The 105718-nt window shown below is 42.2% G+C and overlaps 3 protein-coding genes and 1 pseudogene across 10 annotated transcripts; 2 read left to right on the top strand and 2 right to left on the bottom strand.

The window, feature by feature from the left end:
* The first annotated feature begins 6471 nt into the window (after window positions 1-6471).
* On the top strand, window positions 6472-49442 carry glt8d2 (glycosyltransferase 8 domain containing 2). Of its 3 annotated transcripts, XM_068050317.1 has the most exons (11): window positions 6472-6742; window positions 11587-11636; window positions 19827-19919; window positions 23714-23927; window positions 29851-29968; window positions 33257-33341; window positions 37086-37198; window positions 37410-37576; window positions 43096-43208; window positions 45930-45999; window positions 49217-49442. In XM_068050317.1, exons 2-11 carry the CDS (start codon window positions 11618-11620, stop codon window positions 49239-49241), a joined length of 1017 nt encoding a protein of 338 aa, XP_067906418.1. In that variant the 5' UTR covers window positions 6472-6742; window positions 11587-11617; the 3' UTR covers window positions 49242-49442. The 3 variants fall into 3 exon arrangements, with proteins under 3 accessions (XP_067906418.1, XP_067906417.1, XP_067906416.1); XM_068050316.1 differs by lacking the exon at window positions 49217-49442 and having other exon boundaries at window positions 23738-23927; window positions 45930-46628; XM_068050315.1 differs by lacking the exon at window positions 49217-49442 and having other exon boundaries at window positions 45930-46628.
* LOC137379462 (G/T mismatch-specific thymine DNA glycosylase-like) lies at window positions 49409-67304 on the bottom strand. 4 transcript variants are annotated; one of them, XM_068050311.1, is made up of 10 exons: window positions 67183-67304; window positions 66971-67092; window positions 63661-63893; window positions 58533-58602; window positions 58174-58309; window positions 58008-58090; window positions 57369-57463; window positions 54694-54865; window positions 53524-53652; window positions 49409-51942 (listed from the first exon to the last, which is right to left on the bottom strand). In XM_068050311.1, the coding sequence occupies exons 1-10, from the start codon at window positions 67251-67253 to the stop codon at window positions 51803-51805; spliced, it is 1251 nt and encodes a 416-aa protein (XP_067906412.1). In that variant the 5' UTR covers window positions 67254-67304; the 3' UTR covers window positions 49409-51802. The 4 variants fall into 4 exon arrangements, with proteins under 4 accessions (XP_067906412.1, XP_067906413.1, XP_067906411.1 ...); XM_068050312.1 differs by having other exon boundaries at window positions 49409-51945; window positions 63661-63890; XM_068050310.1 differs by having other exon boundaries at window positions 49409-51945; window positions 67183-67303.
* A 275-nt stretch (window positions 67305-67579) lies between these two features.
* Window positions 67580-88339, top strand: uqcc6 (ubiquinol-cytochrome c reductase complex assembly factor 6). 3 transcript variants are annotated; one of them, XM_068050308.1, is made up of 3 exons: window positions 67580-67820; window positions 76088-76225; window positions 87878-88339. In XM_068050308.1, the coding sequence occupies exons 2-3, from the start codon at window positions 76118-76120 to the stop codon at window positions 87971-87973; spliced, it is 204 nt and encodes a 67-aa protein (XP_067906409.1). In that variant the 5' UTR covers window positions 67580-67820; window positions 76088-76117; the 3' UTR covers window positions 87974-88339. The 3 variants fall into 3 exon arrangements, with proteins under 3 accessions (XP_067906409.1, XP_067906408.1, XP_067906410.1); XM_068050307.1 differs by having other exon boundaries at window positions 67580-67866; XM_068050309.1 differs by lacking the exon at window positions 67580-67820 and adding an exon at window positions 70769-70991.
* A 7315-nt stretch (window positions 88340-95654) lies between these two features.
* LOC137379919 (U1 spliceosomal RNA) lies at window positions 95655-95800 on the bottom strand (annotated as a pseudogene).
* Window positions 95801-105718: the final 9918 nt, after the last annotated feature.

Raw genomic sequence — 105718 nt, 5'->3', positions numbered from 1 at the left:
ACCTTGGAGTCACCAGCTGGTGAAAGAGGGAAATGGCGACACATCCTGTGGACTGGTGTGCACTACCACGATGACCAGTGGCTACAGCAGCTTGGCAACAGGCGCCAACATCATAAAAACAACTCTCAGCATTCACTTGGCAGCTTCACGGGCAGCACCTGCGGCAGAACCTGCCTCTCAAGGACTGGCCTTCACAGCCATCAGCAAAGGTGCAACAAGAGAAGACACCCCACTGAAATGGATTGTTTTCTGCGTGTCCATTTAGAACTGATTTACAACTGTCAGCCAGCTGTTTCTCAACTGAAAGATGGGTAGTCAACCATTGCAAATTGGGGTGCATTGGGCAGCTTCTCTACTGTCTCATTAATGTCCAGGGCCCGTCTAAAGTAATTTTCAGACAGGCCTGTAAATGTACAAGCAGCCCGTCCTCCTGAAACAGGTGGAAGCCTGCTTGAGTATGCTAATCAGGTTCCTATACCACTTGTAGGATCCTGATTGCAATTTTCAAGTATAAATGGTTGGAGCATGCACCATGCAGGGCCCATGCTTGAGAGAATTGCTGCAAGCCATTTACAAAGCAGCCCAGGACATTTATAGTTTTCTAGATCCACTAATATTGAGGACATGTGAGAGCAGACATGTTCAGCTCAGATGCTTAGCAATCAGGTCTAAGCCATGGCATGTCTAGTCCTATTTAGGCATATTTATTGGGCAATGGTTTCCCCTGTTTGGCTTTTGTGGAACTGAATGTTTGGAAAGTGCAGTTCGTAGGTCTGTAGGTGGATGAATTCAAAACACCAGGACCTGTTAGCAGCTTGAGATTTCTGCAAGTTATTGGGAACATGGATGTAGTCTTTACAATTGGCCTCCCAGAATCCATAATACATACCTATGTGAGCCACAAGGACAGATAGCTTGTGCTATATACACACATCGCTACATCAGAATCTTCTAGGGGAAAATCTTGTTTAAATGTGTCATCAAATGGATGCAGTACTTGATACTACGGTAGGACTGCACAATGTTAAAGACTCCTGTGACCCAACATTAGACTGGAAAAGAAGAGCCTGCTACAGTAATCTGGGATTTTACCTCTCCTTACCTTTACAGACCCTGACCACTGGATGCTTCTACGTAACCAGGCTCGGTAGAAACACAAGGTGAGAATAGAAAATCATTTTTTGAAGCTTCTTTGAAGCTGCAGTCAGTGTCAGGCAAGCCTCCCACCTGACAAGAATGAGGCACACATTATTTCGCCACATGAACATTAAAATTTAAAATTGTGGCTGGAAAGGAAAGAGGGCCTATCACAAGGAATTGCCAAGCCCTTGACTGGAAAGACATTTGCATAGTAACAGACAATACTTGGAATGGGCAAAAGGGCCACTCCCTGCTCCAATTTAATCCACAATGGACTTTTGATCACCAGACGTTAAAGCATTCCGGTTAACTACTAAGAAAGCCGAATACACAAAAGATGTGGTCAGACCAGTTTAGTCACATGACTAACTGACTGTTGGAGATTTTTGAATTTGAACTGGCCACAGGCTTAAAACTCAGAAGGCTGTTTTCTCCTGGACTGAGAACACCTCTCTCCTGTTTCCTCTCATCTCACTCTCACCAGCTTTGGAAACCATTGAAGACATATGAACTCCAAGAGAGAAAAGTCTCCTACAGTGAACAAGGTTTAAGAAGAATACTAGGCCCCAACGAAAAGGACGACGACTTACAAAAGGACTACAGTGAACTCAAAGCACAGTAAACCAGAAACTCTTCTGATATTGCCTCAAACCTCTCCATTTTATTTTTCTTCTGCTCTTTTCTGTCTCTATTTGCATGTGTGTATCGCATATGCATGCTAGCATGGGGCACCGTGTGTATCTGTAGGCATTGACCGAAGTAGAGTTTTTAAGTTTAGGTTTTAATATAATTTCTTTTCTTCTTTAAACCTAAGAAGGCCTGTTTATGCTAATTTCTTTGTATAATTGGAAAGTGGTGAACAAGGATTCACCAAGGGGGAGCTCAAAACACTGTGCTTAAAAATTAAACCCTGTTACAATAAGACCAGGTGAAGACAGTAAAAGACCTCCAGGCACCTTTCTCACCGGGTCGTAACATCAGTTTTATCTGATTATTCTTTACCCAAGAGCAACTGTACTGTAGCCAACAGTTAGCCTCCATTTCCTGTCTTCTTGTCCTTTCTCATACATGATTTGTGATGAAGTTTTCACCCGTCTTGATGCAAATCGACTACCTTCCTCCCGCTGTGGAGCTGTGCAGAGCTCCCTCCGGAACTGGTGTTGGTATCCGACTGTTCTACTCCAGCATATTAACAGCACAAATGGTTGAAGCTAAAACTTTCCTACCCCCAGCTGCAAGATGCCCTTTCTTAAAAACAAAACATATGTAGGACTAGGATTTGGTTTAATCTCATATGATTAAGATTTGTGCTTTCTTTTGACTTATGAATTCTTGCACTGTAAGTAAAACCAATAAAATGGTCAAATTGCTCATTCCCAGAAGTCTTCAGGGTATGGGTGACATTTAGCAAGAGAAAAGTTTACCAGCAAGGGATGCTGAATAAAGGGTAATTGGGCTCTCAGACAAGAGCCTATATTATAAACAAGCAAGACAATGATCATCGGGTCAGTTAGAAAATTGGAAAACAACTGCTTTTAAGGAATGTCTGTGTGTGACTAGAGCCCTATAAAGATCTTGAACTTTCCTTCATTACTCAAAGAGGGAGAAAATAATGAAAGAGTCAACAGAGGTTACGTTCTCTATTCAGACTGAAAGCGGGCAATGTCATTTATTTGACTGCATAATTATTCCTTAAGACATTGAGTATGTCAAGACTCCTTCGAACTTAATAAATATTATTAGTGTCAAACCCAAGAACCCCACCCCCACTTACTGCAAACCCGCAGCATATGAAACCTGCAGCTGCCAAAGTCCTACGCTCTGGAATTCTCTCCCTAAACCTCTCCTTCTCGCTACCTCTCTTTCCTCTTTTAAAATGTTTCTTAAAACCTACCTCTTTGGCCAAGCATTTTGTCATCTGTCCCAGTACCTCCTTGTTACGACCAGGTGAGAGAGGTGTCTCGGGATCCCTCTTAGCCTTCACCTGGTCTTACCATAACAGGGTTTTAATTTTTAAACTCACAGTGTTTTTAGCTCCCCCTTGGTGAATCCTTGTTCACCGCTTTCCAATTATAAGGCAAAGAAACCAGCAGAACAGGTTTTTTCAGGTTTAAAGAAGAAAAGTGAAATTTATTAAACTTGAGCTTAAACTCGAACTCAGTTGATGCCTACGGATACACAACGCACCCACACTAGCATGCATATGCAATACACACATGCAGATAGAGACAGAACAGAGCAGAAGAAATGAAGTGGAAAAATGTGAGGCAATCTCTGTAGAGGTTTTTTTGTTATGGGTCTTTGAGCTCACTGTAGAATCCTTGATTGTAGGTAGATATTGCTTTTCATTGGGGCCCAGTATTCTTCTTAAACTTTGTTCGCTGAAGGAGACTTTTCTCTCTTGGGGTTTATGTGTCTTCAGTTGATTCAGAAGCTTGTGAGAAAGAGATAGGAGCAGACAGGAGAGATCTGCTCAGTCCATGAGCAGACACTCTCAGTTCAAACTGTATGTACAATTCAGAAAAACCCAGGTTGCCAAGCATGTCATGTGACTAACTTGTCTGACCACGTCTTGGATTGTATCACTTTAGCAGTCTCTGGAATGCTCCTCTTACACGCAATACCTGGTGATCAAGGTCCATTGTGGGTTGACTGTGTCAGGGAATGGTCCTTTGTCTTCCAATCACAGTCTGTTAATATGCAAATGTCTTTTCCAGCCACGGCAGATCTGTTTAACAAGTCCTTTCTTCACTCCAGTAACAGTTTAAAATCAATGCTCATAACAAAATTAATGTACCTCATTCTTGGCATTGGAGGCCTAGCATGACACTCCTTATGTGGCTCAGTGTCAAATTTTGATTTATAAAGCTTCTGTGAAGCTTCTGGGGATGTTTCACGATGTTAAAGGTGCTATATAGATGCAACTTGTTGTTGTTAGTCAGCTTTGGGGGGAACTGGTGGCATTGGAAAGAATAAGAAGCAGTGAAAGTTGAACAGCATTGTCACCAAGAAGAAAACAAGCCCTGTCAGGCAAAAGGACAACCGCTCGTAAATAAATCCTGTCAGCAACTAGATGCATGTAGCCCCATCAGACTGAAGTCTTCTTCTTATTCTTCTTCTTCTTTGGCCTCCTTGTCTTGAGAGACAATGGGTAAGCGCCTGGAGGTGGTCAGTGGTTTGTGAAGCAGTGCCTGGAGTGGCTATAAAGGCCAATTCTAGAGTGACGGACTCTTCCACAGGTGCTGCAGATAAAATTGGTTGTTGGGCTGTTGCACAGTTGGCTCTCTCCTTGCAATTCTGCCTTTTTTCCTGCCAACAGCTAAGTCTCTTCGACTCGCCACTCTTTAGCCCCGCCTTTATGGCTGCCCGCCAGCTTTGGCGATCACTGGCAACTGACTCCCACGACTTGTGATCAATGTCACAGGACTTCATGTCACGTTTTCAGACGTCTTTAAAGCGGAGACATGGACGGCCGGTGGGTCTGATACCAGTGATGAGTTCGTTGTACAATGTGTCCTCGGGGATCCTGCCATCTTCCATGCGGCTCACATGGCCAAGCCATCTCAAGCACCGCTGGCTCAGTAGGGTGTATAAGCTGGGGATGTTGGCCGCCTCGAGGACTTCATGTGTTGGAGATACGGTCCTGCCACCTGATGCCAAGGATTCTCCGGAGGCAGTGAAGATGGGATGAATTGTGACGTCGCTCTTGTCTGACATACGTTGTCCAGGCCTCACTGCCGTAGAGCAAGCTACTTAGATCGGGTTGGCAGCCCTCCAAGATTGGGTGTACCTTCACCACACGGAGTGCAGGGGTTCAAGAAGGCAGCTTGCCACCACCTTCTCAAGGGCAATTAGACAATAAACGCTGGTCTTGGCAGTGGCATTCACATCTCCTGTATGAATAAAAAAAAACTGTCCTGGAGTCTCCATGAATAAAAATTAACATCCTGGACACAGCTGCAAGTAACTAAGGAGAAAACTCATAGGTGCCACATGAGAGGATATATCGCTTTCCCTACTCATTAGCCATAGCTCAGTTGGTAGCACTCTCTGCTCTGAGTCAGAAATTTGTCAGATCAAGGCCTACTTCAGGAACCTGAATATAAAATCCAGGCTCATGCTCCAGTGCAATACTGAGGGAGTGCTGCTGTCTTGGAGGTGCTCCCTTTCAGATGCGATATTAAACCAAGGCTCCATCTGCTCTCTCAGGCAGATGTAAAAGAGCCTATGGCAGTATTTCGAACAGCAGGGGAGATCTCTCTGATGTGCTGGCCTGTATTTATCCCTCAACCAACATCACTGGAAACAGATTATCTGGTCATTATCTCATTGCTGTACGTGGGATCTTGCTGTGCGCAAACTGGCTGCTGCTTTTCCTACATTACAACAGTGACTACACTTCAAAAAGTACTTGATGGGCTATAAGGGGTTTTGGAGCATCCTGACGTAGTGCCTGTCTTTCTTCAAAGAACAATGTGAATTAAACACCAACAGCCTGAAATATCGTATCCTCAGAGCTGTCCAGAAAATGTTATAAGCCAGATGTCTTGGGACATTTTATTACATTAAAGGCGCTATATAGATATACATTGTTGTTATTGTTAAGAATTTTTTTTTTAATTTCCAAAATATACTTTATTCATAAAAATCTGTAAAAATTACATTACCAGTTTCAAACAGCACCAAGTCAAAAAATACAAACAGTGCAAAGGAGGTCCATTTTCTTCATTACAATCATGAGTTGCCTCACAACCTTTCCATTTCACATTTGCCATGCCAATTACATTTTTACATTTTACAGCAAATGAAAATTTTCCTAATACAGTTCGAGGGGTTTCCCATGGTTCCAGCCCCTCAGTCCAGCTTGGTGGGGGAACCTTACACTGTGGTCTTTCCCCATTGAGCCTTTGCCGCGGCTGCCCCAAGCTTTAGTGCGTCCCTCAGCACGTAGTCCTGGACCTTGGAATGTGCCAGTCTGCAACATTCGGCGGTGGACAACTCTTTGCGCTGGAAGACCAGCAAGTTTCGGGCAGACCAAAGGGCGTCTTTCACCGAATTGATAGTCCTCCAGCAGCAGTTGATGTTGTGTGAATTAATATATGTAAACACAAACTGGTTTAAACACATAGTGCTGTGTTTATTTTTTAGAGGGTGAGGCACCTCGAAGTGGTTCACATTTTGGATGAGTTGAGATGAATGGGTTTATTTGAGACGAGCCTGTCCACTTGCTCCTGGCTACTAATCCAGGCTGTGTTCAGCCCACAGATGGAATTTGTATTTTGCAGAGGGAGGGACAGGGAGAGAAAGAAAAAAGTGAAATGGAAGAACGGGCTCTGCATGGGGAATTGCACAGACATCTGGTCCTAATTTACACTGGATCTCTCTCTCTCTCTCTCTCCCTGCCTGCTCGCGTGGAAAGAGGCAACGGCAAACTCGCCACATCCGTCCTGCCTTCAACTTTTCAAAGTTTGTTTTAAAAAAGTTCCTTCTTTTTGGTTGTTTTATCCACCTAAAGGAAAGTATTGCAGGAGGGAGGCCAGAGAGCAGATTTTTTTTTTAAACTTTACACCGACGTGTTCAGCTGGAGTCTGGAAGTGCAGAGGTAAATTGAAGAATGTTTAGTATGGGTCGTTCACAAATCTGTAGGGGGGGTTTCTTGCTATTTCAACAGGACGCAGTGGCTGTGCAGGCTCGCTCTATTCCTGGAATGTATTTTAAGTTAAGCCTTTACTCTTGCGAAATGCAGTCTCTTCCCTGGAACTACACAACGTCAGCACAAAATTAACCCCGAGACATTCATCTGGGATCAAAACCTTTTTTTTTTGGAGAGATTGGAGTGGTGCAGCGACTGCATTCGTTAACAAAACCCCCACCAAAATCAGAAAGGACTGCCTTATGAAAATTGCAAATAACTTACACCAAGTTTTGTTTCCAGTGTAAAGTTTAATGTGTGCACTCACTTCAGAGGATTGTCAAACTCGGATCGCCAGCAGTGGTCACAATGTTGTCAAACCCCCCATGCATATTCTTTTAAAAATCTTACTTATAGAATGGTCCTCGTGTCCCTGTGTCAAATTTATTTCCAAATATTTACAAGCTGCTTGCTCTGACATTGCGCTGGGGTCTGATGCAGTGTTAATATTTAGCTGTGAGCCTAATCTGTTCAGGTTTGAGGCCGCTGCTATGGTTTTTCCCTGGAGTGATGGTCCGATTAGGTCTTGATAAAAGGCTGATAAATTATTGCTGCTGCTGCAGAAGCTCATAGGAGCATGGTGTGGCCATTCAGCCCCTCCACCCTACTCCCCCATTCATTGAGATCATGACTGACCTGTACCTCAACTCCATTTACCTAATCCTCAGGTGTCCTTTGATACCTCAACAATTTCTCAAGGTTATCTCAAAGTAAAGGATAAATAGCAGGAATAACTGGGCATTTTCCTTGTGTTTTTTCAATGGTTAAGATTGGCTATTATTTTGTTTGTTAACACTCCTGTGAAGCACCTTGAGATATTTTACGAAGTAAAAGCTGTTAAATTCCAGAAAGCTTGTTATGGAAGGATAATGCTGGAGCCTATATTTATTCAGTTTCACATTTATTGTGCAGAGTAAAAGGATTACAAACACGCAGCTCCTCACTCAAAACCCTCCCCCAGTCTCAGTGAGTGTCTGCTTATAAGTGTTCAAATAAGACCCCAATTAACACCCCTCACCTGCATATAAGCAAATCATTGATACACAATTAACAGATTAACAAAAATGCTATATAATTACAACCTGTTGTTATGTAAAGTCTGGAGTTTAACAGAAGTTCTAAACTAAATTTATATAGAATAGATAGACAGTGCCATAACAGGAAGATTGTTAGAGAATCTGTCGCAGATCAGACACCCGATGGCTGCAGGAAATACAGAAAGACAAGGTGAAAGGCCAAGATAGCCAGCACACACTGAGCAGTCTTGTTATTACATCAAGTGTTAGGTGACTAGGAATTTTCTGTCCTGGGACTCCAGTGGAAAACAAATTTCCAGTCACCTAATGCATGACGCTACAAGGCTGGATCAGCAAGTGCTGGTTAATTCTGCCTTTGAACTTTTTAAAAATTCATTCATGGGATGTGGGCGTCACTGGCTGTGCCAGCATTTATTGCCCATCCCTAATTGCCCTTGAGAAGGTGGTGGTGAGCTGCCTTCTTGAACCGCTGCAATCCTTGTGAGGTAGGTACACCCACAGTGCTGTTAGGAAGGGAGTTCCAGGATTTTGACCCACTTCTGTGCCAAGTCAATGGTACATGTTGAGAAGAAAGCTTTGTAGTCAAGAGAAGGAATAGGAAGAAATTTATATCTCAATGCATGTCAACACTAAGTATCAATCCAGAAACTCTGTATAGAATATCAATGGTGCCATTTGGAGAGTTAGCTGTGGCTCAGTGGTAGCACACTAACCTCTAAATCAGAAGATTGTATATTCATATCTCACTCCAGCACCAAATCTAGGGTGACAATCCAGTGCAGTACTGAAGGAGTGCTGCACTGTTGGAGGTGCCATCCTTCAGATGATGTGTTAACCTGAGGCCCTGTCTTACACACAGAGCTTTAAAGGCAGAGTTAACTAGCTCTTGCCTTTTACAACCTCAAAGCGTTTTACAGCCAATGAAGTACTTTTGAAGTGTAGTCACTGTTGTAATGTAGAAAACACAGCAGCCAATTTGCACATAGCAGGCTCCCACGAACAACAGTGTAATAATGACCAGATAATCTGTTTTAGCTGTTTATTGAGTGATAAAAGTTGGCCAGGCCAAACTTCCCTGCAATTCTTTGAAGTCATGGGATCTTTAACATCCACCTGAGAAGGCAGAGAAAGCCTTGGTTTAACATCTCATCTTATTTTTCCCAGACATTTGACTGAGTGCATACTCAATTCAGCAATACTTGAAGGATTAAGGGATACGCCGCGGCACCTCCAATATTGTAGTACTCCCTCAGTATTGCACTGGAGTGGGACTTGAACCCACAATCTTCTGACTCAAAGGCAAGAGCACTATCACTAAATGGCAGCATTAATATTTCTATGCAGAGTTTTTGGATTAATACTTAATTTTGATACGTGTCTACAGCAACTCTTGTGTTCAAAGCAGAAAGGTAGAGGTTTGGCGTGAAATGTCAGTGAATCCCGTGGTGCTGCTGCATTCCTCTTCTTGAGGATGTGAATATATCATGGCTGGAGATGGCACACCTTGGCATGTCAGTTAGTCCATTCTCCTGCATGGCTTTGTTTGACTGTACTGTGCCTCAGCGAAAGGCTTGCGTTTTCTCCACAGTCTGTCAAGATTCCAAGACTGGATAGATACGCATTTTATGCAACAATAAAGTATCTGATGGCCACAAATTGGACCAAGGTTCCTCAAGGATCACCATTGGATTACTAGATTTTCCAATTATCTTTACCACTTGCTTTTCCCATTGCACAGCAGATTAATTTTAAAATGTATTTGAAATCCATTTAGTCATTGGTGGTTGCAACAGTTTATAAAAATGCTCACTGTAAAATTAGTTAATATTAGTTTGGGGTTCAATGAATAGAGCACGTAACGATAGGCATAGAAAGATGGTTTCACTGCATCATCATTGGTTATACCATTCAGTTCCTTCTTCCAGGGCTTCAGCCTTGATTTGGTTGGTAGCACTCTTGCCTCTGAGTTAGAAGGTTGTGGGTTCAAGACCCACTCCAGAGACTTGAGCACAAAAAGCTAACCTGATACTCCTAGTGCTGGACTTGGAGGAGCATTGGACTGTTGGAGGTGCTGCCTTTCAGGCAAGACTTTACACAGAGGCCTTGTCTGCCCTTTCAAGTGGATGTAAAATGTCCCTTGACAGTCTCGTGAAGAACAGGGGAGACCTCCCCAATGGCCTGGCCAATATTTATCCCTCAACCAACATCACTAAAACACGCTATCTGGCATTATCACATTGCTATTTGTAGGATCTTGCTGTGCACAAATTTAGCTGCCACATTTCCTGCATTACAGCAGTGACTACACGTCAAAAAAAAAGTACTTCATTGTTTGTAAAGTGCTTTGGCATCTTTTACTTCCACCTGAGAGGGCAGACAGAGCTGTGGTTTGATGTCTCGTATGAAATACGGAGGAGACCTCCCTTGCTCATCTTTGAATTGTTAGAATATTTGTTGTCTTACACTGTCATTTATAGTGGATGAAAGTCAACTTGGGCAGGGTTGCAAAATGGAGGTGGAATGGGGAGTCGGTGTTTTACCACCGCACAAGATTTTCCTTTCAAGATGTATGAAATGGGCATTTTTGTGGGTCCAGGAGGAGCAGGGGTGCTTTCAGTGGGCTCTCGAAAAAATTCTGGCCTTCTGCCGGTGAGCTTGAAGCCCCCTTCACTGGGTTGCAAGTAAAGTAAACAATTAGGAAGGCAAATGGTATGTTAGCCTTTATTGCAAGAGGCTTGGTGTATGAGAGGAAGGAAGCCTTGCTGCAATTATATAAGACACGAGTGAGACTACACCTGGAGTACAGCATATAGTTTTGGTCTCCTTACCTAAGGAAACATATACTTGCCTTAGAGAGGGTGTAGGTTCACTAGACTAATTCCTGGGATGAGAGGGTTGTCCTTTGAGGAGAGATGGAGTAGAATGGATGAATATTCATTGGGGTTTAGAAGAAGGAGATGTGATCTCATTGAAATGCATACAATTCTTAATCGCATGACAGTGTAGGTACTAAGAGGCTGTTTCCCCTGGTTTAGAGGCTAGAACTAAGGGCCATAGTCTTAAGATAAGGCGCCACCCATTTAAGACTGTGATGAGGAGAAATTTCTTTACAGTTGTGAATATTTGGAATTCTGTACCCTAGAGAGCTGTGGATGCTCAGTCAATGAGTATTTTCTAGACTGAGATTGACAGATTTATGGAGACGAAGGGTGTTGGGATATGGGGATAGTGCGGGAAGGTGGGGTTGAGGTAGAGGATTAGCCATGGTCTTATTGAATGACGGAGCAGGCTTGACGGGCTGAATGGCCTACTCCTACTTCTTATGTTTTTAAAAAATTTGTTTGTGGGATGTATTGTGTTTCCAGACCTGAGCTGCTAGTTGACTCCGTATATGAAGCAGCCAAATTCCTGGCTTCCCTGCCCGGAGAACGATCGTGAGTTGCCTGATGGGCTCCCACAGGTTCTGGTGGCATTTGAATGAAGGCCCGAAGCCAAATTTGGCTCAAGCCACAAGCCGGCACAGACTGGCGGGGACTTTGCAGCGGTATTGGGGATGGGGGTTTTGTTGGGCAGGTCAAATTTCTCCCTGCCCCCATTCCCCTTTCCAATACTCACTGAAGACACAATCTCCTTAGAGTCTAATGAGATCTTATTGTTGCTTTCATTTCTCAGGCTTGTTGTTAATCAGTGTTTCTCTTCACCTTACTATCCCTACAGATCATAGCATTTGCTAAGTGACGAAGAGAACATGGCATTAATTAGAAAAAGTAAGTACACTGCAAATCAGCAATTCACATATTTGTCGGCTTCAAATGGATATTGGGATAGATTCTTCATAAAGGTGGAAACTGACTAGTCGGGCAGCTAAAAAGGACTGAGTCAGTTACCTGTTCCCCAGGGATTTCTAATGCCACTGCTTTGGATGCAGTTGAGGATCCCACCTAATTCAGACTGAAGCCTCACACATGAATATGAATCGGAATTCTACTGGACCATTAGAAAACTGCGATGGCCTTTTAAAATGCAGTTTGAGCAGAGCACCCTGCTCAGTGATATGTTCCCTCAGGCTCTGCAAGTAGAATCTTGGCCTCTGCAGCCCCAGGCTCCCCAGTGCGCCTCCAAACCCCATCTTCACACGTACAAGATACTGTCGAAATCCATTACCCTCCACTTAACATCCAGCTGGTGGGTTGCCTCTGGACCACACAATCTTAACCAGTTGACAGATGTAAATGAGACCCAGGAGTTAAAATAGCTGGTCTCAGGTTGTTGTCGAGGAAGTTTGACACTCCCCCTGACGCCCCCCCCCCCCCCCCACTCCCCAGCCTATCCACTCCTAGTTAATATCTCCCAAAGTGACCCAAGGCACTTCACAGAAGCAGAATGGGTTGTAGTTGGGGAAGAATTGGGATGGGGTGACAGCAGCTACGGTCTAAGAAGTTGGTTTTGAAGAACATTTTGACTTTGGGAGTGCCGTAGCAATTCACTCGGGGTTCAAACTTCACTTTGAAGGCTTGCTTCTTACAGTAGTTGACTCCTTGTGCCCTGTACCTATAGCACGGTAGTGGGACATGGGAATGCAACAATGAAACTCCCTGTTGGTCCAGATCGAATTAATCCTTCCGCAGGTAGGTTGAGTTACAGGCAAGATAATGTCCTGTTCAGTTCATAAGCTGCTTTATTCCACAGTAGGCAAAATGTACAGAATACTGAGTATGATGAGAAACACTCAGTATAATCAGTATAACTTCCATTTGTATTCTATTGCAAAAATAGTCCACTTTGGCCGACCTATTACCTAACGTAGAAACACAACCATTTCCTGACCAAGGCAGAGGTTGTTCCCTTGTAGACTGACTCTTGGTGTTTGTCCTGATTTCAAATGGGTTGATGAAGGGAATGCGGTGGATGTTGTCTATATGGATTTTAAGAAAGCGTTTGACAAAGTACCAAATAAAAGGCTGGTTAACAAAATTCAGGCTCATGGAACAGTGTCAGTGTCAGCTTGGATAAAAAATTGGCTTAAGGACAGAAAACAGCGAGTTGTGGTAAATGGTTATTTTTTAGACTGGAGGATGGTAAGACAGTGGTGTTTCACAAGGGTCAGTGTTAGGACCACTGCTTTTTTTTGATATGTGTATTGTTACGACCGATGCGGGAGGAGTGCACTGTTAATTCAGTCCCGCTTCTCCACAGGTCACAACATATATTTAAATCAGTCAATCATGTACTCTATTTTCCCCAGAATAAAGCACATCAACTAGGTTTCTTTAATAAACAACAAAATTATTTGTTTATTATAAACCAAATTTTAACCAATAATGAAGTAAAACGTACACACAAATGGAAATATTAACGTCCTTTATTTATCTTAGCACTCACACACACACACACACACACACACACCCAGTTAACCAGGAAAGAAAGGGATTTTTGTTTAGAGCTGTTACAAAGAAATAGAAGGAATAACAAAAACACTTAGGCTGAAAAGCAAGTATGGAAAGATGTCCTTTGTGTTGGTTTGGTGTTCCAAATGTGTGTCGACAGCTGTCAATGGGATCTTCCTAGAACAGTTCTTTCCAGACAATGTTGATGATCAGTTTGGATAAGCTTTCCAAGAAATGCAGCTAAAGAAAGCTCCAAAATAGGGTTTTACAGTGGGAATCAGCAACAAGGTTTTAGTTATCACACATTCGATGCAAGATTTCTTCAAAGATGCAGCATGTCTTTTCAAGAGAAAGATGGGCTGGTAGTCTCCTGACAAGTCAAGAAGCAAACTGGCTTTTTAACAGTTCAAATTGAAACTGAAAGCATTCCAGAAGTCAAGTCTCATGATGTCTATAAATCTTGGCCTGTCACTCCTTTGTAAACATCTCTCCAAGTCAAAACGACCCTTGCTGGGTTTTTATTTGAAAACAGGTGCCTTCCAGTAAGACTTGTTTACTAGCTAAAACCAGGAACCTTCTGGTAGCTTCTTTTAAAAAAAAGCCCACAAAGTTCAGCAATCTCTTTAAAATTCCAGATGAATCAGTGTCCATAATTCAAATATAAGTTCTTAAAACATATTTTAAAACAAATAGAAGCAATTACATAACAATGTATATAAATGACTTGGATATTGGAATAGAGAGTAAAATTTCAAAATTTGCCAATAATATCAAACTTGGCAAATCAACTGCAACAGGACATAGATAGGCTAGCAAAATGGGCAGACAAGTGGCAAATGGAATTTAATACAGGGAAGTGTGAGCTGCTGCATTTTGGCAAAAGGGATGGGGGATAGGTCATATAGACAATGGCGCAGTTCTAAATAGTGTGCAGGGACAGAGGGACCTGGGGGTTCATGTGCATCGATCTTTGAAGGTGGCAGGTCATATTGAGAGAGTGGTTAGTAAAACATATGGGATCCTGGGCTACATAAATAGAGGAATTGAGTACAAAAGCAGGAAATTATACCGAATCTTTTTAAAACTGTGGTTAGGCCACAACTAGAGTATGGCTTCCAGTTCTGGTCACCACCATTTAGGAACGATGTGAGGGTCCTTGAGAGGGTGCAGAGAGGTATACCAGGGATGGGGGATTTTAGCTACAAGGCTAGGTTGGAGAAGCTGGGGTTGTTCTCCCTGGAGCAAAGGAGATTGCGGGAAGATTTGATAGAGGTGTACAAGATTATGACGGGTTTGGATAAGGTAGGAAAAGAAAAGCTGTTTCCATTAACTGATGATACAAGGACTATGGGACACCAATTTAAGGTTTTGGAAAAGGGTTTCAGAGGGAATGTGAGGAAGAACTTTTTTATGCAGTGAATGGTAATGACCTGGAATTCTCTGCCTACGAGGGTGGCGGAGGCAGAGACAATCACTGATTTCAAAAGGAAACTGGACGGACACTTGAAGGAAATAAAATTGTGATGGGGCTCGAGTGGGTGAATGGGACTGACTGGATTGTTCTATGGAGAGCCGGTCTGGACTTGATGGGCCGAGTGGCCTCCTTCTGTGCCGTAAATGACTCTGTGACTCTATGACAGAGTTCAAAAGTGTTTTGTTCACACCAAGTGTCTATATGTCTTCCTGAATAATTGGCCATTGTGAACCAATTGGCCATTGTCTGAGATATGTGCAAAACGACTGCTCATCCCACCTCATCTGCCAATGCATCCATGAGTCAATGAGGGGTAGGCTGGGGAAGCTCATCCCTTTTGAAGGAAGCTTCTGCTCAAAGCAAGAATTAAACACACACATTGGCCTGGAGTTTCCGCTAGATTGGCGTTGATTTCTTTTCAGCACAATGCCCCTGAAATCATCCAAACTAGCACAAAGGATTCAGGAATTTCAGGCATACATTACATCCAGCACCGATCAAGTTCCCCCAAACTTTTGTGACAGTTTTAAAAAGAAATCTTGCCCCACTAACAAACATGGCCACTGAATTAATTATAATGGCGAGCTTCTGCTCATTGTGCACATTTGTGGGCCTTTCAGTAGGCTTTTAAAATTAAGAACAAAGAACAGTACAGCGCAGGAACAGGCCATTCGGCCCTCCAAGCCTGCGCCGATCTTGATAGCCTGTCTAAACTAAAACCTTCTGCACTTCCGGGGACCGTATCCCTCTATTCCCATCCTATTCATGTATTTGTCAAGATGCCTCTTAAACGTCGCTATCGTACCTGCTTCCACCACCTCCCCCGGCAGCAAGTTCCAGGCACTCACCACCCTCTGTGTAAAGAACTTGCCTCGCACATCCCCTCTAAACTTTGCCCCTCACACCTTAAACCTATGTCCTCCAGTAACTGACTCTTCCACCCTGGGAAAAAGCTTCTGACTATCCACTCTGTCCATGCCGTTCATAACTTTGTAAACCTCTATCAGGTCGCCCCTCCACCTCCGCCGTTCCAGTGAAAACAATCCAAGTTTATCCAACCTCCCCTCATAGCTAATAGCCTCCAGACCAGGCAACATCCTGGTAAACCTCTTCTGTACCCTCTCCAAAGCTTCCACATCCTTCTGGTAGTGTGGCGACCAGAATTGCACGCAATATTCTAAGTGTGGCCTAACTAAGGTTCTGTACAGCTGCATCATGACTTGCCAATTTTTATACTCAATGCCCCAACCGATGAAGGCAAGCATGCCGTATGCCTTCTTGACTACCTTATCCACCTGCGTTGCCACTTTCAGTGATCTGTAGACCTGTATGCCCAGATCTCTCTGCCTGTCAATACTCCTAAGGGTTCGGCCATTTACTGTATACTTCCCACCTGTATTAGACCTTCCAAAATGCATTACCTCACATTTGTCCGGATTAAACTCCATCTGCCATTTCTCCACCCAAGTCTCCAAACGATCTATATCCTGCTGTATCCTCTGACAATCCTCATCACTGTCCGCAACTCCACCAACCTTTGTGTCGTCCGCAAACTTACTAATCAGTCCAGCTACATTTTCCTCCAAATCATTTATATATACTACTAACAGCAAAAGTCCCAGCACTGATCCCTGCGGAACACCACTAGTCACATCCCTCCATTCAGAAAAGCCACCTTCCACTGTTACCCTCTGTCTTCTGTGACTGAGCCAGTTCTGTATCCATCTTGCCAGCTCCCCTCTGATCCCGTGTGACTTCACCTTTTGCACCAGTCTGCCATGCGGGACCTTGTCAAAGGCTTTACTAAAGTCCACATAGACAACATTCACCGCCCTTCCCTCATCAATCATCTTCCTCAAAAAACTCAATCAAATTAGTAAGACACGACCTCCCCTTCACAAAACCATGCTGTCTCTCGCTAATAAGGTCGTTTGTTTCCAAATGGGTGTAAATCCTGTCCCGAAGAATCCTCTCTAATAGTTTCCTTACCACTGATGTAAGGCTCACCGGCCTATAATTTCCTGGATTATCCTTACCACCCTTCTTAAACAAAGGAACAACATTGGCTATTCTCCTATGACCGAATCAGTTCTGTATCCATCTTGCCAGCTCACCTCTGATCCCGTGTGACTTCACCTTTTGTACCAGTCTGCCATGAGGGACCTTGTCAAAGGCTTTACTGAAGTCCATGTAGACAACATCCACTGCCCTTCCTTCAAGCTGGCAGTTTTAGGCACAAGAACACTAATAAGCTGTTAAATATTTAAAATATTTAATTTAATAAGAAATTTGACGACTCTACACCAATGCAACCAGTAAATGGTATAGTTTTTCAGTTATTTTAAAAATCAGGTACGCACAGGTGATGGACTAGACACTCTTATTAAAAATGCGCTTTCTTTCGTGATAAACTCACTTCCAGCCGTATTAATAAAACTGCGTCAAGTTACAACTCTTAATTGTATCAAGGAATACTTTTTAATGCAGTTTAAAAAAAAAATACACTCCTCGATTGCACTGGTTCATGGGAGATTCTAGCTTTGGTGCTATGCAAATGAGTTTGAGAGGAAATGTGAACAAAAAATTAAATTTTGAAAACTAGCACAATTTGCATCCGCATTGTTGATTGCGCCCAAAGTGAAAACTCTACCCCTATCTTTATCTTTATCTCTTTTTCCTGAGAATATTGAACCATGTCATGGAGTCTTTTATCAACACTAAAGAAGAAGTTAGATAGGTGAATGAAGTGAAAGGGGGTTAAAGGGATATTGGGACCAGACGGTAACATGGTTTAGGATGTCTGCTGATGTGGAGGATTAACTCCAGCACAGATGGGTAGGACCAAATGGCCTGTTTCCATATTAATCATTATGTAATTCTATGTAAAATAGCTGCCTGGACTCTGATCGTTTCTTTTCTTTGGTGGAACAAACCCTCTATGCTCATTAATTATGTATAATGAACTACCTGGTCCATACTCAGTAATTCTGCCAGAGCTGGGCTATTTGCCATGAAGGTCTGAACCCTCATCTTACCACTCCATGTCATAATGTTCTGAACTGCTGTCCAACCCTATAACCCTTCCAGGTTGCTGTGCCCCCTCTTGTGCATCCCCAATTTTAATTGCTCCTCCATTGGCGGCTGTGCTTTCAGCTGCTGAGGCCCTAAACCTCTACATCTCGCTACCTTCTCTTTAAGATGCTCCTTAAAACCCAACTTCTTTGAACAAGCTTTTGATCATTAGCCTTAATATCTCCTCGAGTGGCTTGGTGTCAAATTTTGCCTGACAACACTCCTGTGAAGCGCCTTGGGGCATTTATGGACTTCCAGAAGGCATTTGATAAAGTCCCACATAAGAGACTGTTAACTAAGGTAGAAGCTCATGGTGTTGAGGGCAAATTAGACATGGTTAGGAAGTTGGTTGAGTGGTAGGCGACAGAGAGTGGGGATAATGGGTAAGTACTCCGATTGGCAGGATGTAACTAGTGGTGTCCCGCAGGGATCTGTGTTGGGGCCTCAATTATTCACTTTATTTATTAACGACTTGGATGATGGCATAGTAAGTCATATATCCAAATTTGCTGATGATACAAAGTTAGGCAGCATTGTAGACAGTCTAGATGATGGCATAAAAGTACAAAGAGATATTGACAGACGAAGTGAGTGGGCAAAACTGTGGCAGATGGATTTCAATGCGGGCAAGTGTGAGGTTATCCATTTTGGACCAAAAAAGGATAGAGCAGGGTAATTTCTAAATGGGAAGAGGTTAAGTACTGTGGATGTCCAAAGAGACTTGGAGGTTCAGGTGCATAGATCTTTAAAATGCCACGAGCAAGTGCAGAAAATAATCAAAAAGGCTAATGGAATGCTAGCCTTTCTAGAGGATTGGAGTATAAAGACACAGTGGTTATGCTACAGCTGTACAAAACTCTGGTTAGACCCCACTTGGAGTACTGTGAGCAGTTCTGGGCACCACACCTTAGGAGGGATATATTGGCCTTGGAGGGAGTGCAACGTAGGTTTACAAGAATGATACCTGGACTACAGGGGTTAAGTTACGAGGAGAGATTACACAAATTAGGCATGTTTTCGCTAGAATTTGGAAGGTTAAGGGGTGATCTGATTGAAGTCTTCAAGATATTAACAGGAAAAGACAGGCTAGATAAAGATAAACTATTTCCACTGGTTGGAGATTCTAAAATTAGGGGGTATAGTCTAAAAATTAGGACCAGACCGTTCAGGAGAGATGTTAGGAAGCACTTCTTCACGCAATGGGTGGTAGAGGTTTGGAACTCTCTCCCACAAACAGCAGTTGAAGCTAGAACAGTTGTTAATTTTAAATCTGAGATAGATAGATTTTTGTTAAGCAAAGATATTAAGGGATATGGGCCAAAGGCAGGTATATGGATATAAAAGCAAAATACTGCGGACGCTGGAAATCTGAAATAAAAACAAGAAATGCTGGAACCACTCAGCAGGTCTGGCAGCATCTGTGGAAAGAGAAGCAGAGTTAACGTTTCGGGTCAGTGACCCTTCTTCGGAACAGGTATATGGAGTTAGGCCGCAGATCAGCCATGATCTCATTGAATGGTGGGACAGGCTCGAGGGGATGAATGGCCTACTCCTATTCCTATCTTCCTATGTTCCTATTTTATCACATTAAACTGCTATATAAATGCAAGTTGTTGTTGTATTTGTTGCAGTAATAAATTACCTAGTGATTCCTGAGCTTAAATTTTCCGATTTGTGTTATTTTAACGCTGGCCATATCCTACCTGTTAGGATAAGGCCAATCAGGACTCAAAGCTCCAGGGCTTTTAGTGTGTTAGAGATGCTTTCACAGTTTACCTCATGTATTCTGGTTGGTTAAAATGCAGTGCAACTTAACAGCATCAATAAGATACCAAGCTCATAAAATAAAAAAGGTTGAATATTTCACTAGGTTAAAGAAAAGTTTTTTTTATGAAATTCGTGAATTGTTTATAATGAGCTTTATTTAACTTGTGACGTGCTGTTGGGTTTGCTGTTCTCTGGATAGATATTTAACTTTAAGTGTCTTGTTTCTTTTTGTTTTTCCCTTTGTGTTGTTTTTCTAGTTAATCAGGGCTTGTTGCTTCTAGTCATTCTGACATTTTGCCTGGTTCTGTACAACAAATTTCACAACATGTCGCTCTATAAGGAGGAATCAGGTACGTGTTTCTCTGTTGTTTGAAGAAGGGGTTCATGTTGGATTGTGGGAGTTGGTGGAAAACTAGGTTACAAAACCATTTAGATTTGACGCAATTTGACATTTCCGATGGGATATATGAATTGATGTCAGCCGTAGCTCAGTTGGTAGTCAGTCCCCTTGCCTCTCAGTCAAAAGGTTGTGGGTTCACATCCCACTCTGAGACTTTAGTGCATAATCAAGGCTAAATTTCCTAGTGTAGCACAGAGAGAGTGCTACCCTGTCAGAGGTGCCATCTTTCAGATCAAATGATAAACTGGGGCCCCATCTACCTTCTCAGATGGGCCATGGCACTACCTGGAAGAAGAGCAGGGGGGTTCTCCTTGGTGTCTGGTCAATATTGATCCCTCAACCCTCAACACTAAAAAAAAAATGATCTGGTTGTTATCACATTGCTGTTTGTGGGATCTTGCTGTGTGCAAATTGGCTGCCAGGTTTCCTACTTTACAGCGGTGACTATACTTCAAAAGTACTTAGTTGGCTGTAAAGCACTTTGGGACGCCCTGGGGCTATATAAATGCAAATTACTTATTTCTTTTTTATGGCACTAATTTAATGTGAACATTTTGTGACATAGAACAGTTGGTGTCCATTTTGAAAAATCTAAAATGTCCAAATTCAAACAAAGCACCAGGATATGTATTCTATTCAGTACAAACTGAGCGGCACAGTGGCGCAGTGGTTAGCACTGCAGCCTCACAGCTCCAGCGACCCGGGTTCAATTCTGGGTACTGCCTGTGTGGAGTTTGCAAGTTCTCCCTGTGTCTGCGTGGGTTTCCTCCGGGTGCTCCAGTTTCCTCCCACATGCCAAAAAAGACTTGCAGGTTGATAGGTAAATTGGCCATTATAAATTGTCACTAGTATAGGTAGGTGGTAGGGGAATATAGGGACAGGTGAGGATGTGGTAGGAATATGGGATTAGTGTAGGATTAGTATAAATGGGTGGTTAATGGTCGGCACAGACTCGGTGGGCCGAAGGGCCTGTTTCAGTGCTGTATCTCTAAAAAAAAAACTGCTGTATAAATAATGCACATGTACCTTTAAACTTGTTTCAATGAGATTTATTTTCCCTCAGTGTATCACCTATATTGCTACTATTGAAATTGAATGATTGAACCGGCTACTATGAAGTAGTTGAGGTAAATAGCATAAGATGTATTTAAGGGGAAGCTAGATAAGCACATGAGGGAGAAAGGAGTAGAAGGATATGTTGATGGGGTGGGATGAAGAGGGATGGGAAGGAGGCTCATGTGGAGCAATTATTCTGGCATGGATGTATTGGGGTCACATGGATGTATTGGGCCATATGGCCTCTTTCTGTGCTGTAAATACTATGTAATAATGTAGGGTAAAGGTTGATGTGGGACTGAGCCCTAGAGATCAGCGTCATAACCTTAAAGTTAAAACTAGGCCATTCAGCAGCAGAATTGACGGACTTTTCCACACAAAGGATTGGAGACAGAGGGGAACTCTCTCCCCCAAAATGCTATGGATACTGTGGTAATTGGAGCTTTCAAGATTGAGATCAATAGATTTTTGTTGGGTAAGGGCATCAAAGGATGTGGAGCAAAGGCAAGAAAATACAGTTGAGCAGCTATGATCTAACGGAATGCCGGAGCAGGCCCGAGGGGCTGAATGGCCTCCTCCTGTTCCTAATGTTCCTGGAAAGGTCACAGGCCCCATCTCCTGTCTGGGCCGAGTTAAGGAAGACAACAGTTCAGTGTTATATTTCGCCTGAGCGTCTCTGGACTGGGGAGCATAAAAAGTATCGGCCAGGGTCTGAGCTGAAAAGAGTGTCTGACTATGGGTGGATGCCATGGTCCACTGCAAATCCCTCTTCGAATGAATAGTTTGCTAACGTACACTATCAGGATTTGGACATGCAGTGTTGCCACTTGGGCCAGCCGTGGGGTGGGTGTTGGGGAGAGCCATATCCTGCATGAGCCTTCAGAAGAGGAGGGGGAAGAAACCTAGGTGAAAAGAAAGAAAAAAGTGTAATTTCTGGAGCGCAAAGAAATTGCCAAGAAATCTTGGAATCTCACCTGAATTGGCCGTGTTTGTATCAAAACTGGAAAAATAACTGGAATATAGACATAGTATAGAGACATTCCCATCAAGTCAATAATTAAGGTTTTGTCGTTTAGTAGTACAGAACTTGAGTATTGCAGAAAATAGAGACAGGTTATTGAAGCTTTTTCGTCTTGCAGTCATCAGGACAATCTGCAAGAATAACAAATGTAAGGGAAAACAACAATTTATACTGCATGAGAAAAGAGTGCTGATTGGTTGGCAAGTGAACTCTGATTAGTAGAGGTGTTTGTTGCCAGTGATCGCCAGAGCTGGTGGGCAGCCATAAAGGCGGGGCTAAAGTGTGGCGAGTCGAAGAGACTTAGCAGTTGGCAGGAAAAAAAGACAGAAGTGCAAGGAGAGAGCCAACTGTGTAACAGCCCCGACAAACAAATTCTATCTGTAGCGCCTGTGGAAGAGTCTGTCACTCTGGAATTGGCCTTTGTAGCCACTCCAGGCTCTGCTTCACAAACCACTTACCACCTCCAGGCACTTACCCATTGTCTCTCGAGACAAGGAGGCCAAAGAAGAAGAAGAGGTGTTGCCATGGAGACCAATCTTGCATATTGTCCTGATGAGTGCAAGATGAAAAGCTTTGACAACATGTCTGTATTTTCAGCAATAATTAAGAATTTAGAGAATTATACAGCACAGACGGAGGCCATTTGGCCCATCATGCCTGTGCTGGCACTTTGAAAGAGCTTATCCAATTAGTTTCACTCCCAAGCCCTTTCCCCATAGCCCTGCAAATTTTCCCCTTCAAGTATTTATCCTATTCCCTTTTGAAAGTTACTATTGAATCTTCTTCCATCACTGTTTCATGCAGCGTATTCCAGATCATAACAGCTCACTGCCCTCTGGTTCCTTTGCCAATGACCTTAAATCTGAGTAACCTGGTTATGGACCCTTCAGCCAATGGAAACAGTTTCTCCTTATTACTCCATCAAAACCCTTCATAATTTTGAATGCCTCTATCAAATCTCCTCTCAAGCTTCTTGCTCGAAGGAAAACAATCCCAGCTTCCCTAGTCTTTCCACCTATCTGATGTGATTCTTATTGGAAATTTCAGAAAAAATTAAATCTCCCAGGAAAGCCCTGAAACAACCCTGGATGAGAATAATTAGTTCTTAATTAAAAACACTGGAGAAAGTGCAAAAAATATTTACAAGGATTGTACCAGAAGTAAGAGGTATAACTCTCAGGAAAGACTGAACAGACTGGAGTGCTTTTCTCTAGAAAACAGAAGGGGCGACCTAGTAGAGGTCTTTTTAAAATTATGAAGGGTTTTGATAGGGTATACTTGGAGAAGATGTTCCCACTTGTGTGGAGAGTCCAAAATTAGGGGCCATAAATAGAAGATTGTCACAACTATATCCAATAGGAATTAAGGAGGAACCTCTTTACCCACAGAGTGGTTAGAATATGGAACTCACTACCATATGCATTGATGCATTTAAGGGGAAGCTGGATAAAGACATGAGGGAGAAAGGAATAGAAGGATATGCTGATAAGATGAGTTGATGTAAGATGGAAGGAGGCTCGTGTGGAGCATAAACATCAACATGGACCTGTTGAATTGCATGGCCTGTTTCTGTGCTGTAAAATTCTGTGCAATTCTATGTCATTATTAAGTGAATGTTAATCTGTCTCTGTATTTAATTAAACTGGTTCTGTGCCTTTACTGTTCAGCTAAAGAACCTGATTCTCCAACAGCCCACAGTGCGGTTCATACAATGAAGCAGAGCAAAGTTGCTGCTACAGAAGGTGTTATTCCAATTATAATATGTGCTGTGGAGGATCGAATAGGTGGAACAATAGCAACAATCAACAGTATCTATAGCAACACGAACGCCAATATCATTTTCTACATAATTACACTTAGAGACTCCCTTGTTCATATTAGGTAATGTATTTTTATCATTGATTTCAGGTTTTTTTATTCACTGAAGTAATGACAGATTGTTTCCACTGGTGACGAGATGGCAATGAGAGGGTGCAAATTTAAGCTGATCAGAAATTATTTAAAGGGATTGTTAGGAGAAAATGTCTTTACATAGAGATTGGTTAGAAAGTAAAATTCTGTGTCAGAAACCCTTGTTAAAACCAAATTCATAAAGGACCTTACATTTTGGTAGGAAGAATGAGGAGAGGCAATATAAAATAAAGGATGCAATTCTAAAGGGGATACAGGAACAGAGAGACCTGGGCATATATGTACACAAATCATTGAAGGTTGCAGGGCAGGTTGAGAACGTGATTAAAAAGGCACACGGGATCCTGGGCTTTATAAATAGAGGCATAGAGTACAATAGCAAGGAAGTTATGGTGAACCTTTCTAAAATGCTGGTTTAGCCTCAACTGGAGTATTGTGTACTGGGCTCCACACTTTAGTAAAGATCTCAAGGCTTTAGAGAGGGTGCAGAAAAGATTTACAAGAATGGATCCAGGGACTTCAGTTATGAAGATAGATTGGAGAAGCCGGTGTTGTTCTCCTTAGAGAAGAGAAGATTGAGAGGAGATTTGATAGAGGTCATCGAAATCATGAGGGATCTAGACAGAGTAGATAAGAGAGAAACTGTTGCTATTGGCAGAAGGGTTGAGAATCAGAGGGCACAGATATAAAGTGGCCAAAGAACCAATGGCGATATGAGGGAAATCCTTTTTACGCAGCGAGTGGTTAGGATCTGGAATGCACTGCCTGAAAGGATGGTGGAGGCAGATTCAATTGTGGCTTTCAAAAGGAGACTGGATAAGTACCTGAATGGAAAAAAAATTGCAGGTCTATGGGGAAAGTGGGACTAGTTAGATTGTTCTTGCAGAGAGCCAGCACAGACTCGAAGAGCCGAATGGCCTCCTTCTGTGCTGTAACCATTCTATGATTCTTAGATAGTCACTTGAAAAAGTGGAGCGGTGAAGATTATGGTGAGTGAGACTAAATTAGACAGCTTGCGGAGATAATTAGTGGGATTGACCCTGATGGGTCAAATGGCCTGGTTCTGTGCTGATTTCTACCAGTAATTTTATTTTCAACATTTAGGTATTATGTTGTCACAGAGGAAAAAAAGGCACAATTTACATTGTCAAACTGCCAAACATTGTTTGTAATGATTCTTATAGTATCTGCAAGAACATAGTAAGGGAATTCACTGAATTTAAACAGATAGCTGACGCGGAGTGATGAACACGCTTAAACCACGGATGGATTGGGAAATCAGGAGTGAATGTGAATTTAAAAAAAATATTCCTGCACCTCCCAACAGATTCACGCTTTAGTGAACAATGTTTGTGCAAAATAAAAGCTAAACACTGCAGATGCTGGAAAGCTGACATAAAAACAGAAAATGCTGTAAATACACAGCAGGTCTGGCAGCGGCTGTGGAGAGAGGAGCAGGGTTAACGTTTTAGCTTGAGAACTTTTCAGTTCTGACAAGTGTTTTTTTTTTAAATCTAACTGTTTAAATATTTAGACTTCCTTTTAAATGATCATATCATGGAAGTGATCATATTAAACATTAGAGCAAATTTCAAAGCAAGTCAAAATCCTAATCACTGTCAGAATATTTCCAACTTCCAAACTTTGACTTGGAATCTATATGCATTCTTACAGTTCCTGACCAGGTGCAATGTACACAGTTATTTTGGTATGAATACCACGATTATATAGAAGCCTGTAAATAGGCAAAAAAGTGAAGGACTGGCCTCTTTTGTATAAATGGGATCTTATAAACAAAAATGCGTACAATACTGATCTGACAGGGTACAATAAGAACACAGAAAATTGAGATATCTTTGAATTGCACATGCAGTTTCCTCACCGAGAACACATCACTTGTATTCCATTCATCCTCCATTGCACTCCTCAGCCAAAGCCAGTAATGGTGATGTAGAGTGACAGGCGTTAAGGTTTGCTTTCCTCTCTGCTGGTGAGAAATATTCTGACGTGTGCTCAGTGACTCTCTCGTTGACGTGAATGAGAATAGTGGCTTACCATGTGGTGAGTCACATGAACTGCCTGGCACTGTACGTTAATGTAAATTACATCAATCTATGTAAATTACATGTATCAAACCTCAGGAAGACAACACTTGGTGTATTGTGTACAGTTCTGGCTGCCATATTATAAAAAAATATATCGAGGCACTTGGGAGGCTGCAAAAAAAATCTACAAGGATAAAACCAGAAATGCAGGGTATGCCTACCGGGAAAGGATGAACAGGCCAGGTCTCTTCTTTCTTGAAAAGAGCAGGCTGAGCGGTGATCTAATAGAGATCTTTAAAATTATGGAAGCTTTATGATAGAGTAGACAGAGGGAGAATGTTTCCACTTGTGGGGAAGAGAAAAACTAGAAGCATCAATATAAGATCATCACCAAGAAATCAAGTAGGGAATTAAGAAGAAACTTCGTTACCCAAAGAGTCATAGAGTCATTTATGGTATAGAAGGAGTCCATTAGGCTCTCCGCAGAGCAATCTGGTTAGTCCCACTCCCCTGCTTGATCCCTGTAGCTCTGCAAGTTTATATCCTTCAAGTGCCCATCCAGTTTCCTTTTGAAATCATTGATTGTCTCCACTTCCACCACCCTTGTGGGCAGTGAGTTCCAGGTCATTACCACTCGCTGCATAAAAAAGTTCTTCCTCACTTACCCCCTGTATCTTTTGCTCAAAAACCTTCAATCTGGGTCTGCTAGTCCTTGAACCATCAGTTAATGGGAACAGTTTTACCTTGTCTAACTCATCTAAGCCTGTCATAATCTTGTACACCTCTATTAAATCTCCTCACAACCTCCTTTGCTCCAAGGAGAACAACCCCAGCTTTTCCAACTTAACCCTGTAACTAAAATGCCACATTCCTGGAACCATTCAGGTAAATCTCTTCTGCATCCTCTCAAGGGCCTTCACATCCTTCCTGAAGTGTGGTAACCAGAACTGGATGCAGTACTCTAGTTGGGGCATAACCAGAGCTTTATAAAGGTTCAGTATAACTTCCCTGCTTTTGTACTCAATGCCTCTATTTATGAAGCCCAAGATCCCATATGCTTTGCTGACCACTCTCTCAATATGTCCTGCTACCTTCAAAGATCGATGGACATCAACCCCCAGGTCCCTCTGTTCCTTCACACTCTTTAGAACTGTGCCTCTCCGTATCCCCTCTGCCAAAATGCATCATCTCACAAGTCTGTATGAAATTCCATCTGCCACTTGTCTGCCCATTCTATTAGGCTATCTGTGTCCTATTGCTGGTGGTTCATATCATCCTCACTGTTTGCCATTCCTCCAAGTTTGGTATCATCGGCAAATTTTGAAATTCTACTCTGTATTCCAAGATTCAAGTCATTTATTTAAAGGAAAAATAGCAGTGGTCCTAGCATTGACTCTTGGGGAACACTGGTGTCTATCATACTCCAGTCTGAAAAACAACCATTCACCACGACTCGTTGTTTTCTGTCCTTAAGCTAAATTTTTATGTAATTAGACACTGGCCCTCCTATTCCATGAACCTCAGTTTTGTTAATCAGCCTCTTATGTGGTACTTTATGAAATGCTTTCTTAAAATCCATATAAACAACATCCACCACATTCTCTTCATCAACCTTCTCTCTTACTTCATCAAAAATTCAATTAGTCAAGCATGATCTGCTTTTACTTCATTATAACCTTGGTTCAAACATGGACTGAACTCAAGAGGTGAGGTGAGAGTGACTGTCCTTGACATCAAGGCAGCATTTGACTGAGTATGACATCAAGGAGCCCTAGAAAAACTGGAGTCAATGGGAATCAGAGGGAAAACGCTCCGCTGGTTGGAGTCATACCTAGCACAAAGGAAGATGGTTGTGGTTGTTGGAGATCAATTATCTCAGCTCCAGGACATCACTGCAGGAGTTCCTTAGGGTAGTGTCCTAGGCCCAACCATCTTCAGCTGCTTCATCAATGACCTTCCTTCAATCATGAGGTCAGAAATGGGGATGTTCACTGATAATTGCACAATATGCAGCACCATTTGCGACTCCTCAGATACTGAAGCAGTCCGTATAGAAATGCAGCAAATCCTGGACAATATCCAGGCTTGGGCTGATAAGTGGCAAGTAACATTCCTGCCACACAAGTGCCAGGCAATGACCATCTCCAACAAGAGAGAATCTAACCATCTCCCCTTGGCATTCAATGGCATTACGATCGCTGAATCCCCAACTATCAACATCCTGGGGTTACCCAGAAGCTGAACTGGAGTAGCCATATAAGTACCATGGCTACTAGAGCAGGTCAGAGGCTAGGAATCCTGTGGTGAGTAACTCACCTCCTGACTCCCCAAAGCCTGTCCAATGTACAAGGTACAAGTCACGAGTGTGATGTAATACTCTCCACTTGCCTGGATGGGTGCAGCTCCAACAACATTCAAGAAGCTCGACACCATCCAGGACAAAGCAATGGATTGGCACCTCATCCACCAACTTCAACATTCACTCCCTCCACAACCGACACACAGTGGCAGCAGTGTGTACCATCTACAAGATGCACTGCAGCAACTCACCAAGACTCCTTAGACAGCATCTTCCAAACCTGCAACCTGTACCACCTAACAGGACAAGGGCAGCAGATGCATGGGAACACCACCACCTGCACGTTCCCCTCCAAGCCACACACCATCCTGACTTGGAACTATATCACCATTCCTTCACTGTCGCTGGGTCAGAATCCTGGAGCTCCCTTCCCAACAGCACTGTGGGTGTACCTACCCCACACGGACTGCAGCGGTTCAAGAAGGCGGCTCACCGCCACCTTCTCAAGGGCATTTAGGGATGGGCAATAAATGCTGACCCAGCCATGAACGAAGAAAAAAAACATCCGTGCTGGCTATCCTTAATGAACTCAAACCTTTCCAAGTGCCTGTTGATTTTTTTTCCCTTTTTAAGGGTGATGAGAATGTGGAACTCACTACCACAGGGAGTAGTTGTGGTGAATAGTATTGATGCATTTAAGGGGAAGCTAGATAAATATATGAGGGAAAAAGGAATAGAGGGTTATGCTGATAGAGTTAGATGAGGAAGGATGGGTGGAGATGTGAATGGAGCATAAACCCTTGCATGGACTGGTTGGGCCGAATGGCCTGTTTCTGTGTGTAAGTTCTGTCTAATATGATTTCAATGGCATGAAGATCAGACAGGCTCTAAACTGGACAGGTGATTTGCTCTGCCACAATATCACCCAGCTGATGAAGATTGAAATGACCCCCATCTTGTACCCAGTGACAACCCAATGACTCCTGATAGTGAGACGGTGCTAAGGGGCCGGTGAATCTGGCCACACAGCAAAACTAAATATAAGTCAGATCACAGAGTCAAGTGGCTTTGAGAAGCTGGGTACTAGGAGAAGGGGAGCTTTCAAACTGCAGTGTGAATTTTGAGAGAGGTGAGAATGAGCTGGAGTTATTCCTGATTCCCATTCTAAACCCCATTCCCCAATCTTCTCAACATTAGTCGTTAAAGTTGATGTTTAGCAGGGGAGCTGCTCACAGAGGGTAAAGCGTTCAGTTTAGTATTAAAAGAAACTTCTAACATTGTAGTGCAGTTCCATAAACATTGTAAATAATTCATGAATATTTAATATGAGATTCTGGGCATAACGCAAAATGAGACTTGACATCCCTACTATTTAACCTTCGTGGGAGGAATGGAAATAAGTTAATTTGGAGGTGAGTGAAGAAACTTGTTCACATCATATGAGGCAACAAGAACCTTCACAGCCCTCTGAAGCTTTTTACTTTTGTGTGGTCCACCCAAGTCATCATTCTTTCTGATTGTTACTTTTTTTCTCTCCACTACCCATTAGCAAATGGATTGAAAATACAAAACTGAAAGGCATCCAGTACAAAGTAATGGAATTCAATCCTGCTGTACTGAAGGGAAAAATAAGACCTGACTCTGCACGGCCCGAGTTACTGCAGCCCGTGAGTATGAGTGCTTCCGGAGGAACAGGGTTTCCCTCAAGGTTCATGGGTAGGAGCCGGAACTGAGGGTCATACTTTATACAGCATATGGTTGTGCTATAGGTTCCTAGATTCCTTTAAGGTGTTCCTTAAAACCCAACACATTGACCAAACTTATGCGTCTAATTGTATTTGGTAGCATTCATGTGAAGCGCCTTGTGACATTTTACTATGTTTTACGAAAGGGTTTTGATGGAGTAAATAAGGAGAAACTGTTTCTAGTGGCAGAAGGGTCCATAACTAGAGGACAACAACAATAACAACTTGCATTTATATAGTGCCTTTAACATAATGAAATGTCCCAGGGTGCTTCACAGAAGCATTATAAAACAAAGTATGACACTGAGCCACATTCGGAGATATTAGGTCAGATGATCAGAAGCTTGGTCAAAGAGGTAGGTCTTAAAGAGTGTCTTAAAGGAGGAAAGCAAAGCGGAGAGGTTTAGGGAGTTTGGGGCTTAGGCAACTGGAGGCACGGCCACCAATGATGGAGCGATTAGAATCAGGGATGCTCAAGAGGCCAGAATTAGAGGAGCACAGATATCTCAGAAGGTTGTGGTGCTCGAGGAGGTTACAGAGATAGGGAGGGGTGAGGCCATGGAGGGATTTGAAAACAAAGATGAGAATTTTAAAATCAAAATGTTGCTTGACTGGGAGCCAATGTAGGTCAGCGAGCACAGGGGTGATGGGTGATAAAAGATAGATTTAAGATGATGGGCAAAAGGACCAGAGGCGACATGAGGAAACATTATTTTCACACAGTGAGTTGTTGTGATGTGGAATGCTCCACCTGAAAGGGCAGTGAAAGCAGATTCAATAGCAACTTTCAAAAAGGAATTGGATAAATACATGAAGGAAGAAAACTTTGTAGAGCTACGGGGAAAGAGCAGGGGGTGTGGAATTAACTGGATAGTTCTACCAAAGAGCTGTCATAGGCACAATGGGCCGAATGGCCTCCTTCTGTGCTGTATGATTCTATGTAAAGGCAAGTTGTTGATGCAGTAAACAAATGAAATGATAATCTGAAAATTTGCAAGAGGGCAGCCTCCATGTCTAAACCTCCATCTTCCACTGCACTGAGAAGGGAGTTGGTGAAAAACACAATTTGTGATGGTGAAAAATGTACAGAGCAGCGCAGGCTCAGTAAAGCTATAAAATCATGTTGGTTTGAGAGGAATTTGTTGCTAAGGTTGGCCCGTCATACACTTCCACACAACTTTGCCCCATCTTTTGTGTTTCCTTTTGATGTATATCAGATAATACCTGATGTGCTCTACCACTTTTAGCAGTGATTGCAGCCCAGTCACTGCAGAGCATTTAAAACAATATTTCCCTTTAATTTCTATCAATATGTTTTGGAGAAAATAACAGCATTTAAGGTCTGGTATTGCTCACCACCCCTTTCCCAGGTTCTAAGCAGAACAGCAATGTACCGATAAAGTGCAAAGTGAGATTTAACAAAGATTAGGGCGAGGGGAGGGGTTAGAAACTTGGGTAATAAAGTGGGAAGTGCAGACTGGGTGGGTGGGGGCAGGGGGGTGGGAAGTGGGGGAAGGTGGGCTACCATATATCCTATCTCACTGGCTGCCCCTCAAAAGTGCAAGGCCATCACAGGGTACAAAGTTTCATTCATTTGAATAGTGATCCTGTGGCACAGGTTGCCAGCTCATACAATGGGTGTTGAATTGCTGAATTCCTTCAAGTGAGAGCTGGACCTGTTTCTGCTTGGGGTGGAGATCACCTCTCAGAAAAGGTAGGGAATGCTAGTACTGCAGGGCGAAAGTGATCTCCTGGTCTAGTTTTGATTGGCTGGATAGCTAAGAGAGGAATTTCCTGGATTTTGTTTGGCCCCAATTTGGAATGGGTTTTCAACTGGTTTATCGCCTCTCCCAGGAGATCACATGGTTCCCAATGGGACAGGGAGTGCACATCTTGTAATACACAAGGTATCGCAATTGTGTGGGACAGGCTGGATGGACCAGAGGGTTTTTAACCTGTCCTCCATTGTTCTTGTGCATCAGCCATTTTTATCTGCAATGTATGGAAATCAATTTTTAAAACTCCTCCTCAGGATGTGAACGTCGCCAGCAAGTCCGGCATTTATTGCCCATCCCTAGCTGCCCTTGAGAAGGTGGTGGTGAGCCGCCTTCTTGAACCGCTGCAGTCTGTGTGGTGAAGCTATTTCCATGATGATGTTAGGTAGGGAGTTCCAGGATTTTAATGTTGAAGGAACAGCCGATATACAGTGTTCATAAAGTTTTGTGCAACTTTAACCTTTAATAATTTTGGATCTACACATGACAGAAACAAACTGTAAACAGCATATGAAATCATGATTTATACAGTTTGTTTAATGTTGTTAATGCTGCATTACTGATGCTAAAACTGATTGAAAATGATGACTACAAGAAAAAGTGAACTGTTGGAAAATTGGATCGAGCGATGTATCACAAAAGATGACAGTTGTGTTGAAGCTGAGAAATTTGAACTGTATTGTGTTAAAACTGTATGAATTTTGCTTTCATATGCTGGTAATAGTTTGTTTCTATTGTGTGTACATCTAAAGTTATTAAAGTTTAAAGTTGCACAAGGATTTTATAAACATCCTGTATTTCCAAGTCAGAATGGTGTGTGTGACTTGGAGGAGAAGCTGGAAGTGTTGGTGTTCTCATGCAGCTGCTGCCCAAGTATAATCCCAATTGAAGCAGCTTCTTGATTGGCACTTCATCCACCACCTTAAACAATCACCAACACACCGTAGCTGCACTGTGTACAATCTACAAGGTGCACTGCAGCAGTTCACCAAAACGCTCCTTCGACAGCACCTCTACCATCTAGAAGGACAAGGGCAGCAGATGCATGGGAACACTATCACCTGAAAGTTCCCCTCCAAGTCACACACCATCCTGACTTGGAACTATATCGCCGTTCCTTCACTGTCGCTGGGTCAAAATCCTGGAACTCCCTTCCTAACAGCACTGTGGGTGTACCTACCCCACATGGACTGCAGCGGTTCAAGAAGGCAGCTCACCACCACCTTCTCAAGGGCAATTAGGGCTGGGCAATAAATGCTGGCCTTGCCAGCGATGCCCACATCTCATGAACGAATAAGTAAGAAAGAGGCACAATATTTATCAGCAAAGGAGTTAGATTTATCAGAACTCACACCTCTTGATTAATGTAGAAGTGTCTCTTTTTGTTTATTTTCTATTCAGTGTTATCTTCTCACGGAACATTTTTCTGTTTCAGCTCAACTTTGTCCGATACTTCATTCCATATCTTATTCGTGATCACGAGAAGGTGATATACTTGGACGATGATATCATTATACAAGGTATTTTCTGGGCTGACAAGATTTTCGGATCAGTGCTGTTATTATACCTCACTGGGCAGAGTGGGTTCACATGCCAGAAGCACGTTGTTCAGTGCTCTCTGTTGTACTGGTCTGGTTCTACTGGCTACACACACTGTGTACTTGAGCTTCCTCTGAAACTTGGAACAACACTGTAGAATCAGACGAACAGGAGGAAGTCATAGGATGGCATAGTGGCGCAGTGGTTAGCACCGCAGCCTCACAGCTCCAGCGACCCGGGTTCAATTCTGGGTACTGCCTGTGTGGAGTTTGCAAGTTCTCCCTATGACTGCGTGGGTTTTTGCCGGGTGCTCCTGTTTCCTCCCACAGCCAAAGACTTGCAGGTTGATAGGTAAATTGGCCATTATAAATTGTCCCTAGTATAGGTAGGGGGAAGGTGGGGATGTGAGAGGGTAATGGGATTAATGTAGGATTAGTATAAATGGGTGGTTGATGGTCGGCACAGACTCGGTGGGCCGAAGGGCCTGTTTTAGTGCTGTATCTCTAAATAAATAAATAAATAAAAGTCATTCAGCACCTTGACCCTGTTCCATCGTTCAATTGGATTGTGACTAATCTGTATCTTAACTCTATTTACCTGCCTTCCCTCCATACCCCTGATACCCTTAATTAACAAACATCTATCAATCTCAGTTTTGATATTTTCCATTGACCCCCCAGCCCTAGCAGCATTATGGGGGAGAGAGTTCCAAATTTCCACTATCCTTTGTGTGAAGGAGTTCTTCCTGACATCAACCCGGAATTTTAATGTTGTGCCTTGTTCTGGCCTCCCCCACCAGAGGAGAAAGTTTATCTTTATCAAGTCTATCAAATTATGTCATCCTCTTAAACACCTCAATTAGATCAGGTCCTCAGTCCTCTATCCTTAATGGAATAGAAGTCCAGTCATCTGTAGTGCACCCACTCCAAAGCCAGTGTATCCTTCCTGAGGTGTGGTGCCCAGAACTGAATGCAGTGCTCCGATAGTAGGTATGTGTAGGCATGTGCACTGCAGCATGGGACACACACACACACACACACACACACACACACACACACACACACACACACACACACACACACACACACACACACACACACACACACACACACCTGACCAGCACATTGACTCTTATTGAAACGTTGAGTTTGTGCCCATAATTAAAAGTGGAAGCTTTGCAGCAGAAGCTGACACGTATGGAACATGGTGTTGGCCTCCTCTGCTACATTGGACACAGTCAGGCTACTTTGCATAGGTTTCAGTGCAAGTAATATAATAACGACAGCTGGTGTTTATATAGAATCATAGAATGATACAGCGCAGATGGAGGCCATTTGGCCCATCATGTCTGTACTGGCACTTTGAAAGAGCTATCAAATTAATCTCACTCCCCTGCTCTTTGCCCATAGCTTTGTAATTATTTTCCCTTCGAGTATTTATCCAATTCCCTTTTGAATGCTACCATTGAATCTCCTTCCACTGCCCTTTCAGGCAGTGCTTTCCAGATCATGACAACTTGCTGTGTAAAAAATATTTCACAAGGTACTTCACACGTGCGAAAACGGGTAGTGAGCATTCGTGGAATAGTTTGGAGGAATGATTGAAAGCATAGTTGAAAAGAGTTGACAAGACTTTCAAAAATGGGGAGAGAGGTGACAAGTCAGAGCGATTTAGGGCTGGAGTTGGCCGTCATTGTGAAGTGGTGCCGCCGATGGGAGCGGGGATGGATGTACAGGAGACCAAAGCTAGAGGAATGAAGGGCACAGACTGTGACTTAGGGTGGAGGAGGTTGCCGAGTCAGGGTTAAGCTGGTCCATGGTGAGATCTATAAGTAAGGATCTCGAATTCAATGCTCTGGGGCTACCGGGAGCTATTGGAGGTCTGCAAGAACAGGTGCAATGGCCAAGCGGGACTTAACGCAGGACAGGAACATGGGCAGTGCTTTTGCATGAGTTGGAGTTTGTGTAAGGTGGACCTTGAAAGGGCAGAGAAGAGGGTGGTGCAGAGGTCAGGGCGAGCGAGAGGTGACAGAAGCGTGGATAAGGGTATGGTAGAGTTGGGTGATGTTGCGGAGCTGGAAGTTAGAGTTGAGAACAGTTTGAATTGAATGGCTTTACACAGAGATTATTTAGTCACGTTTACATATGTGGCAGCAGGAATCCCAGTATGAGGTGTACAAATGTGTTAAATTTCTAAAAAAAAGTCATTTACAGTCAGAGGCTGAGTTCAAGGATTGAGTTAACGGTGCTGCTAGGTTAGTTCCCAGAGCAGTCAACACTATAATTAAGTCATGTTTCTCAGAATTTTCCAACCTCATGTTCTTGATTAAAGTATCTAAGCCCACAAGAAATTCCTTATTTGAATTAATTATATTCAGCAAGCCAGTGCCACTGAGCACCCAACTCATTACCAATAACTTGCTTTGAAGTACTGTACTGCTAATCACATAGAGCACAAATATGTACATGACAGGAAATGACCATTGCAGCACATCTGCTCAGTCCTAGTAGCTCATACCTTGTATGAGTTTCCTTTGTGGAAACTGTGGAATTTGCTACCACAGAAAGCAGTTGAGGCCAAAACATTGTATGTTTTCAAGAAGGAGTTAGATATAGCTCTTGGGGTGAAAGGGATCAAAGGATATGGGGGGAAAGCGGGAACAGACTACTGAGTTGGATGATCAGCCATGATCATAATGAATGGCGGAGCAGGCGGGAAGGGCCGAATGGCCTACTCCTGCTCTTATTTTCTATGTTTCTTCCGAGTATTTCTTGAAGTTGCTGATACACCAGTCTCCCACTGCCTGCTTTCTGTAAAATAGTTAAATCTAAACTGTCCTGTTACATGCTGTAAGCCCATGACTTCCTGTACAATCTGCTAAACATAATGACCGTTATCCTTTCTATACGATTATGGGTCTTGAATACTTTTACAAGATCACCTTACCCTGAGCCTACTCTTCTCTTGTGCAAACACTTCCAGTAATTTATTTGCTGAAGTTCAGTTAGCAATTTAGTTGCCTTTTACTGCACCTTCTTCAAAGCCTGACTAATTATCATTCTCGTAATACAGTGACCAGAACAGTATACAGCAGTTCAGGTATTTTGTGCACAGTTCTGTTCACTGTATTCACATTACTCGAAGCTTCAGCTAAGAATCAATTAGTAGAAAAGGCCCCCAATTCTGGTGTGTGTGTCTGTGCGCTGAGCTAAAAACGGCCCTGTTCTGTTTTGAAAACATTACAGTATCCTTTAAATACAATGCTATTAGATATTCCATTGTGCCAATTATCAGCACAGTATTTGTGCAGGCATTCAGTAATTCCCACTGACAGGTCGCCTAAGTAATTCTTTTCTCATTGTCAATAGACATCATAAAGTAAATATGAATCAGTGTATGTACAGTCCTGAAAGGTGGGTCAATTAGCTTGCTAATGTTCTACTGAAGTTCTAGTTGCAGCACTCCACATTTGCAACTAAAAGAACATCCTAGTGTTTGTACATTTCAGCACATTACAGTTTCTATCTATTTTTCAATAAAAGAACTGCAAAAATTGTGGAGAATTTTTCACACGTTTTTTTTATTTGGTTTCTCTAATTATTCTGCCTCCTATTTGCCCTGTCATATTACAGCAATCGCCAAATATGTTGTTGTTAAACTGCCAGCACACGTGCTAATTGTAGCCACACGTTGTTATTTGAATTTGGACTTGGTTTTAACCACAGGTGATATCCAGGACTTGTACGACACTGCCCTGAACCCTGGCCACGCTGCTGCCTTCTCAACAGATTGTGATCTGACCTCAACTCACGAGATGGTTAGGAGTATGGGAATGCAGGTGACTCCTGTAATCTGACCTAAGCTGGCTTTGGTAACAGTAAAGCATGCACCTATAGTGAAAGTGTACCTTTATTTTAAAAAAAAACCTGCTTCCTTTAGTTTGCATTTTTTTTTATCATTGAAAGATTCAATCTCCGCCCCCCCCCCCCCCTCACCTAATTTATTCTATAAAGATATGCAACTGCAAATATGATTCATTTTCTTTCCAGACTACATACATGGGACATTTGGACTACCGGAAGGCAACAGTCAGAGGTCTGGGAATAAATCCCACGACATGTTCCTTTAATGTTGGCGTGTTTGTCGCAAATGTTACAGAATGGAAACGGCAGCGGATCACTAAACAGTTGGAAAAATGGCTGCTATCCAATGTAGAGTAAGTCGTGCACTTTCCTCATGTATTTATACCTCAGTACAAAACAATGTCTTGATATTTTTCTTCATAAGGGTCATTAGGGGGGCAGACAATGTCAGCAAATTCACAGCCATGTTTTCTGAGACAAGTAAATTGCAGGGGTAGGTTTGGGGGTGGGGGTGGGAGTTCGTTGGATCAGGGTACACAAATGTAATTGAATCCCCATTTTAAAGTCATAGATTCTACCCTAACTTTTACATCTATTGTAAATTCATATGTCCATGTTTATAATGGAAACTCCTATGTAAACTTGTCCTATCAGTGGTAGTGCTGAAGCACCTCTGCTGGGGAAAGGATGTGTTATGAAGGTGCTTCCATTTTTAATATTTTTTGAGGAATCGTGTTCAAAACACTGCAGAAATACCCAAGGAGATGCTGGACTTATTTCTTTCATAAACAGGGTCACTGGAAGGACACTTGGGACCTTGTTTAAAAACAAACTTACTGGAAGTCACATGTCTTAAGCTAAGTAAACAGCAGGAGCCTTGCTGACTATCGGAGTTGTTTACAGAGAAGTGACATGTCTAGATTTATGGTGGTCAAGAGTTGGTTTCATTTTTGGATATTGTTTGGAGTTCAGTTTGGGTGTAAGCCTGTTGAGAGAGAGGCTACCAGCTGATTCTGTTCCACCTCTTTGAGGAACCCTGAGAATCCGATGTGAGAACTGGAGAAACTGATGCAGCATTTCTCCTGAGAAGCTTCTGGAAGCATTTCTCTTGACATCTCCTGAATGAACTTCTTCTGAAAAGATCCCAGTGACAACCACATGTGTCTGGTGACACCTGTCTACGTGAATCTGGACACCAGAATCTGGAATTAAAAAGCTAGTCTAATGATGGCCATGAAACCATTGTCGATTATTGTAAAAACCCATCTGGTTCACTAATGTCCTTTAGGGAAGGAAGTCTGCTGTCCTTACCTTGTCTGGCCTACATGTGACTCCAGACCCACAGCAATGTGGTTGACTCTTAAATGCCCTCTGAAATGGCCTAGCAAGCCACTCAGTTGCATCTAAGCGCTACTACGTCAATAAGGAATGAAGCCAGGCGGACCCATTGGCATCGACCTAGGCACCAGAAATGACGACGGCAAACCCAGCCCTGTCGACCCTGCAAAGTCCTCCTTACTAACATCTGGGGACTTGTGCCAAAGTTGGGAGAGCTGTCCCACAGACTAGTCAAGCAACAGCCTGACATAGTCATACTCACGGAATCATACCTGACAGACAATGTCCCAGACACTGCCATCACCATCCCTGGGTATGTCCTGTCCCACCAGCAGGACAGACCAACCCAAGGTGGCGACACATTGGTGTACAGTTGGGAGGGAGTTGCCCTGGGAGTCCTCAACATCGACTCTGGACCCCATGAAGTCTTATGGCTAAAGCCTGGCTACCTGACCCAAACCTGACCAAGGCCGACTACATGTGTCGGGTTCGGGTTGGGTCAGGTCTGTATTCAGCATCCAGCATTCGGGCTTGGGTTGGGTCGGGCTGGACTGTACTGTTACGTTTTGTATTGTTTTTGTTTTAGTCTATGATCTTTTTCTGTTTCAAAAATCTGTTTGTTATTTTCGGGTCGGGTCAGGCATTTAAAAAAATTAAAGGACTCGGGCCCGGGTTGGGTTTTAATTTTATACCCAAGCCAGGCTTTACTTAGGACACCAGGTCAAACATGGGCACGGAAGCCTCCTGCTGATTACCACCTACCGCCCACCCTCAGCTGATGAATCAGTACTCCTCCATGTTGAACAGCACTTGGAGGAAGCACTGAGGGTGGCAAGGACGCAGAATATACTCTGGGTGGGAGACTTCAATGTCCATCACCAAGAGTGGCTTGGTAGCACCACTACTGACCGAGCTGGCCGAGTCCTAAAGGGCTAGACTAGGTCTGCGGCAGGTGGTGAGGGAACCAACACGAGGGAAAAATATATTTGACCTCGTCCTTACCAATCTGCCTGCCGCAGATGCATCTGTCCATGACAGTATTGGTAGGAGTGACCACCGCACAGTCTTTGTGGAGACAAAGACCCGTCTTCACAATGAGGATACCAACATCGTGTTGTGTGGCACTACCACTATGCTAAATGGGATAGATTTCGAACAGATCTAGCAATGCAAAACTGGGCATCCATGAGGCGCTGTGGGCCATCAGCAGCAGCAGAATTGTACTCAACCACAATCTGTAACCTCATGCCCCGGCATATCCCCCACTCTACCATTACCATCAAGCCAGGAGACCAACCCTGGTTCAATGAACAGTGCAGGAGGGCATGGCAGGAGCAGCACCAGGCATACCTCAAAATGAGGTGACAACCTGGTGAAGCTGCAACCCAGGACTACTTGCATGCCAAACTGCGTAAGCAGCATGCGATAGATAGAGCTCAACGATCCCATAATCAGCGGATCAGATCTAAACTCTGCAGTCCTGACACATCCTGTCATGAATGTTGGTGGACAATTATACAAAACTGGAGGAGGTGGCTCCACAAATATTCCCATCCTCAATGATGGGGGAGCCCAGCACATCAGAGCAAAAGATAAGGCTGAAGCATTTGCAACAATCTTCAGCCAGAAGTGCTGAGTGGATGATCCATCTCAGCCTCTTCCTGAAGTCCCCAGCATCACAGATGCCAGTCTTCAGCCAATTTGATTCACTCCGCGTGATATCAAGAAATGGCTGAAGCCACTGGATACTGCAAAGGCTATGGGCCCTGAAGACCTGTGCTCTAGAACTTGCCGCGCCCCTAGCTAAGCTGTTCCAGTACAGCTACACCACTGGCATCTACCCAGCAATGTGGAAAATTGCCCAGGTATGTCCTGTACGCAAAAAGCAGGGCAAGTCCAACCTGGCCAATTACCGCCCCATCAGTCTACTCTCAATCATCAGTAAAGTAATGGAAGGTGTTGTGGACAGTGCTATCAAGTGGCACTTGCTTAGCAATAACCTGCTCAGTGACGCTCAGTTTGGGTTCCACCAGGGCCACTCAGCTCCTGACCTCATTACAGCCTTGGTTCAAACATGGACAAAAGAGCTGAACTCCAGAGGTGAGGTGAGAGTGACTGCCCTTGACATCAAGGCAGCATTTGACCGAGTATGGCAACAAGGAGCCCTAGAAAAACTGGAGTCAATGGGAATTGGGGAAAACTCTCCACTGGTTGGAGTCATACCTAGCGCAAAGGAAGATGGTTGTGCTTGTTGGAGGTCAATCATCTCAGCTTCACGACATCACTGCAGGAGTTCCTCAGGGTAGTGTCCTAGGCCCAACCATCTTCAGCTGCTTCATCAATGACCTTCCTTCAATCATAAGGTCAGAAGTGGGGATGTTCGCTGATGATTGCACAATGTTCAGCACCATTCATGACTCCTCAGATACTGAAGCAGTCCGTATAGAAATGCAGCAAGACCTGGACAATATCCAGGCTTGTAACATTTGCGCCACACAAGTGCCAGGCAATGACCATCTCCAACAAGAGAGAATCTAACCATCTCCCTTTGACATTCAATGGCATTATGATCACTGAATCCCCCACTATCAACATCTTGGGGGTTACCATTGACCAGAAACTGAACTGGAGTAGCCATATAAATACTGTGGCTACAAGCGCAGGTCAGAGGCTAGGAATCCTGCAGCGAGTAACTCACCACCTGACTCCTCAAAGCCTGTCTACCATCTACAAGGCACAAGTCAGGAGTGTGATGGAATACTCTCCACTTGCATGGATGGGTGCAGCTCCAACCACACTCAAGCAGTTCGATACCATCCAGGACAAAGCAGCCTGCTTGTGGCAGCAGTGTGTACCATTTACAAGATGCATTAGAGTAAAGTATATAATTGGCCATATTGGTAATGGGTAAAACAGTTAAATATATATTGTAATCCATGGAGAAGTGGAACTCGAGAAAGACTGTGCACTCCTCCATCCTCAGTTGTAACAGATGTCAATACAGTGTAACAAGTTTAACATAAGCATTTTCCATTATAAATGTGGACAGATAGAGCTACAGTGGGGAAAGTTGATAGGACGTATGTGCAGACACAGTATTTTGAATATTTTAGTTGGAATTGAAATATCCAAGTCGAAGTATATTTATGATCAAAATCCCAGAAAACCTTAGTTTAAAGTTCAGGTGCTCAGCTTGCAGCAGTGCCTCCTCATCATTATCTAGCTGTTTAGCTGCAGGCAATACTGTTTTCATTTTCTGAGAGTTTTCTCTCCACAGCTCAAGTATAGACATGCACGGATTTGCTGCACTATTTAAAAAAAAAATCCTAGTTGAAACTTTGTGGCGAGGCTATTGAATGTTTCTCATGAGCACATTTCTGGCTGTATGTCAACTTTCCTCTGCATGTCCCTTAGTCCATTTTTCATGTTACTGCACATTCAAAAGTTTTTGTCTCTCCAGTAACTTGCTATTTTCCTTTCAGCCACGGCTTGTTTTCCCCCTCTCTCTCGTCCTTTGTGTTGTGAGTGTCTCTCAAGTTAAATATAGCTTTTTAATTGATGGTAAAGGACTGCCAATCACAGTTAACCACAGCTCCCTCTTTATTACAATAGCATTGGGATGCTTTAATCCAACAGAACAAACCTTTGGTGTGAAATGGAGTCGGCTCAGTAGTAACTTGAGAAATCTGAAAGGCTGGATTCCATTGTTTTTTTTGTATAGGATGATATAGCGCAGGAGGCCACTCGGCCCTTCTTGTCTGTCCTCAAATATTGGTGCTAATGGCGTTGCACTGATTTATTCAATTGAGAATTATGGGTCCTCATGCAGCCCACAGTAAGTGTTGTCTTCAACTCCTATTCCAAATGTTTGAAAATTTGAACCTTGCAACTATTTTAAATTTGATTTAGTCAACAATGGTTTAAACCGCGCATCATTTAAAAAAAAATTGGACAGCTAGTGGAAATAATATTTTCTATTTTATTAACAAAGTTTACAATACTTCATATAGCAACAACTTGTGCCTTTTAATGTAGTAAACCGTCTCAAGACACTTCACAGGGCCTTTACCAGATAAAAAAATTAGACACTGAGCCACATAAGGAGTTATTAGACAGCTAGAGAACTAGGTTTTAAGGAGCATCTTTAAGGAGAGAGGCAGAGAGGTTTAGGGAGGGGATTCTATAGCTTAAGGCCTAAGGCAGCTGAAAGTATAGCCAGCAATGATAGAGCAATGGGAAATCAGGATGCACAAAAGACCAGAACTGGAGGGATGTAGGGCTGGAGGAAGTTACAGCGATAGGGAGGGGTGAGGCCATTGGAGGGACTTGTAAACAAGGATGATAATTTTATACCAAACTGCATGTGTTAAATAATATATTCTATTTTGCAAACAAAGTTTTCAATATTTTATACATCTTAGTGCATGCTTTAACTATTGATAGCAGAAATAGGTATCTTGTCACTTAGCAGTATATGAAAGTATTGTGCTTATGGTATTCTCACTCACTTACCTGGGTTTCTATTCTTTTACAGGGAGAACCTGTACAGCAGTGCACTGGCTGAAGGAGTAGTAACCCCTCCTATGTTAATAGTATTTCACAATAAACACTCTTTATTAAACCCGTTATGGCATATTCGGCACCTTGGTAAGAGCCTGTCCCTGCTCTGGTCAGTTTTTTTTAAAGCTATGAATGGAGTTTAAAAGAAAGGACATTTTGTAGAGCAGTTCGGTTAAATTTCTCTTGCCAGACTTGACCTGGAAACTGTAACTATTTAATTCAAATTGGAATTGATTAAAATACTCCTGCAGTTTTTTTTTAAGATAATCGGGTTGAGTTTTGTCTTCACTGTCTTGGCTGATGGAGTGGATTGGCCACTCCTTATGCAACCCGCCCGCTTTTTATTCCATTCAAATCAATGGGATACAAATTAGGCTGGTTCAGTAAAAGGATAGCAATCTGCTCTGCCAGATTACCAACCAAATAGTGGAGATAAAAAAATCTACCCCAATGTGTCTGTTTAACTGTAATATTCATGGAATAGCTTTTCAACTCCATCTCACCCTTTACAATCAAAACAGGCAATGGAAAGCAGTTGGCGGATAGTTTTGCACAATATGGCAGACTGTTTTCAAATTACATGCATGGGACATAGCCAAGAACACACGGTAGTTTTAAACAAGTCAAACACCAGATTTCCTCTACAACTTTCAAAACACGCAGCTTTCTTATGCCAGTCAACCATTCTCCAAAAGGTTTCAGTAAATCTCAAGGGACTTATAAAGGAACTTTCATTGATGTAGCACCTTTCATGTCCTCTGGACATCCCAGTCTTATACAGCCAATGAATTAACTTTGAACGATAGTAACTCTTATTTTGTAGACAAAAGCTGCAGCCAATTTTCAGAGTCAAGGCCCTGCCAACAGCAAATAAGTAATTGATTTATTTTCTTTCACATAGTGACATGGTATCTTTTTACCTCCACCTAAACAGGCAGAGAATTGAATCAACATCATATTTGAGAGGCAAAACAGAATTCCCTCAGCGCTGCACTGAAGTGTCAGCCTCAACCATGTGCTCAAGTGTGTGAGGGGAGGGCTTGACCTCATGACCTTCTGACTCAGTCAAGATTGCAAAAAGTAGACATGAAAATATTTGAACGCAGAAAAGCATAAATTGTTAAAAAGCAATCAGGAAAGGGAGATATGTTTAATTAACACGAGATTTTAATAAAAATGCGTGCAATTCTGGTTGCCACACTACCAGAAGGACATGGAGGCTTTGGAGAGGGTACAGAAAAGGTTTACCAGGAGGTTGCCTGGTCTGGAGGGCATTAGCTATGAGGAGAGGTTGGATAAACTCGGATTGTTTTCACTGGAACGACGGAGTTGGAGGGGCGACATGATAGAGGTTTACAAAGTTATAAGCGGCATGCACAGAGTGGATAGTCAGAAGCTTTTTCCCAGGGTGGAAGAGTCAGTTACTAGGGGACATAGGTTTATGGGGGCGGCACAGTGGCGCAGTGGTTAGCACCGCAGCCTCACAGCTCCAGTAACCTGGGTTCAATTCTGGGTACTGCCTGTGTGGAGTTTGCAAGTTCTCCCTGTGTCTGCGTGGGTTTTCTCCGGGTGCTCCGGTTTCCTCCCACAGCCAAAAGACTTGCAGGTTGGTAGGTAAATTGGCCATTATAAATTGCCCCTAGTATAGGTAGCTGGTAGGGAACTTTAGGGACATGTGGGGATGTGGTAGGAATATGGGATTAGTGTATTATTAGTATAAATGGGTGGTTGATGGTCGGCACAGACTCGGTGGGCCTGTTTCAGTGCTGTATCACTAAACTAAAGGTGAGAGGGGCAAAATTTAGAGGGGATGTGTGAGGCAAGTTCTTTACACAGAGGGTGGTGAGTGCCTGGAACTTGTTGCCGGGGGAGGTGGTGGAAGAAGGTACCATAGAGATGTTTAAGAGGCATCTTGACAAATACATGAATAGGATGGGAATAGAGGGACACGGACCCCGGAAGTGCAGAAGGTTTTAGTTTAGGCAGGCATCAAGATCGGCGCAGGCTTGGAGGGCCGAATGGCCTGTTCCTGTGCTGTACTGTTCTTTGTTCTATTACTAACATGGGTGAAAGGGGACTGCAGTTTATAATCTATACTTGGATTTTCAGAGTTTTTGATAAGGTTTCACATTGGCAATTAATGACTAGGGACATGGAATGGGAGGTAAAATATAATTCTGGCTAAAAACAGGAAACTTCAAAACATTATGAGTTTTCCTATGGGTTGGTTTTGGGACTGTTGCTATTTTAATCTATATTTTAGTATAATAAAAAAAAGCGATATATGCAAGCATCACACTTTGTTACAAAGCAGAACAATTCTTAGAAAGTTTGCTGCTTCTGAGCTGTAACCTGAAATTAAAAAGGGTGTTCCAATCTGACGATTTCACTGACCGAATACTGCATGTATTTACTTATAGCACAAGACTTGACAGTATGGTGAAAGATTAATCAAAGCCTAAGAAACATTTACTAAAGATATGTGCACCAAGAAGAAAGCTGAACAATTACCATGAGTTTATATTGTGAAGTCGTGTCGTAGCAGAATTAAAATCTTGATAAGCATGTACCTGCAGGACAGAACCTCAAGAATATAATGTAGATAGAGATCCAGTCTGATAGATCACCTATTTTTTAAACATGTGGATTGAGGGATAAAAAGTACTTAGTGCTAGAAAATAGAACCCAGAGATGTGCTGTTTGTAATAAATATAAGACATGGTGCTGCCTTGTCTTTCCACTTTAAGTGTAGTCATGGAATACTTTGAAAGAGTGTCATTTCTGTATTTTTCAATTGTGTTTCTGTAGGCTGGAGTCCCGATGCCAGATATTCAGAACACTTCCTTTCTGAAGCAAAGTTGCTACATTGGAATGGAAGGTATAAACCCTGGGATTATCCCACAGCACACATGGAATTATGGGAAAGATGGTATCTTCCTGATCCAACGGGACGGTTTAGACTGGTGCGACCCAACAATTAAGAGCACTATCGTGTAGAATTTACATTCATTCGCCAAATTAAGTGTGCTTATAGGCATGCTGCTGTTTAAGCAATCCACTCTCGATGCATTTTTGTTCCTGTGAATTAAATGGCAGAACTTCCTGCGATAGAAAGGCAAATTGAGATTTAGCTGATTAGAAAAAGATAATTAAATGTTATTCAGTGAAAACAAACTTACATCAGAAAATAAAATGTAGTCTTGCAAAATAACATTCACTACTTTCATCAGAGGGAGTTTTGCGTTGTAATTTTGTATAAATATCAACCAGTTTGCTAAACTGAACTCCTATTATACACAATATTTTTATAAGTACTTGACCTTTCTGAATGACTGCAATGGAAGTCTTCATAATTGTTTTTCTATACTTAAGAGGTAAAGTTAAAAAGCTATGTACACTACAAAAATGTGAAAAATTAGTAAATCAGTTTTAAACAGTTCTTGCCGGTTGTCAATAACGCTTTTTTTAAAATAACATTTAGAAAGGTAACCTGTATACAACCAGAACAAGGGGGAATAACCTTAAAATTAGAGTTAGGACTTTCAGGAATGATGTCAGGAAGCGCTTCTTCACATAAAGGGTAGTGGAAATCTGGAAAACTCTTCCCCAGAAGGTTATTGGAGGCTGGGAGTCAATTGGAAATTTCAAATCTGAGATTGATAGATTTTTGTTAGGTATTAAAGGATATCAAACCAAAGTGGGTAAATGGAATTGTGATGCAGATCAGCTATGATCTAACTAAATGGCAGAACAGACTTGAGGCACTGAATGGCCTCCTCCTGTTCCCATCAATGTGGTTGTGGAGTGGTTATGGTACTAGTCTGGTAAAGTGGAAGTTTAGAGTTCATAGCTTAACTATCGTCAAGTGTGTAATCGAATTCAAGAAATGAATTTGTGAGCTCGCATCAAAAAATAATAACTATTAGAGCTACTCCTGCTTTTGTCATTAAAAGTCAACTAGTTCACAAATGCCTTTCAGGGAAGGGAATCTTACCACGTCGACCTGCCCTACGTGAGACTCCAATCCCGCACAATGTGGTCGAATCTTATTACTCTCAAAAATGTCCAGCAAGCCAGAGTTCAGGAAAACTAGTGATGAGCAATATATGCAGCCTTGCTATAGTGATGCCCCTATATTGAGAACAAGTTTTAAAACAGCTCTGACAATTTAAAGCTATGATAAATATTCCATTCCAGAACAAGTGGAAGATCTTGTTTTGAAAAGTGCAATTGCAAATGTGGTAGCTTTTCTCCCTCAAAGTAACAGTTCCTAAGAAGCAGCATAAATAAACTAGACACCAAACGCCAATTGTAATCTGGCTGAATTACTGAAAATATTTTCAAAGCACGCAACAATGAATTCCCAAATGGCTTTAGCTCAGTTGGAACAGAGTATGTGGCAAACTGAACTGAAATGCTAAATATTAAACAGGGGAAAAAATGAAGGACAACCAAGTACATAATACAAGTAAAATTAGGCATTCCTCTAATTCCATTGCAACCCATTTTTCTCTTAATATTAAGGTACTCCCTGCCACTTCCAAACTCCAAATAAACCGTGTGGGTCTTGTGTGAAAAATCAGAATTGTTATCCTTGGGCCATTTACCTCCTGCCTCTGATGTATGAAACATAAAATATAGAAAATGATTTCATTTGTGTGGGGCAGTCCTGGCAATAAACGGGGTGTCAGTGGCATTGTAATCCAAAAACCCAGGCGAATACTCTCGGGACACGGGTTCAAATCCCACCACAGCAGCAAGAGACAAGGCTGAAGCATTTGCAGCCATCTTCAGCCAGAGTGGATGATCCATCTCGGTCTCCTCCTGGGGTCCCCAGCATCACAGATGCCAGTCTTCCGCCAATCCGATTCACTCCACGATATCAAGAAACAGCTGAAGGCACTGGATACTGCAAAGGCTATGGGTCCTAACAACATCCCAGCTGTAGTACTGAAGACTTGTGCTGCAGAACTAGCAGTGCCCCTAGCCAACCTGTTCCAGTGCAGCTACAATTCTGGTATCTCCCCAACAATGTGGAGAATTGCCCAGGTATTCCTATCCACAAAAAGCAGGGCAAATCCAATCCAGCCAATTACCCCCTCATCAGTCTACTCTTGATCATCAGCAAAGTGAGGTAAGGTATCGTCGACAGTGCTATCAAGTGCCACTTAAACAGCAATAACCTGTTCACCGATGCTCAGTTTGGGTTGCACCAGGGCCACTTGGCTCCTGACCTCATTACAGCCTTGGTCCAACATGGACAAAAGAGCAGGACTCCAGAGGTGAGATGAGTGTGATTGTCAAATGCTGCTTTGATATCAGGACAGAGTGTGGCATTAGGAAGCCCTAGCCAAACTGAAATCAATGGGAAGCATGGGGAAAATTCTCCACTGGTTGGAGTCACCCCTACCACAAAGGAAGAGGGCTGACCAGAAACTGAACTGGAGCAGCCACATAAATACTATGGCAACAAGGGCAGGTCAGAAGCTGGGACTTTTGCAGCAAATAACCAACCTCTTGATTCCCCAAAAGCCTGTCCACCATTTACAAGGCACAAATCAGGAGCGTGATGGAATACTCTCCACTTGCACAGATGAGTGCTGCTCCAACACTCAGGAAGCTCAACACCATCCAGGACAAAGCAGTCTGCTTGATTGGCACCCCATCCACCACCTTAAACATTCACTCCCTTCACCAGCAACAGCCATGCATACCATATAAAAGATGCACTGCAGCAAATCACTACACCTCCTTCGACAGCACCTTCCGAACCCACTACCTCTTCCACCTAGGACACATGGGAACACCAACACCTACAAGGTCCCCTCCAAGCCATACACCATACTGACTTGGAAATATATTGCTGTTCCCTCATTGGCACTAGATCAAAATCCTGGAACTCCCTCCCCAACAGCACTGTGGGTGTTTCCACAACAGGTGGACTGCAGCAGTTCAAGAAGGCAGCTCACCACCACCTTCTCAAGGGCAATTAAGGATGGGCAACAAATGCTAGCCCTGCCAGTGATGTCCACAACCTATGAAATGAATAAAAAAAATTAAATGTAGTTTCTTTATTCAGCTTGTTTTGCTTGCAGTTTTAGTGAGAAAACCAGCAGATAAAATCAATCCCTGCAGAGAAAGCATGAACTATCCAGCTTGGCTTGAATTTGTGCAGAAACACTAGTATCACCATTGCAAGACAGCACTTAACCATGATGCATTCAAAGATTTACAAAGGTAAATGAACGTGTGACATTTCTAATGTAAAACAAAAGACACAAAATAAAAAGAATGCACTGTAATTTTTATTGAGTTTTTTTTTTTTTGCCAGATTTCAGAACTATCCCCTTCTTGCAAGAGGATTCAGCACCAAATTTACAAGTCGTAAACAGTATCATTTTAAAAAGCTTCCAGTAGCTGCCCATTCATTTCAAGTTAGAGTACATTTACTTTTATATATTCCCACAGGCACATTTACATACTAGAATAGATCATGTGAATGTGTACAGTAACCTGAAAACATCCTGTGTAACAGCTTTAAGTCACTAAAGACAGACAGTTTTACAAATTCTTCGTTGAAAACACTCATGCAGGTTAGTTACAATAGTTTCCTTAAAGAACCTTTAAGGCATTTACATTCTGTGATGTCCTAATTGAGTGAACTTTTACTTAAAAACAGTAGCCCTGATTTTAACAGGAGGGGAGAGTGTGGGGCTGGCTAGGCCAGATTCCTCCACAAATCCGTATTACTGACTTCTCACTGGCCAGGGACTCACCAGAATGATCTCCAGTCAGCTGGATAAGTAGTGAAGGGGTGAATGGGGATGTGATTGAGTAGGCAATTGGAAAGAAGCCTGAGGCCCTAGGCTTCCCTGTGAGACTCAATCCTGCTGCCCCTGGTGCATAAGGAAACCTGTAAAAATAAAACTGCCTCTTCTAGCCCTGCTACTCCTTTAGAGCCAGTATTCCTCTCGAGGTTGGCATTGAGCACCGAAAGCAGCTGCCTAGTGCTAAAGCATAGTTGGGGCCTGAATGGCATCAGACCCCGAGTTTTGAATTTCAGTGAGGCCCTCACCTGTCTGGTGCGAGGACCGTGCTAACTGGCTATAACAGATCTGTTAAAATGGCAAGCGGTGCAAGGATTGGCCGAGTAAGTTGCAGCAAAGATTTAAACCCCCTTGCACTCCCAGTTCTCGTGGGTGAGTGTGTTAAAATCAGGGCTGGTCAGTTACATTTCTCTAGACTTAAGCGCTTAAGTACAAGGGCCCACAGAAAGAACTTCATTTGCTTTCTACTTATTCAAATTTGAATCAGGCCAAAAGAAAATTGTTGCGTTAAATTTAGTTTGAAAGAAAAATTGCTTAGAAATGCATGTAAGACCCAGAATTATGAATTTTCAGAAAATTTTCACTGAAAAGCCATCTTTTACAGTTCATACAAAAATATTAAAACCTCAAACACTGAAGGCAACTGTACTGTTGCTAAATCATAGATTTTTAATTAAAAGATTTGCCCAAGAACCTATTCTCTGGTTCCTCTTGTGTACTATTGTCAACTTTCCAAACCTACAGTCTACTCCTGATAATTCAAAGTTGCTTTTTGCCACGAGAATTAAAAAATCAATTTGTATTAAACAATTTAGGTAACAAAACCGCACAAAAGGGGAATTTATTGCTTAAATATGAATCATCGGATAATTTAAATTAAGCAATTTTGAGTTAAGAATAGACTATATTTAAAGTGTTAAAGAACATCTATTGAATTGTAAAACGTGATTATTTATGCTATTTATTATTTTACAATGTTGTATCACCCTTATTAAAGGCATAACGAAAAGGTAGAGGCTGTAGAAAAAAAGTTCATCTTGCTCAACAGCTTTAATTTTTTTTTTAAATGGAGAAGTGACATACTCCCTTCCACCAATGTTTCAAAATGAACTTAAAATAAAGAATTGAAACTGCTCTGATCTTACATTGAATTTGCATAAACAAACGGACACCTGGACCCGTATTCATTGTATAATTCTTTTTTGAAACATGCACCCTTTGGTCGAATAAACTTAAAATTAAAATGGTTTGCTGAATAGATCTGAAATTGAAACTGCTATTGATAGAATTTCAACATGTGCGCATATCCTGAAAAATACAAATGTTGCAATAGCTTCAAATAAGCAAGACCCTAACAGCATTGTTTCAATTCAGTTTAAAAGGTCACATCATGATTTTTGTTGAACGCCCACCACTACTTTGACTGAGATCAATAAAGGCTTCACTGCACCCTGTCACTCTGTCAGCATTAACAGAAGGAATTTCTGAATGGCTAACAGCCCTACAATTTAAATACTTGAGTTAAAAAAAAGACTGTGCTAGTAAGAAACCCACAATTGTATTACAGGAATAAAACGAGCAACTGACCGTTTTAAATAAAAAACTTAAATTTCATTTAAAACCATTTCTCCTTCCATCTATAAATATCGTGGGCAAGGTTGCATCCTAAAAGTTTAAGAGTTCAGCTTTCTGACCTTTACTACATCATTACATGTACACATAATTCTAGAATTAAAACATTAAGTAAAAAGAATTGTTAGCCCAAAACCTCTTCAGTTCAAAAACTGAGGTACATTACTTTTAAGACTGCATTAAAACTGCAGTAACATGAAGTTCTGAAAACCTGTCAATTTGTTATGTGCTATTCCCTTCTTGAGACTGTGTGCAGTAATTGTTGATTGAAGGAATCTGATCGGCAAACGACTGAGTCATCCACTGACCATCGGGAACTTGGCAAAATGTTGAACCCACATTGAACTCAGAGTTGCTGGTTGCTGCTACAAAACAAATTTAGTTGAAGTAACTTTGATATTTTCTGAAGTAAATCTGAAAAATGGTTCATAATATAACTGTAGAATAAGCACACTGAGATATATGCTTAGATAAATAAAAAACTGTAATCAAAAATATTGCACTAAAGTTGAAAATGTAAAATCAAGATAAAGCATTTAACATTGTAATGTTACTAACTTTTGCCAACTTCAATGTACAAAAGTTTTGAATGCCACATATCATGTTTCAGGACAAACATCAGGAAACCATCTGGAGCCATCATGGAATTCATTAAGTTTTGTAATATATTTTTAACCACAAATTACCATAGGAATTGCTAAATGAAAAGAAACCAAGGCCTCTAGCTTGCCTTCTGCATGATGCAATGATGATAGAGTTGCTGACTAATCAGCAATTAATCTCCAGTTAGCCTACAACAGAGAGAAATGACACAAGAAAACTCCCGTAGTGGAGAACTTTGGGAACCATTGGTCTAAAGTCACATTTTCCTCCCATGCATACTACACTTGCCATATCATGTCTTGAATTGCTAATATATTGTATCCCAAATGTTATTTGCTGAAAGAAATCCATCAACTTTGGATTTGAATGCATCAGTTCCCCTAGACAGCCTGTTGAGTATCCACTCACTCACTAAAATATAGTTTCAGCAAATTTGTTTTGAATTTAACCCTCCTTTAAATGCAAGCTGTATTCTCTGGTTCTACTGTTCTGGACAAGCTGAATAAGCTCGTCAGTCAACTGTATCTAGTCACCCTAGTCCCTTCTAATAAAAATCTTGCAGTCCATTTTAAACAATACAGACTAGTGCAAAATAGATATCATATCATACATCATTTCCTTCAGGTTTCCATATTAGATGACCATTACATGGATTTAATGATGCATCATAATCCTTTGTATATTGTTTATATAACTGTCAACTGAATTCTGTCCCCCATCACCCACAAATAATACCAGTGTTGCTTGCAGCTGTAAACCAACTCATTTAAAAAAGTGAGTAGACTGGAATACTTTCAAAATATTGACGAGTGCAACAGTAGCAGCATTCATAATTAATGAGTTTTTAAAAAGCACAATTGTTCCTTTTTCAGTTTCCGCCTCTAAATAACTGGTAAATCACAAGATTGCCCCTTTCATCCTCATTTAACTATTTTATAGAGACAAATGGATCCTGGAGAGGGAGCAATAAGGCTATGAATACAAAGATCTGCCAAAATCATAAGCTAAGTGTGGTTTAGGAATGACAATAAAAGCTGTATCTGTCTCCAAGTAAGATTATTTCATACAATATACACAATACATAACTTGTTTTTTTAAAAAAGTACAAAATATTTGTAATGTTGTGAAGGCAGCCTGCTTCCTTCACTGACTCTTGAATTATATTAGTAACACATTAACAGTATTGGTTTAATATAAGAGTTATATGATTGTAAAAATCCATGGGGTAGTTTCCTGCAGGTTACTAAAAAAATTTCACATTCTGTACATAGATTACATCAATATAAATTATAAAATCCCACGCTGATTTGATCACAGCAGAAATCATTTTGTAACTTTACCTGGTTCAGTTGTAGCGAAATTGCACTGCCCATTGCTTTCAGCGGATTTTTCGACATATGTACCACCATAAGCAGCCTCGTAACCAGGGTCATATTTTTCCTCTTTAATTGCCATTTTCTTGGCTTCCGCTGGGAGGAGAATTAGAAAATTACTGAGTTTTATTAAAAAGATTTTTTTTTTAAACTAAATGTGCATAATTTTTTGACAGTAGTTCTCCCTATTCTATGCATCAATGAAATAACCACTTGTGTCTGTATCCTTCAGCTATGAAAACATTTGAGCCAGCTTTCCCTAAGTAACATCCTTTTGATACTGAAAGGAAAAAGGGAGAGCAGAACTGGAATGCTTATTAAATGTTCAATTTATAGTTTTCAAATCACTGGTTTAATATTTGAAGAGCAGACAAGGATCTCTAATCATATTTAGTTCAAGTCACAGATTAAATTGCTGATAGTTGCATCAATGTAAACAGGGGGTTTCCTGTAATCTGAAAGAGTTGATTTATTGCTCACAATCAATTACTTGTTACATTTGACAAAATAAAGTTTGTTCAGATACAGACCTCAAGGGTGGGGAGGGAGAGGGGATTAACACTATTATGTATCATCTATTATCTTATACATTTATGCATACATCAGTGGGTAGCATTGTGAACATGTAATTGTAATATTCTTTAATTTCGCCGGAAAAGCAGATGCAAGGCAATTCAGATGTAAAAAGCTAAAGTTTAAAAGTTCAAAATTTCTTCCAGCATTCTAGTGTTTGATTCAAAGACTTACTTTGAATTCCCTATTTGAGGGATAGGACATTATATATAAGCTGTTACACAATGACAAACTTGACTGAATTCCCTTGTATTAGTAACCAGGTCTTTATCAAGAGTTATTTTCCCAAAGTCCTTATAAACGACATTACAGGAGTTTATTGTATGCACGGTTACATAATATACTCTTCATACTTCTATATAGCTGTAAATAAATATTGGTTGTTTGGAAATCTAATGCCAGAGTACAATTGATCCAAGCATGTTACTCCCAGTAATAATATTTCATAAATAATTGGTAGAAAATGTTTTAGCACTAAACCTTAAAGAAATAGACACTGGGTTGCTCCCTACAAAGACCTTCCATCTGAAGTTAATGTTTGAATTACAACTATAGGCTACTTACTTTGAGCTTTTTGCAAGTCAAATGAGTATTCTACTTCAGTGACCTCTGTAGCACCTTTAATGCCTTTCAAGTGATTTCGCAGTTCCTTTAGCTTGATATAATAATGTACTTTGTCCTGGGCCCGAGGAAACTGTGCACATCTCGCACTGGAAGAAGGCATGACATAGACTACCTTGAAAATAAAGTTAGCGTGATGTCATTTACCTTTACAGGAAACCTCACAGGAAAGTAAGTGGTAAAAGAACAAGAGGAAGACTCGCATGTTTGGGGTAAAGGTGGCACAAACAGCAGCAGGTGGCAAGGAATGATGAGATTAAGATGCAAAAATATAGGATAGAGAACTCAAGACAAATGAAAGGCAGAGAGTACAGAACTTCAAGCAATTGGAAGGGTTGGGGAAATTTAGTTCGGATATAGAAAGCGTACTTTGTGAGGAGGAAAGTGTGTGTGTATGTATATATATATATATATAAATGCATATGATTGGGTTAACAGTTATAGTTCGATGTCAAGGTTAACAATACATTTAACAGCTTCAGCTGATACAGTGTGAATGGCTGTGATGCCACCAGGAATGGATCTCTCAGGACAAGAGTTCAGTATGTGGGCAATGGTCTGACTCGGATGGCCAGTCACAATTTGAGATGGTCTTCATGTTCCACTTGTGAAGCAAGTGGCCACATCTTCCCTGGCCTATCCTCAAGCAGTTGAGGGTTGTCCAGATCTTCCGTGGGAGGTCGAAACTTGGGATGTCATTATTCGGGTCAGTTACCAGGTTGAGTTGGTGATGTTAGCAGTCAACCAGGAGGTGCACCATCGAGAGGTGGGGCTGTCATCATTTTGTAGGGTGTGGAGTGTGTTCTAGTAGGGACTACAAGATTTCAGGCAAGTGCGTGTTTTTTTTTTGAGGTCCTGTGTCAATGGGAGTGCTTTGTTAGCTGTCAGCCAGTGGTGCTCTTGGAGGAGAATGTTTTCCCTGCGGACATCAGGAGGTTCAATCTGTGCTAGTACAGGAAGCCACTTGAGCTAAGTTGGTCTCAACGTTCCAGAAATAATGATTTCCTGGAGGTGGCTATCTACTGCGTTTGTGTGGCGGCTCTTGAGCCAGGTTGAGCAGCAGTACTCTGCTGTTGGGTGTTCTGTGTTGCATAATGACTAGGGCGAAGGATAGAACTGAACAGGGAGATGCCGAAAGGTTACAGACCTGAAATGTTAACTCTGTTTCAGTCACCACAGATGTTGCCAGACCTGTTGACTATTTAGAATCATAGAAAGTTTTTGGCACAGAAAGAGGCCACTTGGCCCATCATGGCTGTGCCGGCCAAAAAAAAATGCCAGCATTTTGTTTTTATTTCACACTTTCAGCATCTGCAGTATTTTGCTTTTCTTCTTCTTCTTTGGCCTCCTTGTCTCGAGAGACAATGGGTAAGCACCTGGAGGTGGTCAGTGGTTTGTGGAGCAGCGCCTGGAGTGGCTATAAAGGCCAATTCTAGAGTGACAGACTCTTCCACAGGTGCTGCAGAAAAATTTGTTTGTCGGGGCTGTTACACAGTTGGCTCTCCCCTTTCGCTTCTGTCTTTTTTCCTGCCAACTGCTAAGTCTCTTTGACTCGCCACACTTTAGCCCCGCCTTTATGGCTGCCCGCCAGCTCTGGCGATCGCTGGCAACTGACTCCCACGACTTGTGATCAATGTCACAGGACTTCATGTCGCGTTTGCAGACGTCTTTAAAGCGGAGACATGGATGGCCGGTGGGTCTGATACCAGTGGCGAGCTCGCTGTACAATGTGTCTTTGGGGATCCTGCCATCTTCCATGCGGCTCACATGGCCAAGCCATCTCAAGCGCCGCTGGCTCAGTAGGGTGTATAAGCTGGGGATGTTGGCTGCCTCGAGGACTTCATGTGTTGGACATACGGTCCTGCCACCTGATGCCAAGTATTCTCCGGAGGCAGTGAAGATGGAATGAATTGAGACGTCGCTCTTGGCTGACATACGTTGTCCAGGCCTCGCTGCCAAAGAGCAAGGTACTGAGGACACAGGCTTGATACACTCGGATTTTTGTGTTGCTTTTATAGTCGTTGAAAGGGGGTATTTGAGTTGCGGGGAGGCAAAAGGAATTGGAGAAGAATGTTTTGTATAGAGGGGCTCAAAAAAAAACTAGACTTCTAGAGGACAACCGAATCGGGATTTAATCTTGCCAATTTATTACTAGCTAGGATAAGCTTACGGGTCATCACGTTGGAAACTGTGCTGTGAAAAGGAACAAAAGTGATCTCAAAACAGATCACTGGCTGAGCAACACCCAAGATTATTTTCTTTGGCAAAGAAGACCAACTACAGGAAAATTCAAAGTTTCAATGAAGGAAATAGATTCATTGAATTTAAATCGGGAAGGTGGGTCACACATTGAAACTGAAATGTGAATCTGGAAGAGCTACTGATAAAACAAATGCTAACCTTTAAAAAACACCTTCCACTTAATCTAGCAAATACTAAACAGAAGATGGGCAGATTTTTACTGCAAGATAAAAGTTCAAGAGCAACAGCTGACAGTCATCAGACAGCAACAGATTTTTCAGGAAGGTGGGGATAGAGAGAAGGGTTTTCCAACAGAAGAATGAGCATTATTTGCTTCAGAATTTTATTTTTGAAGTTAATCCAGTTAAGGTGCTTACTGTTTCTCCTTCAGGGATTTTGTGTGGCTGCTGCCCAAACTCTAAATTCTTGACCTTAACTCCAAATACTTCTTTGCTAAAAACTTCATAGATGCCTGTAATAAACGGTAAACAAGGTCAGATTTTTGAAATTCACCACGTTAACAAGCCAGATCCACCTAATCAGTTTCTAAAGCATCAATTATTTTCAAGGGAACCTCTTTCCTATTGGTCATTGTCAATTCTGCCAATTAGTATAAGTTTTCTTCTATGCACATCCTTTCCTCGGTATGCCAATTAGTATGCACATTTATCAAAATGAGGGACTTAAGTATTTCTAGGTTGTTTTATGAAATAGCTTAAATTTAAGGATATCCTTATATTTTGTGGGGAACTGGGTGGTGCAGTGGCCTTTCACCTCAGAAGCTTGGGCTTAAATTCAACCCAGACTGATGGGATGAAACAGTGCATTATTTTCTGGGGTTGAAACAGACAGCTTTACTCCATCTCACTGTGCTATACATGACCTAGGAGCATTTGATATTGTTCCCAGCACTAATACCCCTCAACTTGCAGCAAAAAATTAAATCATTTGATACATTAAGTTATAGTCAGATTGCCAAAATTAATTTGATTTTAGAATTTTACATGAGCACTTACATTTTCCATTAAAAACGGCAATCCGTGGCTTAAATTTTTGCAGTTTTTGCAGAAGTATTTTTCCTCCTTCCCGAATCTCTTTACTGGAATGCAAAGAATTTTTATAATAAATTTTCTTTCCAAACAAAAGCAAAAATTTGAATTTTAGTGTTCATTCATTAATCACCTTTTGAGGTCCTTGCTTCCTGGAGTAGTTCTCTCCACCATGTTCGTGAAACCTATTCCATATTTCTCTGGTAAAGAAGCATCATCCACATGATTTAAAGGCTTATCAATAAGACCGGACAAAAACAAGCACTTCCCTACAAAAGAAAGAAGCACATTTGAAAATTTGAATATACATCAAGTCAGTCATAATAAAATAAACAAGTTTTAGACAATTAAAAACTTAGAAACTGGGATAGGCCACTTCTGAAACACCAGACACAGTGAAAACAGGCCTTGCTCATCATGTGTTTCACCCTATCAAAATATCCAAAAAATTTAAGAACATCCAATAGGATTTCTGTACATACAAGAACTTACAAAAATGATTTCCTGGTCCCGGGTAGTGATGTCCTTTGTATGCTGCCATCAGCCCTGGGTTAATTCCAATCTAAAATAAACAGACTCAGTTTAGACTGTAAAGGAAATTACAACCAGCAGGCTATGAAAAGATAAAGTATATCAAGCCAAAAGACTTGCTAATTGTGTTTTCCCAATTTTAGCATAGTTTGTTGACAGTATGGACAGTTAATATACACAAATTTATCACCCTCCCACCCCCAAAAAGATATTGCAGTTACACTGATCCTAGGCATCCTGTGGTGACCAATAACTGGGTCAGCCTTGATATGGAGTGTCAGCAATATATTCCACTATGGCAGCATCACTGTCGAGTCCAATCCTGCCCTCACTAAGTACTTCCAGCAGTGAGAAGGAGGAAGCCAAGAATAAGTTTCCATTTTGCAATGTATTCTGCACAGGGGATACATAACATTGTTTAAAAATGCAGCCTGTCCAAAGGCTTTCTATGGAATTTGGGCCCAAAATATTTGAATAATATATCACATCTAGAAAGTTATTTAAGATACCACCAACAACAAATTCAGGAATGCTCTTTTTTGATAACAGAATAGAAGCTACCAGGATTAAGCTGAAATCTCCCACTCGAAACAGTTATTATTCGCTCTTCCAGGAGAGAATAGTTTGGATTCAGCAATCATTAAAATACAAGAGCAACAAACAGCTATTGCGTCCAAAACAAACTTTATAACTTATTTTCCCCTCCACATTATTGTCCATCCAAAAGGAGAAACCTGCATCTGAACACTTCTCAATGTAATCTTGAACCAGCCACTTGGAGGCGCACAAAAAAGGTGTGGTTTGACCTCCAAACATTCCTTCCTTGAGGAAAGTTAACTGGACCAGCCAATATAAATACCACGGCTACAAGAGCAGGTCAGAGGCTGGGAATTCTGCAGCCAATAATTCACCTCCTCACTCCCCAGAGCCTGTTCACCTACAAGGCACAAGTCAGCAGTGTGACAGAATACTCTCCACTTGCCCGCATGAGTGCAGTTCTAACGACACTAAAGAAGCTTGACACCATCGCGCACAAAACAGCCCTCATGATTGGCACCCCATCCACCAGCTTAAACATTCATTTCCTCCAACATTGGCACAAAATAGCAGCAGTGTGTACCATATACAAGATGCACTACAGCAACTCGTCAAGGCTCCTGCAACTACATCTTCCAAACCTATGACCTCTACTACTTAAAAGAACCAAAGGTAGCAGACACATGGGAACACCATCACCTGCAAGTCTCCCTCCAAGCCACAGACCATCCTGATTTGGGACTATATCGCTGTCCCTTCACTGTTGCTGGATGAAAATCCTGGAACTTCCTCCTTAACAGCGCTGTGGGTTTACCTGCACCACATGCACCGCAGCAGTTCACCACCATCTTCTGAAGAGCAATTACGGATGGGCAATAAAGCTAGCCTCGTCAGTGAGGCTCATATCCCATAAACAAATAAAAAGTCAACTCTAGAAGTATGAATTCCAGATTTCCTACTACTCATAGCTATTTTGACTTTAAAAGTTTAAGACCCAAAATTCTGTGGAAGGAGTTATAGCCTAAAAATGCAGTTAAGATTATTCCAACGTATAGCAGAAGCCATCAAATATATCCAAAGTACTCTTCCTGCACCAGTATTCTTGTTCGAAAATTAAATTTTTTCCTCACATAGAATTTCCTTTGTTTCAGGGTAGCTGCTCCTTCATCTCTACCACTACTACTGTAGATCAATCTGCACGAGTGATGGTCCATTGTGATTTATGCTCTGATCTTCCATTATAGCAAGGAAACACCTGGCCTTTCTTTGGCATGTACATATTTGCCATATGATAAACTGCAGCTGCTGTTCCATAATTAACAGTGTTTACATTGGTTAATTATACAAGGCAAGTATGATAAATGTTTCCTGCTGCCTCCTGTGGATCTTCATATCATAATGCCATATCTTGGATCTTCCCAGCAAAATTTCAGTGCAGGATTTAAAATGCTTATTGTGCAGTTTTAACTGTAAATTCACAAAATTGGCCAGGCAGAACTAAACCATTCGTGCACATTTTAATCATCTCAGCATGGAAATGGAAAAGGATGTTCAAGGACTGGCCCAGACTACATGGTACAGCAGCTCATTTATTGTTGCCAGTATTTTGTTTTTTAAAGACGACTTTTAAAGCTTTACAATTAACTGCAAAAGTGGTGAAGCTTTTACTTTCCATCTGGGAGCTTTAATTCAGAAACCAGTAACAGATGAACCCCATTCCCTAGTGGTCTTAAGCTGTAGACTTAAAAGCACCATACCTGGACTATCTTGCTACTTTACAGCACCATTGGTAAAGAGCAACAAATGTTAGCTGGTAGCCTCAACAGAACAACAACTCAGTTTCAACAGCATGTACTCCTAAATCTTTTAAAACATTGTACTTAACAGGAAAGTCACTATTAGCAATTTGAACAAACTTTGGGATTCAAAAACGCACACTGCACATTGACTGACAAAAGATCACCAGCACCCCTAAGTGGCAATTGTGGAATGTGCAGCAATGAGAGTCTAAAAATGCCAAGCTAATTAAATACACTGATTATATTTCCCACACTGCAACAGCTATTCACCCTTTAATATCTACCAAGCCATTTCTACCTTTCAACTAGGCAATATAATGTCCCACGTTAACAAACTGACTCCCTACATTGAATTAGCATGATGACAGGTCACTTTCTGCCTGGCAAATAGTTCAGAATTGCAATGTAGACTGCAAATGAAAAAGTTACTTTTCTGTGATTATTCAGAAAAGTGAGTTTTATTAGACACTTCATAGAATGATACAGTACATGAGGCAGCCATTCGGTCTATCATGCCTGTGCAAGCTCTTTGAAAGAGCTATCCAATTCATCTCTCTCCACCTCACCCAACAAATTTTTCCTTTTTGGGTATTTATCCAATTCTCTTTTGAAATTTATTATTGAATCTGTTTCCACTACCCTTTCAGGCACTGCATTCCAGACTGACTTACTGTTAAAAATAATGTATCCTCATGTCACCACTGGTTCTTTTGCCAATTACCTTAAATCTGTGTCCTCTGGTTACCAACCCATCTCCCATAGGAAATAGTTTTATTTTATCTGAGCCATCAATATCATGATTTTGAACACCTCTATCATATCTCCTCTTAACTTTCTCTGCCCTCAGGAGATCACCATCAGTTTATCCAGTCTCTCCACATAACTGTCATCTTTCATCCCTGACACCATTCAGTAAATCTCCTCTACACCCTCTCTTGACATCCTTTCTAAAGTATGGTGCTCAGAATTAGCCACAATACTCCATCTGGAGCCTAGACTGTGTTTCCTGAAGGGTTAGCAGAACTTCCTTGATTTTGTACTCTATGCCTCTATTTATAAAAACATGGATCCCAAATGCCCTTTTAAGTTTTTTCAACTTGTCCTGTACACCCCCAGGTTTTTCTGTTCTTGCGCTGCCTTTAAAATGGTACAATTCAGTTTATATTGCATCTCCTCATTCACCCTACTAATGAATCACTTAATTTACCATGTGCCTGACAATGTCCTCATGAAGTCTGTTGCTATCCTCCTCATAGTTTACTACATTTCCAAATTTCATATCATCTGCAAACTTTGAAATTATGCCATGCATACCCAAGTCCAGGTCACTGATATAGATTAAAAACAGTAGTGACACCAACACTGATTGCTGGTAATCACCACTGCATACTTCCCATCCCAGTCTGAAAAACAACCGCTCACCATTATTCTTTGCTTTCTGTCCCTCAGCCAATTTAGTATGCATGCAGCCACTGCCCCTTTAATCCCATGGACGTCAACTTTGCTAACAAGGCCAATAAATGCTATTCAATTTTGCTATAAAGTCAATTATGTGGTACATTATCAAATCTTCTGAAAATCCATATACACACCAACTGCAGTACCCTCTTCCACCCTCTCCATTACTTCATAAAAGAACTCGATTGAGTTAGTCAAACATGAAATTGCCTTTAATAAATGAAAGCTAGCACAGATTTGTTAACATATATATTTCCAAGTGCCAATTAATTTTGTCTCGTATTAATATCTCCAAATATCCCTCAACTATTGGCGTTAGGCTGATTGGTTTATTCCTCTCCCCTTTTTGAGCAGGGGTGTAACATTTGCATTCCTCCAGTCCTCTGGCACCACTCCCATATCTAAGAAGGACTGGAAGATTATGTCCAGAGCCTCTGCTATTTTACACCCATACTTCTCTCAGGCAACCTAGGATGCATCCCACCCAGACTGGGTGACGTTTCTACTTTGAGCGGTCAACCTTTTAAGTAACTCCTTTTTATCTATTTTTGTCCTATTCAATGCCTCTATTACCTCCTCCTTTACTGTGACATTGGCAGCATCCTCTTCTTTAGTGATGTCAGATCCAAAGTACTCATTTATTACCTCAGCCATGTCCTCTGCCTCCATACAAAGATTTCCTTTATAGTCCGTAATCATCCCTACCTTTCCTTTGATTATCCTTTTACAAGTTATGTTTATAAAAGACTTGAGGGTTCTCTTTTATGCTCCACCTGTGTATCATATACCAATTACACAAAGATTTTTTTTAAAAAACCATGAAAGGAATGGGGACATTACCTCACCAATACCAGGCAATGAAATTCTGTTCATTTGAACATATGAACAAGTAACCATTTCCAGCCCAAAATGACAAATTATTGGATTAACTGCGGCAGTAATCCAGCATCACTGTGGTTCAAGGTCGGCTCACAATTTGATCTCACTCGGGCTGCTGACTCACAAAAATGGAATACTCTTAGTCATCTGACTAGTAGCATGATAATAATGACTTGGGGTAATCTTTATCTCCCCCACGAAAAGGGAGAAAACAAAAGCCAAACTGAAGCTTTTCCTGCACCATTCACACTCAAATTCCTAACAGATTTCTGTATCTGGTCATGTTGCTTTTGCAGTTTTCCTTTGGAAACTCAACTTGTTCAAATTAAAGACATTGGTCAAGATCTTGAACAATCTTTTGTTCATTGCAATTGAACTAAATCAAATTCATAGAAATAATGGGAAACATAACTTACAATCACAATATCTAAACCATAGGTCAATATATCCGGTAAGGTTTTTGTTAAAAGCTCAGCTTCACTTGTTCCATTGAATCGATCAATTTTTCGTTTCGTAACTTTATAAGCATTGGTGATTTTTTCTTGTTTCCCCCCAGATTTCCCATCTGTTTTGCCTTGCTTGGCACCTGTTCCCTCAGACTTCTTTTTCTGTGATCCTGGAGGTCTTCCTCTTTTACGTTTTGGAGCTGCTGAAAAACACAGTAAACACCGAATCCTGAAATGCTCTTGAATTTTTTTTGCATGCAGTTAATCATCAATCATCACTGCATCAGCAAAGAAGATTTCTTCCATAGCTCAAGTCACCAACTTTGACAAGTCTTAGGAAGGTCATTGCAGACGCAAACCTAGAATAAAGATTGAGCAAAATTATTAAGTATTTCCAAAAGTGCTCCAATGTCATACAGCAATGTTTATTTAAGATAAATTTTGATTAAAAAGATTACAAAATGAAAATTAATTTTAACTGTTAAGTTTCCGGCTACAAATCTTGCCAGTGACACAAAAAAAAACATAACGCTGGTTGAGAACCCTCTGGCCATGCACAGCAGGAACAAAATGGCAACCAGCACATGACCTATTTATAATTGCTTCTAGTGAAGAGAATTTCGAGATGAGTCTCCATACTGTTGAAAGGCACTTTGTTTATATTAGTGCCAGAGTCAGAACTGCCACTAGTAGCAGTGTTAACAAATGCAGTGTTGCAAGTCAGTATCTATATCTGTGAAACACAATGTTAGAATATGGTCTGTACAGTGACACACTAGGCCACTAGGTTATCACCTCAAACTATGAACATAGCACCAGGGATGAAACAAAGGTGAATTAACTGTCCAGTTTCTGTCAGTTTAGGAATGAATTATTTTGCTGAATGACCTAAGGTTGACATTTTTTTGTTCCCCAATTTGTGGTTTAAAATTAAAGAGATCAAAATGAAGGTGGAGGAGTAAAGAAAGAAGCCAATTTATACCTAATTCAACAGTTCCTGATCCTTACAGCAGTACAGCCTAAATACAACAGTAACATGACTGTAGTCGCGTTATCATATGGTTGATATAAGAAATTATTACACCCAGTACTGATACTCAATAGAGCTAACATATTTCTCCATCACTTTACAGAATGTTGTTATTCTGTCCCAAAAATTCATTCTGTTATTTGCATTACAGCTTTCCCTCTACTTCTCAAGGTGGATTTTCATAGTTGCACAAAATGCATTTTTCACACATAAAACCTGTCAAAATAAGCAGAAGCAACATAATTAACTGTGTTAGTGATGTTATAAAATTCCAAAAATTAAGAAATCTGATGATGTGGACTCTGTTGGGTCTGGGGACCACAGTTGCAAATCTTATGGTCATCTCTAAACAAGCAGTTATATATACATGCATACACCCAAGTGCTGAAAGCTGAAATTTTGAAAGTTGCTTGCGAGGAAGTTAATAAAATGAATAAGACATATAAAGCTGAATTAAGTATCACCGTACACTAACTTTTAATTCACTTTCAGGATGTGGGCAACATGCTACTGCTCATTCTTTCCTGCTCTAGCCCTAAATTCATGTCTTTCGCTAGTTTTGTCTCCTATCTCATCTTGTACATGAGGCCCACCTCATGCTCTCTACAACCCATCCTCACTAAACTGATCACCCAACTTCCCTTCCTGGCTCCCATGTTAGCCAATATCATTAATGGTTCTCTCTCCTCAGGTACTGTCCCCCTCTCCTTCAAAACTGACATCTCCTCATAAAACCAATCTTTGACTCCTCCATCCCTGCAAACCATCTCCAACATCCCTTTCCTTTCCAAAGTCTTTAAATGTGCTGTTGCCTCTCAATTCCGTGCCCAGTTTTCCCAGATCTCCATGTTTGAATCCATGCAGTCAGGTTTCTACCCTCGCCACCGCACCGAAACAGCTCTTAGCAAAGTCACAAATGACATTCTATGTGACTTTGACAAAGGTAAATGATTCCTCTTCATTTTCTTGGCCTGCCTGCAGCCTTTGACAAACCAACCTCCTCCGTCATTGAGCAGGGTGGGATCATACTCACCTGGTTTCACTCTTATTTATCCAGTTGTTGCCAGAGAATCATCAGCAATGGCTTCTCTGTCTGCTCCATTACCTTCAGTATCCCCCAAGGATCTATCCTAACCCTGTCCTATTTCTCACCTACATGCTGCCTCTTAGCAACATCATCCAAAAAAAGTGTCACTTTCCACATGTATGGTGATGACAGCTCCAGCTCAACACCACCCCTGCATCATCTCTAAAATGTCACACAGCTTGTCTGTCATCCAGTACTGGACGAGCAGCAATTTCTTCCAAGGAAATATTGGGAAGACTTAAGCCATTGTTGTCGGTCCCCACCACAAACTCCATTCCCTAGCCACTAATGCCATCCCTCTTCCTGGAGACAAAACCAGCCTGTTTGTAACCTTGGTGTCATATTTGACCCTGAGATCAGCTTCCACCCACATATCCATTCCATCGCGAAGGCTGCCTGTTTCCACTCCCGTAATATCACCCATTCCACCTCAGCTCTTCGGCTGCTGCAACCCTCATCCCTGCCTCTTGTTACCTCTAGAGTTGACTATTCCAACGCACTCCTGGTCAGCCTCCCACTTCCTGCCCCACATAAACTCTACTGCCTGTGTCCTAACCTTCACCAAGTCCTGTTCACCCATCACTCTTGTGCTCACTAATCTACTTTGGTCAAGCAATACCTCATCTTCAAAATTCTCTTTTTAAAAAACAGCCTCATCCTTCCCTATCTCGGTCATCTCCTCCGACCCACAACCCTGAGATATCTGTTATCCTACAATTCTGGCATCTTACATATCCCCATTTTTAACTACTCGACCATTGGCAGCCAAGACCCTAAGCTCTGGAATTTTCTCCCTAAACCTCTCCACCTCTCTGTCTTCCTTTAAGATGCTCCTTAAAACCTCCCTCTTTGACCAAGCTTTTGATCATCTGCCCTAATATCTCATGGGGCTCCGTGTCAAATTTTGCTTCAGAATAATCCTGGGAAGCGTCTTGAGGCACTACATTAAAGGTGTCACTGTTGGTCTGACCTGAACAGCTCTTGTTCTCAGGTCCGGTCCATTAACGAGGTCACTACCTTTAACCAGCATTAAGACATAGTCAACAGGTGGCAGAAAGAGTTACGATTTATCTCTTTAAAAAAAGCCAAAGCGAAGTTTTTTGTTGTTGTTTTGCGATGTTTCACAATTTAAAATATTTCTTTTCCGGCTTGGAGGCTCTTACCCAGTTCGGCCTCTGGCGCCGGGGCTGCGGCCTCCTCCGTCACGCTGAACTGATCGGGCCCTGTCGGTGCGAAAGCCTGAGCCGGCTGGAGAGGCAGCGACACCAGGCCGGAGCTACTGCACCTGAGGGGGAACACAAAGAGGGGAAAAGGTTCGGTCAGTCAGTACTCCGGGGCCGAGAGGGTGACGAAAGGCCAGGGCCCCCTCACTCACCAATTCTGGAAATAGTCGGGCGGCAGCCCCAAGCCTGGAGCTAAAGCCGGTACCAGCGGCTGCAAGTCCATCGCTGGCTCTGAGGGAATCACTGGCGCTCGTCAGCCCCGCCAAACAAAGGGGGCGCCCGCCCACTCCCGCAGGGGGCGCACGCGGCCCGGACTCCACCAACTCCTCCCCCTTCACCTCACCGGGGGGGGGGCAGAATCTCTCGAGTAGGATAAATCATAAAACACATACTAACCTGCACTAAAGTGATTGAAATTTAGTTGAAGAAACTTTTTTAAAGCCCAACTGTTGAGTCACCTGCATTATTTTAAAAATAAGATTTATCCATATTTAGTGTCTTCCTTCCCCCACCACACCATTCTGTATTGGTATATTCCGAAGCCGGTTTGAACTGGGTTCTATTCCTAACGGCTCCCGGGCCGCCGGTTTGGGGTTATGTCTGCGTTGGGGGATATGATCAGTGGAGGGTGAGGGATATTCAGAATGGGCCTTACAATTTTTAAAGTTCGCTGAGGTTAACGGATGGAGGAAGCAACAAGAGCCGTATGGCGGTTTCCGAAGGGCGGAACGAATGTGGCGGCTGCGGTGCGACGGGAGGGACGGTTGTGAGTGAAGCACATCCCGGAGAGGTTGGTGCTGGAAGTGAAGCATTGGGAGGAACCGGGAGGGAGCGGGGTAAGTGTCGGCGGGGGCCCCGTTGTAAATCCATTGGACCAATTGGAGCTGTGACCCACAGAAGCAAACGCGACATGAAATCGTGTGACATTGATCACAAGTCGTGGGAGTCAGTTGCCAGCATTCGCCAGAGCTGGCGGGCAGCCATAAAGACAGGGCTAAATTGTGGCGAGTCGAAGAGACTTAGTAGTTGGCGGGAAAAAAGACAGAGGCGCAAGGGGAGAGCCAACTGTGCAACAGCCCCAACAAACAAATTTCTCTGCAGCACCTGTGGAAGAGCCTGTCACTCCAGAATTGGCCTTTATAGCCACTCCAGGCGCTGCTTCACAAACCACTGACCACCTCCAGGCGCGTATCCATTGTCTCTCGAGATAAGGAGGCCCAAAAGAAAAAAAAAGAATTGGAGCTGTGACCCACAGAAGTAAGAGGAGGCCTTTCAGCCCCTCGAGACTGTTCCGCCACTCATTGAGATCCTGGCTGATCTGTGACCTAACTCCACATACTCGCCCTTGCCCCATATGCCTTAATAACCTTGGTTAACACAATATTATCAATCTCAGATTTAAATTGAACAGTTGATCTAACATCGATTACTGTTTATGAGGGAGTCCCAAACTTCTGACAAAGCAAAGTATTGCCGATGCTGGAAATCTGAAGTAAGAACAGAAAATGCTGGAAATACTCAGCAGGTCAGGCAGCATCTGTGGAGAGAAACAAATGATGAATGTTAATCGACCTGAAACATCAACTCTGTTTATCTCTCCTCAGATGCTGCTTCACTTGCTGAGCATTTCCAGCATTTTCTGTTTTTAGTCCAAACTTCTAGCACACTATGCATAGAAGTGCTTCCTAACTTGACTCCTGAAACTCAGGATCTAATTTTTAGACTATGCCTTCCCGTCCTAGACGCCCCAACCAGAAGAAATAGTTTATCTCTAGCTACCTTATCTGTTTCCCTTAATATCTTGAAAACTTCAATGAAATCGCCCCTTCACCTTCTAAATTCCAGGGAATGCAACGCTAGTTTGAGTAATATATCCTTGTAATTTGACCCTTGGAGTCTAGGTATCATTCTGGTAAACCTATGCTGCATACTGTCCAAGGCCAATATATCTCCTGCTGCGCTCAATCAAAAACTCAGTAGAAATTACAAGGATAGGTTGTTTGGTCCAACCAGTCTGCATAGCTGTGTTTTTCTCCCTTAATAAAGCAAAAGCATTGCAGATGCTGTAAACGCTTAGCAGGTCAGGTAGCCTTTGTGGAAAGAACAGGAAAGTTAATATGAGTCTAAAAACAGAAAATATGAAGTTACGGGCAGCATTGGTAGAGAGAGGGAAAAAGTTAAACTTTTAGGTTGATGACCTTTGGTCAGAACTCAACAAATTAACATTGTCAGGTGTGGACCCTTCATGAGAACTGGAAGATTAACGATCAACTGTGTTTAAAAAGGAACAGCACAAGTAGGAGGGGGTAAACACACAGGAAAATAAATAGAATCACTTGTAAAGTGTTTTGAGTGGGGGATAGGAAATGGTGGAAGTGATTTCTGATGAATAAGGTTGGTGAGCTGCAGACACAAGTTGCCATTTGGGGCTGTGATATAGCAGCAATAACAGACCTGGTTCAAAGAAGAGGAGGAATGGTAACTTAATATTCCTGGCTACAAGATATTCAGAACAGAATGAAGGAAAACATTGGTATGTGTGGGTGGGGCGGGGGCTTGGCAGTATTGATCAAGCATAACACTGGAAAGGAGGGATGTTGTTGAGTCAAATATATATGGAATCTATTTGGTTAGAATTAAGGAACATTAGAGGAGCTGCATATACACTGGGCATATAATATAGGGCACCAAATGGGGCAAGGAGGTACAGGATGTAATTTGTAGGCATATCACAGAAAGATACAAGAACTATAGTGTAGTGATAATGGGGACTTCAGTGATCCTAAAAGGGCAAAGAGGAGGAATTCCTGAAATGCAGACAGGAGGACTTTCTTGGTCAGTGTGTTTCCAGCCCAATGAGGAGGAAAGTTGTGCTTGGTCTGGTGATTGATTAGAGCATTTTTTTTCTTTATTCATTCAGGGGATGTGGGCATCACTGACTAGGCCAGCATTTGTTGCCCATCCCTAATTGCCCTTGAGAAAGTGGTGGAGAGCCACCTTGAACTGCTGCAGTCCCTGGGGTGTAGGTGCACCCACAGTGCTGTTAGGAAGGGAGTTCCAGAATTTTGACCTAGCGACAGTGAAGGAACGGTGATGTAGTTCCAAGTCAGGATGGTGTGTGGCTTGGAGGGGAACTTGCAGGTGGTGGTGTTCCCATGGATCTACTGCCCTTGTCCTTCCAGGTGGTAGAAGTCGCAGATTTGGAAGGTGCTGTTGAAGGAGCCTTGGTGAGTTGCTGCAGTGCATCTTGTAGATGGTGCACACTGCTGCCACTGTGTCGGTGGTGGGAAGGAGCGGATGTTGAAGGTGGTGGATGGGGTGTCAATCAAGTGGGCTGCTTTCTCCTGGATGGTGTCAAGCTGCTTGAGTTTTGGAGCTGCACCCATCCAGGCAAGTGGAGAGTATTACATCACGTTCCTGATTTGTGCTTTGTAGATGGTGTTCAGGCATTGGGGAGACAGGAGGTGAGTTACTCGCTGCAGAATTCCCAGCCTGCTGTTGTAGCCACAGCATTTATGTGGCTCATCCAGTTCAGTGTCTGGTCAATGGTGACCCCCCCCCCCCCCCCGAAGGATGTTGATAGTGGGGGATTCAGCGATGGCAAATGGCATTGACGTCAAGGGGTCATGGTTAGATTCTCTCTTGTTTGAGATGGTCATGGCCTGGCACTTGTATGACATGAAGGTTACTTGCCACTTATCAGCCCAAGCCTGGATGTTTTCTAGGTCTTGCTGCATATGGACATGGCTGCTTCATTATCTGAGGAATTGCGAATGGTGCTGAACATTGTGCAATAATCAGCGAACATCCCCACTTCTGACCTTATGATGGAGGTAAGGTCATTGATGAAGCAGCTGAGGATGGTTGGGCCGAGGACACTACCCTGAGGAACTCCTGTAATGATGTCCTAGGACTGAGATGATTGACTTCCAACAACCACAACCATCTTCCTTTGTGCTAGGTATGACTCCAACCAGTGGAGAGTTTTCCCCCTGATTCCATTGACTCCAGTTTTGCTAGGGCTCCTTGATGCCATACTGGTCAAATGCTGCCTTGATGTCAAGGACAGTAACCCTCATCTCACGTGTGGAGTTCAACTCTTTTGTCCATGTTTGAACCAAGGCTGTAATAAGGTCAGGAGCTGAGTGGCCCTGGCGGAAACCAAACTGAGCATCAGTGAGCAGTTTATTGCTGAGCAAGTGCTGCTTGATGGCACTGTCGACGACCCCTTCCATCACTTTGTTGATGATCGGGAGTAGTCTGATAGGGCGGTAATTGGCCAGGTTGGATTTGTCCTGCTTTTTGTGCAAAGGACATACCTGGGCATGATTCAGCAGGGGAACATTCGGGAAACAGTGGTCATAAATATCAGGTTTAGAATAGTTAATGGACAAGGAACAATCAAGTCTAAAAATACTTAGCTGGAAGAGGGCTAATTTCAGTGAGTTGAAAAGGGATCTGGCCCAGGTGGATTTGAATCAAGAATTATTCGGCAAAGCAATAATTGAATGATGGGAAACCTTCAAAGAGGAGATAGTTTGGGTACAGGGTAGACCCATTCCCATAATGGGGAAAGAAAGGACATCCAAAACTAGAGCTCCTGGATGACTAAATATATAGAGATTAAAATGAAACAGAAAAAGGCTTATGATGTGTAAAGTTCATAATGCAGTAGAGAACCAAACTGAATAAAGTACGGAAGATATCTTAAAAAAGGAATGAGAAGGATAAAGACAGGATATACGATTAGATTAGTGGCTAACATAAGGGAATGCCGAAGTCTTTTATAAACATAGAAATGGTTAAAGGGTAGTCAAATGAAGGATGATGTCGATTAGGGGAAGAAAAAAGAGGACTTCTTGTGGAGGTAGAGGGCGTGGTTGAGGTACTAAATGAGCACTTTGCATTTGCCTATACTAAAGAGGATCTGTAGCAGTAAAGGAGGAGTTAGTGATTATGGATAGGATAAAAATAGGTACGAGGAAGTACTTTGAAGGTTGGCAGTTGTCAGAGAAAAAGCCACCCAGTTCAGATGGGATGCATCCTTGGTTACTGAGGCAAATAAGGATGAAAATTGCAGTGGCTCTGACCACAATCTTCCAATCCTCCTTTGATATGGGGATAGGAGTCAGAAGACTAAAGGATTGCAAATGTTACATACTTCCTCAAAAAAGGAGGGATAAACCTGGCAACTGCAGGCTAGTCAGCCTAACATAAGTGGTGGGGGAACTTAATCCGAGACAAAACTAATTGTTACCTCAAAAATAATGAAAATTAAAGTTGGCACAGATTTGTTGAAGGCAAATCATGTTTGACTAAATTAAGCAAGTTCTTTTATGAAGTAACGGAGAGGGTGGACTTTCAAAAGGCATTTGATAAAGTTCTACGTAATAGACTTGTTACAAAATTTAAAGCTTGTCGGGTTAAAGAGATAGTGGTGAACGTTTTTTCTACACTGGAGTGAAGTCTGCAGTGATGTCCCCTAAGGGTCGGTGTTCAGACCACTGCTCTTTGATATTTATTAATGAGCTGGGTATACAGCGGCATAATTTCAAAGTTTGCAGATGACGTGGAACTCAAATGTAGTAAACTGTAAGGAGGATAGTAACAGGGTTCAGGAGGGTGTAAACAGACTGGTGAAATGGGTGAACATACGGCTGATGAAATTTAATACAGAGAAGTGTGAAGTGATTAATTTTGGTAGGAAGGCAATATAAACTCTAATAAAATGTAAGATATAACTAAGGCTCATTAGATTGATTCCTGGGATGAGAGAATTGTAGTATGAGAAGAGATTGAGTAGAATGGGCCGATATTATCCAGAGTTTAAAAATTTAAAAAGAGGTGATCTAATTGAAACTTAATATCAAAATTCTTAGAGGGCTTGACTGGGTAGATGCTGAGAGTCTGTTTTCCCCTGGTTGGAGAGTCTAGAATTCTGGTTATAGTCGCAGGATAAAGGGCCGAGATGAGAAATTTCTTCACTCAAAGACTTATGAATCTTTGGAATTCTGTACCCCAGTGGGCTGTGGATGCTCAGTTGTTGAGAAGATTCAAGACTGAGATAGATTTTTGGACCCTAAGGAAATCCAGGGAAGTGAGGATAGGGCGGGAAAGTGGAGTTGAGGTAGATGATCAACCATGATCTTATTCAGTGGCGTAGTAGGCTTGAGGAGCAATATGGCCCTGCTCCTGTTTCTTATTTTATGTGAACTAAATGGTACAATTTTAAAGGGGTGCAGGAACAGGGAGACCTGGGGGCTACGTACACAAGTCTTTGAAGGTGGTATGACAAATTGAGAAGGCTGTTAAAAAGGCATATGGGATCCTTGGCTTTATCAATAGAAGCAGAGAGAACAAATGTTAAACCTTTAATAAAAAACACACCAGTTAGGCTCCAGCTGGAGTATTGTTGCAATTGTGGGCGCCACATTTTGGGAAGGATGTCAAAGCCATGGGTGCAGAGGAGATTTACTAGAATGGTACCAGGGGTTAAAGATTTAAGTTATGTGGAGCGACTGGAGAAACTGCGGTTGTTCCCCTTAGCAGAGAAGGGAGATTTCGTAGGTGTTCAAAATCTTGAAGAGTTTAGATAGAGTAAGTAGGAGAAACTGTTTCTAGTGCCAAAAGGGTCTAAGCAGAGGGCACATATGAGGTGATTGTCAAAAGAATCAGAGGTGACATGTGGAAACTTTTTTTTTACACAGTGTTATGATCTGGAATGCACTGCCTGAAAGGGTGGTGGAAGCAGATTCAATGATAACATTTAAAAGTGAATTGGATAAAGACTTGAAAAGGAAATAAAATTAAAACATTGCTGGAAATACACAGCAGGTCTGCCAGCATTTGTGGAGAAACAGTTAACATTTCAGGTCTGTGACCTTTCATCAGAACTTTCATCACTTTTCATCAGAATTTTGCTTTTATTAAGGAAATAAAATTGCTGGCCCATGGGGAAAGAGCATGGGAGTGGGACTAATTGGATAGCTCTTTCAAGAGGCCTGTTAGACCAAATGGCCGCCACCTATAACATTTAAGGATTTGTCTAATGATCCTGTTCTTGATAAAAGAATGTATTAAAAAGCACCATGTGAGATTTGTTAGTGTTGATATAATTTAAAATAATTTACCCAATGCGCTTCAGATGTCATACTTGTGTCTAGTGCATGTTTGTCCTTCCTTTGGATGTCACCCTCTGATATACAAAATTGTGTCACACCTGCAGCTGATTTGGCTCAAATTTCATATTAAAGCAGTGGTAGGTATTGTACAAATCAAACTCAGGAAAAGCTAGTAGGTAAATTATCAATGGAAAAATTCCCAAGCCTGGACTTTGAAAATGGCTATTCAGAACGATCTTTAGTTAAAACAGCCAATAAAAGCAAACTACTGAAGTTAGTTAACATATCTCTGTCCAGTATGTTCCTTATGGAAATGTTGATTATCAGAGGTCAAACTGTTCAGGTAAATGTAAAAAATTCATGGCATTATTTAAAAGCGGGGAAATTCTACATCCTGGCCAACATTTAACTGGAGAAAGTGACACCACCAAAACATACTAACTGGTCGTTTATCTCATTACTGTTTTTGGAACTTACTTTACACAATTTGTCTGCTATATTAGTCTACATAACAGTGACTACATTTATTACACTAATTAATCGTCTGTGAAGTACTTTGGGATGTCTGAAGATGGGAAGGTGCTCAGTAAATTCTAGTTCATTTGTTCTTCAGGTCAACCTAAATAATAGTATTTTCTGTGTTCAGAATGTTTCCAACAAATGTTTTATGCAAGTGTGCCAACTCAACACTTCAAAAAAAAATACAAAAATGAAAGAAAAGCAGCTATTTCCTGTCTTGTTTTTCTGACTAAGATAGCTTAGCATCTACCCAAAGAGGGAGTCATGCAGCTGCCAATCTAGAGAAACTTTCAGCAGTAATCTCAGTTACCCTCCTGAATAGTGTGCAATATCACAGGAGATCATAAATACGAGTAGGCCATATGACCCCTTGAGCTGCTTCACCATTCAGTAAGATCATGGCTAATCATCTTCTTTAACTCCACTTTCCTGCCAAATCTCCATATCCCCCGATTCCCTTAGAATCCAAAAATCTATCAAACTCAGCCTTGAATATACTCAACAACTGAGTATCCACAGCCCTCTGGGGTAGAAAATTCCAAAGATTCACGGCGTAAGAGAGAAATAGTATATGCTTTTGTTTTGCGCATAATTGGAAAGATTCTGGAATCTGTTATGTATGTATGCTTGGGCTCAATCCTATAGTTAAAGGTTTTAATAGAAGATAGAATTTCATGTGAAACTACGAGGTTTGTATCATGTATTTTTATAGTTTTAAATGTATAATGTATCGTAATTCACATTGTTACAAATCTAGTTGAGTCGTACTTCAAGAAATTAACAGATTATTTGTTAAAAGCTTACAGTTGCCACTTTCCCTCACTCTCCAAAGGTTTGATCAATCAAAAATGTATATTAATACAGATTCTTATGTAGTTAGCAATGGGGTTGTGCTGTACATACACAGCACAATTTTAACTCTTTGAAAGGAAACAATTGACGCTGTAATGACAAAACTATTACTGAATATATTTTGTTACCAGCCACCAAATCATATACACAGCTATGGTAGTTCATATGCCTTTAAGAGGAGGCAAGATAAACACAAGCAGTAAAAGGAATATAGAAGGATCTGTAGATGGGGGGGGAGAGGTGGTGGAGGCTCAGGTGGAGCATAAACAACAACATGGACTACTAGTTGGGCTGAATGGCCTGTTTCTGTGCTGTACATTGTGTAATTCAAAAGTGCAATGTGCATCAGTTTAGCTGTTTGCACAATACAGCATTATTGTGGTACAGTGAAAGATCTTGAAAATATTTGTGATTTACTATACCCAAATTGATTTTCTATAATATTACTCAGTTACAGAAATCTGTCAGATTACAGTGTAAATTGTATATAGTTAACTGCTATGGTGATTCATCATTAGAGTTGTTTTCACTTAATATTTAGTGTTATCTAATGTTTGTTTTACAGTTAACAATACTACAAATTTAGCAAGTAAAGATGCCAGCAGGGGTGTCCTGGCCTCGTTACCTAAAGATGCTGGGGTCAAGCATTCTAGCAATGTTTGCAGGAGCAGAAGTAGTACACAGGTACTACAGACCAGATTTGGTGAGTGATAAATCTTGTACATTTTAGTTTGTTTGCCTTCCTAATCCTTGCTATTGATATTCTCTGGCTGGGAAGGGGTAGGTCGGCAACTTGACTTCAGGTCTCTGGCAATACTGCTTTTTTACTCTTTGCCTATCACAACATACCCTCTAATTTTTTTTGTAGTGTGTGGGTGATTTGTTTAAGTGCACAGCCCCTTTAAATTATTTTTGCATCGCTGTGCACACACATTAACTTAAAGGGGCTGACGTTATATGGCTTGCATGGGAGCTTTCAGGCAGCCGTGCAGAGTAGAGGAAACATTGCCTACTGCTAGGATGTGAAGATTGAGGGCTGATGGTTGTGCTTGGGTTATGAGCATTTTATTCCCTACTTTCTGTAAAGAAATAATGCCGTGAACTCTAATCGTTGTTTCTTTCTCCAGGAACATAGCTGGGAAGCTCCCTTTAAGAGCATTTATGAGTCTATGTCTCCTCCATGGCATAGAAGAAATATCTGTGTGCCACACCTCTATCAGTTCTGTTTGAAACAACTCCCCTCACCCCAATTGATTTCCTTGTTAATTTTATTTAGAGATACAGCACTGAAACAGGCCCGTCGGCCCACCGAGTCTGTGCCGACTATCAACCACCCATTTATACTAATCCTACATTAATCCCATATTCCTACCACATCCCCGCCTTCCCTCAATTCCCCTACCACCTACCTATACTAGGGGCAATTTATAATGGTCAATTTACCTATCAACCATTTATAAAAAGATCTAGCGTGCATTTTATCACACCTTTTTCAAACTACTAATTTTGTTTCACACTTGCAGCTGGTTGGTTCAAATTTCATATTAATAAAACCAAGCCAATCACACCTGAAGATATCAGCAATGTGGGATAGATGGGTAGATAAAAACCTACTAAAATTCGGGACAGAAAGAATCTGAGTTTAGATCAGGACCCAGCAAGAAGTTGTTTAAATTTATACAGGCTCTTCCTAAGTTCGATAAAAAGGATGTAGAGGCATTTTTCATATCTTTTGAAAAAATAGCCAAGCGGGTGAAATGCCCTAAAGAAAGCTGGACATTGCTCATGCAGGGCAAGCTGGTAGGCAGAGCTCATGAAGCTTATGCCATGCTTTCTGAAGAGGCTTCTGCAGATTATGAAATGGCAAAAAAGGCTATTCTCGCTGTCTATGAGTTAGTCCCTGAAGCTTACCGTCAGAAGTTTAGGAACTTATGGAGATTGGCTGGGCAGACATATCTAGAATTTGAGAGAGTGAAGCAAATGAATTTTGACCATTGGATACGGGCATTAACAATAGAAAACACATATGAGAACCTTCGAGAATTGATTCTCTTAGAATAGTTTAAAAACTCCATTCCTTCAGTACTGAGAACTCATGTAGATAACCTGAAAGTTTTGAAAGCTAGGCAGAGATTGCTGATTTTGAGCTTGTGAATAAGCCAACCTATTTTGTCCGTCACCCCCATAAACCTGAGAAGGATAGAAAGTGGGAGAGTGAAAGGAAAGCAAGTAGCCGGGGACAAGAAGGAACAGCTGGGAATGTCCCAGGATCACCACTTCAGGTCAGAAAGGAAGGTGCTGAGGGTAGAAGTGAGGTTCGCAAGCCAACGTGTTGTCATTGAAATAAAACGGGTCATCTTCGTTCAGAGTGCTGGAAATTGCGTGGTAAATCCATAGGGCTTGTTGGTGTATGCAAAGTTAGTGCAGAGGAAAAGACTGACTGAGAGTATAGCAGACCAGGCTATAGCTTTAACGACAGCTGTGAATGTGAAACCAGATGCTAAAATAAAAGAGAATGTACAGGTTAAGAATAAAATACCCAAAAGTTATAATGAATTTTTGACAAAGGGGAGAATAACTACATATCCTGTAAGTGAGGCAGGAAAACCTATCATTACACAGGAGCAACCCAACCACTCTTGCTGGGGAAAGATATGAGGTTTCCACCAGAGAGTGTCTTGAACGCTAATGTTTTAGTTAATGGAATTGGCAGCGTCTGTATACCCTTTGTATAAAGTATGTCTAGAGAGTGACTTAATATCTGGGATAGTAACTATAGGTGTTTTAAAAAAATTTATTTGTGGGATGTTGGTGTCGCTGGCTATGCCGGCATTTATTGCCCATCTATAATTGCCCTTGAGAAGGTGGTGGTGAGCTGCCTTCTTGAACTGCTGCAGTCCGTGTGAGGTAGGTACACCCACAGTGCTGTTAGGTTGGGAGTTCCAGGATTTTGACCCAGTGACAGTGAAGGAACAGCGATAAAGTTCCAAGTCAGGATGGTGTGTGACTTGAAGGGGAGCTTACAGGCGGTGGTGTTCCCATGCATTTGCTGCCCTTTTTCTTCTAGTTGGTAGAGGTCGCAGATTTGGAAGGTAATGTCTAAGGAGCCTTGGTGCGTTGCTGCAGTGCATCTTGTACATGGTACACACTGCTGCTACTGTGCGTGGTGGTGAAGGGAGTGAATGTTATGGATGGGATGCCAATCAAACAGGCTGCTTTGTCCTGGATGGTGTCGAGCTTCTTGAATGTTGTTGGAGCTGCACCCATCCAGGCAAGTGGAGAGTATTCCATCACACTCCTGACTTGTCCACAGTTTGCCAGTAGAGGGAATTGATCTACTCCTAGGAAATGATTTGGCTGGATCAAAAGTATTAGTTTCTCCTAAAATTACAGAGGAACCAAGTGAAATTAGGGAAACGGAGCAATTACAGGAACAAGTTCCAGGAATATTTCCTGCGGGTGTAGTTACCCAAGCAATGGTGAAACAAGATCCATTGTTCTACCCTCAGCACCTTCCTTTCTGACCTGAGGAGGTGATCCTGGGGCATTCCCAGCTGTTCCTTCTTGTCCCCAGCTATTTGCCTTCCCTCCACTCTCCCGCTTTCTATCCTTCTCGGATTTACGGGGGTGTCGGACAAAATAGGTTGGCTTATTCACAAGCTCAAAATCAGCAATCTCTGCTGCTTGTCTAGCTTTCAAAACTTTTAGGTTATCTATATGAGTTCTCACTACTGAAGGAATGGAGTTTTTAAACTATTCTAAGAGAATCAATTCTCGAAGGTTCTCATATGAGTTTTCTATCTTTAATGCCTGTATCCAATGGTCAAAATTCATTTGCTTCACTCAAGTTCTAAATATGTTTGCCCAGCCAATCTCCATAAGTTCCTAAACTTCTGACGATTAGCTTCAGGGACTAACTCTATGCAGCGAGAATAGCCTTTTTTGCCATTTCATAATCTGCAGAAGCCTCTTCAGAAAGCATGGCATAAGCTTCATGAGCTCTGCCTACCAGCTTGCCCTGCATGAGCAATGTCCAGCTTTCTTTCGGTCATATCACCTGCTTGGCTATTTTTTCAAAAGATATGAAAAATGCCTCTACGTCCTTTTTATCGAACTTAGGAAGAGCCTGTATAAATTTAAACAACTTCCCGCTGGGTCCTGATCTAAACTCAGATTCTTCCTGTCCCAAATTTTCCCTGGATTCAAGACTTCTGCCTTAGTTCCCTCTCTTTTACCTTAAATTCCCTCTCTTTTTCACTTTCTATCTGAAGTGCTCTCTCTTTCTTCCTTCCCTTTTTTTTCCAATTCAAGTTTTCTTAGTTCTTCCTGTTGAAGCTCCAGTCTTTTTTCATTTCTAACTGAATCCTAGACAATTCCACTGCATGACTCTCAGACCTACTACCCTCTCGTCTCTCATATTTCTTTTCTTGTTCCTTGTATTGCCCTTCATCTGTATCATCATCATTTACTAATTCCAGATGTTTGGCTATTATGTCCATTATCTCTGCTTTTTTGGCACCTGATTTCAATTCCAACCCCAATTTCTCTGCCAATTCTTTTAATTTGTTCTTAGTTAAAGTTATCAAGTCACTCAGGGAAGCATTCTGCTTTCCCAAAAACTCTGCTGCAACCACTAATGCCATAACAAGGTATAGACTGTACCTTATTATAAAAGAGACCTGGTTCTTTTAATTTCTTTGTAATTGGTGTTAGATTTAGATCCCAACAATAGGGTTTCCAATGGATATGATCCCAGACTCGAGGGCAATTAATATGATGCCAAACACAAGACCCCAATTTAAATGTTATTCCAGAGACGAGTAATTACTATGATTCCAAATGCGAGCCCTCCAAATTAGTCTGATTCTGATCCTATGTGCGAGCCACTGAATTAAATATGATTCCACTGCGTGTGAGCCCCCAATTAAGTTATGATTCAAATTCAGAAACCCAATTAATAAGTGATTCAAATTTCGAACGAGCCCCCAATTAATATGTTCCGACCTGTCAAAACCTCCAATCAAAATATACGATTCTGATTGTGGTGGGAGAAAAGCACTGTTAATTCAATCCCGTGCCTCCACAGATCGCCTAGCATATCATTTTAAACTTTCCAAATTTAAGAAAGACCCAGCCAAATTGTACCATCTATTAACCCCCGAATGAGGCTAACCAAACCAGGTGTCTTTAAATCAACAAATTAACTGTTTAATTAGAAAAACTAAATTCTTAAGCACTACTAAGACATAAACAATGTTTAAAATAGTAAAAAATTAAAGTCCTTGCAAATTTACAGTCCAATTTTGCTTGAAGTCCTCACAGCCGTCCTATAGGGAAAAAAGTTTCTTCAACAGCAGAATAGTCCATAGTCTAGTTCCAGCAGTAAGTGGTGCTTTCCTTCTCCAGTGATGAATTTCAACAATTAACAACTTGTAAACACTTTTTAAATGAATCAATCTGGCTGTAGAACTTTTGCGGGATAAAAGATTGTCACAGTCTAACTTCCCTTCCTTCAGTTTAAATTACCAGAGATCTCTGTTTTGACTTGACTTTTTTAGAATTTTGAGAGATAATAAATAAACCGACTAAATTCTCTTTCTTCAGCTTAAATGGTCTGTTTTTCCTTTCAGGTGCTAACACACACCTGTTTCTCTGTTTCCCCAGCTAGAATAGACTGTCTCAACTAAAAAGCCAGTTTAAAAGATAATTGCAGCATTGTATATCCAGTCCTGGGTCTCTGTTGCCAGGTAACCAGGATGCATTCTTTGAAGCTGGTTGAATCCCTCTCAGTATGCTTGTATCTAATGGCAACCAAAATACACTTTCTCTAACTCCTGAGGCTTGCTGGTTTTAAAAGCAGTACGGCTCCTTTGTTGTCTTAAAGACATACCACATATATCCCGGAGAAAAAAATTGACAGGATCATGACATTTAGAAATGAAACATTTAGCAGGGTATTGGTAGACTGTGTAGGACCCTTGCCAACAACAAAAGCGAGACATCAATACATACTTCCTATCATGGATATGGCTACTTGATTTCCAGAGGCCATTCCTTTGAGGACAATTACTGCTAGAATAGTAGTAGAAAAGTTAACCCAATTCTTTACGAGATATGGGTTGCCACTTGAAGTTCAATCGGATCAAGGTTCTAATTTCATGTTTAAGATATTTCAAGAAGTCATGGGCAATTTGGAGATCAGACAGTCGAAATCTTCAGCATATCACCCACAGTCACAGGGAGCATTAGAGAGATACCATCAAACTTTCAAAACAATGATTAGAACATACTGTCATGATTATCCACATGACTGGAATAAAGGACTAGACTTTCTTTTATTTGTCACCAAATGAGTCTACATGCTTCCTTCCTTTCGAATAAGTCTACAGACATGTAGGAAGACAAATTAGTTTAAGGACATGAAGTAAGAGGTCCTCTAAAACTCAAAGATAAATTCTTGGAACAAAAGAATGAATCTTCGATACTGCACTATGTATCTGTGTTCCGAGAAAGGCTCACAAAAGTTTGCGTTGTGGCTCAGGAACACTGTAAAGTATCCCAAGCCAATATGAAAAAATGGGCAGACGAGAATGCGATTTTTCAACCAGGGGTTGAAGTTTTAGTGTTGTTACCATTACAGGGAGGACCATTAAAAGCATGATTCAGTGGCCCATATAGAGTGATCAAAAGAGTGGGTACGGTAGATTACTTGATTAATACCCCTGATCGCCGGAAGAAGAACCGTTTGTGTCACATCAATAAGCTAAAGCAATATAATAGGGAGGAGGATAAGCCAGTACAAGTATGTCAGGTTATTGGGACTGTTGAGAAGGAAAAGGATAGTGAGGATGAGGCAGAAGGAGGCCTAAGAAATTCTCAAATAAAAACAAGAAATGCTGGAACCACTCAGCAGGTCTGGCAGCATCTGTGGAAAGAAGCAGAGTTAACGTTTCGGGTCAGTGACCCTTCTTCGGAACTGACAAATATTAGAAATGCCACAGGTTATAAACAAGTGAGGTGGGGGTGGGGCAAGAGATAACAAAGGAGAAGGTGTAGATTGGACAAGGCCACATAGCTGACCAAAAGGTCATGGAGCAAAGGCAAACAATATGTTATTGGTGTGTTGAAAGACAAAGCATTAGTACAGATGAGGTGTTAACGGACTGAATATTGAACAGCAGCAAGTGCAAACATGAAAAAAAAACAGTGGGTAAGCAAACTGAACAAACTAAGATGAAATGAAATAAATGCAAAAACAAATTGTAAAAATGTAAAAAAAAAAGGGAAAAAAAATAACTAAAAATGAAAGTAAAATGGGGGGCTGTCATGCTCTGAAATTATTGAACTCAATGTTCAGTCCGGCAGGCTGTAGTGTGCCTAATTGGTAGATGAGATGCTGTTCCTCGAGCTTGCGTTGATGTTCACTGGAACACTGCAGCAATACCAGGACAGAGATGTGAGCATGAGAGCAGGGGGGAGTGTTGAAATGGCAAGCAACCGGAAGCTCAGGGTCCTGCTTGCGGACTGAGCGGAGGTGTTCCGCAAAGCGGTCACCCAGTCTGCGTTTGGTCTCCCCAATGTAGAGGAGACCACATTGTGAGCAGCGAATACAGTATACTACATTGAAAGAAGTACAAGTAAATCGCTACTTCACCTGAAAGGAGTGTTTGGGGCCTGGGATAGTGAGGAGAGAGGAGGTAGATGGGAAGGTATTACACCTCCTGCAATTGCAGGGGAAGGTGCCATGGGATGGGGCGAGGTGGTGGGGGTAATAGAGGAGTGGACCAGGGTGTCACGGAGGGAACGATCCTTTCGGAATGCTGACAGGGGAAGGGAGGGGAAGATGCGTTTGGTAGTGGCATCACGCTGGAGGTGGCAGAAATGGCGGAGGATGATCCTTTGGATATGGAGGCTGATGGGTTGGAAAGTGAGGACAAGGGGAACCCTGTCACGGTTCTGGGAGGGAGGGGAAGGGTTGAGGGCAGAGGTGCAGGAAATGGGCCGGACACAGTTGAGGGCCCTGGAAATTCTCAGATTGAACTTCCAACTATCAGATTAGCGAATACAAAATAGCTAGGAAAATTGGACAACATGCTTTTGCACTTAGAGACAAAACAACGTGAAGACCTAACCATGCTTTTCACAACATTTAAAACAGTTTGTAGGGATAAGCCAAGATGTACAACCTTAGCCACACATGATATGGGTATAGGGGGAACCATTCCTTTAAAACAACATCCTTGCCGCTTGGGTCCAGACAGACAGGCCCAAAGGGAAGCAGTGGTTTAAAGCATGCTGGAGGGCAGCTTCATTGAACCCAGTCAGGACAGCTGGAATTCGCAGGTGGTCTTGATGCCTAACCGTGGTGGGTCAGCTCAAATTTGCATAGACCACAAAAAAGTCACTGCGGTGATGAAGACAGACTCCTACTCAAATTCTCATTTAGAAGACTGTATGGACAGAGTGGGCAATACCATGTGTCTTAAAGAATCAAATTCCTTTGACACCCCAAGATAAGGAAAAGTCCTTACATTGGACGGGGTTTTTCAGTATCAAGTGATGCCACACAGGTTAAGGGGTACTCGGGCAACTTCTCAGAATCGTGAACCCAGTGGCAACCAGTGTTCCTACCTGTGCAGTTAACCTGGCTGAAGTGATGGATTATAGGGACACTTAAAAAGAAAACATGAAACAACTGCGAGACTATGTTTGGAAGGTTGCAGTGGGCTAATTGGGACAACCTTTGTAAAAATTTAAAGCCAAAAATGTTTTGATGGAATATATTGTTGTAGTCTTAGCATTTTGAAAATTGTATCGGGGGAAAAATAATGTTATCGCTGACGCTTTGTCACGAATTTATTTGTTAACTCATATAGACGGCGATGGTATAAAGAAAATGCTGTAACTTATTAGCATGAATGGTGTGTGAATGCAAAAAAAGTTAGTGTTTTACCAATTTCTATTTTTTTTTTGCACTGTAATGAAACGCATTTCGGGAATGACGTTTCATTTCACCAAGGGTATTAGTTTCTCTCCTCAGATTAAAAAAAACTTTGTGTCTGCCTTTAAGACTGCTTTAAAATAAAACTGCACCTTTAAGGGAGGAGGACATTCTGGAGACACAGCTGCATTTTTGGTTACCCTGAGCAACAGCAGGTAACATGGTTTGATGTGTCCATTTTGATTGTGTGTGGAGCTGGCAGAAACCGGCTGAAAGCAGCAGGTTCTGAGAGACTTTCCAGCGAGGAACTGAAGGGAAAAGGAGTTGTTTTATTCTCTCAAGAAAAAATTCTATAAAGCTTTAAGCCAAGTTAGAGTCATCGAGTTATACAGCACAGAAACGGGCCCTTCGGCCCATCGTGTCTGTGCCGGCCATCGAGCGCCTATCTATTCCAATCCCATTTTCCAGCACTTGGCCCGTAGCCTTGTATGCTATGGCGTTTCAAGTGCTCATCTAAATACTTAAATGCTGTGAGGGAACCTGCCTCTACCACCCCTTCAGACAGCGTGTTCCAGATTCCAACCACCCTCTGGGTGAAAATCTTTTTCATCAAATCCCCTCTAAACATCCTGTCCCTTACCTTAAATCTATGCCCCCTAGTTATTGATGCCTCCGCTAAGGGAAAAAGTTTCTTCCTATCAATGCCCCTCATAATTTTGTATACCTCAGTCAGGTCCCCACTCAGCCTTCTCTGCTCTAAGGAAAACAACCCTAGCCTATTCAGTCTCTCTCCATAGCTGAAATGCTCCAGCCCAGGCAACATCCTGGTGAATCTCCTCTGCACCCTCTCCAGTGCAATCACATCCTTCCTATAGTGTGGTGACCAGAACTGTACACAGTACTCCAGCTGGGGCCTAACTAGCATTTTATACAGCTCCATCATAACCTCCCTGCTCTTATATTCTATGCCTCGACTAATAAAGGCAAGTATCCCATATTCCTTCCTAACCACCTTATCTACCTGTGCTGCTGCCTTCAGTGATCTATGGACAAGTACACCAAGGTAGCTCTGACCTTCTGTACTTCCTAGGGTCCTATCATCCATTGTATATTCCCTTGCCTTGTTAGTCCTCCCAAAATGCATCACCTCACACTTCTCAGGATTAAATTCTATTAGCCACTGCCCTGCCCATCTTACCAGCCCATCTATATTGTCTTGTAATCTATGGCTTTCCTCCTCACTATTTACACCACCACCAATTTTCATGTCATCTGCGAACTTACTGGTCATACCTCCTATATTCCCGTCTAAATCATTAATGTACACTACAAACAGCAAGGGTTCCAGCACCGATCCCTGCGGTACACCACTGGTCACAGCCTTCCACTCGCCAAAACAACCCTTGACCATCACCTTCTGCCTCCTGCCACTAAGCTGATTTTGGATTCAATTTGCGAGATTGCACTCGATCACATGGGCTCTTACCTTCTTGACCAATCTCCCATGCGGGACCTTATCAAAAGTCTTACTGAAGTCCATGTAGACTACATCAACTGCTTTACCCTCATTTACACATCTAGTCACATCCTTGAAAAATTCAATCCAGTTTGTTAGACATGATCTCCCCCTGACAAAGCCATGCTGACTATCCCTGATTAATCCCTGCCTCTCCAAGTGGAGATTAATCTTGTCCCTCAGAATTTTTTCCAATAGTTTCCCTACCACTGATGATAGACTCACTGGCCTGTTATTACCTGGTTTATTCCTACTACCCTTCTTGAATAATGGTACCACATTCGCTGTCCTCCAATCCTCTGGTACCTCTCCTGTGGCCAGAGAGGATTTGAAAATTTGTGTCAGAGCCCCTGCTATCTCCTCCCTTGCCTCACATAACAGCCTGGGATACATCTCATCTGGGCCTGAGGATTTATCCACTTTTAAGCCTGCTAAAACAGCTAATACTTCCTCCCTTTCAATGCTAATTTGTTCAAGTATATCACAATCCCCCTCCCTGATCTCTAAACCTACATCGTCCTTCTCCATAGTGAACACAGATGAAACGTAATCAATTAAAACCTCACCTATGTCCTCCGGCTCAACACACAGTTTGCCACTTTGGTCCCTAATGGGCCCTACTCTTGCCCTGGTTATACTTTTGCCCTTAATATACATATAAAACGCCTTGGGATTTTCCTTTATCTTGTCCGGAAGTGTTTTTTTCATGAGTTAATTCCCTGAGCAAGGAAGAAAAGCTTTTCTTTTTCAACAAATTATTTGTAATGCTCTGCTCATCATCGAAAGGACTGTTTAATGCAACTGAACTGAGTATTTTCATCAAATTCAGATAAAGACTTCGAGTGAACTTTGATTATCTTCACATTAGAAGACCTCATTCACCAGGAACGTAAAACTTACTCATTTTTATTTATTCTTAACAGACAGCTAATCTTAAAAACTACTCTTTTAAAAAACAATTAATTGTTATTTTTGAATATGTATATGAATGTGGGATTAAATTAAGAAGTTATAAGGTCTTTAGACATAGGTTTATCTTAATAGTGTTTAAGATTTAGATTTTTTTAATCAATAATTAATTTGTTGCCTAAAGATACCTGGATTGGTCTGCTTCATTCTGGGGATACTAGAGTGTTTAATTTGGCTGTTTTTTTTTTTCGATTTGGTGAAAGCTTGATTATATGCTGTGACCTGTGGAGTGATGGGACTGAATTAACAGTGCGTTGCTCCCGCCATGGTCATAACAAACTGAACGTAGTGCTCCAAATGCAATCTGGCTAGCAACCTGTGGTGTCAAACTGGTATCCTTTGATTAATACAACCCAATATCTTGTTAGATTTAGCCTTTTCCTACATTGGTTATGAACCTATAGTAAGCTGTGCATAACCACATCAAGATCTTCTCTCCCAACCTCTTTTGGTATTGGTTATTCAATCCTTTCAAAACTGTGTTGAGCACACTTTGAACTTTATAGGTTCAAGATAACTAGATTACTTGGCACTCTTAATATTACATTACAGGCAATGAACACCAATTTGTAACTCCACTAGGGCAAGTTCCCAATCCTGGTCATAGTGTTGGGGTGGGGGTTGAGGGCAGCGGGGTGCATGGTAAGTGTTGCACATTCATTGGCCAACCTGTTGTTAAAATCTCGAACCAGGGCAGTGTATTGTTAGCAGAGGTGTGAGAAGTCATCTGGCTGGTGTTTTAACTAAATAGTTCATTACACAAGGAACTTAACGTGGGGATAAAACTGTATTATGGAAGCTTGTAATCATAAACTATAGTGTTATATTATTATTGCAGGATTATTTGGGTCAAAGTGAGCATTCTGAACTTGTTTTTGCTTTGAAGTTTTAATACTTAAGTTATGATTCAAATTTTTTGTGTTCTTTAGAGTATACCAGAAATTCCACCTAAACCAGGCGAGCTTAAAACAGAACTTCTGGGTCTGAAAGAACAAATGCAAACTCATGATTCTGAAAAACATTGAAGGAAGTGGAATAGAAGATTCAAGCGCTCCTAACAGTACACTGGACAGCGACAGATAACTTGCATTTGAATTTAATATCGTTGATTTATGAATATTAAAATTATAGAATCATAGAATTGTTATAGTGCAGAAGGAGGCCTTGGCCCATCGTGTCCACACCGGCACGCTAAAAGAGCAATTCACTCGGTTCCGTTCTCCCTCCTTCTTCCTGTAACCCTGCACATGCTTCCTTTTCATATAGTTATTAATGTATTTTAATGTATATTCAAAAGTTTTTGTGGGCATGATGTTCCACAATCTCAATGTATTTTTTCTGTATTTGCTTCCAACTGTCTTTTCTGGGCTATTAAACAGTTTGAAAGCTGGTCAGACACAAGCCATTTTTATACAGAGGTTAAATTGGTATAATTCTTGCACACCTAGTGACTAACTGCAGAATAGCAGACCCTTAACACCCATCTCATTCATTGTGGCAAGTTACATTACTTTCAAACTCAAAAGGAAAATTGAAATGGAACGAGCACTTTTGAAAGTCACAGGTTTTGGTCTTTGACCTTCAGCTGTAGATGTTTGTACCCTGATATCCAAAAATTGGAGTGCACCTCAGTCCCAGGACATCATTACAGCAGTTCCTCAAGGTAGTGTTCTAGGCCCAACCATCTTCAACTGCTTCATCAATGAACTTCCTTCCATCATAAGGTCAGAAGTAGGGATGTTCACTGATAATTGCACAATGTGCAATACCATTTACAACTCCTCAGATACTGAAGGTACTGCCCATGTGCAGTGCGAATTGGACAACATTCAGGCTTGGGCTGTTAAATGGCAAGTAATATTTGTGCCAGGCACTGACCATCTCCAACAAGAGAGAATCTAACCATCTGCTCTTGACATTCAATGGCATTACCATTGCTGAATCCCCTACTTTCAACATCCCGTGGGTTACCACTAACCAGAAACTTAACTGGACCAGCCACATAAATACTGTGGCTACAAGAGCAGGTCAGAGGCTGGGAATTCTGCAACGAGTAACTCACTTGACTTCCCAAAGCCTGTCCACTATCCACAAGGCACAAGTCAGTAGTGTGCTGGAATACTGTCCACTTGCCTGGATGAGTGCAGGTCCAACAACACTCAAGAAGTTCAATACCATCCAGCACAAAACAGCTTGATTGGCACACCGTCCACCAACTTAAAACATTTGCTCCCTCCACCATCAATGCAGAGTGGCAGCAGACAAGGTGCACTGCAGCAATTCAGCAAGGCTCCTTCGACAGTACCTTCCAAACCTGTGACCTCTATAACCTCGAAGGGCAGCTGACGTGTGGGAACACCAGCACCTGCAAGTTCCCTTCCAAGCCACGCACCATTCTGACTTGGAACTATATTTAATGCCAATATCAGCACTTTATTAGGTAATTAATCATCAGTTCAAGTGATGTTTAATTTAGGCACCAGCATTCTTAATTCGGTTGTGCTTGTGTAACTAATTGGAGTGAGAAACAGGATCTTATGGGAAGACAGTTTTCCTCTATCTTGCAAAGCTACAATGTACAAGTGTTCTGTTGAAGGAAATGGTAGCTAAATTGTATCAGGCTCAAGATAGCAGAGATAACTCTTGCCATTTTCATCAGGGTAACTAAAGCTGATCCAACCAGTGTTTAGAACAGACCTAGGGAAGAAGAGCTCTACTGCAACACATCTGTTCTCCAGGTCAGGTAATTCATTCTTTGTAAAGTACTACAAATAAAAAAAATGAAGTGAATTTGAGAGCATGTCTGTTCATTTCTGGTGTTCAGTCACCGAATTACTAGTTCCTGTTGGTAGTCAACATGCCTGATTATGGTACCTAGAGACCATCACTTGTTATGGCCCCTCAATGAGATCTGGGACCTACTCAACCAGTGGAATAATGAATGTGACTCAGTTCGGCTTGTGAAATAGCTGTCTCAGCAAGGCAGGCAAACCAGTAGGTTGTAACCCTGTCTCTCACAACATTAGTGTTGTCTGCGACACCTTGGTCCATTCCTCAATCACCCCCAACACCTCGTCCCCTTCCCATGCATTGCAGCAGATGTTATACCTGCACTTTTACCTCTCCTTACCATCCAAGGGCCCCAAACTCTCCTTCCAGGTGCAGCATTGATTTACTTGTATTTTCAATTTAGTATACCGTATTCGCTGCTCACAATGTGGTCTCTACATTTTTACAACCAAGGCGGGAGGAGTGCACTGTTAATTCAGTCCCACTTCTCCACAGGTCATAACATATTCTTTGACTGTTTCAACAAGCGGAAAACTTTAATCGGATACTACTATTTTTCTCCCAGAATAGAACACCATACCGGGTTTCTTTACTGAACAACAAAATTAACAGTTTATTATAAAACTAGTCTTAACTAGTAATGAAGTAAAACAATAGAACATAGATCAAATTTTTAAATATCAAACATTAATTTTTAAAAATTCCTATTTTCTACCTTAACCAATTTTTTAAAGTCCTTTTTAAACCTCAGTCCCTTCACTAGCACTCACATGCACACATATTTTCCTACACCTAAATTGGCTAACTGCAAAAAGTAAAAAAAAAGGATTTTTATATCAAAGCTCGCTGACAGAGAAGAAAAAAACACAAATAGATCACTTGCTAATTTCTTGAAGTAAACAGCAGATGAGATATGTTGTTCAAAACCGGTATTCAGTCCAACCTTCTGAGTATCTAGACAGGTCTTTAAAAAAACAGTTCTTTTATATGCGGCGTTGAAAAGCAATTTAGCAGGACTTATTGAAATGCAGGAACAATACAAAATCACACACTGAAATTCACTGTGTCTAGTTTAGTTTAGTGATACAGCACTGAAACAGGCCCTTCGGCCCACCAAGTCTGTGCCGACCATCAACCACCCATTTATACTAATCCCATATTCCTACCACATCCCCACCTGTCCCTATATTTTCCCTACCACCTACCTATACTAGGGGCAATTTCTAATGGCCAATTTGCAATCTATCAACCTGCAAGTCTTTGGCATGTGGGAGGAAACCCATGCAGACACAGGGAGAACTTCCAAACTCCACACAGGCAGTACCCGGAATTGAACCCGGGTCGCTGGAGCTGTGAGGCTGCAGTGCTAACCACTGCGCCACTGTGCCGCCCTTTTAGGGAATTGAAAGAAAATGAGATGGGTTATAATCTTCTGTTCTTTTTCTGCCCTTCTTTGGCACTTTAGCAGTACTTAACTTTTATTTCCTTCCAGATTGGGGGCACGCACATCTCACTCTGACTACTAGCTGAACAGCTTGGCAGTTTTCCACCCAGATGTTCTGTGCTTGCTACTACTTGTCCAATCAAAGAGTGATTGTCAGTTTTCTGCTTCTGTTGCCATGGTTTCTGCCTTAAGCTTAGCCCGAACCAGGTGACAAACCGTAACACTGTTGCTAAACAGCCCTCACTGTCTCCTTGATCAAGTGTTTATTTAGCTTACTAAAAATCCCTTTTGAAAAAAGTTATTTTTGTAACAGAAGTGTCACTTTCATTACAACATTGGGAGACCAAAAACAAATTGCCTGACCACTTTGTGGAACACCTCTACTCAGTCCGCAAGCGTGACCCCGAGCTTCCGGTTGTTCTGGTTGCATACTTTGGTTCTGTCTTCACAAAGGAGGACACAAATACCAGAAATGTTGGGGAACACAGGGTTTAGTGAGAAAGAGGAACTGAAGGAAATCAGTATTAGTAGAGAAATGGTGTTGGGGAAATTGATGGGATTGAAGGCTGATAAATCCTCAGGGCCTGATAATCTACATTCCAGAGTACTTAAGGAAGTGGCCCTAGAAATAGTGGATGCATTGGTGGTCATCTTCCCAGATTCTATAGACTCTGGAACAGTTCCTACAGATTAGAGGGTAGCTAATATAACCCCACTATTTAAGAAGGGAGGTAGAGAGAAAATAGGGAATTATAGACCTGTCAGCCTGACGTCGGTAGTGGGGAAAATTCTAGAGTCCATTATCAAAGATTTTATAGCAGAGCACTTGGAAAACCGTGGTAGAATCGGACAGAGTCAGCGTGGATTTACGAAAGGGAAATCATGCTTGACAAATCTTCTAGAATTCTTTGACGATGTAACTCGTAGAGTTGATGAGGGCCATTTTCAGTGTTTTTTTATCATGTGCCAGTTTTAAACTTGTTTTTCATGTTTTTGCTTTTGGACAGAGTTGTTCATTATTCTGCCATTAACACTCTCTCTGGACAAATGCTTTGTCCTCTACTACTAATAGAACACCCTTTGTCTTTTGTTCCATGACATCTTTGTCATTTAATCTGTCCTGCCCTCTCACCATCCTTGCCTTTTGTTGTTCTTCCCCTCTCCCCCCTTTCACTTGCTCAAAGCCTATTACATTTCTAACCTTCGCCAGTTCTGATGAAAGGTCACAGACCCGAAACGTTAACTCTGTTTCTCTCTCCACAGCTGCTGCCAAACCTGCTGTGTATTTCCAGCATTTTGCTTTTGTTTCAGTGTTGATGCAACTTGGATATTTGGCCAACCTCTACCCTGGTCCAAATCTATTTCTCAGAATTCCTAGATCTATCTGGTCCAAGCTAATTTTGCTGGTTTACAAATTTCATTAGCATCTAGGAAGTAAGTGGCACAAAGTCCCTGCTTCTACAGAGTACTTAACTCAGGGAATTTGTTGAGTGAGGGAAGAGGTGTTGTTCTGGTATTTTACAAAACAAGGAGTGGTCAGAGAGGGAGCGGGAGACAGCGAAAGCTAAAGTTTAGAGGCATTAATTCGGTAAGCAGATAGGTGATTGGTGAGTTTTGAGGTATTTTTTCCTCTAGAGCAGTAGAACCATAAAAAAAGTACAGCACAGAAGGAGGCCATTCAGCCCATCGTGTCCGCGCCAGCCTAATAAACTAGCCTCCCAAACTAATCCCACCTTCCAGCACCTGGTCCATAGCCCTGCAGGTTACAGCACTTCAGGTACATGTCCAGGTACCTTTTAAAAGAATTGAGGGTTTCTGCCTCCACCACCATTCCTGGTAGCAAATTCCAGACACCCACCACCCTCTGCGTGAATAAGGTTTTCCTCATGTCCCCTCTAATCCTTCTACCAATTTCCTTAAATCTGTATCCCCTGGTAACTGACCTCCCTGCCAGGGGAAACAGGTCCTTCCTGTCCACTCTATCTAGGCCCCTCATAATTTTGTACACCTCAATTAAGTCACTCCTCAGCCTCCTCTGTTCGAAGGAGAACAACCCTAGACTATCCAATCTTTCCTCATAGCTGCAATTTTTAAGCCCTGGCAACATTCTTGTAAATCTCCTCTGCAATCTCTCCAGAGCAATTATGTCCTTCCTGTAATGTGGTGACCAGAACTGCATGCAGTACTCCAGCTGTGGCCTAACCAGAGTTTTATATAATTCCAGCATCACATCCCTGCTTTTGTATTCTATACCTCGGCCAATAAGGGAAAGCATTCCAGATGTCTTCACCACTCTATCCACCTGTCCTGCCACTTTCAGGGACCAGTGGACATGCACTCAAAGGTCTCTCACTTCTACCTCTCTCAATATCCTCTCGTTTATTGTGTATTCACTCGCTTTCTTTGCCCTCCCCAAATGCAATACCTCACACTTCTCTGGATCGAATTCCATTTGCCACTTTTCCACCCACTCAACCAAAACATTGATATTATTCTGGAGTCCACGGCTTTCCTCCTCACTATTAACTACACAGCCAATTTTTGTGTCATCTGCAAATTTCCCAATCATGCCTCCCACATTTAAGTCCAAATCATTAATATATACCACAAACAGCAAGGGACCCAACACCGATCCCTGTGGAACGCCACTGGAAACAGCTTTCCATTTGCAAAAACATCCGTTGACCACTACCCTTTGCTTCCTGTCCCTGAGCCAATTCTGGATCCAACCTGCCACCTCCCCTGTATCCCATGGGCTTTCATTTTACTGACCAGTCTGCCATGTTGGACCTTGTCAAATGCCTTACTAAAATCCATATAAACCCCATCCACTGCACTATCCTCATCAATCCTCCTTGTTACTTCCTCAAAAAACTCAACTAAGTTAGTAAGACATGACCTTCCCCTAACAAATCCATGCTGACTATCCCTTGATTAAACCGTGCCTTTCTAAGTGACAGTTTATCCTATCCCTCAGAATAGATTCTAACAATTTACCCACCACCGAGATCAGACTGACTGGCCTATAATTATTTGGCTTATTGCTCCCACCCTTTTTAAACAATGGTACAACCTTTGCAGACCTCCAATCATCTGGTACCTTGCCTGTATCTAGTGTGGATTTGAAGATGATCCTCAGCGCATACCCTATTTCCTCCCTGGCTTCCCTCAACAACCTGGATAATTTCCACCTGTTCCTAGTGATTTATCCACTTTCAGGGATGTCAGATCCTCAAGTACTTCCTCACTCATTATGCTTATCGTATCCAATATTTCACACTCCTTTTTAACTACAATGTCTGCATCAACCCTCTTCTTTGTGAAGACAGAGACAAAAACTCAATAAGAACCCTGCCCACATCTTCTGCATCCACGCACAAGTTCCCCTGTACATCCCTGATAGGCCCTACCCTTTCCTTAGTTATCCTCTTGCCCTTAATATACAGATAAAACATCTTTGGGTTTTCCTTGATTTTACCTGCCAATAACTTTTCATGTCCTTTCTTTGCTTTTCTAATTTCCTTTTTTTACTTCACCCCTGCACTTTCTATACTCCTCTAGGCTTAGTATTACGGTATTTGTGATCGTCATAAGCTTTCTTTCTTTGCTTTAACTTACCCTGTAAGCTTTTAGATAGCCAGGGGACTCTAGATTTAGTAGTACCACCCTTAATCTTCGAGGGGACATGCCTATATTGTACCCATAGTATCTCGCTCTTGAATGCCTCTCACTAGTTTGCCACTGATTTTCCTTCAAGTAGCTGTAGCCAATCCATTTTCACCAGGTCGCCTCTCAGTTTTGTAAAATTTGCCTTCCCCCAATTTAGAACCTTTGCTCTTGTTTTATCTTTGTCCCTTTCTATGATTATGCTAAAACTAACTGTATTATGGTCACTATTTCCAAAACGGTCACCCACTGTTACTTCATCCACTTTCCCAGCTTCATTACCGAAAACTAAATCCAGAATTGCACCCCCTCACGTTGGGCTTGTTACTTGCTGGCTAAAAAAGTTCTCTTGAACGCAATTCAAGAATTTTGTCCCCTCTGTGCCCTTCACACTGTTTGTATCCCAGTTGAAATCCCCAACTATTATTGTTATTATTATTATTGTCCTAAAGTTTTTGCATTCAGAAATCTGCCCATATATTTGTTCTTCTATCTCCTTCTCACTAATTGGGGGTCTATAATACACTCCTAGTAGTGTGGCTGCCCTCTTTTTATTTCTGAGCTCCATGCATATGGCCTTGTTTGATGATTCATTTAGCATATCATCCCTCCTCAAAGTTGTTATTGATTCCTTAACTAATAATGCTACACCCCCTCCTTTTTTTTTAATCTCCCTCTCTATCACACCTGAAAACTCTATATCCAGGGATGTTGAGCTGCCATTCTCGCCCCTCGTTAAGCCAAGTTTCTGTTATAACAACTTTTTTTTTTACAAGTAAATCAATTCTAATTTTTATTTACGAAGCCAGGGGAGAGTGCGAACGCAGTCCCCCACTACCATAAATTTTGCAGTTGAGTATCCCGCATTTGGGGACATCGCAGACTTCGACATACCCGAAGTGCAATGGGATAGTCTCAACCTGGGAGCAAATTTTTTTTATTTCCAAAATATACTTTAATCATAAAAAACTGTAAAAAATACATTACAAAACAGTTCCAAAAAGCACAAAGTCAAATAATACAAAGAGTGCAAAAGAGATCAGTTTCCTTCAATACAGGCGTGAGTTGCCTCACAACCCCTCCATTTCATTTTACATGCTATGTACATTTTACAGCAAAACAAATATTTTCTGGATACAGTTGAGGGGTTTTCCATGGGTCCAGCCCCTCAGTTCACCTTGGTGGGGGACACCGATATTGTGTTGCCATGTGTCTATTTGTGCTTTCAACTCATCAGCTTTATTTACGATACTCCTTTCATTTAATAAATACCTTTAACATAACACTGGCTGCCAAATTCCTGTGCTGCACACTTTTTAACCTTTGCTTCATCTCTCTTTCAGAGTCACTCACTAATATTTTGAACTTTTTTTTTGTTTAACCTAGCACCAGGAAACTGAAGTACTGTATCAAATTTATAACTTAACTAGTTAAACGACTTAATATTCAACAGTTATTTGTAGTTATCAAGACTTTAAATAAATAAGGCTAGCCTAAGATTTGGCAGAGCAGATTGTGTGTCTGGTTGAAGAATGAGGGAGTATGTGGATAGCGAGACTGTCCTGAGCAAACATTTCTGTAGATGTCTCTGTCTTGAATCTCTCTGGTTCAGAGTATTTGAGCAGGACTGCGAGTTGAAGACTCCAATACTTAAGGGAGGGGGAGGAATTTCGGTACAGTTGTATCCAGAATAGTCACACTCTAGAGGAAAAGGGAGGGTTTTACTGTTGAGAGCCAGATAGTGGGGATTTAGGAGAGGTTGAGAAGGAGACCTCGCAGACTCTGGTCTTTTGCAACAGGTATGATGTACTTGATACCTGTGAGGACAGCCACAATGCAGATCAAGGCATCAGGGCTCAGAAGGCTGTCTGGGATGGGGAAGCAGAATAGAAATGTGGTAATAGGGGACTCTAATTGGGGGATGAATAGATTATGTCCTCTGCATCCAAGAACGAAAATCCTAAAAGGTGTGTTGGCTACCTGCTGCCAGGGTAAGGGATATCTCACGGCACTTGGAGAAGAACTTGTAAAGGGAGTCGGTAAATCCAGTTGGCATGGTCCATGTTGGAACAAATGACATATCTAGGGACGGGGCAGAGAAGTCTCACTGAAAGAGTATCAGGAGTTAGGCTCTAAATTAAAAATCAGGACCTCAATCAGGGTGTTAATCTTTGGATTATTGCCTGAGCCACATGCAAGTTGACATAGCAGACAAATCAGGAGAATTAACACATGACCGAAGGGCTGGTGTGAGAAAGGGGTTCCTTTTCATGGGATAGTGGCACCAGTTCTGGGATAGGCAGGAGCTCTGCAGATGGGACAGGCTCCATCTGAATCAGGATAGGACCCATGTCCTAGCAGAAAGCTCAACTAAGGAGGTGGCAAAGGCTTTAAACTAGGGCGGCACAGTGGCGCAGTGGTTAGCACCGCAGCCTCACAGCTCCAGGGACCCGGGTTCAATTCCGGGTACTGCCTGTGTGGAGTTTGCAAGTTCTCCCTGTGTTTGCGTGGGTTTCCTCCGGGTGCTCCGGTTTCCGGGTGCGCCGGTTTCCTCCCACATGCCATAGACTTGCAGGTTGATAGGTTAATTGGCCATTATAAAATTGCCCCTAGTATAGGTAGGTGGTAGGGAAATATAGGGACAGGTGGGGATGTGGTAGGAATATGGAATTAGTGTAGGATTAGTATAAATGGGTGGTTGATGGTCGGCACAGACTCGGTGGGCCGAAGGGCCTGGGTCAGTGCTGTATCTCTAAACTAAACTAAACTAGTAAGATTGGGGGGGTGGTGGGGAATCTACAAGAAACATAAGCAGCCTAAATGTAAAAGGAGGGCATAGGAAAGAATAGAGGAGGACATTGATGGCTAGAGAATGGAGTTATAGGAGTTTAAAAAGACAGTTAAACAAAGTGAGAGGAAACCCTAATAAAATTGAGTTCAAATGTCTGTACAGCAATGTCTGTAATAAAACGAGGCAATCATGTTGGGAGGAACCAGAGATAGTAGAGATTACATGCCCACAGAAAATAAAAACAGGACTTGGAATTGAACATTGCAAGGTATAACATTTAGAAAAGCTGAGGGGAAGTGGAAGGTCGAGTAGCTGTACTTAGGGACAACAATGGCAATAAAAAGGGACACAGCTATCAAGATAAAAATTACATGGATAGGGATAAAAGATAATGGATGGAGTGTACAGAATACTTAGTAGTGGGAGGTGGAAGAACTATGTCGACAAATTAGGGAATTAGTAAAAAAAAGCATCATCCTGGGGATTTGAACTACCCTGATATTAAATTGGACAGAAGTAGGTAAAGGGGATAAGGGAATGGAGTTCCTACAATGTGTACCTAATGTCTTTCCAACCCAGTATTTAAGAAGCCCAACAAGGGAAGATTTGCTGTGGGAATGAAGATGACAAGTAAAAGTAGGGGCACATCTAGGCAATAGTGACCATAATATAAATATGCTTTATGATAACAGGGAAGGACAGAAGTATGATGAAAACCAGGTTAATAGATTGGAGAAAAGCTGATTGAGGGGCTGAAAATAAAACTTGGGAAAATAGAATGGGCAACAACATTGGTGAATAACAATGGGAAATAATTAAGAGTGTTCAGCGTGCAGGAAAATAAATTCCGCTAAAAAGATAAAACACTAATGAGACTCCATGGATGAATAATAAAGGGAACAATTGTTAGGAAAAAGAGGCATACATTAAGTACAAAGTCAGCAGAACAGTGTATAGTGAGAATACAAAGATTAGGAGAGAAATCAAAGAAGAACTATAAAATTAAATCAAGGAACATAATATAGTAAAATATTTTACAAGCACATCAATAAAAAGGAAGGCTGGGATGGGAATAGCACTTTTTTTCTTTCTTGGGATGCAGGCATCATTGCAAGGCCAGCATTTGTTGCATGATACGTGTGTTGTGTGTACTATCTACAAGATGCACTGCAGCAATCCACCAAGGCTCCTTCGACAGCATCTTCCAAACCTGCCACCTCTACCACCTAGAAGGACAAGTGCAGCAGGGAACACCACCTGCAAGTTCCCCTCCAAGCCACACACCATCCTGACTTGGAACCATATAGCCGTTCCTTCACTGTTGCTGGATCAAAATCTCGGAACTCCCTTCCTAACAGCATTGTGGGCGTACTCGCACCAGATGGAGTGCAGTGGTTGAAGGTGGCTCACCATAACCTTCGCAAGCGCAATTGGAGATGGGAAACAAATGCTGGCCTTGCCAGCGACACCCACATCCCATGAAAGAATTTAAAAAAAAACACAGGTAATGATTGAGATAACAGAAATATTACATTTTTCTGTAGTATTTACCAGGGAGATGAGCAGGGAAACATGACATTGAATGATGCGATGAGTAATGAGAAGTGCAATTAAAAGGGGATATATTGAATAACTAATCAAACTCAGAATAAAGCCCCTGGTCTGGATGGATTGCATCCACCCATTTTAAAAGGATGTAGGGAAGAGATAGCAGAAGCATTACTACACATTTAGTTTTTCAGAAAAAGGTGTAGTGCTAGAAAACTGGTAGATGAAGGGAAATAGAACCTGCCCAGGGAACTAAAGGACAGTCAGCTTAACATGGGTGTTAAGAAAAACAATGGAATCCCTACAAAAGGAGAACAGAACTTCTAGAAAAAAAGTGAAAAGTCAGCATGGATTTCAAAAGGAAAACTCTCACATAGCTAACCTGATTGTCTACTTTCTGTTACCTCCCAAAAATTCAATGATAATGCAGTAAATGTAATTTATCTGGATTTACAATAGGCCTTCAATAAGATGCCCCATAATAGACTTATAAGGTCAGAGAATGTAGAGTCAGGACACAAGTGGCAGAATGAATGTCTAGCTGGCTTCAAGACAAAAAGCAGAGTGAGAGTAAAGGGCAGTTATTCAGGGTGGCAGAAGGTGGGAAGTGGTGCTCCACAAGGATCAGTGCTGGAACCACTGGTGTTCAAAATTTATGATAATGATTTGGAATCAAAAGCAGGCTCTAAATTTGCAGATGGTGCAAATTTGGGGGAGGAATAGTCAATACTGAGGACTTGAACAAATTATTAGGACATTAACAAACTTGAATGGGCAAAGAATGGGCAAATGGAGTTCAACATAAATGTAAAATAGTACATTTTGGTAGGAATAGGGAGATCACATTACTTGGAAAGTGTGAGTCTAGGTGGGGTAGAGAAGCAAAAAGATCTTGGGAGTACAAATACACCAAACACAAATTGCACCACAGGTTAGCAAGGTCATTAAAAAAGGCAAATCAAGCACTAGGGTTTACTGCTAGAGGGATAGAATTGAAAAGAACAGTACAGCACAGGAACAGGCCATTCGGCCCTCCAAGCCTGCGCCGATCTTGATGCCTGCCTAAACTAAAACCTTCTGCACTTGCGGGGACCGTATCCCTCTATTCCCATCCTATTCATGTATTTGTCAATATGCCTCTTAAACGTCTCTATGGTACCTGCTTCCACCACCTCCCCCGGCAACAAGTTCCAGGCACTCACCACCCTCTGTGTAAAGAACTTGCCTCGCACATCCCCTCTAAACTTTGCCCCTTGCACCTTAAACCTATGCGCCCCAGTAACTGACTCTTCCACCCTGGGAAAAAGCTTCTGACTATCCACTCTGTCCATGCCGCTTATAACTTTGTAAACCTCTATCATGTCGCCCCTCCACCTCCGTCGTTCCAGTGAAAACAATCCGAGTTTTTCCAACCTCTCCTCATATCTAGTGCCCTCCAGACCAGGCAACATCCTGGTAAACCTCTTCTGTACCCTCTCCAAAGCCTCCATGTCCTTCTGGTAGTGTGGCGACCAGAATTGCACACAATATTCTAAGTGTGGCTTAACTAAAGTTCTGTACATGACTTGCCTATTTTTATACTCTATGCCCCGACCGATGAAGGCAAGCATGCCGTATGCCTTCTTGACTACCTGCGTTGCCACTTTCAGTGACCTGTGGACCTGTACGCCCAGATCTCTCTGCCTGTCAATACTCCTAAGGGTTCGGCCATTTACTGTATACTTCCCACCTGCATTAGACCTTCCAAAATGCATTACCTTACATTTGTCCGAATTAAACTCCATCTGCCATTTCTCCGCCCAAGTCTCCAACCGATCTATATCCTGCTGTATCCTCTGACAATCCTCATCACTGTCCGCAACTCCACCAACCTTTGTGTCGTCCGTAAACTTACTAATCAGACCCGCTACATTTTCCTCCAAATCATTTATATATACTACAAACAGCAAAGGTCCCAGCACTGATCCCTGCGGAACACCATTAGTCACATCCCTCCATTCAGAAAAGCACCCTTCCACTGCTACCCTCTATCTTCTATGACCGAGCCAGTTCTGTATCCATCTTGCCAGCTCCCCTCTGATCCCATGTGACTTCACCTTTTGTATCAGTCTGCCATGAGGGACCTTGTCAAAGGCTATACTGAAGTCTATAGATAACATCCACTGCCCTTCCTTTATCAATCATCTTTGCCACTTCCTCAAAAAACTCAATCAAATTAGTGAGACACGACCTCCCCTTCACAAAACCATGCTGCCTCTCGCTAATAAGCCCATTTGTTTCCAAATGGGAGTAAATCCTGTCCCGAAGAATCCTCTCTAAGTTTCCTTACCACTGACATAAGGGTCTCCGGCCTATAATTTCCTGGATTATCCTTGCTACCCTTCTTAAACAAAGGAACAACATTGGCTATTCTCCAGTCCTCTGGGACCTCACCTGTAGCCAATGAGGATGCAAAGAATTCTGCAAGGCCCCAGCAATTTCTTCCCTTGCCTCCCTCAGTATTCTGGGGTAGATCCCATCAGGCCCTGGGGACTTATCTATCTTAATGCTTTGCAAGAAACCCAACACCGCTTCCTTTTTGATAATGAGATGACTGAGACTATCTACACTCCCTTCCCTAGGTTCATCATCCACCAAGTCCTTCTCCTTGGTGAATACTGATGCAAAGTACTCATTTAGCACCTTGCCCATTTCCTCTGGCTCCACACATAGATTCCCTTCTCTGTCCTTGAGTGGGCCAACCCTTTCTCTGGTTACCCTCTTGCTCTTTATATACGTATAAAAAACCTTGGGATTTTCCTTAATCCTGTTTGCCAATTACTTCTCATAACCCCTTTTAGCCCTCCTGACTCCTTGCTTAAGTTCCTTCCTCCTTTTGGGCCTCCTTATCTCGAGAGACAATGGATACGCGCCTGGAGGTGGTCAGTGGTTTGTGAAGCAGCGCCTGGAGTGGCTATAAAGGCCAATTCTGGAGTGACAGGCTCTTCCACAGGTGCTGCAGAGAAATTTGTTTGTTGGGGCTGTTGCACAGTAGGCTCTCCCCTTGCGCCTCTGTCTTTTTTCCTGCCAACTACTAAGTCTCTTCGACTCGCCACAATTTAGCCCTGTCTTTATGGCTGCCCGCCAGCTCTGGCGAATGCTGGCAACTGACTCCCACGACTTGTGATCAATGTCACACGATTTCATGTCGCGTTTGCAGACGTCTTTATAACGGAGACATGGACGGCCGGTGGGTCTGATACCAGTGGCGAGCTCGCTGTACAATGTGTCTTTGGGGATCCTGCCATCTTCCATGCGGCTCACATGGCCAAGCCATCTCAAGCGCCGCTGACTCAGTAGTGTGTATAAGCTGGGGGTGTTGGCCGCTTCAAGGACTTCTGTGTTGGAGATATAGTCCTGCCACCTGATGCCAAGTATTCTCCGAAGGCAGCGAAGATGGAATGAATTGAGACGTCGCTCTTGGCTGGCATACGTTGTCCAGGCCTCGCTGCCGTAGAGCAAGGTACTGAGGACACAGGCCTGATACACTCGGACTTTTGTGTTCCGTGTCAGTGCGCCATTTTCCCACACTCTCTTGGCCAGTCTGGACATAGCAGTGGAAGCCTTACCCATGCGCTTGTTGATTTCTGCATCTAGAGACAGGTTACTGGTGATAGTTGAGCCTAGGTAGGTGAACTCTTGAACCACTTCCAGAGCGTGGTCGCCAATATTGATGGATGGAGCATTTCTGACATCCTGCCCCATGATGTTCGTTTTCTTGAGGCTGATGGTTAGGCCAAATTCATTGCAGGCAGACGCAAACCTGTCGATGAGACTCTGCAGGCATTCTTCAGTGTGAGATGTTAAAGCAGCATCGTCAGCAAAGAGGAGTTCTCTGATGAGGACTTTCCGTACTTTGGACTTCGCTCTTAGACGGGCAAGGTTGAACAACCTGCCCCCTGATCTTGTGTGGAGGAAAATTCCTTCTTCAGAGGATTTGAACGCATGTGAAAGCAGCAGGGAGAAGAAAATCCCAAAAAGTGTGGGTGCGAGAACACAGCCCTGTTTTACACCACTCAGGATAGGAAAGGGCTCTGATGAGGAGCCACCATGTTGAATTGTGCCTTTCATATTGTCATGGAATGAGGTGATGATACTTAGTAGCTTTGGTGGACATCCGATCTTTTCTAGTAGTCTGAAGAGACCACGTCTGCTGACGAGGTCAAAGGCTTTGGTGAGATCAATGAAAGCAATGTAGAGGGGCATCTGTTGTTCACGGCATTTCTCCTGTATCTGACGAAGGGAGAACAGCATGTCAATAGTCGATCTCTCTGCACGAAAGCCACACTGTGCCTCAGGGTAGACGCGCTCGGCCAGCTTCTGGAGCCTGTTCAGAGCAAGTTCCTTCCTACTGTCTTTATATTCCTTAAGGGATTTGTTTGTTCCTAGCCTTCCAGCCCTTACGAATGCTTCCTTTTTCTTTTTGACGAGGCTCACAATATCCCGCGTTATCCAAGGTTCCCGAAACTTGCCAAACTTATCCTTCTTCCTCACAGGAACATGCTGGTCCTGGATTCTAATTAACTGACATTTGAAAGACTCCCACATGTCAGATGTTGATTTACCCTCAAACAGCCGCCCCCAATCTAAATTCTTCAATTCCTGCCTAATATTGTTATAATTAGCCTTCCCCCAATTTAGCACCTTCACCCGAGGACTACTCTTATCCTTATCCACAAGTACCTTAAAACCTATGGAATTATGGTCACTGTTCCCGAAATGCTCCCCTACTGAAACTTCGACCACCTGGCCGGGCTCATTCCCCAATACCAGGTCCAGTACGGCCCCATCCCTAGTTGGACTATCTACGTATTGTTTCAAGAAGCCCTCCTGGATGCTCCTTACAAATTCTGCCCCATCCAAGCCCCGAGCACTAAGTGAGTCCCAGTCAATGTAGGGGAAGTTAAATTCACCCACCACTACAACCCTGTTACCTTTACATCTTTCCAAAATCTGTCTACATATCTGCTCCTCTACCTCCCGCTGGCTGTTGGGAGGCCTGTAGTAAACCCCCAACATCATGACTGCACCCTTCCTATTCCTGAGCTCCACCCATATTGCCTCGCTGCATGACCCCTCTGAAGTGTCCTCTCGCTGTACAGCTGTGATATTCTCCTGAACCAGTAATGCAACTCCCCCACCCCTTTTACATCCCCCTCTATCCCGCCTGAAGCTTCTAAATCCTGGAACATTTAGCTGCCAATCCTGTCCTTCCCTCAACCAAGTCTCTGTAATAGCAACAACATCATAGTTCCAAGTACTAATCCAAGCTCTGAGTTCATCTGCCTTACCTGTTATACTTCTTGCATTGAAACAAATGCACTTCAGACCACCAGTCCCGCTGTTCTCCGCAACATCTCCCTGCCTGCTCTTCCTCTTAGTCTTACTGGCCTTATTTACTTGTTCCCCTTCATTTATTTCACTTGCTGTCCTACTGCTGTGGTTCCCACCCCCCTGCCACACTAGTTTAAACCCTCCCGAGTGACGCTAGCAAACCTTGCAGCCAGGATATTTGTGCCCCTCCAGTTTAGATGCAACCCGTCCTTCTTGTACAGGTCCCATCTGTCCCTGAAGAGATCCCAATGGTCCAGATATCTGAAACCCTCCCTTCTACACCAGCTGTTCAGCCACGTGTTTAGCTGCACTATCTTCCTATTTCTAGCCTCACTGGCACGTGGCACAGGGAGTAATCCTGAGATTACAACCCTAGGGGTCCTGTTTTTTAACTTTCTATCTAACTCCCTAAACTCTCCCTGCAGGACCTCGTCATTCTTCCTGCCTATGTCGCTGGTACCGATGTGTACCACAACCTCTGGCTGTTCACCCTCCCCCTTCAGAATGCCCCCCGTCTGGTCAGTGGTTGGGAAGCTGCTGGAGAAGATACTGAGAGATAGGATCTATTCCCATTTGGAAGAAAATGGGCTTATCAGTGATAGGCAACATGGTTTTGTGCAGGGAAGGTCGTGTCTTACCAACTTAATAGAATTCTTTGAGGAAGTGACAAAGTTGATTGATGAGGGAAGGGCTGTAGATGTCATGTACATGGACTTCAGTAAGGCATTTGATAAGGTTCCCCATGGTAGGTTGATGGAGAAAGTGAAGTCGCATGGGGTCCAGGGTGTACTAGCTAGATGGATAAAGAACTGGCTGGGCAACAGGAGACAGAGAGTAGCAGTGGAAGGGAGTTTCTCAAAATGGAGACGTGTGACCAGTGGTGTTCCACAGGGATCCGTGCTGGGACCACTGTTGTTTGTGATATAAATGATTTGGAGGAAAGTATAGGTGGTCTGATTAGCAAGTTTGCAGACGACACTAAGATTGGTGGAGTAGCAGATAGTGAAGGGGACTGTCAGAGAATACAGCAGAATATAGATAGATTGGAGAGTTGGGCAGAGAAATGGCAGATGGAGTTGAATCCGGGCAAATGTGAGGTGATGCATTTTGCAAGATCCAATTCAAGAGTGAACTACACAATAAATGGAAAAGTCCTGG

Source organism: Heterodontus francisci, chromosome 18 (genome assembly GCF_036365525.1).
Source record: "Heterodontus francisci isolate sHetFra1 chromosome 18, sHetFra1.hap1, whole genome shotgun sequence".
In the NCBI taxonomy this organism is placed as follows: Eukaryota; Metazoa; Chordata; class Chondrichthyes; order Heterodontiformes; family Heterodontidae; genus Heterodontus; species Heterodontus francisci.
The sequence above is the reverse complement of the archived record's forward strand: the minus strand, read 5'-3'. Positions and strand labels throughout refer to the sequence as shown.

Coding starts and splice junctions, on each gene's coding strand:
- glt8d2 (XM_068050315.1), top strand. Junction 33,342..37,085: donor CGATGATATCATTATACAAG/GTATTTTCTGGG, acceptor TTTTAACCACAG/GTGATATCCAGGACTTGTAC. Junction 37,199..37,409: donor TTAGGAGTATGGGAATGCAG/GTGACTCCTGTA, acceptor TTTTCTTTCCAG/ACTACATACATGGGACATTT.
- LOC137379462 (XM_068050310.1), bottom strand. CDS start 67,253: ATGGACTTGCAGCCGCTGGTACCGGCTTTAGCTCCAGGCTTGGGGCTG. Junction 63,894..66,970: donor GGCGCCAGAGGCCGAACTGG/GTAAGAGCCTCC, acceptor TGTGTTTTTCAG/CAGCTCCAAAACGTAAAAGA. Junction 57,464..58,007: donor TGCCGTTTTTAATGGAAAAT/GTAAGTGCTCAT, acceptor CGTTTATTACAG/GCATCTATGAAGTTTTTAGC.
- uqcc6 (XM_068050308.1), top strand. CDS start 76,118: ATGCCAGCAGGGGTGTCCTGGCCTCGTTACCTAAAGATGCTGGGGTCA. Junction 76,226..87,877: donor GGTACTACAGACCAGATTTG/GTGAGTGATAAA, acceptor TGTGTTCTTTAG/AGTATACCAGAAATTCCACC.